We start from the raw sequence: 143,320 nt of genomic DNA on the forward strand, positions 1-143,320 counted from the left end.
GCCGCTTTGGTGGACGGTCCCTTCAAAGCCCTGAAGAAGCCAAGGGACTTCGGGCCAGGACCCGCCTCCCAAACCCCGAGTGCGGGGAAGGCGGCCGGGCGCGCCCTGTGCCCCAGACCCAGCAGAGGGCGCTTTTCGCCGCTCAGTGCTGCTCCGACCCCCGAACCCCAGCAGCCGCTGGCTCCCCTCCAGGCTCGGTTCGCGGGCCCTGGGCGGCTGACTGCGTCCGTCCGCCCCGATTCCCACTCCCGCAAGCTCCCTGGTCCCGTGTGGCAGGCGGGAGGGCGGCGGAGGGCAGCGGGACGCTCCGTGCCGGCCGCGTCGTGCCCACCGGCGCCCCATTACCCGCACCGCAGGGACCTCGCGGCCGCCGGATTTCTGACTTAGAAATCACGCTTTGTCCCGCAAGTTTGGGATCTCGGACCACTTGAGGTTTTGTAAAACCGCGCCAACACGTAAAGAAAGTGTCGCTTGCAGCGATCGTGGGGGAGGGCCACGCGGGCCGCGGAAGGCGGAGGAGGCTGCGGGCCGAGCACCTGCCGAAGCGGAGCCACCACCTCCCACCGCCGGCGCCCCAGGGGCCACCCTCAGGCGAAGACCGCGGTACCCGGAGCGCCCGGAAGGGGTTCGGGAGCGGCCTGCCCTTTCGGCTCCGGGCCAAGGGCCGCGCCTCCCCCTCCCAGCCCCAGCGGCGGCCGCGCTCTGGCCGGGTGACCGCTGGGCGTCGGTGGCGGGCCCCGCCGCAGCTGCCGCCGCCGCCCGCGCTCCCGCCCGCTCGGCCATGGGCGCCGCCGGCTCGTCGGCTCTGGGCCGCCTCGGCCTCCCCGCGTCGTCCCGGCCCGCCTGGCTCGGGGCGGCCGCGCTGGGACTGGCCGCCGTGGCGCTGGGGACGGTCGCCTGGCGCCGCGCGCGCTGCAGGCGGCGCCAGCGGCTGCGGCAGGTGGGCACCGTGGCGCAGCTCTGGATCTACCCGGTCAAGTCGTGCAAGGGGGTGCCGGTGAGCGCGGCCGAGTGCACGGCCTTGGGGCTGCGCTGCGGCCACCTGCGGGACAGGTAAGGCTGGGCCGGGGCTGCGCGGGGTGGGCTCCCGCCGCGGGCGGGAGGGGGTGGTCTGCAGAGTCCGCCGGTAGGTCTGTCCTTCCCTTACAATGGGGCAAGGACAAAGAGAGCGAGGGGCACTACCTCCCGTCAGCGGACCCCGGGAGCCCGGGACCCTGGGCCTCTGTGTCCCGACCCAGTTCCCGGAGACAGCTGTCTCTCCGCCTCCCGCCTCCCGCCGGCGCTTTCCCTTCTGCGCTCCTGCCGGGGACTGGTTTTGGCGCCCCGGTGGCTGCGTGTGCAAGCGGACTTCAGCTCCGTCTAGCGGAGGCAACGAGCGTCCAGGGATTGGTCCCGCCACATTAGTTTTATTAGTTGTCTCTGGAGAACTTGGGGAGACTTGGGGCCGCGGAGCCCAGCCCTCCTGCAGCGCACCCAGGTGGGGGCGCATAGTCCTTAGGACAGCTGTTGCAGTTTAAGCTTCCGGCCGCTTTAGAAGTGCTGTTGCGCGGCCCTTTTCCCGAATTGTCGCAAGGCCTCCTGCAGGGATGAACAAACCGAGCTCCCGCGCCCCCGAGCCGAGGAACCAGGACTCTCTTTTCTCTTGAGTACGCGGGTGCTTTGTGAGGTCCTGTTAGTCAAACCCTGTGTGGGTGCTCACGATCTGCGTGAAGCCTCGGGGTGCAGGGAAGGCTGCAGAGGCCCCGAGCGAGCGGCTTGTTTCTCCTCTGGGTCGGGCGTCAGGCCAGCCCGGAGCCTGGATGTGAGGCTGCGCTTCAAGCGTCTGCAGGGAGCGCAGAGCCGAGCGCTGCTGTAGCCTTCCCGCCTTGCAGCCCCCGCGGACAGAGGCGACTCTCAGCATCAATGAAGGGTGAGCTATGCGTCTTTGCTACAGGAAGGAAGCCAAGAGTCCTAGATATTTCATGGTTTGTACGGAGCTCCCCAACTCTGCAAGATGGTCGACTCTATTGAATTCGTTTTGTAGGCCCCAGAGGCAAAGGGCATTATCACTTTACTGTATGGACTGGGAATAGTTACTGAGCTCATATATTAATAAGTAACAATCAGAGCCTGTATTGTGGCCGACCGTATTTTTGTCCACCCACTACCACCAAGTATGATCGGGAGACGTCAACAAAGGCTTACTGTACTCAGTGTGGCAAGTGCCAGGGAGCGCCAGAAACCGCCTGGGGTGGGCAGGCATGACTTCCTCACTTGAACTGAAAATTTACGAATTTTCAAATAATTATGAACTTTCCAGGCAAGTAAATTGGGAGAGGAACATTCTAGAGAGAGAGACACCGAGGAAGCTGGGTAAAGACCCGGATTTGGACGGAAAGTATGCTGGGGGAAAGATGAGTGAGTTCTTAGAGAATTACGGGAAGGAATTGAAACCGGGCAGATATGTCTACACCACCGTGGCCAAAAGGTGGAATCAACCCAAATACCCACCCGCAGATGAGTGGATAAACAACATCTCTGCACAATGGAATATTGTTCAGCCACAAAGGAATGGAGTTCTGATATACGCTACAACGTAGATAAACCTTTTTTATTTTTTTTAAAGATTTTATTTATTTATTTGACAGAGAGAGATCACAAGTAGGCAGAGAGGCAGGGAGAGAGAAAGGAGGAAGCAGGCTCCCTCCTGAGCAGAGAGCCCGATGTGGAGCTTGATCCCAAGACCCCGAGATCATGACCTGAGCAGAAGGCAGAGGCTTTAACTCACTGAGCCACCCAGGTGCCCCTCTTTTTTTTTTTTTTAAAGATTTTATTTACTTATTTGACAGAGAAATCACAAGTAGGCAGAGAAGCAGGCAGAGACGGGGAAGCAGGCTCCCCGCTGAGCAGAGAGCCAGCATCGGGGCTGGACCCTGCGATCATGACCTGAGCTGAAGGCAGAGGCTTAAGGCACTGAGTCACCCACGTGCCCCCAGCATAGATAAATCTTGAAAACATTATGCTAAGTGAAATAAACCAGACACAAAAGGACAGATATATGATCCTAATTATATGAAATCGCTGCAGTGGGCAAAATCTTAGAGACAGGAAGTGGATTGGAGTTTACTAGGGGCTCAGGGGGCGGGGGGAATGGGGAGTTATTGCTTCATGGGGTTAAAGTTTCTATTTGGGATGATGAAAAGTTTTTGAAATTGATGGTGATGGTTGCATAACATTGTGAAGGTGCTTAATGCCCTGGAATTGTGCACCTAAAATGGTTAAAAACACATTAAAAAAATACCCATTTTCTGTCTTGGGTTGTTTCCACGTTTCGGTGTTGTGGGTAAGGATCGGTGTGAGGCCCTGTTTTCAATCCTTTTGGACATACCCAAGAGCATGCCGGGCATTTTATGTTATATATACTTTACAATAAAAAAAAAATTAAAAAGGAAAAGGCTGGCCTGCGTGAGGGCACAGGGAGCTGTGAAGGCAGCTGGGGTATGCAGGGCCTTGCCTGCCTGGCCAAAGAGTTCGGGTTTTATCCTGAAAGCGGGAGCCATGAAGGGGTTTTTCAGGAGGGGGTGACACGATTAGATGGGTGGTTGGGAAAGATCAGACTGCAGGATGCCCGGCGGGCTCAGTGGGAGGAGCCTCAGGCCCTTGATCTTGGGGTCCTGAGTTCAGGCCCCCCGTTGGGCATAGAGATTACTTCAAAATATTAAAAAGAAAGGAAAGATCAGGCTGCCATCGTTACCTGGAAGAATTATGACCTGCAGGAGAATATTCATGTGCTGGTACGAAGGATTTGGAGCAGGCCAGAGCTCCGGCGGGGTCCAGGATGAGGACCAGTGAATGGGCGGTTCAGGGAGGGGCTCCCACTCACCTTGTTCTCTAGTGTAGCTGAAGGATCTCGACCATAATGACCCACTAAAGTGATGCAAGGAAGCTCTCTAACAACCTCCTCTATTTACCGGCAAGTTCTGTTTATGGATTCTGAAGGCACAAGCTGACTTTTCTAACTGTAATCGCTTGATCCAGCGTGAACTGAAATTACCAGCGTGTCCGTAGGTTTAGCTCCCATACGTGCAGCGGAGGAGTGACCTGTACAAAGGACTCCCCACCCCCCACCCCGGAACAGTTTCCGATCGCTCTTCTTTTATCTTTTTTCTGGCAGGTACTTCTAGATCAGGAGTTTTGTGCCAGAAAAAATTTTGTCCATGGTATCAATAAACCTGGGAGCAAACTGCAGAATTCACCTCCCTGAATACTGAAATTAATTTTTTTAAGAAAGTAGGGGTGGATTTGCCAAGGTATAAGTGGTGTCTTATACCCCACCCCCCCGGACTCCATGCTCTGAGGACAAGAGAGCAACCGTCTTGTTATGCGCTGCTGGAGCCTGGGGCCTAGTGTGTGCCAGGCAAGTACCTCCCGGTGCCGTTAGCCTCTCTCTGGGAAATAGTTTGTTGTCATCTCTTTGGGGCACGTTTAATGAAACGGGTCAGAATTTCTGGCCGTTGAAATGAAAATATGATAACATCTTTGATTTCTGTGCCATCCCGGAGTTCAGAATGTTCTGAAGATCTTAGAGATACCGGATGCTTGACCGGTTCCTAAACCCTTTGAAATTAACCGACAGACTGAGTGGTGCTGTGCTGCTGAGGTGATGTTTAGGATGGACACACAGACACACACACACACAGACACACAGACTCACACACCAGGCTGACAGGGAGGAAATCAAAGAGAACAGCGTATGCCTGAAGCTCCCACGTGCGGATCTTGTGTTTTGACCACGGCAGGTTTTGGCTGGTGATCAACGAGAAGGGGAACATGGTGACGGCCCGGCAGGAGCCTCGGCTGGTCCTGATTTCCCTGACTTGCGAGGGTGATGCCCTGACCCTCAGTGCAGCCTACACGCAGGACCTGCAGTTGCCTCTCAAGACCCCGGCCACGAATGCGGTGTACAAGTGCAGGTAAGGAAGGCGTGACAAAGTCTCGCCACCAGAGGATGGAGGACAGGGATGGGGTGGGGGTGACAGCAGACCATGTCCGGAAGAGGTGAGATGTGCCCTGCGTATTGCCGTCAGACTTGGCCTATTATGCCCCGGGGAGACTGGGAACCTTCCAAATCTGAGTGAGGAAGGGAGTGGCAAATGTTTTTGTGAACTGTGCTGTTTAGTACCGGTGAAAGAGAGTTCTAAGACAGAAAAGACAGCTGTAGCCAGGAGAGTGCTCCCACCTGCGTGTGCCCGGGGGTCTGTGTGTGCGACCGCGAGGGTGGGGGTTTCGGGCAGGAAGGGGCTCTGCACAGAGGCTTGCTCTTCCCCTGACATTAACGGGGCTGCAAGGAAACAGTCTAGGAAAACTAGCTTTGCTTCTGAGAATGCATGTCTCGAGGTGATTTTTTTTTTTATCCATAATGGGGAAAATAGAATTTGGTCTAATTGTACTCCTGTTATTGTTTTCTGCATTTTGAACTAAAATGCATTGTGAAAGGTTGGGGCGCCTGGATGGCTCAGTGGGTTAAAGCCTCTGCCTTCGGCTCAAGTCATGATCGCAGGGTCCTGGCATTGAGCCCCACATTGGACTCTCTCCTCAGCAGGGACCCTGCTTCCTCCTCTCTCTCTGCCTGCTTCTCTGCCTGCTTGTGATTTCTGTCTGTCAAATAAATAAAATCTTAAAAAATTGAAAAAATTAAAAAAAAATGCATGTGAACGCTTGATGGAGTCCATAGCCATAGTTATAAATATAAATAACATCACATCAAAAAATGTAGATCTGAATTAGTTGAAAAATATCTAAAGACTCCCAAAAGCTTCTAAGAGGCAATACCCATCTAATTTCTGTAATATTTCAGAGGTTCAGACATAATATATTCTTATTTTAATTTGATGTTTTTTAACTATATTCATTCATTTTAACTATATTCATAGTTGAAAAACTGGAAAATACTAAAAGGAGTAAACAAAAACCTGTGAGATACCTATAAGTAATACACTGATATTTTCTGTAAAAAAAAGACTCTGATAAAAATCAGAGTCTTGAATACGGCCATATACTTGATATGTTTAGTACTTTTTCATATTGCTAAAAATCTTCAAAGATAATAATTTTCACATTGGCCTAACATTTCATTCTGAGGGTGTGTCCTATAATGCATTTTAACATGTTCCCACAATTAAATATTTGGATTGTTTTCCATTTTTTCCAGGTGTGAAGAAGAATGTGGCAATTATCTCAGTGTAAATCTTTGTTCAAAAATGCTTATTATTTCCTTAAGGAGAAATTTTTAGTGGTGGTTTTGCTCGAAACAAGAAACTATAGACCTTTGATGTATGTTGCTAAATAGTTTTGCCAAATGGTTACGCTAACTGTATAGCAATCAATATTTTGTGGATATCTCTAATTGCATTCTGAGCACTATGTTCAAAAATATTTGGCCATTTCATAGGGAAAAAAAATCACAATTTCTTGTTGTTTTCATTTGCATTTAATTTTTATCTGAGGCAAACTTTTTATTTTTAATTTTTTTTTAAGTAGGCTCTGCACCTAGTGATGGGGCTTGAGCTCATGACCCCAAGATCAAAGAGTTGTATCCTCCATCACCTGAGCCAGCCAGGCGCCCTCGAGGCAAACTTTTTAATATGTCTCTTGTAATTTGTGTTATATATTTGCTCATGTCCTGGTTCCTGTTTGTTTGCCATGATTAGGTATCTACCCATATTTTCTTGTGGTTTTTTTTTTTTCCACTTCATTATTAATTCATTTGGAATTACGTGGAAACTTTTTTCATGGCCCCATACAGGCTCTTTGGTCCACACTCAAAGACTAAACAAGAGCATGTTTGGAAATTGCAAAATGAGAAGGTTTAGACATGTTAAAATAGTTCACAGACTCTTAGGGCGAGTATGTCAAGGACCTTGTCGACCTGGGTTTCCTTTGGCAGCCCAGGCCATTCTCTCATGGAGTTTTAACTTCAGCCCACAGTCTCCTAAAGATTTCTTTCTTTATTTTTTTAATAAGATTTTTAAATTTATTTATTTGATAGAGATCACAAGTAGGCAGAGAGTCAGGGAGAGAGAGAGAGGAGGAAACAAGCTCCCAGCTAAGCAGAGAACCTGATCTGGGGCTCAATCCCAGGACCCGGGGATCATGACCTGAGCCAAAGGCAGAGGCTTAACCTACTGAGCCACCTAGGGGCCCCATCTCCTAAAGATTTCTGATGAGTCTTAGGTCCCTGGGGTCACTTTCAAAAGGTCATGATCACAACCAATACACCTGTTTTTACTGTTGAAGTTCTTGCTTGATTTTCTTACAAGCCATGCCAGCCACTGATGGATACCGAGAATTAGGGCCACTCAGTGGATTATCCATTTGGATTTTTTTTTCTTTTTTTTTTTTTGCTTGGCTTTTTTGGGACAGAGTGTCAATGGAATGTTGGACCCAATGACACAGCCGAGGCTGCACAGAACACAGGAGAAATGTGGGAAGAGAAAGGAAGAAGGCAGAGAACAAATCGTGCTAATTTAAGGGCCTCATGTTGTGGGTATTTATGAATCTTCTCTAGCGAAGGCAGTTAGTAAAGGATGGAGGAGGTAACTCCTACTCAGATGTGAAGACAGCAACACAGAACCCTGAGCAACATGAGAAGTCAGTGGAATCTGACATCACCAGGAGAGCATAGGAACCTAGTCACGTATTTCAAAGACACGGAGGTGTGTGATTTACCCAACAAGACATGCAGATAGCTGTTTTAAGGAAACTCCTTGAGCTACAAGAAAACATGGAGAGACAATTCAGTGAAAACAGGAAAATAATAAATGGACAAAGTGAAAAGCTAAACAAAGAGATAGAAATGATTAAAAAAAAAAAAAAACAGAGAAATTCTGGAAGAATAAAATGAATGAAATAAAAAAATGCCTAGAATGTTATCAGCAGCAACATGGGTCAAGCAAAGGGAGGAGGAATCTGTGGGGTTGAACATCAGAACTTCGAAAATTATCCAGTCAGAGGAGAATAAATGAAAGAGAATGAGAAAGAGTGAAAAAAGCCAATGTGTTGTATTGATTACCATTAAAAAAACAATTGGTGAATTATTGGAGTTCCAGAAGAAGAAAAAAAGGGGAAGTGGCAGAAAACTTACTTAGAGAAGTAATGGCTGAAAACTTCCTTAATCTGGGGAGACCTTTGCATCTCCAAGTTTGTGAAGCTTATAGGTCACCAATAGACTTAAATAGAGCCTCTCCCAGACATTATAATAAATCAATCAAAAAGCAAAGAAAAAGAATCTTTTTTTTATTTTTTAAGATTTTATTTATTTATTTGACAGAGAGAGACACAGCGAGAGAGGGAACACAAGCAGGGGGAGTGGGAGAGGGAGAAGCAGGCTTCCCACCAAGCAGGGAACCTGATGTGGGCTCAATCCCAGGACGCTGGGATCATGACCTGAGCTGAAGGCAGACGCCCAACAACGGAGTCACCCAGACGCCCAAAAGAAAAAGAATCTTAAAAGCAGCAAGAGATAAGCAGCTCGTAACTTACAAGGGAACCCCCATAAGGCGATCAGCCGACTTCTCAGCAGAAACATTACAGGCTAGCAGAGAATGGGATGATCAAGAATGTTACCAGTCAAGAGTACCCTCTCTGGCAAAGTTAGCCTTTAGAAATGAAGGACAGATAAGGATTTTCCCAGATGAACACAAGCTGATGGAGTTCGTCTCCACCACATCTGTCTCACAGGAGATGCTAAAAGAAGTTCTTCAAGCTGGAAGGAAAAATGCTAATTAGTAAGAGGAGAGCATATGAAAATATACAACACACTGATAAAAGTAAGCACAGGAGTGGGGCACCTGCTGGCTCAGTTGGTAGAATATGTAACTCTTGATCTTGGGGTCATGAGGTTGAGCCCCAGGTTGGGTGTAGAGATAACTAAAATAAATAAATAAATAAATAAATAATAAAGAATCAAATTGAGAATATTCTAATACTGTAATATGTGGTACGATAATCACTTAACTCTAGCATAATGGTTAAAGGGCCAGAATCATAGAACTATAGCTACAATAATTTTTCAATAAATATGCAGTATAAAACCAGTAAATTGTGACATTAGAAACATAAAAGGGAGTGGGAAGTTAAAGGATAGAGCTTTGTAGGAGATCTAAGTTGTCAGCATAAATTAGACTGCTCTATCTGTAAGAGGTTTTAACTAAATCTTATGGGTAACCACAAAGCAAAAACCCTTCAGTGGAATCATAAAAGATAAAGGGAAGGAAATCAAAGCATCCCACTATGGAAAGTCATCAATTTACAAAGGAAGATAGAAAAAGAGGAAGAAAGGAACAAGGAAATTACAAAACAGCTAGAAAATCACAAGATGACATTATCTTCGTTATCAATAATAGTAATCAATAATACAACAGCTGGGGGGAGGGGCAGAGGGAGAGGGCAAGAGAGAATCTCCCAGTGTGGAGCCCGATGTGGGGTTCAGTCTCACGACCCTGAGATCACGATCTGAGCGGAAATCAAGAGTTGGATGCTCAACTGACTGTGCCCCCCAGGCGCCTCTAGGTATTAATAATTAATGGAAATGGATTAAATTCTCCAAAGGCACATGTATATGCTGCCTCTTAGAGACTCACTTCAACTTTAGGGACACACCCAGACTCTGGGTGAAGGGTTGAGAAAAGATAATTCAACACACCTGGAAACCAAAAACCGAAAGAGAGCAAGGGTTGCTGTATTTAGTCAAACAAAACAGACTTTCAGCCAAAGATAGTAATAAGAGACAAAGAAGGTCATTATATAATGAAAAGGAATACTTTTTTTTTTTTTTGAGATTTTATCTATGAGAGAGAGAGAGAGATCGCACAAGCCAGGGATGGGTGGGGAAGGCGGGGGAGGGATAAGCAGACTCCCCGCTGAGCAGAGAGCCTGATGTGGGGCTCGATCCCCGGACCCTGAGATCATGACCTGAGCTGAAGGCAGACACTCAGCCGACTGAGCCACCCAGGCACTCTGAAAAGGATAAATTCATCAAGAATATGTACCAATCATAAATATATATGCCCCCCCCCCCGCTTTGGAGTTCCTAAATATTAATATATTTCTTGTATATATTAATATAGTATATGTAATATATTAATATATTTACTAATTTACTAATACTAACAGAATGGACAAGACAGCAATAGTCTGGCCTTAGGTATCCCACTTTCAATGATGGATAGATCATGTGGAGAGAAAAATCAATGGTGAAATATTGGCCTTGAACCATACTTCACACCAGGTGGACCTAACCGACATTCACAGAACATTCTCTCCAACAGCAGCAGAATACACCAAGGACACGAGGGGCCTTCTCCAGTGGAGGTCCTGGGATAGGTCACAGAACAAGTCAGCAAACCAAAGAAGACTGAAATCATATCAAATACTTTTACAACCACAATGGTATGAGACCGGAAGCTAAAATAGGAGGAGAGCTGAAATGTTTACAAACACACAGAAATTGAACACTACACTCAGACGAACCAGTGAGTCAAAGAAGAAATTGAAAGGGAAGTTTAAGAAAACATCTTGAAACAAACGAAAATGGAAACAACTTACCCAAACCTGTGGGACGCAGCAAAAGCAGTTCTCAGGGAGAAGTCTGTAGTGATAAATGCTGACATTAAAAGAAAGAAAGATCTCAAATAAACAGCCTAATTTTATACCTCAAGGAGTTAGAAAAAAAAACACACTAAGCCAGAAGTTAACGTAAAGAAGGAAATAAAGATCAGAGCAGAAATAAATGAAACAGAGGCCAGAGCAATCATAGAAAAGATCAACAAAACCAAGAGCTGGTTTATTTATTTTTAATTTTTTAAAAAATTTGAGGATAGGGGTGTCTGGGTGGTTCAGTTGTTAAGCATCTGCCTTCGGCTCAGGTCATGACCCCGGGGTCCTGGGATTGAGTCCTGCATCAGGCTCTCTGCTCAGTGGGAAGCCTGCTTCTCCCTCTCCCACTCCCCCTACTTATGTTCCCTCTCTCGCTGTGTCTCTCTCTGTCAAATAAATAAATACAGTCTTAAAAAAACAACAACAACAAAAAACCCCCCCAGATGTGTTCATCACCTATTTATGTTATCTTTAAGGCTTCTGGTCAACATAGGCTATTAGTAGTTAAAATTTTGGGGAGTCAACATTTAGATGTGGATTTTCCACCGCATGGGGGGTTGATGTCCCCAACCCCCACAGGTTCAAGAGTCAACTGTTACTTCCTTAATGTTTTCCTTCAAATTGATTCAGCTTTTAAATAAGAACTTAAAGGCATTTATTTATTTATTTTTCTTATTCTCGGTATTTCTTTACAGGATATGTAGTGAGTTCATTTACATACATCTTCAGTAGTGAACTATCAAAGGCTTTTAATTCTATAAGAAACGTGTATCTTGGGGCGCCTGGGGATCAGTGCATGCCTTACAAATAGGGAGGCACAGGTATGCATCACTCTATTATGAAACTGGGGAAAGCAAGGCTTGAAACAGACTTCACTGAGCCTTGGACAGGGGTTTGGAGGCAGGGCCAGGCTAAAATCATGTTTCCTGGTAAGTAAGGAGTCACAGTGACATCCCGGCTTTTCGGATGTGTGCTGGACACGCTAGGTATCCAGATTTTCAAAGCCATGGCCGTTCTCTACTCCTGTCCCCGCTGCAGAGTGCACGGCCTGGAGATCGAGGGCAGGGACTGTGGGGAGGCTGCGGCCCAGTGGGTTACGGGCTTCTTGAAGACGCAGCCCTACCGCCTGGTGCACTTCGAGCCTCACCTGCGACCGAGAAATTCTCACCAAATATTGGACGCGTTCCGGCCCACCGACCAGGTCAGAGGAGCATCCTTTGGCTTTGGCCCTTGGTGTGTTCTGTGGAAGGCAGCTTCCTCGGCGGTGCTGAGCCCATCAGGAGGGGCAGCCTGTCTGCTGAGCTCCGCTCTGTTGGTTTGCCAGGCAGCGCCCCCCCACCCCCCACCGCCAAGCTTGGCCCTAGCTGTGCCTGGAGATTATAAACAACAGGCAAAACAAAGCCCTTCCTATGGAAGCTTCGTCTGTGTTTCTTGATTGGGGGGACTCTTGCATTTTTCCCATGGCCATCTCCCTTCCTATCTATGGAGGCGTTCCAGTGCCAGCAGGGGTTCAAAACTGTTCTATATCTGGATCTTTCCCACTCTGTTCTGTAGTTGTCTATGGAGTCCAGCCTTTTTACCATGTGATTGCAACGGTCCGATCACAGTTGGGCAAATGCGTGTGAGGGTGTGGAGATCCACAGGCTTAAAGTGACCAGGCTGGCCCTTTCAGGAATAAGGCTGTGAGGATTCATCAAAAGGAGGGTTGGTAACCCGATGATGCTACGGTAGCACCATTATTATGGCTGTTAAAAAAATGATATAAATAGGAAACGGACTTGATGTTGATTTGCAGGTTGCATATAAAATAGGTATCCAGGGAATGAATTAATTTTTTTTTCAACCGTGTCGAGGTCATCAGACTTATCAACATTGGGGCAGTTGAGGCTTGGAAAGGTGGAGTGACTTCCTTAAAGGCACTTGGCGGGTGGCAGCTCTTGATCCCAAGGCCACTTTCTTCATTCCATCATGTAATTCCTGTTATCTGTAAGGCTGCTTAAGAGTTCTGAACTGCTGTGACTTTTCTACGGAAAGAACTAAAGAAATACGTGGAGATATTGTGTGTGTGCACGCGTGGATGTGCGTGTGCACCCGGAGTGGGGGAGCTGGGGAGGAGAGGGTTCCAGGAACTAGGCACATGGGACACAGGTGACCTCTGTGTGCCACATTCTGACCCTTTCTATTTCCTTACCAGATTGCGTACTCCGATGCCAGCCCCTTCTTGATCCTGTCTGAGGCATCGTTGGCAGATCTCAACTCCAGGCTGGAGAAGAAAGTTAAAGTGACTAACTTCAGGCCCAATATCGTAATATCAGGATGTGGTGTCCATGCCGAGGTAACAGGATACCTTCCTTGTCTCTTTCCTTGGATTTAACTTTTTTTTTTTTTTTTTTTTTTAAGGGTATAGGAGTCTCTGATGTTGCATTAGTTTATTGAAGAATTCATTAATTGTTGGTTGTAGGCTAGACAGTTCAGAGTTTTGATTTCTGGAGCATCTGATCACGACAGACTTCTGCAGGTACAAATGTACAAAGGACATGCCGGTGTCAGGGGGCGGTTCTGTGTCTGTGACTTCTAACGACAGTTCCCAGCCAGCTTTATGTGGCGTAAAATACATGACGTGTGTGGTCCATGGATCAGAGGCAGGTGTGCTCATGTCTTGTCGAAGCTGGCTTTCCTGTTCAGTCGATGGCCCCAGGAGAAGACAGGCATGTATTACAGTATGGCTGCTGCGGGATTCGGGGGTGGGGGGTTGGGAGCAGAGTCCCCAGGCTGGATGGCGCTGCCCTAAAATTCTTCCAGTGCCACCTTTGACCAGCGCTCAGATGTCTACGCTGTGGCTTAGCGTGGAGGGTTCCCACCACGTGACATGGTTCTGGTGGCAGACTTACCTTTGTTGTTGTCTTTGGACATTTCGTTGGGTTCTCTCCTTCGTCAGCCAGGAAGGTAGAGGTTGGTGGTCTGGGGGATTGGGGACCAAGCACAGTACCAAGTACCCATCTGTGGGTACTCGACAGGCACTAGCTCTCAGATGGGAATTCTAGAGTTCAGAAGGTGCATGTTTCTAGATGGAAAGCGGAGGGGACAGGCAGGGGCAGAACCGAATCCACGTGACTGAGTTCTAATCCCTTCTCCTCAAGGGAATGGATTCTGGCTTTCTGTCATGCTGTGAGGAGGCAGCCACATGTGCTCAAAGAAGCAGTCTAGGAATTTGAGGCTCACATGCAAACCCGAGGCTTTGAGGTGGGCCATCAGCTTCCTCGCTGTCTTCTATAGGACCCTGTGCGCTCCCTCTAAGGCTCCTTTAACCTGCATGGAGAATGAGGTGATCCTTTCTGCCCAGGATTACCTTGCAGGCTTATTAAAGGACCAATTTGGGGGGCCTGGCTGGCTCAATGATGCCTTCAGCTCACATCATGATCTCAGGGTCCTGGGATCGAGCCCCGCATTGGGCTCTCTGCTCAGTGGGGAGCCTGCTTCCTCCTCTCTCTGTCTGCTTCTTTGCCTACTTGTGATCTTTCTCTCTCTGTCAAATAAATAAATAAAACCTTAAAAAAAAAAAAGGACCAATTTGGCTAGGGTAACTTATGAAAAGTATAAATGCTGTGTCAGGCAGTGGAGGGCAACAGAGGGGCCCCCAGACCCCATCCTTATGTAAAGTGCTCTGAGCACATCAAGTCTTCCAAAGATGGCAGGTCAGCTCCTAGTGTGAGGCCGGACACGCACTGTCTCCCTGGGAGCCGGGACTGAGTTGTCTCTCCGTGGTCCGCTGTGACAAGGGAGCTGGTCGGCCCTCGCTCACGTCCGGCAGTTCAGCCGGACTCAGGCAAGAGGGAAAAATCAGCGTGGGCTGCCTTTGACCATCTCACTGATCCTCATCTCGCCCCAGCTGTGGCCAGTAAAGCAGTTTCTCTGGAGGGTTTTCCTTCTCGGGCAAGAGAAAGGAGCGGGGAGGGTTTCCATTTCATGCTCACACTGTGCTTTGCAGCCCTGGGAGGTGAAGTCATCATTCCCGTTTTATTAGGGGGAGAGGGGCGGAGAGGCCTGGGTAGGTGAGCCGGCTCACCCCGGGGCTACCCCATGGCAAGAAGTGGAGGAGCTGGGTCTTGAACCCAGACTATATCAGGGGCCAAAGGAACTCTGAGCATTGCAGGGGTGTGCATGAGGTTGGGGCACCAGATGTGAATCCACCTGCTTCACTAAGTGGCGGTGTGACCCTGGACAGGTCCTTGTACCCCTGAGGCCTCTGCTTCCTGCACACGTTAAATGCTGATGATTTCAGCTGGCCCGTCCCCTGAGGGCAGCTGTCAGAATCAAGGTCCGTAATCTTCGGAAAAGCTCGTAGGCACAGAGAGTGTCCCAGAGGGGTGGGGGAGGGTTTCTGTCCAACATTCAGAGCGAAGGGGCCTGGCTCAGGCATTCCCCCAGCTATGACCGACTTAAGCTTCTTTTTCCCTGCGATCCCTGAGCCCTGGGTCTTGTTGATGATGTTTCCTACCCCAGAGTTCCGAGATGGTCAGTTGTTGATGAATCTGAGTGCAGAGGAGATGGCCCAGAGTAGGGCTTCTGGTTTGGATTCGTTTGACCTGAATCTTGTTCTGGAAGCCTTCATTTCCTTCCAACTCTGAGTGCTCCCTCACTGGGAACATTTCGCACTTTAAGTCAGATGTTGACATGACACTGGCTGAGCTCATTGTGTCCCAGCGTGTCCGTCATCACGCTGTGAGCTGGCGCCCCCGTGTCCGGCGCGCTGTGTATAGACATGTGGAAAAACAGGGTTGAAGAAACACGCTCCTTCTTCCAAGGAGATCACAGTCCCAGGTGAACAGATTGTGCGCAGGCCAGGAGGACGGTGAGTGCAGGATCGTAGGTGACCCTGGGGTATGACTGACCCACACTGGATGGGAGATGCTGGCCCCCAACGGTCTGCTCAGGCTCCAAGCGAGGCTCAGGCCTTAGACCCATTTACATCTCTGGCTTTCCTTATGGTGGACTTTTTTTTTTTTTTTTTAACCTTATTTATCTGTGACTCAGCCCTCAGCCATTTCTGGTGTACCTGAGAGGGGCTCTGGAAATACTTCTTTGATGGATAATAAATGAACCCACATTTCTCTTTTTGGATCTTTTATGTTTTTTAATGACCACAGTGCCCCCTGGTGGACAGACACACACAGAACAGGCTGGGGTTGCTCCAGTTCTGGTGCAGTTTTTTTGGACCCTTGGGACACCAACAGTTCAAAGCCCCGCTTTATGATTAAAAACTGTAATACATAGGGGGCGCCTGGGTGGCTCAGTGGGTTAAAGCCTCTGCCTTTGGGTTGGGTCATGATCCCGGGGTCCTGGGATCAAGCCCTGCGTCGGGCTCTCTCCTTGGGCAGGAGGCCTGCTGCTTCTGCCTCTCTCTCTGCCTGCCTCTCTGCCTACTGTGATCTCTGTGAAATAAATAAATAAAATCTAAAAAAAAAACAAAACAAAAACCTTTAATACATAATAGCAAGAATGAGACACACTCTTAGAGTTAAAATTCTGAGTCTGCAAGTCTCTTTCTGGCTTGTGACCAACAAAGGCCTGGGGAGGTTGGTTTTAATTTAAGAATTTTTGTCTCAGGCAGCCGGCGACTCTCTGCCAGGGTAAGAAGTTCAGGGCTATGATCAGATATCCTTTGTCTCCTCAGTGTCTTCCTTCGAATCATTCCCTGAGTCTCCTGACCTGTCTTTTGTGCCTTCTAAAGTCTCTGTTCTGGAAGGTTCTATTCAAATCCTATCTTTTCCATAAAACCTCTGCCAGGGGAGATGCAAGGTAAACCTACCAGTGCCCTCAGGGTCTAAATCCCCAGATGAGGAGGACAAGAACAGGTTAGGGCGATCCCCCTCCAAGCCCTTTCTCTCTGTCTCCCGTGCCCTCTGGGGGCCCCAAGCCTTCCATTCCCACCTCCTCAAGCCCAGTGGCAACTGTCAGGGGTGGGGGACTTTCCACCACAGTGTGACCAGTGGGAGCGGAGAGAGCCTTTCACATCAGGAAGATGAACAGACATGTCACAGGCGGAGAGGGGACAGGAGGGTGTGTGGCTTCTCAGGGCTGACGTAAACGTCTGCCATCTTGGGCGTACGTGACTCCATTGGGCGGCATGTCACGTGAAGTCCTTACATGGTCAGGGCGAGGTCTCAGAAGGGCTCAGAGGAATTTTGTGCTTTGTCCCCTAGGATTCGTGGGATGAGCTGCTTATTGGTGACGTGATAATGAAAAGAATAATGGCTTGTTCCAGGTAAAGCTCCTCCAGCCCTGGCCAGGAGAGGGAGGGGCCGGCCAAGGCTAGTCCTCTCTGCCCCTTGTATGATGTTGTGTGTGTGTGTGTGTGGTTCCAGGTGCATTTTAACGACGGTGGACCCGGACACCGGCGTCATGAGCAGGAAGGAGCCGCTGGAGACCCTGAAGAGGTAGGACTAGGCAGCATGATCTCTCTAGAAGCTGTGAAAATAGCACCAACAGTCTTCAAGCTGAAGGGGGTCCTAGTGACTGGGTAACTTGGGCAGGATTCCGGGGGGCCGTGGTTCTACAGGGCCTGCTGGCACAGATCGTTTGATTTCTCATCTGGAGTTCATGATTGAAGCCAACCCATTAAGAAATGTGTTGTTGAGGTATTTTGGCAAATTATATTATGAAGTGAGTATTAGATGATACTAAAAGCCTGTTAGGTGTGATAATGGCATTGTGATGGAAGAATTAACCCCATATATTTTGGGGAGGGGTGTTGAAATAAGTAGGGAAGTGTCTGGGGTGTGCTTATATTATTCTAACAACAACAACAAACAAAGGTCATGTGGAAAAATATGCCAAATCTTGATTAATAGAATCTGGGGGATAATTACAGGGGGATTAATTAAGTGCAGCATTTCTACTTTTATGTTTACTCTAAAATACTCATAATAAAAAATAAAAGAAATTTTAAGTGAAAGGTACAATTACAGAGAACAAGTGTAGACTGCATAGAAAGATAGTTAAAGTAATGTGGATTTTCATTTTATTTTATTTATTTATTTTTTAAAGGATTTTATTTATTTATTTGTCAGAGAGAAAGGAGAGGGCACAGGCAGGCAGAGTGGCAGGCAGAGGCAGAGCGAGAAGCAGGCTCCCTGCCGAGCAAGGACTCGATCCCAGGACCCTGGGATCATGACCTGAGCCGAAGGCAGCTGCTTAACTGACCGAGCCTCCCAGGCATCCCAGTAACATGGATTCTTAAAAGCTGATTACAAAATAGCATGTATAGTATTTTTTTAATTTGATTTTGCTTTTTAGTTTTTTTTTTTTTTTAATTAAAGTTTTATTTATTTATTTGAGAGAGAGCGAGCAGAGGACAGGGCAGAAGGAGAGGGAGAGAGAATCTCAAGCAGGCTCCACGCCTAGCACGGGGCCGGACTTTGATCTCTATCCCGTGACCCTGAGATCATGACCTGAGCCTAAACCAACAGTCAGATGCTCAACTGACTGAGCCCCCAGGCGCCCCCTGATTTTATTTTTTAAAATATACAAATGCACACGAGTGATAAAGGTCTGAAAGTTTATAAACCAAAATGTTAATGGAGATGCTCTTGTGGTAATGGAATTAGGGGCAAATCTGTATATTCTTATATGTAATCTTTAGACTTTCTGCAATCAGCTGTGTTACTTTTGCTAAAAGGGCAGTTCAGGACCTGAGCGCTGCCGTGGTGGTATCTGCCCACTGTGGGGCTGGACGGGGGCTGTCGGGTCTCCTCTCTGCAGCTCCCGAGCAGCCCTGACTTGTGTCCCCGGAAGCTCGAAGAGAGGGGGAGGGGAAGGCATGGAGTGCAGCGGCGGCTGCTTCAGGCAAAGCCCTGGAAGACTTGGGCAGGAACGCAGTTGGTGCCATCTGGCTCCAAAACCGTCGTGGGAGAGCACAGTGAGGGGGTCTGTGTGACCAGACTCACTGCCCTGGAATGGGAGTCCTGCCGCCTGCCCCCCGCCCCAGCGCTCCCCCCCACGCCCCCCATCCTCTCTCACAAACCTCGCAGCCTTCTTTGGCCCAACCATTTAGTTTCCTTTGATCAACACCAATCTTTTTCTGCCAGTCTTGCTGTTCCAGAAGCTACCCTCTGGCCATTCCTGGGCCGGCTGAAGCCCTGGGGTAGATGGCTGTTGTCCCAGCCAGCAAATACCCCCAGGCATGAGGCTCTGGGCCTGCCCCCAGAAGCCAGCACCCATAGTCTGGGAAGACGGTGTCCTTCATGAGGGCCAGGCCACAAGGCAGAGAAGCTGGTCGGGAGTAAAGTCAGACAAGCTGGGTGGAGGGGGCTTAAGGAGAGGCATTCTTTTTTTATTTTTTAAAAGATTTTATTTATTTATTTGACAGAGATCACAAGTAGGCAGAGAGGCAGGCAGAGAGAGAGAGAGAGAGAGGGAAGCAGGCTTCCTGCGGAGCAGGGAGCCCGATGCGGGCTCGATCCCAGGACCCTGAGATCATGACCCGAGCCGAAGGCAGCAGCCCAAACCACTGAGCCACCCAGGCACCCCAAGGAGAGGCATTCTTGAACTGAAAAGCAAATGGCTGCTTTCCACTTGGGTCCCCACCACTCAGCATGGATTTGCCAGAACATTCCAAGAGACGGTGCAGACCAGCCTAAGGCAAATCTCATCATTTTCAGGGGTGCCGTGTATTTCTCAATCCTCAAAACAATGTGAATTCACTTTCTTGTTTTCACTTAATTTTATTACTTCATATTAAGAACTTATTAGGACAAAACATTTCAGTTTTGTACATTTCACTCCATGAACATCTCCCCCATCAAAAAAAAAGTATGGAAAATTTTACCTCTAGGGGGATGATGTACCAGCTGAACTGTTTAGAGATGAAGTCCACGGATGTCCGTGAGTTATTTGGAAATGCCAAAAAATTATAATGCATTGATGGATGGATACTAATGTGATCAAGGAAGTGTTGTAAAGTGTTATGGGTAGTGGGGTGCGTGGGTGGCTCAGTCAGTTAAGCCACTGCCTTCAGCTCAGACCATGTTCCCAGGGTGCTGCGACTGAGCCCCACATCAGGCTCCTGGCTCAGCAGGAAGCCTACTTCTCCCCCTGCTTGTGCTTGTTCTCTCTCTGAAATAAATAAATAAATAAATAAATAGTCTTTTATAAAAAAGTATCATGGGTAGAGTCCAGGGGGTTGGTAAATGGGTGTTCGCTGTAAAATTCTTCTAACTTGTTCTGGGAATCGTAACACTCCTATGCGTGTTGGAACATTAGTAAGGGGAGCAGGGTTTTGAGAAGCGGCGAGGACAGACCAGCTCTTCCTCAAACGCTCACACTCACCGTCGGAACAAAGCAGAATGTGGTCTTCTTACCTCCTTCCTACCTCCTGGTGCCACAGAGGAGCTGCTGGGAGAAGGGCAGGTCGGGGGGGAGCCCCGTCCTGCGAGTCAGGAACCCCATCCTGGGAGTCAGGAGCCCCATCCTGGGAGTCAGGAGCCCCGTCCTGGGAGTCAGGAACCCCGTCCTGGGAGTCAGGATCCCCATCCTGGGAGTCAGGAGCCCCGTCCTGGGAGTCAGGAGCCCCGTCCTGGGAGTTAGGAACCCCGTCCTGGGAGTCAGGAACCCTGTGTTCACCAGCCGCTCCCCCTCTCGCAGGCCAGGGGGTTCTTCCCTCCGACATAAGCTGGGTAGGACAGATCTGGACGATTCTGTGTGCAAACCTGCTGAGTGATTTTGGGAACTGACCCGTCTCTCCCCACAACATGTGACTCGGTTACCCTGGACTTAGTGTCTCCGCAGGAACCCGCCCTTGAAAGCACTCGGGTGTTCAGACCCATCCCCTGAGTCATTTGTGCTCGCGTCCATCGGGAAACTGTGTTTCTAGAACGAGGATCCTGGACCCAAACACAGAGCCAGGGCAAGTAGGTGGGGGTCACAGGAAGCCAGCACAGCCCCCCGATAACCCGCAGGCTTTCTGCCGTCCCGCAGTCACGCCCTACTGGCTCCTAATAGCCCAGCAGGAGAGAGGGCGGCCAGGCTAGGGGTCTCCTCCGATCTCTTATGGAGATAGAAATGGCCCTAGATGTAGTGATTTATGCTCTCCCCGGGACAGGTAGTCATAAATCCGGAAGAGAAAGGCTGGGTCTCGCGGCGTAAATCGTGGGAAGCGAAGCAAACAGCTGTGTGCAGAACCCCTCTCCTCTCTCAGGCGAGGGGCTCGGGGCCACACTGCTTTCCCTTTTCCTGTGTCCTCAGGTGCCCAGGGGCTGTGCTGCTTCGAGAAGGCAAGGGAGACCTCTGCCAGCCTTATCCACGGAAGCCTCTTGCTTGCAGGCAAAGCGCGGGGCGGCGGAGCAATGGGAGAAAAAGGAACACGTCTGCGACTGCTGAATGTCTGCAGGCGGGAGGCTCCGGGGAGTCTTTGTCTATAAGGTCCTTGCCGTGGGCAGCACCGGGGAGGCCTGCAGGCTCCTGGGAAAATAGGAAGATGGAGTGATTCTTTCTTTCCTTCCTTTCCCACTCCCTTCTTCCTGTCTTTCAAGATTTTGTTTATTTATTTTATTTTAGAGAGGGGGAGAGAGAGGGACAGGGAGAGAGAATCCCAAGCAGACCCCACTCTGAGTGCAGAGCCCGACACGGAACTCAATCCCATGAATGAGCCTGAGATCGTGACCTGAGCTGAAACCAAGAGTTGTACGCTCACCCGACCGAGCCACCCAGGTGCCCCCAGTCTTCTCCTTACTAAGGGAGAGTGATTTCCACACTGTTCTCTAGGGCTTAGAGTGGTGGGAGCCTGTCACTGCTGCTTCCCCAACTTCTGGCTCCTAATAGAAAGAGAAGAGCACGTTTGCTTTGTGGATGCAACATTTTCGTTGGACACATGAACACTTTGACATGAAGGACATTTGCCTCTTGTGTTAGGCTGTGTTGAGCTAAAGACTGAAAGCTGTAGGGGTACTTCTGGGGGAGGAGACAGACACCCCCAGCCCCGTGTGGCTCTGTCACCAGCTGCCTGGGTGACCTCAGCAAGCCACTTAGCTTCTCGATGCTTCAGTTTCCTTAATGGTAAACACTGGGCTAATAATACCTCTCCTGGCTGATCAGAATAAGTCAATAAATATGCTTTTTAAAAATAGGTGATAAAATATTGTATACAATGCCCATGTAGGCTCTGGTTGTTGATAATCTTGGTCTATGAACTTGATACCATCTGGGAGAGGGAGAAGCCAGAAGCAACTTCTCTCTGTTTTCTGAAATTACAGATCTGCTCAGCCTCTGAGGCTTCTCTCCCCTGAGCTGCCTTCACAGGACTGTTTCATTCTTTTTTTTTTTTTTTTTTTAAGATTTTATTTATTTATTTGACAGAGAGAGATCACAAGTAGGCAGAGAGGCAGGCAGAGAGAGAGAGAGAGAGGAGGAAACAGGCTCCCTGCTGAGCAGAGAGCCCGATGCGGGACTCGATCCCAGGACCCTGAGATCATGACCTGAGCCGAAGGCAGCGGCTTAACCCACTGAGCCACCCAGGCGCCCGGACTGTTTCATTCTTAACCTGGCCATCAGGTTAGTGGGTTTGTGAGGCCTCAGAAGTCGCCTGTGCCCCAAGGCAGGGACCCAGCGGTGACCAGAGAGAGACCCTGCTTGTCGTCATGGCCGAGGGCTTTGGCCAGTAACCGAGCAGACCAGGCAGAGTAAACGATGGGCAGGGCTATGCAGGTGGTGTTTCCGCTCCCACCGCACCCTTCCAGGCTGGAGACCCCTGTGTAAGTGCATTAAAGTGGCTGCATTTAGAGTAGTTGTATGTTTCCTATTCATTGAAAAGGAAAATGCATTAATAAAGTAGCTTTTAAATGAGTTCGTAGTTTATTAATTACCCTTGAACAAAATCCTAGATGATCCCGGGAAGATAGGGCTGTTTGCAGTCTGTCGAGCAGAGAGCTTGGTGTGCTCGGGCATTCGCAGAGCGCTCGCAGTACCCGCTTATGCCCACGAGGGGTCGCCGATGATCTCGTTAATGGGGGCTTCCGAGAGCCTGCAGGGGGGCGAGGGCTGGGGAGGCTTGTAGGGGAAGGCGGGCCTCGCAGACAGCTGACTCCTCGCAGCCACAGAGCTTCCCAAATTTCTCTTCCTAGGCTGCGAAATGGCCTGCCACTGGTGAACCAGGTGACCAAGTCTGCGGTCCTACAAACCAACTTGTTCGCCCCACTTTGTGCTGTTTAAGGGACTGGGCTGGAAGGGGCTGGGGGAGTCTCTGTGGGCGGTTGATGGGAACAGGCAGGTGGGACCCACCAGTGGCCTGCCCCTGTGTACAAGAACTAATAGTAGCCTGCTCGGTTCTTCTCTGGTCTGTGCGTGTCCCCAGGTAGTACGGAGATGGCCAGGGATCAGTCACATCCCTGATCAGAGTAAGGCATATAAATATGCCAGAAGCCGGCCACTGTGGGTGCAGTGGCCAGACCCCGCCTGACCGCTGGGATCTGTGCTCTGGGGCATGCTGGTTCCTCCTCTGAGACTCAGCTGTGAAATGGAGAGAAGTCACATTCTCACCTAGGCTTGTTTGTAAGGATTAGGAGATTGCTGTGTGAGTCCTTCAGAACTTTCAGGGCCCCCTCTGACCGCCCCCCCCCCCCCGATAATCGGAGTTGGGGAATCAGGCTACAGGACTCTGATCCTCTCTGACAGACACAGACCCTAAAATGTTGCTGGTGTTGTGTGTTGATGGGAGAGGCAGGTGAGGGAGGCACCTGGGCTCCCAGGGTCCAAGGTCATTGCAGGGACTTGACTGCTGAGCTTGGGGCAGTGGGCAGGGGGGAGCGGGGCGGGGGGAGTACTCAGGGTGAGGCAGGGCATCCTGGAGCAGCGGCTCCTGGCCCTCACCTATCCGCTCATTGCTCATTTGTTTGTTCAGCCGACCTTGTAGCAGAGGCCACAGTGGGCCAGGCTCTGTAGCAGGCTCAGGGAGGCCGCAGGAACTGGGGACCGGGACCCGGCAGGGCACCTGCATCCTGGTGAGGAGCCAAGGGTCCCAGAAGGAGCCTCTGGATTTGATCAGCTCCGGTTTCTGATGCAAAGAACAAAATAAGGACCGGGATGCCACACAAGCTTTCTTTTCTTTTCTTTCTTTTTCCTTTTAAAGCACTGTAGAATGAAATGAAGACTTTCTATAAAAGTGTTTGAAACAGGAAGACGATATAACGGTGGAGCTAGCTTTGTTGAGATACTGAAGGAAAACTTGCTCCTGGGTGGGGGGTTTGGTGGGGCGGGGGAGAAGGTCGCCATGTTGTTCCCACTCACTCTACCTGGGGCTGCTGGTGTTTTCTGCTGGGCAAAATGTTCGTGCTGGTTCTGCTAGAGGCTTTTAATCACTCACGCATTCATCCATCGACGAATGGTTGTGGGTCACTGGGGACGTGTGGGGCCTCGTGCTGCGTGTGAGCAGTGCCACAGAGTTCGTCACCGCTGCTGCTCTCCAGGGACCCTCTGTCTTGCAGATGGACAGACGTGTGCCCTGACTACAGGACAGGGCATGGGAGTGTCCCGGGGCTAGGCAGGGACACGCTGAGGATGGGAAAATTACTCCTGGCTGGGGGCTCCCGGGCTTCCTTTCTACCAAATGGGGCATTTGAGTTGGACTTGGAGGGCGAGGTAGAATTTTAACACATGGGGAAATGGAAGAGAGGCATCTCACGGGAGCCAGCTAAGTACAAAGCAAGATAAAAGGACTTTGAGGGATCCAGTGGAGAGTGACACAGGTGCAGGTAAGGGCCAGAGGGTGACAGGTTTGAAAAAGCTGCTGGGGCCAGGTCGCGAGCCTTGCATGCCCTGCTGAAGGACTGGAATGTTATTCTGCAGGCCCTGGGGAGCCATTGAAAGTGTCCGAGCTCGGGCATGATTAAGACCAGAGCAAAACTAAGAACATCATATAGTGCAGCACCAACAGTGAACTGGGAGCCGGGGAGCAGAGAATGAGGAGAAGAGGGTGGTTCAGAAGTTGTCACAGTGGTCCAAGCGTGCTGGAAGCAAGCTGGTGGCCGTGGATGAAACCGTGAGCAGATCCAGTGATGCAGGGCAGGATTTGGCAACTGTGGACAAGTGGTGGAGAGTGAGGGGGAGGGGGTACTGCAGGCTTCCGGGGCTCCAAGCCTAGGGCACTGATGGGGATGCTGGTCCTAGTGAGGAGGGATGTCTAGGAAGAAGAAAGGTGGGAACATGTGTCTAAACCTAAGTACCTTATTGCTTAATGCTGCAAATGGGAACATTCCATGGAGGAAAGATGTGGGCATCTGGCCATGGGGAGCTCTTCTGTAGTTTGTGCCCGCAGGCAGGCTGCTCCCGCACAACCCCAGGAGGTGCTCCTCTGTTAGACTTTGGTGGGAATGGTGCCCCCTGGTGGCCCTCTGGGGGGGTGGACATTTACCTTAGCCGGGAAGGAATCGTGGCTGTTTGAGCTCTTCCTCCTCCTGTCTGTTCGGCTGTGACTCACGGCGATCTTTCTCCTCCTGCAGCTATCGTCTGTGTGACCCTTCTGAGCAGAAGCTGTATGGAAAATCACCCCTCTTCGGGCAGTATTTTGTTCTGGAAAGCACAGGGACCATCAAAGTGGGAGACCCTGTGTACCTGTTGGGCTAGGAGTAGGAATCGTTGTTCTGGAATGTCAGATACCTTTGAAAAAATGTCCTCAAAAATTGCCAACACTGGAAGCGAAGTTCTGGAACTGATGCCTCAGCATTTTCTTGAGGTCTGTGACTTCCAAGCACTTTGTCTTTTGGACTTCCTGGTGCCTCAGTGCCCCCCCCCCCCACCGCCCCCAGTGCCTTTGTGTAAAGCAAAGAAACGTAGTCATGATAACTTAAGAGGACTTCAGTAAGTTGCTTAATGATGAGAAAATTCTGAAAACCCCTTCTGTAACGGTGACTGTGGGGTCTGTGCTCCTCCTTTTCCATTGACCTATTCAGAGGGCTAACCTCTGTCATCTCATTACCGCTCCGTAGGGAAAGAGAAGAGCAAGAGGAAGAGAGGGCAGGTGAGGGGAATGTACTGGAAAAATGCGATGGACACAGACTAGCTCCCCAGATAAGGCTGGAGGGTCACATCGCTTTTCTCCTCAAGCCCTAGGCTAGCTTTTTTTTTTTTTTTTAAAGATTTTATTTATTTATTTGACAGAGAGAAATCACAAGTAGATGGAGAGGCAGGCAGAGAGAGAGAGAGGGAAGCAGGCTCTCTGCTCAGCAGAGAGCCCGATGCGGGACTCGATCCCAGGACTCTGAGATCATGACCTGAGCTGAAGGCAGCAGCTTAACCCACTGAGCCACCCAGGCGCCCCCTAGGCTAGCTTTTGAGAAGGCAGAAAGAGCCTGACTTTTGGGAAACAATCGAGATGTTAATTTTCCAGGGGTCATCTTCAACCTTGCTCCTCAGACAGTGTCTGCGCAGGTTTGATGGATCCTTCGTAGCATGTGGTGTGTCTGGGCTGGAGAGCAACAGGCATGTCAGGGTAGGAAGTCAGCAGCAGCATTGCTGTCAGACTCTGATATGGAACATGTGAAAAGCAAGACAAAAACTTCCTCGCCTTGCAACAAAATATCAATACATCTCATTAGTAATCCCAAAGCTTTCCCAACATAGGAGAGTGGACAGTAGCACTAGAGGGGGAAAGACCCCTAGTTTGATGTTGTCTGAGAGGCTGTTTAATGTTGCCCAGGGAAATGTTGGGGTCCCTATTTGCAGAAGAGCCAAAAGAAGGGACCAGAAGAGGATGCCACCTAGTGGTGGTGAATGGTAGCTCAGCCCATGCTGTGGAAAACACTGAAAAAATACCCGTGGATGGGTTTTAATTTTCCATCTCTGAACTTTTTTTTTTTTTTTTTAAAGGAAGTGGGGGTACCCTCCAGGTGCTCTCTCCTTCTCAGCTGTAAATATTTAATTTCTTAAAAGCTCTCAGGAGGTTAACTGTGTTGTCACAAAGCCCTCCGGGATCCTTGCTTGTCCTATCAACTCATGACTGGCACGCCACCTTAGCTCATGACCAGCTATGCATCCTCAAATTCAAGGTGAGAACGTTCTGGAGGCCACGGATGAGAAGAAGTGTGATTTTGTGATTTGAAATAAACCACTGAGAACCTTTCAAAGGAGAAAAAGAAAGCATGTTCTAGTTCATTAAAAAACAACATCTAGGGGCACCTGGGTGGCTCAGTGGGTTAAGGCCTCTGCCTTTGGCTCAGGTCATGGTCTCAGGGTCCTGGGATCGAGCCCCGCATTGGGCTCTCCACTCAGCAGAGAGCCTGCTTCCTCCTCTCTCTCTGCCTGCCTCTCTGACTACGTGTGACCTCTCTCTATCTTTCTCTCTGTCAAATAAATAAAAAATATCTTTAAAAAAATTAAAAAACAAACAAACCAACATCTAGGGCGTCTGGGTGGCTCAGTGGGTTAAGCCTCTGTCTTTGGCTTAGGTTATGGTCTCAGGGTCTTGGGATGGAGTCCTGTATCGGGCTCTCTGCTCAGCAGGGAGCCTGCTTCCCCCTCTCTGTCTGCCTGCCTCTCTGCCTACTTGTGATCTCTCTCTCTGTGTCAAATAAATAAATAAAATCTTAAAACAAACAAACAAAAATCGAATCTTTCTACTGATCCAATGATTTAACTCTAAGTTGGTGAACCATTTCTTTCACTGGCATTTTGTCCTTAGGAGCTGACCAAATCATGAAAAAATGTTCCCAAACTGTAAGTAAATGGAAGCTACTTTGACTAGTTTTGGATATTACTAACTTCTTGGCACAGAAATCAGACTCTGAAGCTGACTGATGTGAATGGGCAAAGCCAATAATTCTGCCACCTGACCAGACCCGGGTCTCTTACAAACGGACCTGCTCACACGCGGCTTCCCCAGGCGAACACCCATCTTTGACGGGCTGTCAAGGGAACATGCTTTTTACCAAAAGCTGTGCATTTTCCATGTCGGTTTTATAAAAGAGGTTAGTAATCATTGGAATCTAGCCTAGCTCTGAGGTAACATTAGAAGCAAACAGGTGCCTACGTCTCTGTTTTCTGGTTGGTGAATTCTTGCAATTTGTGTTTTGCACACTTGGCGTGATGTGGAGAATAAAAACAATCCGTCAGGTAATCTGGCCCATCACCTTCCGCGATAAATCCACTTTATGCTGAAACTACAGATAGAGGCAAAAATCAGAGTTCAGCAAGTCACATTCCTAAGGGGACCTTGGGACCCCATGGCAGAATGCACACAGGATTTAAGAAACCAGGTGAGTATGAACTCAGGGCAACCAAGAGAGAGACAGCAGTGAGAAACTCAGGGTTGGTTTGGTGGCAGTTCCTGGAGATTTGTCATTGGCGGCAAGCTGAATGCCTTCAACCTGAATTCCTAACCCTTTGTAAATAGTAACGTCCGATTCCCCAGTGACCCGTTCTGTGTCACAGGCCATCCTTCTTGAAGACCCTGTCCTTGTCTGCAGTACAGAGCGTGCCTCAAATTGGGAGGGGGGGTACCGGGATACCATCATTTGTCGGGAGTCCCCTTCTGCCCCTCAGAGTGTGAGGAAGATTCCCGTCTGGAGAGAGAAGTTCCAATGACCCCCAGAATCTCCGAGTAGTTGCCAAGCTTTCTGTCAGGGAGATTTAAAAGCCATTTACTTGTGTTTATTTTATATTTAATGAGTTGGTTCATGCCAAAGGCCAGGCTGATGTCTCGTTTATTTTGGATTCTGAACATTTGCACAGTTTCCACTCGAAATAGCGGATCGGGAATATAGACGATCACAGACCCTCAGAAAGGTCTTAACAGCTGTGGGTGATGGACATTTGAGGTCAGGCCGAAATGTCCACTCTTGGTGGAGGTCGTGTTTCATTCTGGGTGGCGACTTTGTGCTGTGATCACAGCAGAGGGTTACCAGCCCAGAGCTGGAGATCCTGAAACAAAGAGGTGGCAAAAGCTCCATTGGGCAGACGGCTCAAAGGCTTTCATGGCTGTTCCAGAGAAAAAGTTGGAGCTTCACAACCAGGAGAGAGAGCAGCGACTTACCCACACAAGGGCAGCAAAGAATCAGGTTCGGCCTGATAGAAACCAGGCAGTTGTCTGGCAATGAGAGATCCTCCTCCTGTCTTTCTGCCCTTGGGAGTGGGGTGGGGGACAGGGTGAGGAGGTGTGCATGTTGGGGGCTGCCCGTTTGGTAGGACAGGACAGCTTGTGACTTTGGGAAACTATCTGTGAGGCTGTCCCCAGCGGTGACAGCAGGCTGGAGCTCCTAGCCTGTGTCCCCAGAACTCTGATAGTATGACAAATTGGAGCTCTCACCAGGGCATTGGGGCCGTACCCTAACACTACATTTCTCTAGGTTTTGTTGGCCCATGAAATTCTGGAACTTTGCCTGGAGGGATGCTCGTATGAAAGAATTCAATGGACCAATAACTCTGGGAAATCCTGCATGCCTCCCTTTAGGATTTCTTCAAAGGCCTAGCAACTCGCTGGAGTCTTGGGACCTGCATCAAAGAATTCTGTCTCCTCCAATCCTCCTCCAAACTCCTAACGGACCCCCTCCTGAGAAACCCGTTCTGACCTCTAGCTCTCCCGAGGGAGCACCAGCCAGGACAAGGAATCACGACGAGCGGGAGACATGCCCTCTTGAGAAGGCTGAGGAAGTTAGAAGAGCCCCCAGTCACATGAAGGAGGCCTCTTCGTGGGATGCTTCCTCTTGTCTTCTCCCTTGTCCCTGGACGGAGGCATAAAGGGTTATAGGAGGAGTGGAGAGAACACCTTAGAGCAGCTCTCCTACTATGGGCCTTGCGGAGATGCGTTCCTTTTCTCTGGACTCTTTTTCCAAATCTGCATTCATGAATGGAGGGGGTGGGTCAGGGTTGAGGGGGTGAACACAGAGTCTAGTCTTGGCCTTAAAACAATACCACGCAAGTTCTCTAAGATGCTTGATGCACCAGGGAGAGGCGCTGTCTTCCCGCGTGCTACCTTTACCTTTCCCTCACATCTTGTTACCTAGAGCTGCGTCCCACTGTATCAAGAAGAGCTACCCCAGCGATCCTATTGCCCCTGGCCAGACTTCTATTCTCACTTTATCCCATGAGCTTCTATCCACAAGAACACTGTTTGCTTCTACCACTTTCTTAGAAGTGGACAAGTGAGTTATGATAGGGTCTGAAGTTGCCCAGTGTCAAGCAAGGGGAAGAATCTGGTTGAAGGATTCAACAAAGGCTCTTGGAATTGGGATAATAGAAGGGCACCGGAGGTATCCCTTTGCTTTGAATGGGAGGGAGAGGCCCCTGCCTTCGGAGGGAGAGGCCCCTGCAACGGCTTTGATTATGATCCTGTTCTCCCTCAAAACACAGCTCATAGGGGACTGTGGGGCCATCTGGTCCCGTCCTCTTCGGCCCAGTTCAGGAAGAGGAGTTGCCCTAATCCTATTATTAGTCTTCCTGGACAGGCTGTAGTAACAAAAGGGGCTGAGAAGTATCTTCTCATCTAACTTCTCCCAAGGCTGATTTTGATGGGTGCATCAAGCTCAGTCATGTTTGGTTGTTGACCAACCTAATCTACCTACTCTTGGTGGTCCTCCATGGTGCTCCCTTCCCGTCACAGAACATTCCAGACGGCTCTTCCTCCTACCTCCCTCCTGAAGCCCACAGCCTCTGATTCCTTCCCTTCATTTCCTGCTCTATGCCCTCTACCAACCCTGGCCTGTATCTCTAGTAGTCCAGACTCCAGTCCTGGGGCAGCCCTGTGGGATGTAAGTCAAGGCTAACTTCTCTCTCTCTCTTTGGAATTTGCTGGGAGTACTGTAAATAAAGTATTGTCATAATTATTACCGATTAACATTTTTACGCCTAATGAAGTTTCGAAGGGATGATGTTTACTTGGTCTAGGGGAGGGGCACCTTCCAGATGACTTGCCCAGCAATTAAAGCAGCTTGTTAGCTGGAGGCCCGGGATGGCCGAGGACAGCTGGAGAGCTCTTCTTTGCAAGCAGCTCTGGTTAACATCAACCGGGAAAGCTCTTTGTAAACACATGAATAATTGATTGTCCTCCGCTCACATAGCTACCGCGGATCTGAGCCTGTATGACTCATTTGCAAGCCATCTCTGTCGTCTGGATGCCATAACATTGGAGGAATGATGATCGTTTCTTGGAGATTCTTCTGTGGCCAGAGTTGCCAAGACCAAGGCTGTAATGGTTTGTTATGATGACCTTTGTTATTCCATTAGGCTCAATTGCTTTAAAAAATGATGTGTGCATACTTTTGGAACGTTTTTACCCTTTACGTTGACCTGACATCATAGTTTATATTACAAAATGTATTAATGACAGAGGAGTGTTTTCATGTCCCAAGGACAAATTTTAACAACCATAATCTGCCCTTAGTCATCATAAATATAAATGTATTGGTCAAACAGATCTCGTTAATGTGGCCAAGATAAATGCAAGTCTATATTTTAAGGCAGTTGAAGTTCTAGAGGATATTTGGAGCTTTTTGTGGGGCTAAGAGATCTTGTATACGTGCTATCAAAAGGCTGAGAAAATTAACATGTTTCCCTCTCTGGTTTCTCGTCGGACAGATATAAACGTCCTGGGGATGTCAAGAAAGATTGTTCACATAGTTTCTGGACTCCGTTAATGCCTGGTGGGGTGAAGCTTAGTTCTTAAAGCTGTATTCTTTTCATTATGCTCACAGTGCTTCTGCAAAGGAACAAAATAAGGATTTCAAGACTCAGCAAATGCATTGCTCAATCCCATGCTTTGTCTGGTAGTTTTAATTATCGGAGGCCCCCTGCCCCACCAGCTTGCTTCCTAGGAGGAGCCCCTTTTCAACCGATGCGCGGCTGACATTTTGCAGTCTGTATGCTGGGCACAGACTGGGTCGAACACCTCGTCTTCTTCTCTGTTACGCAGCCCTCAGAAGCATTGGCCGTTGCTGGTGGTGTCCACATTTTAAGCTTCTCAGGCAGAAAATAAATGCTTGTTTAGAATCCTTTTAAATCGTGAGCTTAGTCTGAACCATGAACATGTGTTTAAGGCAGTAATGTCTCTGACAGAGCAGACCATTTCCACGGGGAGTTGGTCTTCCCTGAATATGGCAGACATGGTCCCATGATGAAAATCTGTGTGGCTTACGGTCACCTGGCAATGACGGAGGAGCACTTCAAATAAAACCATTTCCCATTCTTCCCTTAGAAGACTCTTCTAAGAGGAATCTTCCCTTCCTCATCTGCTGTTGTCTTCTCTAGTATCAACCAGGGGGCTTTGGAGTCATGATTTTGCCTGGATACCCTCTCTGGGATTGGGGGTTGACTCGCTTTCTTAATTTGATGATGTGGTGATAGTTCTGTGATCATCTCCTCTGTGGTTGGGACCTTTTGATGAATTTAGAGAGTGAGGCACATACACCCAGGGTGACAGCAGCACCGTTCACTCTAGCCAACAGGTGGGAGCAACCCAAGGGTTTGATGAGAGATAAACAGAATAAAGAAAATGTTGTATCTGTATAGAATGGAATGTTGTTCAGCCTTAACAAGGAAGGGAATTCTGGCACATGCTATAACAGGGGTGAAGCTTGAGGACATGATGCTGATTGAAATGTGTGGGTCGCAAAGGGACCAATACAGTATGATTCCAGACATAAGAGACATGGTGCGTAGTCAAACTCAGAAGCAGACAGTAGAGTGGTGGATGCTGGGAACCAGGGGAGGGCGAATGGGAATTACTGTTTACTGGGAACAGAGTTTCAGTGTTGTAGGATGGAAAGAATTCTGGATATGGACGGTGGTGATGGCTGCACAGGAGTGTGAACGTATTTAACGCCACTGAACTGTGGGGACGCCTGCGGCTCAGTCGGTTAAATGTCTGCCTTTAGCTCAGGTCATGATCTCAGGGTCCTGGGATGGAGCCCTGTACTGGGATCCTTGTCAGTGGGGAGCCTGCCTCTCCCTTGCCCTCTGCCTACTGCTCCCCCTGCTTGTCTCTCTCTGACAAATAAATAAATAAAATCTTAAAAAAAATACCACTGAACTGTACACTTCAAAGTGGCTAAGAGAGTACATTTTAAGTGATGTGTATTTTACCACAATTAAAAAATAGTAATAAAAAAGAAAAAAAAAGTGGGCCATATCAGAGACTTGGCATTAGCTTAATTCAAACTCCAAGGCCCCTTTTCTGGAAACAACCTGACTCTAGCCCCTAAGAGAACCCCACCCCCACCCAGAATACCAAGAGCTCCTCTTGCCGAGACTAAAGAGACTTAGAAATTGAAATGTGATAACTTTAAATTTAACCTTGATCGTGGGTGAGATAACTTAACTTTAAACTTTAATTTTTTGTTTTAACTTCTTTGGACCTTAACTTGTTGTTGTTGTTTTAAACAACAACAAAATTAATAAATTAATTTATTTATTTTAGAGAGAGAGAGCACATGTGGGGAGAGGGACAGAGGGAGATGGAGAGAAAGAATCTCAAGCAGGTTCACTCCACTGAGAACAGAGCCTAAAGTAGGTCTCGATCTCATGACCCTGAGATCATGACCTGAGCAAATCAAGAGTTGGACGCTCATCGGACTCAGCCACCCCAGGCGCCCTGGACCTTCACTTGTAAGGGGATTTGAGCTTTGGAGATCCTGGTAGTTCAATATTTTGAGAGGAGTTAAGTTCAAATGTAGAACAGCTTACGGTTGGCCTTTTATTGTTGGGGTGCCTCTATGATATCATTGGATCATTGCCTAATTTCTAATAGGTTATGTTGGTCAGTGAGGCTTGGAAACAGATCTCAGTCTATTTGAGGAAATAGAAGAGAATCTACATTTTCTGTCTTGACTAAAGAAAGGCCATGAAGAACATAATGTCCTGTACTGACCCATCTCAGGAACTTTGGGGGCAAAAATCCCCTCTGCCTGTCCCAGAAGGTCCCTAATGAAGCTGTAGCTGGTATTAGGGGTGTCGAAGATACTGTCCCACTTCTGGTTGACCACAGGTATCATGGGTAAACACAGTGGGAACAAAGAACCAAAAAAAAAAAAAAAAAGTATTGAGGAATTTTGGGGCAGAGATGGTAAATAACTTCCCTGTAATAAACCCCCTCGGGATTGAGATGGCACATATCCCTAAAGTACCCACATGAAGGGATGTTAATTCGTCTTGGACCCTCTCTGCCTCCCCACACTCTTCTTCTCAGGGGAGACTTGACTGGTAATTTGGGGGCAGCCACTGAGCTCTGTGTCTCCTCCTCCATCTTTCTTCTTGGGCTCTGCTCATCCTCTAACTGCAGATCCCAGGTCTCTTTGAGCTGAGTGGTGAGCCGGGCAGAAAAACCCTGCCCTTATTAGAGGAAGCCTACAGTTTTGTGTCGTGCTGCTTGGGGTTCAGCTCCGGGATTCTGCATGAGAAATTCCATTGCTTCTATATTTCTAAACCACATCCTCCAAGCTAATTTTTATCAATAATACAATAGATATTTTGATGTAAAACAGGATTTTTCTTTGCTCTAAAACCACATCCACATTCTCATTATGCCTTCACGTTTGTAGCACGTCACGAAGTCTTCAGATCACTGTTGCCCACACATGCTGTTTGATCGCTGGCACTCCAGTGAGCTCAGATGGATATGCAAGCTTTTTGGAAGCTGCTGCAGTGTTACAATCACACTTGTCCCTAATTGCCCAAGTCTCATTGGTGAGGTTTGAAGAGGTGAACTAACCTGCTTATGTTGTAGGTGATGGGCTAGAATGAGAACTCCAGGCTTCTGGCTTTGGGTCGTGGGCTCCTAAAGAACGAGTTAGCAAGAGTTATCTCAAAGAGTGGTAGTATCTTCAGCTGGAAACTGATCTGATCCCACAGTCTTGTTTTGAAACATCTGCTGATGACGTCACGAAGGGACCTTTCAGATCGGGGTCCATAAGTTCCAGTGTGGATGTGACTCCCGTGGGAACCTTGAGTAGAGGGCTGTTCCTGCATCTGACACCCAGCTATGCTGATGGGGGACTGAGGTGGGCTTAGAGGGTCTCATTTTTATAAAAACCCAGCTGTTCTAAAGTCTTCCCTGATTTTCCATAAACCAAGTTCTCACAATCCTAACCCCATTTTAATGTGGGCGTGCTCCCTCATGGTGGGTAGAGTGACAAATCCTGGCTTTCTTTGAGAAAGGGAACTTAGAAATACATCATGGTTAGCCATGGACGCAGGACACACACATTTTGGATGATGGGCTTATACTCATGCTAACACACACAGAGGCCCCTGGTGCCCTCAGGGGACCACAGCACCCCCTTCTGGATGCAGGGGTCAGTAAAGACACCAAACCTACCCCATGAACATCAAGCAGCCGAGTTGCCAGCTACATCATTAACTAATCCTGAACAATTCTCCAGGAGGGAGAACGCCTGGGGCTTAGCTTTGCCTGTATGTGCATGTATGTGTGGGGGAATGAATGAGGAAGTGTTTTGTAAAAATATTTTCTTCTTTTTTAAAACAACTAGTGCCGTTCCTTGAATCAACAAATAAGGAGGAGGCTCCAAATACAGCGTTAACAGCATAAAGAGTATGGGAGCTGATGGATGGTTTAAAAAAATATTTATTTATTGTTTTAAGTTTTTTTAAAAAAATTTTATTTATTTATTTGACACACACAGAGATCACAAGTAAGCAGAGAGGCAGGCAGAGAGAGGCGGGGCTGGGGGAGCAGACTCCCCGCCGAGCAGAGAGCCCGATGCGGGGCTCGATCCCAGGACCCTGAGATCATGACCCGAGCTGAAGGCAGAGGCTTTAACCCACTGAGCCACCCAGGCGCCCCTAAAAAAATATTTAAAGCCAAGGTAAGGATTAGGACCGCTGATGAGTAATTGCTACATGCTCTGAGGGCTCAGGGAGAAGCTGTGAGCCTACTGGTTTTTCTCTCTTTATACCTCCCAGCCAAGCTTCAGAGGAAACTCCACGTGAGCTGGAAAAGATGAATTTCAAGCTTCATTGAGAACTCTAAAACCTTAAATCCTTCTCGAAAATAACCTGCCTCTCAGGAATCTTGGGTCCCCCCCCCATTATAAAGCTCTTCTTCAGGCTGTGGAATGGCTGCATTATTAACTATGATTACTTAAGTCTCTGAACAGAAGGATGCAATAAATCTGAAAGTATTTGTTCTGGTTTGTGACAAAGCAAAACTGTATAATATTAAATCAGATGTTGTTATAAACATATAAAATAGCACATTTTTTTCCCAACTTGGGGCATGGTGGCATGACGCTTCTGGGAACCTAAAAAAAAATGTTTTTACATTCTTGGATCCTGAGGCCGGTTTCCGCTAGGTTTTCTTCTTTCTGCGCATGGATGCTAACGGAGGGTGCTTCTGTTTAGGTCTATCTGTTTTCTCGGTGAGTTAGCAAGGTTGAGTATAAGTGTTCTTACTTCTTTACAGGCTGTTCTCTGGGGTGGAGCTGGTGACCCAGGCCGTGTGTGTGTGTGTGTGTGTGTGTGTGTGTCTGTGTCTGTGTCTGTGTGACTGTGAGTGGGGAAGATGAATGGCACCCGAGTACCCTGGAATGTTCGGGTTGGAAGGGCTCTTAGACACACACTAGTTCACCAGCCTCTTGTTGCTCAGGTCATGTTTTCAAACGTAGGTTCGAATGTGTGGGAGAGTGAAAGCCATACAAATCTGGAGGTGGGGAGGAATTTTGAAATTCAAGTCCAAGTTTCTAGGTTGGGCCTCTGTGCCCTCTGGCTTGGTGAGAGGAATGGCAGGGTTGTCAGTCACGTGACAAACCTGCCACTGTCCTTGGGGGTCAACCCCAGGCCTCGGTAAGGACAGATCATCATGACCCTGTGGAAAGCTTCACGTCTGCCTCCGGACAGTGGTCAGGTTGGCCTTCATTTCCGTCCCTCAAAGGAGTGGCCTGGCCTCTGCAGGGTGTACACAGTCACGAGCAAAGAGCCACAAAGAAGTCAAAGAAGTCAGCGGAGGGAGTGTTAAGAAGTGATTTCAGGTTTACTTGGGTTGGCACTTATGGACAATTTTGTCTCCAAATATATTATTTTTTATCATTGAGTTGATACGTTTATATTAAAAATACAACTATAGCCTCAGAATATTGTGTATTTAATAATTGCCTTTTACGAAGATGATTTAGGATATTAACAGCATTCTACAAATTACTTAGAACTGCACTATCCAAGATGGTAGCCGTTCGGGGTCATTGACACATGGCCGGTCCAAATGGCGTTAACGCTGTGCGTGTGAAATACATGAGAGATCGCAAAGACTCAGTCAGAATGAAAGAGTGTAATGTGTCTCTGCAATCGTTCTTTTTCTTTTTTTAAGATTTTATTTATTTACTTAGAGAGAGAGAGCACGGGCGAGGCAGAGGGAGAGGGAGCAGCAGACTCCCCGCTGAGCAGGGAGCCCACATGGAGTTCAGTCCATCATGACCTGAGTCAAAGGCAGACGCTTAACCAGCTGAGCCACCCAGGTGCCCCTGCAACCATTCTTACAATGATTTCGTGTTGGAATGATAACAGTGTGGATAAACAGGGTTAAGTAAATTACTAAAATTATTTTTTTTAATGTGGCTACTAGATTAATTGATTAATTAATTAATTAATATTTTCTTAAAGTCATCTCTACACCCAAAGTGGGACTTGAACTCATAACCCCAAGATCAGGAGTTGAATGTTCTGCTAACTGAGCCGGTCTGGTGCCCCGCTATGAGAAAATTTAAAAAATTACATACGTGGGTGCTGTACAAAGGAGAGAAGCTTAGCCTTCTCCTTGACAAGGACAGAGGAGACCTTTAGGCCTGTACAACACACGTAGAGTTAAGGCAGTGTCACTTACTTGGTGGCATGTGAACATTGTTTTGAGGGAGAAGAGTGACTGCTGAATGGATACAAGGTATCCCTTTGGGCTAGTGAACTGTTCTGGATAGACAGGGCGGTTGGTGGCAGAGTATTACGAATGTACTAAATGTCACTGATGATAAATTTTATGTTATGTGTGTCTTACCACTATGAAAAATTGCAGGGGCACCTGGGTGGCTCAGCTGAGGGTCCCATTCTTGATTTTGGCTCAGGTCACGATCTTAGGTTAGGGTCACGGGATGGGGCCCCACATCAGGCTCTGGGCTCAGCTTGGAGGTCTGCTTGGGATTCTCTCTCTCCTTCTGCCCCTCCTCCAGCTCATGCTCTCTCACTCTCTCTTTCTTTAATGATAAACAGATAAATCTTTTAAAAAATGGCCTATGTGGCTCACGTTATACTTGTGTTTTCAATGCTCGTTTAAAGTGAGGAGGTGGGGGTGTGTGGCTTTGCTGAAAACAGTGTCTTTAGAAACAGAGAAAAAAATTACAAGAGGCAAAGGAGGTCTGAAATCTGTCAGGAGAGGTCGGAATACTTCTCCTCCAGGGGGCTCCTGTCTCTTCATAACGCCTTTCTCTTACCTCATTCCACGGTCTTCCCCGCTTGGCCTTCTGCCCGCTGCTAGGTTGCTCATGAAGATGACTCTTTCCCTAAAATTCCTCCCAGTTTATGAGGCGTTAAGGAGTTAGGAATCTTGAGGGTCGGAAATAAAATACGACACCCAGATCAGGTTCGACAAGTACCTCCCCTTCCCAGATAGTGTTGATTAAGAAAAAAGAAAATCTTTGCTGCACATCTCTGGAATCCAGCTTCTTCAAAGTACAGCCCATGAGGCAAACTGATGTGTGATGCTGGAAGTCAGGACAGCGGCTGGGGGGCTCGGGGTCGGGAGGAGGCAGGGGGTGGGCGGGTTGGGGCCTCAGAGAGGGCTGTGGGGAATAATCTGGTATTGATCTGGTGGCTTGTGATCTCGGTGTATCCGTTTGGTGAAACGCTATTGAGCTTGTGACTTGGGTACTTTTCCGAATGCCCTTCATACATCAGTAAAAAGTTAAAATAAAAAAAACCCCAAAACAAAACTGAAACCATCCTGAGAGGTGCACACTTTTTTTGAGTGGAAAGCTAACAGCTCTGGAAGGAGTGAATACAGAAGGCCTGGTGTGTATTCTGTGAGCGTGGACACCAGCAGACACTGTATTCCCTTCCATTTGGGACCCGGACTGGCCCTGCTGGTCACGGAGGCCCCGATGGGGTGGCCCCTGGAGGTCCTTCTCCAGACTGGTGTTCTGTGAGTGACCCACCTTGGAAGATTTGTCTTCTACCTTATCTCTTGTTTCTTCCTCTGGGGCATCCACACCAAGGTCAGAGGTGTTGCTTACCAAGAGGTGGGCTAGTTTGTGTAGGTGAGTTAGCTACGGACAGTCACATCCCCGCGGGAGACTGGAGTTTCTCCTCTCCTTACTCAGCCATCCAAAAGGATGACATCTTGCCTTCTGCTATGACATGGATGGAACTAGAGGGTGTTATGCTAAGTGAAATAAGTCAGTGGAATTTAAGAAACATAACAGATGAGCAAGGGAAGAGAAGGAAAAATAAAACAAGATGAAAGTCGAGAGGAAAGCAAACCATAAAAGACTCTGAACTCTAGGGGAGAAACTGAGGGTTGCTGGAAGAGAGGGGGGTGGGGGATGGGGTGACTGGGGGATGGGCACTAAGGAAGGCACGTGAGGCGATGAGCACTGGGTATTGTATGCAATTGGTGAATCACGAAATTCTACCCCTGAAACTAGTAATACTAGTAATAGGTCAATTAAATTGAATTTAAATAAAAAATTTAAGAAAAAAAAAAAAAAAAGAATTCTTCGCCTGCTGTGAACAGTCGCCGGCAAGGGCAGGAGGGACCACTCCGGGGTGAGCGGGCCCTGGCGGCGGTTATCACCTACGGAAATCCTGTGTGCTGGTAAATTCCACGCTCGGCGAAGCCCGAAGGGATGACAGGGAGCAGAGGGGCCGGGAATGCTAATGGGGGAGCTTGTTAGCAGATAGCGGCTGGGGAGAAGCACGGGGGACATGGGTCGGAGGAACATCTGTGGAAACAGGGAAGGGAAAATAAATAAATGAGATAAGCAACTTCGTTTGCTTCCTCCTTTATGACTCTTTTACTTTGTGCTGGGAACTGTGGTGTCCCCTGGATCTCCTTTTCTGGGGACAACAGCCTGGTGACTGATTTTGAAAACCAGCTCTGGACCCTCTCTCCTTGCCCCGTGTCCACCGCGCTGCAGTGAGTTTCAACACCACTGGCTGGACGGGCTTCCCAGAGCCACACCCCTCCCCAACACACACAAAATCAGACCCCAGCCCCAACCTCTAAAGTGCAAAGGATGCTCGGCTACACAGCCAGCTGGACCCCCTCGGCACTCCCCCACACCAGAGAGACCTAATGCTGGGATCACTATGAGGTAGTCAGTTCAATAGAGCTTAATAACAATGTTGTTGGCCTGTGGAGAGGTTTCTCTTTTGTTGGAGCACAACCGGAAATGGTCAGATTGGCCTCAGGCTAAGCGCTGAGGTCCAGGTCTGCTGCCTGCTGGAAGGCCAAGCTCCAGGTTCCAACATCAATAGCAACTGGTTCCCCTGGAAAAACTTTGGACCTCATGTAATGGGCAAGAGGGAACAGGCAAGGGGCCGGGAGAGCAACCTGTCCACGCCTGTCTGGTGGACATCCATTGACTGGATGACCAGGGCTTTGCCAACCTCTGTAGGACATCCGTAGTATAGGTATGATGATGATAACACAGCATACATCATATGATGATGATAACACCTCACACATATGTAAGGGTCTGATAACACGTATATAAAACCACTTTGCAAAGTATAGAGTGCCTAAACGTTAGCTTTCTGGCATGGGCTGTCAAGCAGCTCGCTGTGGGATGTATGGAGAGTGCCTTGTTGCCAAGAACTCAAAGAACTCCAGTTTGCAAATGGCTAACTTTTACTTTAAGAGTGAATCTTTAAGAGTGCTCTTAAAGAATCTTTAAGAGCGAATTGTGATTCCAGTGAAATCTATTAAGCCCTACCCCTCGCCAAGAGCTCATGCTGTCTAGTGACCCAAGACAGAAACAGTTCAATGGAAAAGCAAGTCATGTAATTCTGAGGAACTGGCCTTGGGATGGCACTTTCGGGCTCACATCTGAAACCACTGTTTCCTCAGTCCACCTCTGGACCATTACTATCCTGCTCCCCTCAGCAGGGAGAGGATGCCTGCTCCCGACTCACTTCTACTGCAGCTGAAGCCTTGAGAAGTTTTCTACATTGCTTGTTTAAGCCCAGGCCAATGGACGCCCCCTCTGCTAGACCTGCCTCCTCAAGCACATGCCTCAGTTTGGAGATGAGATGGGCCAGGGTCGAGTTGAGAGGGAGCGGAGGCCAGGAGCCACCATGCTGAAAGCCCATGCACCGCTTAGCTGGCGTTTGAATGTTTTCCATAAGGATTGTGAGGTCCTAGAGGCAGGAAAGAGATCTTAAAGCCATTCACTAAACGCTTATGGAGCCCCTACGATGGGCTAGGCACCACTCTTCATGAGCAAAACAGACACATGCTCTTAACCAAGCTTACTGTGCCTGGCGTTATGCAACTAAGGACACAAATAATTAATTGCAAGTGTGATGAGTTCTCTGAAGGGGAAGTGCGGGGTGCTGAGGGAATGTTTCAGTTGAGCCCTGAAGAATAGTGGCCTCAACCCAGTGAAGGGTGTGATGGTGATGAGGGTCAGAAGTGGGTCAAGCCTTCCCAGCTAAGGGAACATATGTGTATGTACATTTTCTTCCATGAGAAGGGACAAAACGCCATATATAGTCTGCCTATCCCCTCCCCGACCTGTAGCCTCTCATCTCAACGCTTCTAGAGCTCTGCAAATGTCATTTCTTAATTAGACACAGAGACACTATGCTTAATTACAAAACCAGCCCGATTTGTACATTTTCACATTATACACATAAAGCTTGCTATTTCTTTTCGCTGCCCCCTCTCTGCCCCTTACATAACTGACCAAAAGAGAAAGCCGAAGAAAACACACACTCCCAGAGTTTATGATAGTTATTATGACTCAGACAGATTTGAAGACTAGAATTTAATGGAGTTTTTTTTTTTTTTTTCTTAACATTCCTTGGGGACTTGAAGGACTTTTTTTTCCCACCAGCCATTGAAGTAAGATTCTAAAAACACATTTCTTTCTTAAAAGAAAAAAAAAAAAAAACCCTCTTCTGACTTCAAAGTCAATTATCCTAGAAGCACAACACTTGCCTCATATTTTCACGTCCCTCCATACCCGCCTCTTCCCTCTCCTTTCCTCTTTATGTCTCTGGTGTGGTGATAAACAAACTAGAGAAGCTGGTTTCAGTCTTGGCTCTTGACCTTGCTGTGTTACTTTGGTTAACCCACTTCCCCTGTCTCAACCTCAGCTTCTTCAAATGTACAACACGGGGATGGATCCTAGGACTCGGAACCCTAACATTCCTTGTTTCTCTTGGGAGAATCATAATGGAGAGACATTTCACCCAGCCGCTGTAGGCTCCATATTGAAAAGTCAGAATCACCTGAGGATCTCCTTCCGCAGGAGGGAAGCCGGAGCCAAGGCCTTCCTCGTCTTCAAGGATCACTTTGCTGGAGCCAAAGTAAGCAGGAGTTCCTCTTGTCCAGGCCAGCCGCCCGCTCTCCAGCTTTCCTTGTCTCCACATCCATCTGTCTGCACTTCTACAGTCCTTTCAAACTCCACAAATCTTTCCTTAGCTTTCCCAGCTAAACCTACTGTTCCCTGCATGGATCTCCACCCCGGGACTGTCCAGACCAAGAATTAAATGCCTCCAGGATTCTGGTCTGTAACACAAATGAGAGAAGATGGCCAGGTGAGGTGTGCAAGCCCACACATTATGATTGGTAGGGACATGAACATCTCTGGTCTCATGCTCCGTTGAAGGGGATCTAAGTTCCACTCAGCTCTGACCAGTTGGCCTCATTCTGGAATAAGTGTGCAGCATTGCTAGATATTCTACTGATCTTTTAAGAGAACCAGTATTTTTAAGTCAAATGTTGCTCAATTTCTGCCAATCATGACATGGGCCAAAGACAAAAATCTGTGGGATCAGATTTAACCTGTGGCTGCTGGTTTGCTACTTGTGTGTGTAGACACAGTATTGGGTCCTTTATACATTCCACCTGATATTTACAAACCCTATAATATTTATCTGTGCATTCATTCATGTAATAAATATTTGCCACTTATGATGAGAAGTAAATAAAATAAATATTTTTATTTTAAATATAATATTTAAATATTTAAATAAATATTTCCCACCTACATAGAAAGCTAGGGAGCATAGATTAACTGAGACACAATGCACTGAAAATTAAGAATGACAGTGTGACTTTGAGTTTGAGCTGGGCCCCAAATAGCCCACTGATTGTATGTCATTCAGGGCTATGAAAGCAAGGGAGGGTCTTCTTGCACCCTGTCTCTCTCAATCTCAGCTTTAGAAAATACTTCTGTCAAAAAAAAAAAAAAAAAAAAAAACTAATCAAATTGTTTCAAATCAGGTTACTTTATTTATTTCTACCCTTTACCCACTCCCTGAGCTGTCCCCCTCCAATATGAAGAAGCAAAATCATAGAAACAAATAGGAATAAAACTTTTTTAGCTCTGAGAGCCAAGCCATTCAGGATGAGAAACCTAACCATTTAACAGATGAGAGCTTTGAAGGGTGGATTTTAACAATCAGTATTAGTGGAAAAACCATTGGTTAGGAGTCAGATCACCTGGCTTCTAGTCCATTGCTGCAGCTGAGAGACCTTGAGCGGACTGCTGGCTCGATCTGGCCTCGGTTCCTCTCCGTCCCACTACACCCACCCTTCCACCTCCACCGCCCCAGGGTTAAATGAGTAGAGGATTTCCAACCTGAGTTCTTTCTGGCCTGAATCCTGGTGACTTCATGGAAGGAAAACATAAAGAAACATGAGCTGGTTTGCCTGGGTGGCTCAGTCGGTGAGAGCACCGGACACTTGATTTTGGCTCAGCTCATGATTTCAGGGTAGGGGGCAGATCTCCACATTAGGCTCTGTGTTAGGGGTAGAGACTGCTTGAGATTCTCCCTCTCCCTCTGCCCCTTTTCTCCCTTTTCTCTTTTTCTCTCTCTCTTCCCCTCTAAAAAAAAAAAAAAAAGAAAGAAAGAAGAGGAAACCTAAGCATGTCTATGAGAGTGGCCAGAGCCCTGCTCTTCATAAGACAGAATGAGGGATGGAGCAGTTGAAATCTCACCTCCTCCCCTCTTCCTCAAGAACTAAGAGAATGGTTACAAACATAGTGAAAATGAACTTTTGGGACTTCATCATGCTAAAAAGCTTCTGCACAGCAAAGGAAACAGTCAACGAAACAAAGAGGCAACCCACAGAATGGGAGAAGATATTCACAAATGACACTACAGACAAAGGGCTGGTGTCCAAGATCTATAACAAACTTCTCAAACTCAATACTCAAAAAACAAATAATCAAGTCAAAAAATGGGCAGAAGACATGAACAGACACTTCTCAAAAGAAAACATACACATGGCTAACAGACACATGAAAAAATGTTCATCATTGTTAGCCACCAGGGAAATTCAAATCAAAACCACATTGAGATACCACCTTACACCAGTTAGAATGGCCAAAATTAACAAGATAGGAAACAACAAGTGTTGGAGAGGATGTGGAGAAAGGGGAACCCTCTTACACTGTTGGTGGGAATGCAAGCTGCTGCAGCCACTTTGAAAAACAGTGTGGAGGTTCCTCAAAAAATTAAAGACAGAGCTACCCTATGACCCAGCAATTGTTCTACTGGGTATTTACCCTAAAGATACAAATGTAGTGAAAAGAAGGGCCATATGCACCCCAATGATCGTAACAGCAATCTCCACAATAGCCAAACTGTGGAAGGAGCCGAGATGCCCTTCAACAGATGAATGGATAAAGAACATATGGTCCATACATACAATGGAATATTACTCAGGCATCAGAAAGGATGAATACCCAACTTTTGCATCAGCATGGTTGGGACAGGAGACTATGTTAAGTGAAGTAAGTTAAGCAGAGAAAATCAACTATCATATGGTTTTACTTATATGTGGAACATAAGGAATAGCACGGAGGACCTTAGGAGAAAGAAGGGAAAAATGAAGGCAGGGCAATCTGAGGGGAAGATGAACTATGAGAGACTGTGGACTCTGAGAAACAAACTGAGGGTTTTAGAGGGGAGGGAGGTGGGCAGATGGGTTAGCCTAGGGGCTTTAAGGAGGGCAAGTTTTGCATGGAACACTGGGTGATATACGCAAGCAATGAATCATGGAACACTACATCAAAAACTAATGATGTACTGTATGATAACTAACATAGCATAATAATTAAAAAAAGCATATTGAAATGCAGCATAAAACACAGGCCACACAACATCCAGGCCAAGGTTTAAAAAAAAAAACTCTGATACTTAGCATATTTATTTGGATTTCAGGCTTTTTAGGCCAAAGCTCTGCACCTCTCCATTCACCCAAAAGCAAAGCATTCTCTAATTGGGGCTTTGGAGCCTAGTTCCCTTTCCTTAGGAAAAGGAGCATGGGGGAGCAATAGGAGGTTTGGATGGAGAGCCGGGAAATGCTTCCTTGGGGGAAAGGGAAATCTGGTACCATCAATAAGTTTGAGTCTATAAAATCATTTTCCTCTGGGATTGAATCTTGCTAGAGGTACTGTATAGATCAATCAACAACTCTCATCCACTGCCTTATTCAGAAATTCCACTTCCTATAGCTAACTTCTTTTGGCCCTTGACCTGTCCTATTTCCTGTATGGCTAACATATTAAATTTCAACTATCAGAACTCGCTAAAAACAAAGCACAGAAACCCAGCCAAACAAACCTTGGTTAAAAGCAAGTTTGTTAATTAAACATCAGAGAGGTTTCAAGAAAGTTGCTCTTGAGGCTTTCACAGCTTTTAAAGAAATGCCTTAGAACAGATCCACAATCAAGGGTATTTAAATAAGGTGGAAATTAAACACTTTGAGAGCTTTCTGTTCCATAGAAGATGGCAATCTAGCACAGGGTGCTGGTTTCCTCCCAGAGCCCAGTCTTGGAGACTCTCTTAAACAGGGAGTTGGTGGATCCTGGAACCTAAGAAAAAAACTTTAGGGATTGTGGTGAGGATGGGAGATGGGAATGCATAACAGGAGGGGGCCAAGTGTTATAGACAGGGCATGACGATTACCTTTAGAGGTCAACTTGACCAGGCGATGGGGTGCCCAGACATTTGGTCAAACATTGTTCTGAATATATCTTTGAGGGTGTCTGGATGAGATTAATATCTGAATCTATAGACTGATCGAAGCAGATTGCCCTCCCCAATTGAATGGGCCCCAATCAAAGACCTGAACAGAACAGAAAAGTCTGAATTGGAGGAGACTACTTCTGCCTTACTGCTGAGCTGGGACATCAGTCTTTTCTGGCCTTTAGACTTGAACTGAAATATAGTTCTCAGGTTTTGAGTTGCCCACTTTTGACTGAAGCTTACACCATTAGCTCTCCTGGTTCTCAGGCCTTCAGACTTGGGCTAGATTGATACAGGGGCTTTCCTGGATCCCCATCTTGTTGACTATAGGTCTTGGGACTTACTAGCTTCCAGAATTGTATGAGTCGATTCCTTACAATCTATCAGTCGATTGATTGGTCTATCTCCCATTGGTTCTGTTTCTCAGGAGAACCCTGACTAAGGCACAGAGGTTGTGCTTGGAAAGTGCTTTCCAGCTGGACTCTTTTCTCTGTTTCATATTTATCTAAATGAATCACACCCACCACATGGACCTTATAGAAAAACAAAAAATTTGTGCATCGCAGAGGCAGAAGAATATGATCTTAGATTTTTCCTCGATTGGTAAGTGGAGGGTAGCTGGCCTCCTCTGAGTACTCCCTCATCAAAACATTCCTGCTGATGCTTTGGGTTTGGTGATTACCACAGAGAAAGATCATCTCTGAAAAAGAGTAGTGCCAGGGTAGGTCTTCCAGGCATTTCCTTGAGGGTGATTACATAGGTAGTGGTTATAGTGAAATTGTAATGTCCTCCTCAAGTACTTGGGAGAGATTCTCACTTTCCCAACTCACTTCGAAGTTATGAAATCTAAGGCTTTGGGAGTGCCCAGTGGACTTAAATGCAGAAAGAAAAAAAAATGAGAACTCCAAGGAACACAAGCATCACCAAAGAAGGGCCCCAACTGAACAACAAATCATATACCAGAGGAAGAAGAATTAATGAGTTGGGAAGAATAGGAATGTAAAATAAACTTAATGAACATCTTCAAAGCTCTAATGAAGAAAATTGAAAACATAAAGCAGGAATAAGACTCACAAATATGAGCTGTATTTCCATTTGGCAATACTGAACTTGAAAATAATAATAGTTGAAATAGAGAACTCAGTGGCTAAGTTGAAAGTACCCTTTTTTCCTTTTAATTTTGTGGAAGCATATGACTATATAAAGCAAATGTTATAATATTGTATTTGGGGATGTATAATTTATAGGATGTAATATGTATGTACTAATAGCACAAAGGCTGGGGGTAAGTAAATAGAACCCTATTGTTAATGCTGTTCCTATATTTCATGTTATATTTTATATTAACTTAAATTTTCATATTTACTCTAAGTGATTAGTTAAGGATCTCTAAAAACAACCACTGAACAACAACAACAAAAAAACAAATAAAGGGGACAAAGTTTAAGAGCCAGTAGAAGACTGAAATGTTAAAAAAAAATTCAATCAACCACAAAGACAAAAAAATAACAACAGAGAAATAAAAAACAAAATGGAAGAAATAAAAAACAAAGAGCAAATGGTAGAAGTGGATCCAAGACATTAATCATTAAATTGAATGTAATTGGATCAATTTCATAGGGTTTGTAGGAATGAATGAAAAAGCAAGACTGAACTTATTTTCTGTCTACAAGAAAGGTACTTTATTTTTTTTTAAAGATTTTATTTATCTATTTGACAGACAGACATCACAAATAGGCAGAGAAGCAGGCAGAGAGAGAGTAGGAAGCAGGTTCCCTGCTGAGCAGAGAGCCCAATGTGGGGCTTGATCTCAGGACCCTGAGATCGTGACCTGAGCTGAAGGCAGAGGCTTAACCCACTGAGCCACCAAGGCACCCAAGAAAGGTACTTTAAATAAAAGAATGCAGGTAAATTTAAAGTAAAAGAATAAGTAGTTGATATACAATGTAAACAGTAGACATAAGAAATTTGAATGACTGTGTTAAAATCAGGCACAATAGACTTCAAAGCATAGTATCAGAGATAAGAGAGGCATTCATAATCATAAAATGGTGAATTCATCAGGAAAACCTAACAACCAGAAACATGTATGTGTGTAATAACAGACCTACATAATATATTGGGCAAAAATTGATTGAACTAAAGGGAGAAGGAATCCCACAACCACAATTAAAGATACTCTTACGTCTCTTTCAGAAATTGATAGAACAACTACACAAAAACAACATCAAGGGGATGGAAGATCTGAATAATATTATTAACACACCTTGATCTAAATGACACTTATAGAACATTATAACCAACATCTGTAGATTACACATTCTTTGCAAGTGCACACGAAGCATTTACTAAGACAGACTACATGCTGGGCTATGTAATGTAATAAGTCTGAATACATTTCAAAAGATTGAAATCTTACAGAGTATATTTTCTGTAATTAGATTATAAACCATTGTCAGTTATATAATAAACAATTATGTATATATTATACATATATCATTTATATATAAAGATGTACATAGGACTCCTCAGAAGGAAAGGCTGATTCCAGGGCTGGGGCAGGAAATATGTAAGATGAGTCCAGAGCATCTTATTGTGACAGAAAGTCAGGAAGCATTTGAGCCCCAATAATGGTGATATGTCAAAATGATAGCGACACTGGTTTGAAGTGGTTGTTAGTATCCAAATCTGTGACAATTTTGTAATCAAACAAGGAGTAACATTAAAGGATTGAACTCATTAAATAAGATGAGAATCCACCAATCCATACTGATAGAAACAAACAAACAAGTAAATACATGGGGATAAAGAGCGAAATCTTTCTTACAATGGAAGGAACAATGGAATGGAATTAGAAAATACTCAACGGCTACTAAAACTAATGTGAAGGTTTGGAGAGGAACAGAATATTTACATGGTCTTAAGGGATCTTCCAATGTATTACTTATTATTTATGAAGGATAAAAATACTACTGTTAGACAGTGGAGAAATATGGCAGGAACCACCTTATATCAAGAAACCTTAGGCAAGCCCAGACCAAAGAACGTTCTACAAAATTCCTCTTCTTCTTTTGAAGAGTCTGCATTCTTCGAAAATGTGGTGGTTGAGAAAAAGGCTGAAGAAATAGTCCCGATAAAAGGAGATGAAACAGCGGGTGCCTGGCTGGCTGCATTGGTGGAGCACGAGACTCTGGATCTGGTGGTTGTTGAGTTTGAGCCCAAAGCTGGATGTAGAGATGACTTTAAAAAAAAAAAAAAGTCAGTTAAGTGAATGGCATTTGGTTTTGGTTTGGGCTGTGATCTTAGGGCTGTGATGTCAGACTGAGCTCTTCCCTCGTCCCCAGATCCTCGAATAGTGCAGTGTCTGCTTGGGACTTTCTCTCCCTCTTGATCTGCCCCTCCACATCACACTCATGTGCACATTCTCTCTCTCTCAAATAAAATAAATAAATCTTTTTTTTTTTTTTTTAAAGGAGATTAAAGAGGTGCAAAATATATCACCCTGGATAAGGAAAGTGCAATAGCTCTATGTCATTAATAGGACAACAATGAGATTTGAATATGCACTCTGAATTAGATAATGGCACGATATCAATGTTTATATCCTGATTTTGATCATAGAACCGTGATACCCAAGATTATGTTCTCGCTTTTAAGGAAAAAGACACTAAAATACTCAGAGATAAAGGGGCCTGATGACATGTTTAAACATATCTTAAATGCTTAAAAAAAACCAAACCCACAGGTATAGAGATAATAGATAAAGCAAATGGGACAAAATGTAAATAATTGGTGAATGTGGGTAGACTGTCTGGGAGGACCTTGTGCTCCTCTTCTAGTTTTTCTGTAAGCTTGAAATTATGTCAGAATTAGAAATTATCAACAAAGCCAGCGGGGAAAGAGTTGGCTAGTATAAGTAATTGAAAGAGTGGAGAGCAAAAGGCAATCATCTGTCCATTCTTAAGGGAACAGGAAGTCTAAGATGGTATGTATACACAAAGAATGGAGGACAGTGTTGCAGTCAGTTAAAAATCTACACATGTGTAAAATAATGTGACTAGATCTGCATCACATACCATCGCCGGACAGGAGAACTAGGATGAGATCCACAGCAAAATACTATCCACTTTTGGCTGAGTGTACACTAGCCAAAAGTCGATGTTTTTGGTGAATGTGAATGGATCCCAAGGACCCACCTTTCATTCCTTCTCCGCTTATGCTTCCTTGCCATCTGCCGTATTTTCTCTTCATTCCTGGTGTCTACAATGTAGGGTCAGTTTTTTTTTTTTCTTTTATTAATTTGATCCGTAAAACCAACCCCATGTATGTTAAGAATGATCTACAGAATTGGGAGGCCCAAGTTGGGTCTAAAATCCACTTGAATGTCACACTCTGTGCCCACACCATTCATTACCCCTGTTACTATTACTCTAGAGTCTGGTGGACGTGTCTGGCCCTTCCCACGAGAATCTAGGCTCTTTCCACTCTCCTCACTCCAAACATAAGACTCAGTTACACTGAATTAATAATTAAACAAAGATGTTCTAACATGAAGTCTGAACTAATTTATGAGAGACCTCTGACCCTTGGTGTCCACTGACGCCCTCAGTGGGGTCTAATCAGTGCTATTGTATGTACAGTAGACAAAAATAGAGTTTACAACAGTTTGACAAATCTCAGCATGAATTACTATATCGTTTTGTCTGTCATTGCAGTTCAGGATGCAACTAATGAGAGAATTACATTTTCCCACAGAATGTCTGGGATGCAAAACACATTGTTCATACTTTTGGGAAAAAAAAAAGAGAAATAATAAAAATAAGATCTTGTGAGAGCTTTGAAGTGCCTGGGGCACAATGACAAGTTCCTTTGTTGAACAGCGGATTTTCCTAATGCCACTTGGTGAGATTCTTATCAAACGTTTCTGAGCAGGAGACAATGAGAAGGAGCCTGCGTGAATAAAAGAACAGATGAGGAATGTGCTGTGATAAAGGCAGAAAGGAGGTGGGTGAGTGGGTGAGCGCCTAGGTCCTCATTGAAAACAAATACCTCGAGGTGGGGAGGGAGACGCGCTTTATCTTTGGCATTTTTTTAAAGCTCTGATCCAGAACTGTTTTGCCTTGAAAATGAATGGAGTGCCGGGGAGAGTGGCTCGGCCTTGTTCTTTGGCCTCTGTGTCACACTGCGCAGCCATTTTAATGAGTTATTTCCCTGAGTCGCCCTACTAGGCAGGTCGTCATCAATATCCTCGCGTTGGAAGCAGAGCTTAAGTGAAGTAAGGGTTGAGGAGTGACTCAGTAATAGGCCTTAAATATGTGAGGGTCATGTGGCTGAGGATGGGGAGCAGCTGTCTTGAGAGTCTCTCCTGAGTTCCGAGGAGAGGATGTGAGCAGACCGTCAGCAGGGAGGGAGGGACCGAGAGGGAGAGAATTTCGGGTCTTGGGGGAGAAGCGTTCTCTGTGACATCAATAAGCTTTCTGGGGGCAGGAAATCTGTCTCCTACCTACTTCTGGGCTTGCACCTTCACAGCATCTCTTAGATGTATATTCCCAGAAATAAATGCTCGATTGGTTGATTAAAGAATGGTATGGACAGCTACTTATGTCAGGATCTGTCAACCAAGACTAGAGACCCATTGATCTTGGCTGACTCAATTACCAAGAAGGAAAGACCAGATGATCCTACAAGGTCACCGCTGTTTCTTGGTTTCCATAATTAGCTCCTATCTGATACTGGGTCTGTTCAATTCTATTGAAGATTCAGTCAAGTCACTATTTCTTGATCATCTGCTATGCGGAAGGCCATGGGCAAAGCTTTGTGTGCATTGCAGAAATGAATTAGTCATGGCTCCTGCCCTTGAAAAAGCAGAAGGTAGAATGGGAGAGAAAGAAAAGCATACAACTTATTACATTACAGGTGTTGCAGAATATGAGAAGGGCTAGCTTAGCCATCAGTCCAAGTTCATGAGATCATGGTGTAGGAAACAATGTACTCCAGTTTGGGAACCAGAAGAGGAGTGAGAGTAAGAACACTAACATTACTGTGTACTGGGCAAGTGATGAGTGTGTCCCTTAGATTATTTTCTTGAATCCTTCTAATAACCACCCATGTACAATAAGTACTAAAGCTATTTTCATTTTGCTCATGATAATTAGGAAGCAGAAAGTTAATTGACTTACCAGCAGGCAGCAGAGGCAGGATCAAAGCTGGCAGCCCAACAGAGTTTAGGCTGTCTTGGAGAAAATTAACCTGTTTAGCACATGTGGGCCTCTAGTCTCTGGAGCAGGGGTTTCATATAGATCTTTCATTTAGTGCTCATGATAACCTTGGAAATTATATAATTGTCTCTATGTTACAAGTCTGAGACTTAATGAGATTAAATACCTTGCCTGAGTTATGTGGCTCATAAATACCAAATGGGGTGTTTAAACCCAGGCGAGTATGGTCTCACAAAATGCCATCCCCTCCACCCCCGACTAGCCAGAGTGCTGCCTCAAGAGAAAAAAAAAAATGGCCAATATTCCCTCAGGGCCTCAGGAACTTCAGGAAGGCAATTACATGCCACTGAAGGCAATTAAGAGATCTCAGGCATGGACCCCATCCATGTCTCCTGCTCACTACCAGTGCCTCCTATGGAGGAACTGCCACTGGTAGCAACAGCAGATTTCAGGTAGAACTTCCACCATTTAAAAACTGGCCAAGTTGTCTGTAGGGCAGTTGTATTAGTCATCTACTGCTGAGTAACAAATTACCAAAAATTTATCGGCTTAAAGCAATACCCATTACTATCTCACAGCTGCTTTGTGTCAGGAGTTTGGACACGGGTTAGCTGGATCCTCTGCTTAAGGTCTCCCAAGGCTACGTTCAGAGGATTGAACAATGCATGAAGAATGCAACAACATTACAAGCTGAGGCTGGTTCCTCTTTTAAACTCGTTCAGACTGTGGGCAGAATTCAGTTCGTCCTAGTTGTAGGCCTCCTCAGCTCCTAGATGCTGCCCCTCTCCACAGGCAGTTCACAGTATAGCTTTTTGCTTCTTCAAGGCCAGTAGAATATCTGCTGAGGAGCATATCTCTCTTCTGAGGAAGGAGGAGGCTTCTTTTTAAAAGGCATTCTCTTGATAAGTCATATCCACTTAAGACAATCTCTCTTTTGATTAACTGGAAACTGACTGATTTGAGATCTCAATTACATTTGCAAAATCTCTTCATCTTTGCCAGGATAATGACCTTAATCACAAGAGTGATACCCCACCCTTCATACAGTTTCTGTCCACAAATGGGGGAGGGGATTATATTGGACAAGTACACCTAGGAAGTGAAGTTTGGAGGTCATTTTAGAATTCTGCCTGGTGCATGGAACTCATTCCTGGTGCCTAAGGATGTGTTGGCCTCCTTCAGGCTAAACCAAGAATCCATTCCATCATGCAGGCAGGGCCAGAGCAGAGTCTCCTGGTAAGCCCAGCAGAGCTGCACGGGCTTTGGAATTCTGCATGTCCATTTCCTCTCATGCCGGGCTCACCTACCACTCATTACTTTGGCGGGTCAGCATCTCCAATGAAAGATTCCATGGGAAAACAGCAAGATTAATGTCTAAAGTTGATTTGGTGATTAGCTTTGGTGATTACCTTTTAATGATCTCTGCTTCCCCTCTCCCCCATTGTTGTCAACAGTCAGGACTTAGTTATACATATTATTTATTGAAAGAGCTTTAGAGGAAAAGGCCAAGGCTAAGGCCAAATAATCGAAAGGAAGCAACATGTCTGAGGACATCTAAATGTCAAATGATGGAATCAGCTTCTAGACTTGAAGATTTTATCTTTAAACAGTCTTGGGAAACTGCTATTCAATGAAGGAATTCTTATAAATGAAATCAGATTGCCTTTTCAAGGGCTGTCTATTGAGACCCCACCTTAAGGCTGTTTCGTTTTGTCTTGGTTTTGGATTTGTTTTGTTTTGTTCTACCATTTTCACGTATACACGCTCAGCCTAAAAAGGATTGGACAATGAAAAAAGGCCAAGACTGTGACACTAAGCACATATGTAAGAAAGCAACTTAGGGATTTCAATATCATTTAAAAATGTCCCAGGCTTTGATAACCTTAGACAGTTCACTTAATAGTACCACCAAAATAGAGATGACTTTTGCTCCAAAGTCAACTCTGGTGGTGAGCCAGCTTTTACTGAACAAAAGCAAAGACAAAAACCCAACAACACCCCCACCATTCTTTTTTTTTTTTTTTTTAAAGATTTTATTTATTTATTTGACAGACAGAGATCACAAGTAGGCAGAGAGGCAGGCAGAGAGAGAGAGGAGGAAGCAGGCTCCCTGCCAAGCAGAGAGCCCGATGCGAGGCTCGATCCCAGGACCCTGGGATCATGACCTGAGCTGAAGACAGAGGCTTTAACCCACTGAGCCACCCAGGCACCCCAACACCCTCCACCATTCTGACCAAAGGTGGATCCTTCCAATGTCCTCAAGACTGAAGAGGAGGTTACTCCTACCCATCCTCCTTGGCTTCAGGGATTAATTAAGTCTGCTGAGAACACATCTAGCTCACAAAGGCTTAGTCCCTACAGCTGGATGAGATAGTGGGGCAGAGTGACTTTTGTGGACTTGATAACTGGGCCCAGACTAGGATCAGGGTGAGTCTCGAATTGGCTTTCAGGCCTCATCTCCTCCTCAACACCCACCCATTCCAAATTCAGCCTTGAGGGCCTTGGTGACTTTAAATATCTTTCTGGGTCTGTAATGAAGATGCTTATAAATATTACAAGAGATTTATCACTTCAGTGTGAAATTCTCTGATACCAGCAGGGAGTTTTTAAACACAACTGGCAACAAGAAGCATATGGTCAGAGATTCAAGTTACAGCTTTTTAAAAAATTTTTATTGTTGTCTGCCAAGGACAATATATTTTTTTCCCTTCTTCAAAATAAACATTCTGCAGGAATGTGCCTCAGCAAATGGCTGGGGTTCTATTATATTTCATGCAGCTTTCTAAACAATTTCCAACCCTGGGCTGGCCTGGTGTCAAACAGAAGGCAACCAACAATAGCAAAATCCCATTAAAGCCGAGAAGGTTCCTTCCTGAGGTGAGCCTGGCCAGAAATAGTCATCTTGGCTCATTCTCCAGTTTGGCACCGGGGACTAATAATGCACGGTCTCCTAATGGAAATTATCTAATTTCATCCAAAAGCTCCTCCAGAGAGAGCCGGGCTGACGCACTAACAGTCAATATAACAACATTCTTCTTGAAGTGCTGAACAATGGGCCTTTGGAGAGACTGTGATAAACCACGTCAGACTCCGGACAAACAGGAGTGTAAAAATAGGCATCAGAGGCATTGACCCAGCCACCTAATTTCTCAGGAGGGAGGCCCACAGAGGAAGGTTTGTTCAGAGGGCTTTCTGGGAATACATCAGATCGGGTGGGAGAAGGAGAGTAGGGAAAGAAAGGAAGGGGAGTGGGAGACAGAGAAGGAAAAGATTGAACAAGTCTTATAAGAATGGGGGGAAAATAAAGAAAATGGTAAATGAATGAGAGAAGAGTTCGTTGTCCATCTGTGGTCCAAAGTATTCCCATTTTATGATTCCTATAAAAATCAGGGAGTTGTTTTTCACATGTTCTGCGCAAGGAACAGCCACCAGGAATAATACTCCATTTAAAGATGTATATTGGAGTCCTGTGAAATCTGTCTACACACACATAGGAGTTCTATAACACTGTATAATATATATTATATGTAGAATGTACCTGTAACTATGTGCAATTAACTATTGCTAAATCTGTTTGTCTACGTATCTATCACCTATCTATCATCTACCTATCAGTTATGTAAACTATCCCAATAGCACTTTTCTCAAACCAATAGGATCCCCCTGAGGCAGAGAGCTGGTTTTATGTTTTCCATGTTATTACTTGTTTCATGAATATTTTTAGCTCCATGTAAATTTTAAGCTCTCCAAGGAAATAACTTGTGTCTATAATGGTTATTTACATCAAGACAATAAGCATCAGTTGAAACCGGTTGATTGATCCATTCATTATGGAGTCCCATAGTCTTGAAATGTCAGAAAGTTGCTCATGTGTGAGCATTTCGAGAAAAACTGGAAAAACTTCTTCAAGATGAGTTAAGTCAAGGCTAAAACCTATGTCAACTTTTCTACACCTACGGTCCCTTCCTCTCTCTCCTCCCATCAACAGATTAAAGAACAGTCTAGGTTCTGGAATAAAGAAAGAGTGCCGTAGACCAGAAAGCCCTGAGGTAGAGAGGTCACAAGAAATTCTCTTTGGATCTGATGTGAGAATTTGCAATTCCAGACTGATACAAGGCAAAGCTGGGGCTGCATTCACAGCACTGAAATTATATTCAGAGACTGGTTCAAGATGGCAGCTTGAGCTTGTGAGTCAGCCTTTCCTGCTTCTTCCCAAATCTGGATATATATTTAATACACTGATAACACTTTTGTCTGAGGAAGGAAACTCTATGGCTGGGGAAAACCAGAGTGAAAAGGCAACTTCTCTGCATATGCTTTTATATCTTTTCAAGTTTGAAATATGTTAATATAACACTATCATTTTTTTTTCCTTTTTTTTAGAGAGGGAGCATGAGCTGGGGCAGGAAGAAGAAGAAGAGAGAGAGAGAGAGAGAATGAATCTTAAGCAAGTTCCACACCCAGCATGGAGCCTGGTGCAGAGCTTGATCTCACAACCCTGAGATCATGATCTGAGCCAAAATCAAGTTGGATACTTAACTGACTGAGCCACCCAGATGCACCTACACTCTAAAAATTCTTAAATTAAATTTAAATTAGAGTTTTTCTATGAGATAAAATGGACTTTAAGACCAAAGTTTAAAAGTAAAAGGAAGGGAATTTATATTGAACTAAAGTACCATCCATCAAGAAGTTGTTAACCTCAGCATCTAACAACAACTTCAAAAAAATAAATAAATAAATAAATAAAACCAATAGAAAAGGGAAGAGAAACTTCTGAAGATACAGAAAAAAACCAGTTTAAATACACAAAATAAGTAATGACATAATAATAGCTTTTGAATAACATGTATATACCCAAAAGATATGTGTTCACCAGAGATGACAATGGATTATTTTTTAAAACATGACAAAAATGAGATCATGTGTTGAACCACAGAGAAGGTACCAATGTGTCCCCCCAAAAAATGGAATCATATAGGCTGTATTTGCTGTGTGTAATGCAATAAAAAGAAAAATGAATAAAAATGACCATTATACACACATTCTAATTTTTCTACTTGGAAAATTTTTTTCCAAATTTGGAAATTTTAAAATGTCTTTCTAAGTCTTGGGGGTTAAAACTACATCAAAATTATTTGGAAGTATATGATAAGAAAGAAGTTATCAAAAAAATTTTTATGGCTAAAGCAATATTGGGAAGCTTTGGAGTTTTAAAATGTATAACTTTTAGGAGATAAAAGGTTAAAAAATGGAGCATTTAACTTAGGACTAATAATCACAAAGTTAAATATAAAGGAAGAAAATAAGGACATTGCGGAGGGCATGTGCTATGGTGAGGGCTGTGAATTGTGTTAAGACTGATGATTCACAGACCTGTATCCCTGAAGCAAATAATACATAATTTGTTAATAAAAAAGAAATATTAGTGTGCAAATACATATTTGACCATTCTAAAAGGACACTATTGTGTTTTGAGGGGATTTCTTCTGTTGAATATATTAAAATGGACACTGTCAAATATCTATTTAAAGAAAGTATTTCTTTATGTCTGTTTAAAGAAAGTATGATTTCGGGACGCCTGGGTGGCTCAGTTGGTTAAGCAGCTGCCTTCGGCTCAGGTCATGATCCCAGCGTCCTGGGATCGAGTCCCACATCGGGCTCTTTGCTCAGCAGGGAGCCTGCTTCTCCCTCTGCCTCTGCCTGTCATTCTGTCTGCTTGTGCTCGCTCTCTCCCCCCCTCTCTCTCTGATAAATAAATTAAAAAAAAAAAAGAAAGAAAGTATGATTTCTATTAGAAATCAGCTGTTTATCCTGAAAATTCCTTATGTATGTTGAATACTTCTCTCTCGCTGCTTTCCAGATTTATTTATTTATTTTTATTTATTTATTTTTTTGTCTTTCAACATCCTTATTATGATTGGTCTGGGTAGAGATCTCTTTACATTTATCCTACTTTGAATTGGTGGAGCTTTTTGTGTGTGTACATAAATGTAGGTTGTGTTTTTTTTTTTAAAAGCTAATTTGGAACATTTTCAGACATTATTTCTTCAAATATTTTTTCTGCTGTTCCTTCTTCTCCTTCTCAGACTCTCATTATGTGTATGTTAGTACAGTTGGTGATGTCCTGCAAGTCTCTGAATTTCTGTTCATTTTCCTTCATTCATGTTTGTTTCTGTTCCTCAGACAGGTAACCTCATTGACCTACTCTCAAGTTCACTATTTATTTTTGCAACTCAAATCTATTGTTGAAATGCTGTAGTAAATTTTATTTTTTAATTATTATTATTATTAGTAGTAGTAGTATTTGAGAGAGAGAGAGTGCAAGTGAGAGGGAGAGGGAGCCAGTGGAGAAGGACAGAGAGAATCCCAATCAGGTTTCATTTTTTTTCATTTTTTTATTTCATTATTATTATTTTTTAATTTTTTCTATTTATTTATTTTCAGAAAAACAGTATTCATTATTTTTTCACCACACCCAGTGCTCCATGCAATCCATGCCCTCTATAATACCCACCACCTGGTACCCTAACCTCCCACACCCCCGCCACTTCAAACCCCTCAGATTGTTTTTCAGAGTCCATAGTCTCTCATGATTCACCTCCCCTTCCATTTTACCCCAACTCCCTTCTCCTCTCTAACACCCCTTGTCCTCCATGATATTTGTTATGCTCCACAAATAAGTGAAACCATATGATAATTGACTCTCTCTGCTTGACTTATTTCACTCAGCATAATCTCTTCCAGTCCTGTCCATGTTGCTACAAAAGTTGGGTACTCATCCTTTCTGATGGAGGCATAATACTCCATAGTGTATATGGACCACATCTTCCTTATCCATTCATCTGTTGAAGGGCATCTTGGTTCTTTCCATAGTTTGGTGACTGTGGCCATTGCTGCTATAAACATTGGGGTACAGATGGCCCTTCTTTTCACGACATCTGTATCTTTGGGGTAAATACCCAGGAGTGCAATTGCAGGATCATAGGGAAGTTCTATTTTTAATTTCTTGAGGAATCTCCACACTGTTCTCCAAAGAGGCTGCACCACCTTGCATTCCCACCAACAGTGTAAGAGGGTTCCCCTTTCTCCACATCCTCTCCAACACATGTTGTTTCCTGTTTTGTTAATTTTTGCCATTCTAACTGGTGTAAGGTGATATCTCAATGTAGCTTTAATTTGAATCTCCCTGAGGGCTAGTGATGATGAACATTTTTTCATGTGTCTGATAGCCATTTGTATGTCTTGATTGGAGAAGTGTCTGTTCATATCTTCTGCCCATTTTTTGATATGTTTGCCTGTTTCATGTGTGTTGAGTTTGAGGAGTTCATTATAGACCCTGGATATCAACCTTTTGTCTGTACTGTCATTTGCAAGTATCTTCTCCCATTCCGTGGGTTGCCTCTTTGTTTCATTGACTGTTTCCTTTGCTGTGCAGAAGCTTTTGATCAGGTTTCATGCTTAGCATGGAGCCCAAGCTGGGACTCAGTCCCATGACTCTGAGGTCATAAGCTGAGTTGAAATCAAGGGTTGGATACTTAACCTACTGAGCCACCCATGTGTCCTATGAAACTTTGTAGAGAATTGAAAAAATATTTCAGTTCTTTCATTTTTCAATTCTAGAATTTACATTCAACTCTTTTTTATTTCAATATATTTTTTTATTTATTTGAGAGAGACACAGAGAGCACAAGTAGGGGGAGTAGCAGAGAGAAAGCAATAAGCTGAGCAGGGGGCCTGATGTGGGGCTTGATTCCAGGACCCTCACATGAGCCAAAGGCAGATGCATAACTGACTGAGCCACCCAGGCACCCCATGAACTCTAGTGAATTTTTAAAATGTCAGTTATTTTATTTCTCAACTCCAAAATTTCCATTCAACTCTTTAAAATAATTTCTATTTTGTTATTGACATTCTTTATTGGTGACACCCCATTCTCATACTTTTCTTCTGTCCTTTAAACATGGTTTCCTTTAGTTCTTTGAACACATTCGTAATAGCCCATTTTGAGTTTTTGTCTAGTAAGTCCAAAGTATGAAGCTTCTCTGAGACAGTTTCTCTTGACTGCTTTGTTTTGCTTGAGTATGAGACATACTTTTCTCTTTCTTCACATATCTTGTAATTTTTTTTAACTTGACATTTAAAGAAGATATGATGTAGCAACTCTGGATTTCAGATTCCACTCCTCAAACGGCTTTGCTCTTTTTATGTTTGTTGTTGTAATTGTTAGTATTTAGTGACTTTCCTGATTAATTATATAAAGTCTTTATTCTTCATCATGTATAGTCACTGAAGTTTCTGCTTGGTTAGCTTAATGGTCAACTAATGATTGCACGGAGATTTCTTTAATGCGTTAGACAGTAAGTCTTCCTGCCTTTACCAAGAGGATTTGTGTACATATTGAGGTTGCATCTTCAATGCCGTGGCAAGCAATTCACAATCATATCTTAGCTTTCGTTTCCTGCTTTTGCATATCCTCAGGTTCAGCCAGAGATGAGAGATTAGGGCCTCAGATTTTCCTGAACATGTGCCAGCCCTTGCGAGTGTACATGACCTTACAGATTCTCAGGACTATGTCAGAGTTCTACAAAGCCCTCGGTAAACCTCTCATTCCCCAAAGTTTTTAAAACATTTTTTAGTCAAGGTTCTTGCTTGTCCTGTTATTGCAGACTCAGGTAGCTGAGACGTTAAACAGTTGTTGCTGATTGTTTTGGTAAATGCTCCCAGGAAAAGGCTGTTCACAGTGAGCAAACTCTGAATCAGGTGAAATAAAGGTTATCCCTGTAAGTGGAATTTTCTAGTGAACTAATTCCAGAGAGGTCAAATTCTGACTGTTCTCTGGGGATGGGACTTTTGAGCAGATCCAAGTTAATCAGCTGGCTGTAATGGCTGCTAGGCTGCTGGTATTCATGGTACTGTAATTGTGAAGTTGTCGGTTTTCACGGCTACACCATAACTGAGGAGAGGGGGATCAGAAAGGGGCAAGCTGAAGTGCCATAGAGCCCATTGTTATTAACAAGGTTCAGCCATTTTATTTTATTTTATTTTTATTTTTTTAAATTTCAATTCCAGTATAGTTGACATACAGTGTTATATTAATTTTAGATATAAAATATGGTGATTCAACAATTCCATACATCACCCAGTGCTCATCATGACAAATGCACTCTTTTTTTTTTTTTTTTTAAAGATTTTATTTATTTAACAGAGAGAGAGAGAGAGAGATCACAAGGAGGCAGAGCAGTAGGTAGGGGGTGGAAGAAGGCTCCCTGCTGAGCAGAGATCCCGATGGGGGGCTCGACCCCAGAACCCAGAGATCATGACCTGAGCCCAAGGCAGAGGCTTTAACCCACTGAGCCACCCAGGCGCCCTGATAAATACACTCTTTAATCATCATCCCCTAGTTTACTCATCCCCTCATCCCCCTCCCCTCTGGTAACCATCAGTTTGTTCTCTATAGTTACGAGCCGGCTTTCTTCATTTGTCTCTCTCCTTTTTCTTTCCTTTGCTCATTTGCTTTCTTTCTTAAATTCCACATATGAGTGAAATCATATAGTATTGGTCTTTCTCTGACTTATTTCACTTAGCACAATACTCTCTAGCTCCACCTAAGATTCAGTCAGTTTTCTCAAATAAACACTTCTCAAATTGTTGTGAGGTTTTGCTTAGTCTCTAGAATTCTGAAAAAAAATTGATTTTGACCATTTTTGCCAATGTTCTTGTTGTTTTTATAAAGGGGTGGATTTGGGGGCATCTGGGTGGCTCAGTCAGTTAAGAGGCTGAATCTTGATTTCGGCTCAGGTCATGATCTCAGGTCCTGGGATCGAGCCCTGCACTGGGCTTCCCACTCAACAGGGGAGTTTGCTTGAGGATTCTTTCTCTCCCTCTGCTCTTCCTCCAGCTTGTGCGTGCTCTCTCTCTAAAATAAATAAAACAAATCTTATAAAAAATAAAGGGGTGGATTTTCAGAGGTCCTTATACCATCATTTTGCCCTCTTTTGGTTTTTCCATTGGTTTTGTCTGATTGTTCTTTTTAGCTTTCCTGCACTGCATATTTGGTAAAAATGCATTCTACAGTTCCATCTAAGTCCTAGATACTGGTGTGGATCAGGACTGGGCTGGGAACAGTCTGAGGCATATTCTTCAGCCAACCTGTGTCTGTCTATGTCAACCACTGGGTGTCAGGGTTGGAGAATTCAATCAACTAGCATCACATCAGCAATTCACATTTCACTGTCTTGTCCTAAAATATATTACATAGCTGCTGCTGAATGTTTGCTTATATCACAATGTAGTTTTTCAGTGTTATTCCTCTTATTTATTATCCCTTTATCCTGCTTTATTTTTCTCCACAGTGTTTATCCCCATTAACATATTCACTGTTCTATTTACTTTTTTGCCAGCTTCGCCTCCACAATGTGTACTTCTAGAAAGCAAGGACATGGGATGCCTGGGTGACTCAGTCGGCTAAACGTCAGGCTTTGGCTCAGGTCATGATCGCAGGGTCCTGGTGTGGAGTCCCACAGCAGTCTCCTTGCTCAGCGGGGGTCCTGCTTCTCCCTCCGCCTGCCATTCCCTCTGTTTGTGTGCTTTCTCTCTCTCTGACAAATAAATAAATAAAATCGTACAAAAAATAGAAAGCAAGGACATGTCTATTTTGTCCTGCCAGGTTGTCTGCTAGTTATCTTGTTGTCTAGCAGAGTTCCTGACACATAGTATCTGACTTAATAAATATTTGTGAATGAATTGAACTAAGTATTTATCAGCTCAGGAGAGATAAATGTCATTAGTTTGACATGTTAGTTTGTTCTTTAAAAAATCCATTTGCAAATTTTACCATTTGCAACAACATGGATGGAGCTAGAGGGTATTATGCTAAGCAAAATAAGTCAGTCAGAGAAAGATAAATACCATATGATCTCACTCACATGTGGAATTTAAGAAACGAAACAGATGAACATAGCAGAAGGGAAGGAAAAATAAAATAAGATGAAAATTGAGAGGGAGGCAAGCCGTAAGAGATGCTTAATTCTAGGAAAAACCCTGAGGGCTGCTGGAGGGGAGGTGGGCAGGGGTCTGGGGTAACTGGGGGATGGGCATTAAGGAGGGCATTTGACGTAATGAGCACTGGGTGTTCTGTGCAACTGATGAATCACTAAATTCTACCCCTGAAGCTAGTAATACAGTATATATGAACTAAATTGAATTTAAATAAAGAATTAAAAAAAACCATTTGCTTCAAAGGAATCCTATATGTTTTTTAAAAAAATAAATCAAATTATCTGGCTAATATTCCAGTCCAGGATTTCTAGAGAATAATATCCTACTTAATAGTCTGAAGTTTAAAAATCCTTTACAATTTGGCTTAGTTCTGGCCTCTTGGGTTTGGCACCTCTTCCATTCCTCACGAATTCCCCCAAATACCTTTTTTAAAAAAAGAGAGAGAGCAAGCACACAGCAAGCAGAGTGAGAGAAGGAAAAGCAGGCTCCCCGCTGAGCAGGGAACCCCATGTGGGGCTTGATCCTAGGACCTTGGGATCATGACCTGAGCCAAAGGCAGATGCTTAACAGACTGAGCCACCCAGGTACCCCTCCTAAAATGATCTTTAACAATTAATCTAAGATTATTCCTGAATGCTTTTCAACACTTTGGGACATATAGAATCTGATCTTAAGCACTGAATTTATTTAAAGTAGCTGCTGTTTATTTTAGTATCTTCAATATTAAGGAGATATAGAGGAGCCCACTGTATTAGAACTCCAAATCTGCATTAGCTGTTTGAAAATTAGTTGCCATTTGAAAACCGTTCTTGCTTAGAAGACTTGAATAAAGTGTTGGATCACCGATTTGTCTGGTGTCAGCTGATACCACACAATTTTCACTGAAGCCTCGTGCTTTTCCAGACTTCTTTTCAGACATAGATGTTAGAAGTCCTATTTGTTACCAATCATGCATTTTAGAAAGTGTCCATGGGCTCTAGGTATTCTGAAGCTACTGTTAGAGGTTCCCGCCACTCTTTTGGACTTAATCTTAGTGACTTAATGTGATTTTTTTTTTTTTAATTAAAGCCTACTGAAGAGCCCTCACCTCCCTCACCTGCCCCCTCTCTCTTTATTCGCATTCTTGGTGTGTTTAGCCTTCAGAGGGTTAAGTGAGGAGAGCTGTACCAGAAAATAAGCAGTCTTGGCTGCCAGGAAAGCTAGGTGGGCAAGTAGACAAGGCGCCGTTGCTGCGCGCAGGAGTTGTGACCTTGGATTCCTGGTGGTAGCACAGGAAATCAGTGGTCACCAGAGACAGGCTGACTCGGGGGGAGGGGGCTGTCCCCCAGGTGCAGGGAGTCCAGCAATGGCTGAAAGGAGGTTGGGGCACTTGGACATCCGGGCCTGTATCGCAAAGCTCCAAGTTCTCCTGGAAGTATAGGGACAGAGCCCAGACAAGCCAAGGCAAGCCATAAACGGAGAAAAAGGAAGTATGACCCAAAGTCATGATACATCTTCAATGTATAAAAGTTCACAGCCAATAATCAGGAAAACATGAAAATCTCAGAAAGATTTTCTTTGTCTCTCAGAAAGAAACAAGTGAGGACCAAGAAGAGGTGACTTTGATAAAGGGACCGCAGAACAACCCAAACCATGTGAACATGTCAGTTACCTGCAAGGACAAATACAGAATTAAAATAGTGGCCTTGAGAAACATCTTTCCTTTAAGAACCCATGTTTTGTTTTAAATCACCAAATTTGTGGTAATTCGTTGCTCGGTATGGAGAACTAACACACTATAGATTCATGGCCAATCTTAAGTAGGTTCTGGGCAAATACAGGGAGAAAATCCGATCTGACTTCATTAGGTCATAGTTCTGATCTAATTAATAGCTGTACTAAGCTGCGGCGTACACTGTGGAGTCCTGTAAGGCGATGTGTCTGTTGGCACAGAGCCTGACTTATCTGTGACCCTAAGTTCAGCGTTACCGTCTACCCCATCACCCCTCGTCCTCAGCTCTGTACTTGCAGGTTTCCCCCAGGAAGTACTGAGAGCTCATTTAACGGTTACCTACTTCTTGGTAAAATAAACAAAGCTGGTTAGGGGAGGACAGCTGTCTCCCCCATGGTTCACTACCTCAATGTAATCCCTTAGATTTTGGAATTACCGGCTAGTGACAATGGTTACCATGTAGGACCAGTGACACCGGGGCCTTCTGCTTGTCCTGAATATTCTCTACCAAAGATGGAGAATCACAGACTTCATAGGAACTGGGGGCAGGGCCGGGCCATTAGGATCAACTAAAATCCTGTGACTCTCATCTATCAAATAAAGGGTAAGGCTGACAGTGTTTCTTGGAGTTTGGATTCAAAGCTGTGGACAAACTGCTTTGATGACTACACTTAATATTTTCCTGTTGCACTGCCTGATGTGACTCATCTTGGAATACTGGAGAAAAGGCACTGACAGAAATAGAATGCGTGAGACAAACAGCGGCATATATGGAATGCCATCAGAAAAGCAATGAGACACGAGGAAAGTAATGAGTGTGAAACGAGAGAGCTCCTGTAAGGTTTTCAGAAAAGGGACACCGGGGGCTCCTGGGTGGCTCAGTCGGTTAGGCATCCAACTCCTGATTTGGGCTGAGATCATGATCTCAAGGTTCTGGGATGGAGTCCCGGGTCGGGCTTCACACTTCCTGCAGAGTCTACTTGTCCCTCTCCCTCTGCTCTCCACCACCCCCTTGCTCTCTCTCTCTCTCTCTCTCAAATAAATACAAATAAATAAATAAATAAATAAATAAATAAATAAATCTTGAAAAAAGAAAAAGAAAAAACACACGGAACAGATATCAGTTCCTAGGAGGAGCTCATCGAGATGACCTTCACAACGTAAGTAAGCGCAGTTTGACTTGTGAAAGACACAGGTTTGGCGTGAAAGATGTGGGTTTGGTGGGATAGAACTATTTCAGCAGTGATGGCACAAAGAATGACATGCTAAGATGCATTCTGATTCTCCATCAAACCAACAGTGACCATTTACTCTGTGCCTGGTGCAGTTTAGGGGAGAGACGGTGGTGAGCCTGCAGAGAAAGACTTGATCTCAGAGACTTTCCAGCCTGGTGGGGACAGACAGACAATAGTCGTGTCTGAAGAAGGAATCCCATAGTTCCAGGTATCCATAAACACTCTGAAGAAAGTGAAATAGGGTGGTGTTGCAGAGAGGAACAGGTGGGGTTCAGGGATGGTCTCTTTTGAAGAGGAACATTTCAGTTGAACACTGGGTGACCCAAAGTAGAGAGCCGTACAAAACTCGGGGAAGGGTGTTCTAAGCAGAAGAGACAGTGCAAAGCCCCTGAGATCAGTCAGTCTGTCGTAGGGGCAGGAAGAAGGTCATGGAGGCTGAAGTGCCACGAATGGTAGAGATTGAAGGGAAATGAGGTCAGAGAGCCAGGCAGAATGGAGCAGAGCAGAGAACAGACTTGATTAGGTAGAGGGGATCAGGCTGAGTCAATGCAGACAGAGAATGTCAGATACAAAAGGCTGGAAAGGATAGACTCTTGATCTCTGGATACTACTGTCCAAGAGCCAATGGTGCCTGGGAGGGAAAATTCTGGCTCCTTCTCTAAAGAAAGAACAAGACCAAGGGATCCCTAGAAAAATGATGAGCCAGCACCCCAGTGGCCGAAAAAGCCATTTCGAGTCCAGTGGGCACCACTTCCTAATGGTGAGTTCAGGCAAGTTACTTAGCTTTTTAAAACTCCACTTTTCCAAGTACATGGAAATAGTAAGAAAAGCTCCTTTCTAGGGTTGTTTCTAAAATCAACTGTGATAGTGTTGTTCAGAGCGTAGTGGAGTGTGGAGCCCTCATACTCACTATTTTTATCGATCTAAGCATAAAACAAGGAGCCTCTGAACCAAGGAAGTTGGCCAAAAGGTTTGGAAACTTTTTTTTTTTTTAAAGATTTTCTTTATTTATTTGACAGACAGAGATCACAAGTAGACAGAGAAGCAGGCAGAGAGATAGAGGGAGAAGCAGGCTCCCTGCTGAGCAGAGAGCCCGATGTGGGGCTCCATCCCAGGACCCTGGGATCATGACGTGAGCTGAAGGCAGAGGCTTTACCCCACTGAGCCACCCAGGCACCCCAAACATTTGGAAACTTTTAAGAGAAACTTCAGAAGAGTCTCTAGGACCTTAAAGACTAAATTGTACATACAATTTAGGGCAGGAGAAAGAAGAGGGTAGCTAAAACCTGTTTACCTCCCTGCCAAGTGGGTGCCAGGAGCCTCCCTGCTATCCAGGACGCCTGTTTCTGGGTGTCCAGAGAAGCCTCCTAAATTCCACTCAGACTTCTTGGGCTCCTGCCTCTGGAGCACCTCAGAAACCATCTTTCCAGAGGGATTCTCCACAGGCTGTTGGGGAAAGTAGGGGGTGGGGGAGGTGGGCACTAGAGAGAGGAGGACATGTTTAAAGCTGAGAGGCATTTTGGGGTCCAGAGGATCACGGAACTCAAGTTGTTTATCAGAGAGAGAGAGCAAAAGTGAGAGAGAGGCACAAGCAGGGAGAGCAGCAGGCAGAGGAGGAAACAGGCTCCCGCTGAGCAAGGACCCTGATGCAGGACTCCATACCAGGATCCTGGGATCATGACCTGAGCCCAAGACAGACGCTTAACTGACTGAGCCACCCAGGCACCCCAGGCTTTGTCCTCTTGGGGGTAAGATGGGCATCCAGGCATATGTTTTCCTCAGAACCAGTAATTCCAGGGAGACAGAGAGATCCCTTCATTCATCTTATCCACCAGTCTTGGAAAAGGGCTCCCACTGGCTGCGCTCCAGGCTCATACCTCTGGATGCATGTCTGCTTGCAGAGCCTACTAGTCCCGTGCGGGGTCCCACGATTTACCACCCGCAGCTCTGGGAAGGCAGGTGAGTGGTTCCCGAGCGCTGAAGGTGCTCGGCAGATCAGAAAGATAACAGGTGTCCGCAATATCTGCTTAATCCTTTCTCTATGCACATGCATGTATAAACATAATTCAGCTTACGTTGTTAACAAAAAGATTCTAACATGTAAAGCACATTCGTATATGACTCATCAAACTTCTCCTAACCTTCACTTTTTCATGATACCGATTGCATAGAGAAGAGGGGACCTTGCTTACTGCTTTCCATTTTTCTGCTTTAGATCGATACATATTGATACTCTATTTACATACTACTATATAAAACCAAGCATCTCAAAGAAGGGGAAGACCCACGTTCGAGAAAGCAGGCCCACCCAGTAAATAAACAGCCCCATTCAGTGGTTGGAATTAAGGACATTGTCAAATCACAAGTAAAAGGAGTGGAGGGAACATTGTTGCCCATCTCTCTGGGGATTTAATTGTTTATGTGGCCCATGGAAGATAGGCAGCTGAAGATGAAGACATCAGATGGGAGAGAGTAACAAAGCAACCTGGATAGGAAAGCAGTGAGCCCATCTGTTATGTCAACCATTAATTGCTCTGTACGTGTTTCCTGAGCCCCTAACATGTATTTGGCCCTTTACTAGCTTCAGAGACATAGGCCCCGTCCCTCTAAATGTCAGCGTGTGTTGCGGATTGGCGGAGGACAGGTAGTAAACAAACAATGGCAAACGTGACAGGGACTAATTAATAAAAGGTGCTTAGAACTACGGGAGGTAGCAAAAAGGTGCAGACTTCACTTAGTTGGAACCAAAAGGGGCTTCTTTAGAACATGTCATGTAAATCTGACAGCTGGAGGAGAAGTGGGAGTCCGCTAGACAGAAGGGGAATGGAAGGGGAGGCTGCTCCAGTGTCAGGAGACGGTGCCCGCGAGGGCCCCACGGCAGAGAGAGGGACGGTGTGCTCAGAGTCTAGAGAAGGCCGGCTCAGGTGTCAGAGTGTAGACTGGAGTTGGTTGGGGGTTGGCAAGGGGACAGCGTCTTAATCACGCGCAACGTTGTAGGTAACGTGTAGGGTGAGGGCGTGTGTGCTGAGGCTGGTGGGATTGGGGACAGAGGAGTGATGTGACTGTAAGGGAGCTGTTAAGAGCACACTGGGTTTGTAGAATATGGAACCATGGAAGGGAGGCACGGGTGGCTGCAGGGAGACGGGTGGGAAAGCTGCCAGGGTGGTTCAAAGGAGGGATGATGGTGGCCTGGGCTGAGGTGGTGACCAGGTGATAGAGCGACATGGGAAGATCTTAATGTCCTTGAGAGCTGGAAGGCTGGATAGATGTAGGGAATGAGAGAAAGAGTCCAGGATGATGATCAGGTTTTGGTCTGGAAAATAAAAGCCAAACCGGGGCGCCTGAGTGGCTCAGTGGGGTAAAGCCTCTGCCTTTGGCTCAGGTCATGATCCCAGGGTCCTGGGATCGAGCCCCATGTCGGGCTCTCTGCTCTGTGGGGAGCCTGCTTCTTCCTCTCTCTCTGCCTGCCTCTCTGCCTACTTATGATCTCTGTCTGTCAAATAAATAAATAAAATCTTTAAAAGAAAAAAGACAAGCCAAACCATACCAGACCCCCCCCCTCCCCAAAAAAGTACCTTTTGGCATCCGACTCTTGATTTTGACTCAGGTCATAATCTCAGGGTTGTGAGATGGAGTCCTGAGTTGGGCTTCGAGCTCCATGGAGAATCTGCTTCTCTCTCTCTCCCTCCGCCCCCTCCCGCTGCACGTGCACGTGCTCACACGAGCTCTCTCTCTCTTTCTCAAACAAATAAATACATCTTTAAAAAAAAAAAAGATTTATTTATTTGGCACAGAGAGAGAGAGAGATCACAAGAAGGCAGAGAATGGGGGTGGGGAGCAGGCTCCCTGCTGAGTAGAGAATCTGATGTGGGACTGGATCCCAGAACCCTGAGATCATGAAGGCAGAGGCTTAACCCACTGAGCCACCCAGATGCCCAGCAAATAAATAAGTCTTAAAAACAACAACAACAACAACAACAACAAAAAGTGCCTTTACCAAGAATCCTGGAGGAGAAACATTTCAGAGCAGTAAATGGTGAGCTCAGTGTAGGAGAAGTTGAGTGTGAGGTACAAATGAGACAGACAGGTGGAAATTTTAAATACATAGACATGGAGAAGTCAGGGTATCGTTCATGTGAACTCATCACACCAAACCACCTTGTTCTGAGAGTTTGGACTTGAATTACATGGATATTGTCAACCCGTTCATACTATGCCACGTGTGAAGAGTCACCTGCGTGTGTCGGCTTAATTTTTGCTTCCTGCTCACATGATTTCTTAGCTAAGATAAGTCCTCACTTAGTGTAAGCCTTTATCTAAAATGTTAGTATTCTGGAAATAAAATTTCTTTATTTTGGAGATTTTGAAAGACACAACGAGCAAACAATCCAGTGAGGCCCAATTAGGGGATTGAAGGGAAGGAACTAATGTTCTAAATAGCAGCTGGTCTATTTATTTTTATTATTTTTATTTATTATTATTTTATTTATTATTATTTTATTATTATCTATTATTTTTAAAAATAGTTTTCTTTTTTTTAAAGATTTTATTTATTTGACAGACAGAGATCATAAGTAGACAGAGAGGCAGGCAGAGAGAAAGAGGGAGAAGCAGACTCCCTGCTGAGCAGAGAGCCTGATGTGGGGCTCCATCCCAGGACCCTGGGATCATGACCTGAGCCAAAGGCAGAGGCTTTAACCCACTGAGCCACCCAGGTGTCCCTTGTTTTCTTTTTTTTAAAAGATTTTATTTATTAATTTGAGAGAGAGAGGGCAAAATCTGGGGGAGGGGCAGAGGGAGAAGCGGGCTCTCTGCTGACAGGGAGCCTGATGCGGGGCTTGATCCCAGGACCCTGAGATCATGACCCAAGGAGAATGCAGACGCTTAACTGGCTGAGCCACCTAGGCGCCCCTCTGTGACGTTTTGGATTACTTGTGTTTTATTTTCTAACAAGTGAGGGTCTTGAAATACTATTATATGCCAAACTTTGCCTTCCTTAGCAGGCTAATGGCCTTCTCAACTCACCAAACCGTGCTTCTGTAAATATTTCTGTTTCGTAAATACTTTCTCTGTTTTGTAAATACTTTGGAACCTAAGAGCTATTTAAGTGTGCCTCATTACAAAGAAACACAACCATCAGCCCTGAGTTCGGAGAGACAAACTCACACACAACTGATCACTTTGAAGAATGAGGCGTATTTTATGGGCGGTTCCCCATTAAGGCAGCAACCCTCAAGAGAAAAACCATAAAGCGGAGTGTTCAGTTAGCCTCGGGCTCTTCCTCTCCGAATTTGTGGCTGAACATGATTATGTTTGTGTTCCAGTACAATATGTAACAGGAACTGATTAAAGATGGTCTTTCCTACCTCCTAAGCATCTGTCACTTCTTCCCCTAATCTCCATCGATACCTACCACCTCCGATTTAGTTTAGGCTATCTCCGTGTGTGGTGGGACCAAAGTTCTGCAGCCAGGCTGAGCTAGGTCCACACCGGTTAGTAGGAGAATCCCAGGTCAGCTGAAGTCTTTTGTAAACCCAGGCTCACCTTTCTGCTACTCTAAGACCCCAATTATCTTTCAAGACCCCTAAAGACTAGTATTATAAGCCTTTGTAATACCTATGGCTCGGCCAAAAGAGCTTCCGGCCAGAAATACCTGTATCTAAAAGAAATGACTGTATAATGCAGTTACCCTCTTTGTAGAACTAAGAGTTTTGAAAGTGACAGATTATTCTTATTGGGTAGTTCGACAGGGCATGGAAATTCTACAGAACTATTTAGCGCTGGTGGGAGAAAGTGTGTGGATACCCATTTAGAGCAGCTATAGACAGAGGTCAGACTCTGAAAAAACCGAAATGCCATCCTCTCATCCCCCTCTTTAGTGTCCGGCAAGGAGCCTGTGTCCAATGCTCCCATGCTGCTCCCTGGGCACCCCCCCACCGCCCGTCTAGCAAAGGCCTGGGTCCTTTCTTGAATCTCATGCCCAGAACCTCCTCCTGCCTTCTGGTGAAAATGGTTCCTTGTCCTCAGGTATTAGCAGCATAAGAATGGTCAGACACATGAGTTCATAGGATGCCTCCTCTCCAAAGAAGGAATCCTCCAGGAGCAGAATTTCAGCTACCTCGAGAGGAAGGGGAGAAAAACATGGTGAACCTAGGGTCCTCCTGATACACGCGGTCACAAATTCGTGGTGCGGTCACTGGTCTGCCCTTGCTCAAAAGTGTTCCCGTGCCAGCCTCCAGGTTAGACCCAGTTCTGCCTTCAGCCTCTGCCTGACCCCGTGCACGTTCTGCTTGAGGGCAGGAGTCTTCCTTCTGAATGAAGGGTTTCCCCTAAAGAAATTGGCTGAGTGGTATGGCTCCCACCGATGAGTCAGAAAATGTTGCCTCTGATCCCTGCAACACCGTTTCCTAACTAACTACGCAACCTCGGGCAAGCCACTTAACCTCTCTGAGGAGCCACATCCTAGATTCAAATCGGGATAATAATACCTTCTCTGCATCCGTACGACTGGTTATTTCAAAGAACGAGTGAGATAATAAAGGGGAACTGGCCTTGAGATTTGTAAAATGTAAGATATTAGTACTGAAGGGTGACAGCTTCCCTCACCCCGTCCGGTTATTTTAAACACATAATACAAGATCTTTCCATATTGCTGGCAATATGGAAGGAAACAGCTGCTGGTCCAAGCCAATTTTAGAAACACGCGTTTTCACAAAAGGAAGAATCAACTTCACAACAACTTTGCTGGCACAGGACGGGCATTGCAGACCACGATGTAGAGATGGCCCAGCAGGTGTCAGCAGAGAACCAAGTTTTGGTACTCCGCAGGCTCGCCGAGGGGTGGAGGGGACACGGGGCCTGGCGGCTGCGACAGTGCTGGCAGGAGTCTGCCCGGTCCAATCCTGCCGGGCTGCGGGTGGGCAGATTGGGACCCAGAGGTGGAGACAACCCTCCAGCTCTACCTACGGAGCTCTGGTGGGCTCCAGGATACTCTCCCTTGCAGGGGTCCCTCCCATTCTTGAATTGGGCAATTCCGTGTCCCTCTTCTGTCTTCAGGACACGTGCTACCACTTGGAAAACTTGTGTCAAAGGAACGAAAGGTTTTGTTTCTTTACAGAAACATAACTTTGGAAATGATTTCCCCTTTCCCCTTTCAAACCAGAATTGTTTTGAATGTATGGCTTTTTACCTACCCTTCTTTCTCCTTCTTTAACACTCAGCTCACTCACTGGAAACCAATCCCCAGCTATTCAGATGCGGTAACTCAGATAAACAATACAGCTTTCACAAGGCTAACGCATTGAGCATGGCAAGCCCTGTTTCAGAAACCAAACAGAGCCTGTTGAATGAAGTACCAACTCTTACATGTTAAAGATGGCCTCTTTGGCGGCATGATTTCATTGCAAATATATGTGAGTCTACGTCACAGTGTGCCATATTGAAATGGGTCCTACTATTATGCTTTATGAGGTCTGAGGTCTTTCCTGTCTGGGTTTGATGAAGGTGACTTGAAGAGATGGAGAGAAGCTCTTTGCAACAGGATAAAACTCCAAACTGCTTGCTTGTCCTTCCCCCCAGTCTCTAAGACCGCCAGTGAGTCCACAAGTGTGTGTGTATATTGTGTATGTGGTGGGGGGCAGTGGTACACATGTGTGCAGTGGTACCTCTTAGTGATGGAAGGAAGGACGTGTGTGAGAAACTCTGTAAGAGGAAAGGGCAAATGATCAGGCCCAGAAGGTTATCTGAGGCTCTGAAGCCAGATCTGCGGGCAGGAGGTCAGGGGCACGGCCATGATTACATAAAGAGATGGCCATCTACCAGTCTCCCACACCTGGGCAATGAGAAAAAGGCAAAGGAAGAAATTAGTGGTTATGGACCTTTTGGTTCTATTGCATTGTTATCTGCCTTTCCTATCCCATATCAAAGTCTAACTATCTTCAGAAAAACTCAGGAACTGGAGTTCTGGAAGAACTAAAGTCTCCAGGAAAAGGGATTAGGGACTGCTTAGAATAATACAAAGTAAGTGTGTGTGTGTGTGTGTGTGTGTGTGTGTGTGTGTGTGTGGTCTCTAGAGTCCTAATCTCCAGTATGTAGCATCCACAAGGAACAGAGCTCCCATACCCACAGCCTAATGTGAGCGCTGAGCCCCACAGTCTATAAATCTTGAGTTGGAAGAATGAAGGCAGAATACAAGCAGATTCCTGCATTACTGGCAATCTCTCTATCCTCAGCTGGGTAGCTATATTTCCTTCTCTTTCCGGACTGTGAATATTTAATTATTTCCTTCTTTGTCTTTGAAACCAGGAGGTACCTTGATTGAAATAACATTCAAAATAAAGGGGTGTGGAAGAGTCCCAAGTCCACAGAGCAACTGCCTTGCACGTTATTTTGCCTAGCACGTACAAAAAGAAGAAGAAGAAGGGGAGGAAGGAGGAGGAGGAGGGGGCAGAGGAGGAGGAGAAAGGAAAAACAGAAAGGGATAGCAGATCTGGACCCTCAAGCCCTCACAGAGTTAGGTTACTTCAGTAAACAGAGGTCAACAGTCACTCTCTTTGAGCTTCTATGCTCAGTTGGTGGGTATTTGCGTCCTGGGGTTTAGGACAAGAATTTGCACTGGTGATTTCAATATGGGGGGTGAAAGACAGGGACAACCAAAGAGTAAGGGGACCCATCTCTTACTCCCATCAATGCATTGACCTCTGATTTAGGTCCCTTCTTTCAATCCTAGGTCCCCATAAGCAAAAGTGTTCCATTACAAAAGGGGCCTTATCTGGCATTGTCCATTCCCAGTACCTGAGATCGTTTTTTTTGTTGTTGTTTTTTTGTTTTTTTTTTTTTGGCTGTGCGTCTACCCAGCAAAAGAGAAGGGGAGCGTTGAATGCATTAAAGACAGCCATCAGAACTAATCAAAACCCCCTGCTCTTGTGGTCTTTCAGTATCAACAACTACTTCTTTAGCTCTATTTTCAATTGTAGTTTGCCAGCACAGCTTTGCAGCCTCTGACGAAATTGTCTTTACAGATGAGCTTCCTCAAAGAAGCGCGGCCCCATTTAAGCTCAAGTTGATGCAGAGAAGTGAGGCGCTCTCGGCGCCTGCTGGAGCGGGGAGCCTCGTGGCTACCAGGCCCCGGGAAGCCCTCGCCTCTTTGCCCCCAGGGCCTCCCCGCCCCTCTCAATTGCTCTGGACCAGTTCATTTCGCCACAGCTCGGAGCCGCTCGGAAAGCAAAGATTAAAGGGGAAAGTCGCAGCTGTATATTTATATTTTCATTGCTAGAAGGGAATTGATTTCCGTGCATTTATTTTGGTAGTTGTAATACACAAGGGCGGATTTGCGTCACCCGAGCAACTTGTCGGTGGAGATAAAGTTGCACAAATATTGAAAGGGGAAGTGCTAGGAGTCATTATAGAGTTTTTCTCCGGAAGAAATAAGGATTTCTGCAGTATCCTAAAATACTAACGCCGCTTCTATTTTGAGACCAATCTCGCAGGCACATCCGCTCATTTAGTACGAGTTTGAGCCCATCAAAAAACAGGAGATGACCTGAACTCCGGCGAGCCCGGGGCTTCCTGCTGCTTTCTTGGTTCTGGGGGGTGGGTAGTCAGGAGGAGGGGAGTCAGCGGGCTCAGCAGAGGGCGAGGGGCCCGAAGCCTTGACACCTGATCCTGGGGAAGGGGTGTGTGTCGGGGGTGGGGGCGGTGGGGGAAGCAGAGGGTCCTTCCACAGGTTTCCTTTTTGGCCTTTCCCTCCAGGTGGCCCGGGTGGCGCCAGCACGGTTGCAAAGGAACCGAGGGCCGGGAAGAGCAGGGGGCGCACAAGAAGTTGCAATTTAGAACCAAGCCCTGGCCTTTCGGGGACACAGAGGAGGAGCGCGCAGAGAGGCTAGGAGTCCGCAGGAGAGTCCTGCTCCAGGGTCTCGGCTCCGCTCCGCCTGCCCCTGGCTTCCGGCCTTGAAATGCTACAGAAACGGGTCGTGGATGCCTCGGGACACCCAGAGGGTCCGCGTTCCGCCTAGACTAAACGCCGCGCCCATCCCCGAGAGATGCGTCTTATTCGGGGGCGGAAGGCAGGGGTGAGGCCTAAACATGCCTCCTTCAGAACCTTGAGTTTGAACTTAGGCGCTGCTGATTGAATGTTTGCAGTCAAACTGGAATTAGAAGTGACACTAGAAAAAAGAAGAAAAGGGGATTTATGCCCGTTCTCACAGCCACTCGCGAAGGTGACTGTCCCTGGGAGCTGTGAAGGCCTCACCCTTCCAGCAGAGTCCTGCGACAGTCTCTGCCCCTGTCTGCAACGCCCCCACTGGGGCACTTGAAGAAGGGCGGCCTTATACCTGTCACTCCTTTGCCTCTGGCTAGAAAGGGGTCTGGTCTTCCTGGATCTCTTACCCCCATGCCAGTGTCCTCAGGCGAGCCAACCACTTCAGATTTTCTCTGGAAATAACACCTTTGTCCCTGCAAGTCACGAAAACCCTTCAGTGAAAAAGCGACCTAGAGACGGAGAAAGACAGGGAGCTGATGGAAGCACCGGTAGGGGACAGGCGTGTCCCGGGGCTGCCACAAAGAAGTGATTGATCTCTTACTTTCCTGGAGAAAGTCAAAAGCTTAAAATGTCAGCATCTGCCACAAGAGGCCAGAAACCACTAGAAATAAATTTAAGCAGCCCAAATCCTGAATTTGACCTAGGTATGGCAAATTCAGTTGCCTTCCTGGGTTGATTTGATAAGACCTCTTTGGGACGAAGTGAAATAAGAAATGTCACAGAACCTTTGATGCAATTGTATTAAAAGTCTCTTGGGGGGAGGGAGACATGCGGCAGAAGCACAGAAGTTCCATTAAGAGATGCTTATTAGGGCAATCGAAAACAAAAGATTAAGTGGTTTCATTATTGCTATTATTTTATTTTCTTCCTGAAAATGTGCAAGAAGAGCTCATCTGGGTGGCCTGTGGTTTATTTGGGAGAGGGGTGGGGAAATCCGTAATTTAAAAGAGAACGAATTCTTAAAATAGAGATGTTGATGTTGCAGAAAACCCCACTACATCCACCCTGCGCTCTAAGGACCCAAAGCACGAAGGCACGGCGTCGGTCTCCACTGCAACTTCTTCTGCGACCAGGCCCAAGGGGTTCCTGGGGAAACAGTCACTGAATTGAAAGTAGTATTTAACCCCAAGGAAATGTGCTCTTGTGGGCACTTGCAAAACAATGGGCCCCACGTGATCTGGGGATGTGGTGGAGCTGGGAGGGTGACATTTCCTACAAGGTGCAGCAGAGGAGGGGACGCGCGTGCCGCTTTCCCGGGTTTCGGAGGGCGGCCTGTTTGGTTGTCGCCTGAGGCTCGGGAGAGGGTTTGGCTGCGTCCAAGGGAGAGGTTCGGAGACATCCATCTTATTTTGTTTGAAAAATTACTCGTCCAAATTGTCGCTGGGTGACAGCTTGGACTGAAGCTAATTGGCGATCGCCCCTCCCCTCCTCCGTGAGGGTCTCCGAGGCTGCGAGGCAGCCGCAGGGCTAAACTGGGCGGGCACTCTGGACCCCAGCTTTCCCGCGCCAGAGCTCAGAGCGGAGCCGCTCGGCTGCGGCAGCCCACGAAGGAAGAGGACACCGACTTCCCGGAGACAGGCAGAGCGAAGACAAATCAGGCCCGAGTGAAGTCAGGAGGAGGGAACCTGGGGGCCGCCCCCGTGCTCCTGGAGGCGGGCTTTGCACCCGTGAAAATACACGGGAGCACCAGCCACTCTGGGGAAAAGCTAGCGCTGGGACCAGCTCTCCGCGTCCGACGTCGGTCTGGAGCTGCCGAAGTTAGCGGAGGGTCAGAATTCCTTGCAGGCGCCGCCCGGGCCGTTACGCGCGGGACCGCGCTCAGCCCACGCGGCAGCAGCAAACACTTTGGCGTGGCCGGGGCGTGGCCGAGGCGGTGCGCCACGCCCCTCTTTCCCAATTCCCCTCCACTCCCCGCTCCCATTGGTCACGAGGATGGCCAATGAGCGCTCGGATCGAGGTCCTACCCTGGGTCTGACTCCGAAGCTCCTGCCAAAACTTTGGGAGTTTTTAGAGAGGAGTTTTTTTTTTTTTTTTTTTTTTTTTTTTCCCCTCCTATTACTTTTTTTTTTTTTTTTTTAAACTAACGGATTATTATTGTTGTTGTTTTAAATTTAGCTCTTAGGGCTTAGCTGTTTGGGTTTTCTTTCGGTGCCGGCCCCTGTCTCCCCGGCTTCCCCGGCGTGTGCGGAGCCGCGGCCCCCGCCGCCCAGCTGCTCCAGCGCCCCTCGCTCGCCTCCAGCCCGCGGGGAGCGCGGGCGCTGCGCCGCCTTTAAAGTGAGGCCAGGGGCCGAGGCTGTGACCGGCCGGGATCCGGGCCTCGCCTCTTCCCTCGGCGGCGCTAGGGCTCCCTGGCCGGTGTTCAGTGCGGACGGAGAAGCGAAAGCGGATCGTCCCCGGCTGGACCTCCGCTGGCCCCGGGACTCAGCGTTCTCCCTCCGCGAACCCACCCACCCACTCGGCCGGGCCTGGCCCGGCCGCGGCGGCAGCTCGGCGCACCCAGCCAGAATGTTCGCCGCCGGGCTGGCTCCCTTCTACGCCTCCAACTTCAGCCTCTGGTCGGCCGCCTACTGCTCCTCGGCCGGCCCGGGCGGCTGCGCCTTCCCCTTGGACCCCGCCGCGGTCAAGAAACCCTCCTTCTGCATCGCAGACATCCTGCACGCCGGCGTGGGGGAGCCAGGGGCGGCCGCGGAGGGTCTGGCGGGGGCCTCGGCCGCCGCCCTCACCGCGCACTTGGGCTCGGCTCACCCGCACGCCTCTTTCCAAGCGGCCGCCAGATCCCCGCTTCGACCCACCCCGGTGGTGGCGCCCTCCGAAGTCCCGGCTGGCTTCCCGCAGCGGCTGTCTCCGCTCTCAGCCGCCTACCACCACCATCACCCGCAGCAACAGCAGCAGCAACAGCCGCCTCAGCAGCAGCAGCCTCCGCCTCCACCCCGGGCTGGCGCCTTGCAGCCCCCGGTCTCCGGGGCGCGGGTGGCCCCAAACCCCCCGCACAGCGGCTCGGCCCCGGCCCCCTCTAGCAAGGACCTCAAATTTGGAATTGATCGCATTTTGTCTGCAGAATTTGACCCCAAAGTCAAGGAAGGCAACACGCTGAGAGGTAGGTCTTCGGCGAGAGGCTGCAGGCCTCTGACCACGGCCCTGGCGCACTCACTCCCCGGTCCCAGGGCCATTTGGGATGCCTTCGAGTATTTGCACAATTAAGGACAAACGGGTAAAATGAGGGAGAGGAGAATGAACTTCAAGAAGACTGTGAAACGATAGGTGTAAAACTCACCTGCTCCGCGTTAAAAAAAAAAAAAAAATTCCGGGGATGCTTTAAAAACGCACGTCACGGAATCATTATTCATAAAAATCGTTGGTCTAAATATTTGCTGAAATGACTATCATCTGTCTCTTGAATCTGGTATGGAGAGAGAGAACTATATTAATTGGAGAGGGAAAGCCCTTTTGGGGAACACTTTCTCTTGCATTTATCTGATTTCTAGTGAAATTCTACTCAAGGAATGTAGATAAACAAAATAGAGTCTCGGCTCCCAAGAGAAGGCAGAGTTTGGGCTCCTTCACGGGGGAGGGGGCAGGTCTGTGGAATTCTAACCAGGCACCTGGAAGTGACTTCCTTTTGGCCGTTTTATGCAAAGCCCTTCCTTGCTGTACGTGTGGACGTGGACCTATGGGCTCCACGCAGGAACACTTTGCGCATCGCCCCTTGGCCACTGTCGGGAGAGAGGGGTTTTGGCGCAGAGACAAGGGTCTCTCCTGACTTTGCTCCAGGAAAACCCAATCGAGGGGGATGGGAGGAACAACTCAGCCCGAGAGTGTGATTTTGCCTGAGGTGTAACCGGCTCTTCTTTTCCCTCCTCTCCAGACCTCACCTCCCTGCTAACCGGCGGAAGGCCCGCAGGGGTGCACCTCCCGGGCCTGCAGCCCTCCGCCGGGCAGTTCTTCGCGTCTCTAGATCCCATTAACGAGGCTTCTGCCATCCTGAGTCCCTTAAGCTCGAACCCGAGGAATTCAGTTCAGCATCAGTTTCAAGACACGTTTCCAGGTACGGAAACCCTCCCGAGCGACGGCTTAATGGGGCAAGTCCACTGACTCAGGACTGACGCCTCACGTGGCCCCGGCGGTGCCCCAATCCTGGAGTTGGTGCAGGAAGCTACCAAGTCCGGAGACAGAAACCGAAAGAGTTCTCAGATAGCTAGCTCACTCTTCCGTCGGCTCCCTGGGGGCAGGGGTTGGGGGGCCTGGGGGTACAGAGAAGGTGTGTGCGTGGGCGGGCGGGGTGGGGTGAAGGGGCTTTCCCTAGTCTTTTCGCCAGAGAGTGGCTTGAAAATGCAGCAAGAGGTGTTGCTTTTTAACATACACAGAGTTAGGAGGTGACCTCCGACACTTTGTCCAAGGAGGTTCCGTCTGGCAAGAACACGTTGGCAAGAACGTGTACATACACACAGGTACACACGTACACACACGAGAGTCAAAGCTGTCATCTCCGCATCCTTCAGGCCCAAGGGACATTTTCGCATGCCCCAAAGCCCACGTGTTAGGTTTATGTTTTTTCTTTGGAATTAAACGACGAAACGCGGGACTTCACACCATCCTCGCTTTCGGCCTTGAGCCTGAAGTCTTAAGAGCTGTAGGATTCCTTTTTAGAAAGTCCATTCCGGGTCTGCGTGAAGGGCTCTCTGAATGGGGGCCGCTGTTCACGCAACACAGCCTCAAGCCGCACAGCGAGTCCCGGGCCCGCAGAGCACGGACGGGAGCACTGACGGGTCCCCCTGTCTTTCTCTTGCTCCCGCTACCGCCCGGCGGCAGGTCCCTACGCCGTGCTTACGAAGGACACCATGCCGCAGACCTACAAAAGGAAGCGCTCCTGGTCGCGGGCGGTCTTCTCCAACCTGCAGAGGAAAGGCCTGGAGAAGAGGTTTGAGATCCAGAAGTACGTGACGAAGCCCGACCGAAAGCAACTGGCCGCGATGCTAGGCCTCACGGACGCCCAGGTAAGCCGACTCGGGCTCCCGCGCCCAGCCCCCTCGCGGGGTGGGGGGCAGCAGCAGCGCGGCCTGGCCCCAGGCCTCCCTCCACCCCGGCCCACTGCGCGTTTGCGGCGGAAACGCATGGTCTTGGATTTCTGGAGACATTGTAGGCATCGAAACTTGAGTCTGGAGGAGGGGGGATGGGAGGGAAAGAAGGATGGAAAGCATAGCCCATCCCCAAAGATGTATGTCAACAAGTACAGCCTGTTTATTTTGGCCAACAGGCGAAAGAACCGCGGAGAAAGCAAATAGGCCGCAGGAGATAATAATTATGTACTCTACTGTAGTGCCGTTCGCTGTAGGAGGCAGTTGATTTCAGAAGAGATAAAAATCCAAAGTCAAGAGATTGTTGGTTTCTTTCTTTCTTTTTTTTTTTCTTTTCTCTTCCCGACCTTCCTCCCTCCTCCTCCTGCTGCTGCCGCTGGATTGTGAAATCCCCATTTGTGAGGAAGTGAAAACATCATTTCAAACGGAATGACTTAGCCCCAGCAGGGCCAGGAGTGCACACAGCGGCAGCCGCAGTCCGGCCGACTTTCTAACGGCATAAGCTCTCAAGAAAAATCTCGGGGGGGGGGGGGCAGGGGAGTGAGAGAGAGAAAGAAAGAAAGATTTTCTTAAAACACCCAAGAGCGTTTCAGCAGGTTCTGCCTACTTGATTTTTTTTTTTTTTTTTCAGGACAATGGCGAATCTGTCGTGTTGGAGTTCAATTTCTGAATTCAATTTTTTTTTCTTTTCTCCAATTCAAGAACTGTACTTTTTTTGGGGGGGGGGTTGAAAATAGAAGAGTCACCATTCTTCCAAACCCCACAGCGGTGACCTTTGCTCCCTGGGGGTTCAATGTTCTGAGTAGGGCAGAAGTCAAAGGCAGGTACCTTTTCATAGCTCCTTTAGGGTCCCCCTCGCCCCCCCCCACCTTGTCTTTCGGCCTCCATTACACAGCTCCCCTCCCCAACATACCCTGGAAGAGCCCAGCCGTTTTCCACCAGCTGTGGATGTTATTTTTAAAAGGGAAGCTGGGACTTGTGTGAACAGCATTGGGTCCCCCAGGGGACTGTATATATTTATATAGATTATCCACCCCATCCCTACCCCCTTCCCCCACTTTGCACAGGTTTAATGCCGGCATATTCTAAGGCTGCAGAAGGAGGAGTTCATTCCGGCCAGGGGCAGGGTCCTTATCAGCTTCTGAGTACACACATGCCAAGGAAATGCTCCTCTACTGAAGGTCCGGCAATGCCCCCACCCCAGTGGGATTAACTCTTCGAATCCTCTTTTCCCTCTGTGTTTCCCACGGTTTCTCTTTAAGAATTGCTTTTGTAGAAACTTGTCTTGGGTGCTGGCAGTCGAGGAGGGGTTCTTAACATTGGTTCACCAAACCCTTAAAATCCTGGGTATTTTTTTTTTTTTTTTCTGGGCCAAGGGTCCATAACTTAATCAGATTCTTGGGGAGTCCTGGCTCAAATGGGGTTAAGAAGCCTTGATTTAGAACAGAAATCGCTTCGTTTGAGGGCGAGGTGCAGGACTCCGCCTTTCGGAAAGCATCCAGGTTATTTCAGGACCCGGTCTGGAGGGCTACATTTTGAGAAACAGTTCTCGTGGGTTCCCTAGGCGAGGGTCCCCGGCGATGACGTTGTTTTCCTGGGCTGCCTCGGCGCCTGAGCCGAGCCCAGTGCCCGGCCCGTGGCAGAGGTGCTGGGGCCCCGGGCTCCAGGCTGCGCGCGAGCCGAGCGTCGCGAGCCCACGTCTCATCTCGGTGTCCCTTCTTGTCTTCCCACGTGCTGCGGCGCAGGTGAAGGTGTGGTTCCAGAACCGACGGATGAAGTGGCGGCACTCCAAGGAGGCCCAGGCCCAGAAGGACAAGGACAAAGAGGCGGGCGAGAAGCCGTCGGGCGGAGGAGCGGCTGCGGACGGCGAGCAGGAGGAGCGGAGCCTCAGCCGCTCGGAGGGCGAGGCCGAGAGCGAGAGCAGCGACTCCGAGTCTCTGGACATGGCCCCCAGCGACACGGAGCGGACTGAGGGGGGCGAGCGGTCTCTGCACCAGACCACGGTCATCAAGGCCTCGGCCGCGGGCGCCCTCCTCCCGGCCAGCGGCGGCGGGAGCGCGGGAAGCGGCGGCGGCAGCGGCGGCTTCAGCTTCGCCAGCCTCGGCGGCGGCGGCGGCGGCGGTGGCGGCCTGGGGAGCGGGGGCGGCGGCGCCTCGGAGCTGCTGCCGGCGCCCCAGCCCACCCTCAGCGGCGCTCCGCAGAGCCCCGAGCCCGCCCAGGCACCGCTGGGCGGCCTGTAGACTGCACGAGGCAGGGCCCCGGGGCCCGCGTGCCGCCCCCAGCCTCCCAGGGTGGGCTGGATTTTGCGCCTGCTTTGTGTTGGCGGTGGGGCTGGGACCAGAGACGCCACAGCGGAGCTACCTTGCCCAAGGTCCCACCTGCCCGTCGCTGTCGCGCTGGTGCCCAGAGCCCAGGGGGCCTCAGGACCCCCGCCGGAAGACCCGGCGCAGGCTAAAACTTCTCCCTGGCATCGAGCAGTTCACACTGTGAAGTGTCGGAGGAAACAGTTCCTCCCCGCACTTGGGGGGGTTGTGGCGCAAAGACGAGCTGCACTTAAGACGCCATGAACTTGTAAATAAAATGTTTACTACGGTTTGTAAAGGCCGCTTGGTTTGCTGGGGCCGTGCTGTCGTGAAGGCCGGGGATCAGCCGAGCTCCGGGCACAGCATGTCACAGCAGCTGGAGGTGGGGGACTAGGGCTTTGGGATTGGGGGAAGTCCTGCAACCTCAGAGTCGCCTTGCTGCAGAGATAGGCTTCAAGTTCAGAGGCCTCCTTGGCCATAAGCTTTGCTTCCCCGCCACTGAACCGGTGTTCCACGACCCTGAGTGTGGCCAGAAGGCAGAGGTGGTCACAGAATCGGTTAGGCCCATGGGGCAGATGGCCTCCCCACTCTGACTCAGGACACAGAGTGGGCCCGTGGCCTTTCCTTTGCTGGCGAGTATCCAGACTTGGAGTGGGGAAGGTGGTGAGGCAGGTGGCCAGTTTAGCCACGGTGGGTACTTACATAGGCGGCCACTCAAAGTCGGAAGTCCATAGCGGAACTTTTAGGCAGTTCCAACACAAACCGCCCCTTGCTCAGGATGTCTAAGTGGAGGAGGTAGTGTCCTGGAGGAAAAGACAGACAAATCACAGTCCTTGGAGCTGAAAAGGCTGGGCCTGAGAAAGTTTTAAAGGTGCCCAAACAACCATGGAGCAGGGAGGTGACTTGTTCAAGGTCACACCCAGGCAATAACCCAAACCAGAACTCAGACCTCCTGGCTCTCAAAACTGCATCTCAACCTCCTCCTCAGGTACACAGTCTTCCTTGCAGTTAAGCCCCTGGTGATGCCCAGTGAGTCTCTCCGCAGCCCCCCACTCCCAAGAAGCCAGGAGACCAGCGGCCCTTTCCCTTTCCCGGCCCTTACCTCACTTTTGCCTTCACTTTTGCTTCCACACTGCAACAGGGATGGGCCATTTAAGGGTTTTTGTTTTGTTTTGTTTTTGAAAGGCTGAAGACCTGTCCTCTCTTGGCTCTCCTTTCCTCGAAACGAAATGTCCGGAGTTGGTATAGAGTCCTTTCGCGAGATTTAAAAACAGACTGCCCACAAACCTGACCACGCGGGACTGTTTGGCGCTGAACTCTGGCCAGGGTACAAGGCTTCTCACAGGCCCACCATCCAGGTTAAGAGCTGGTTGTCTGGTAGGATGTCCTTCTGTAGAGAGTGGTGCTTCCTCAGGGATGCTCAGGTCAGCTAGCCTGGGACACATCCCAGTTCCCTGGCTGGAGTGAGAAGGCTCCTAGTGGCTCCCTGATCCAGCTAGCTTCTTCCCCATTTTAACTCATTGACTTGAGCACATTAAAAGACCTCCATTTTAGAGTAGAGGCCCCAGATTTAGCCTTTGCTGGCCTGGCACGGCACAGGGGTGCAAGGCTGGCCATTCCCTGCCCCAGTCAACCTCCCAGCCTCCAAGTGAAGCTGAACTCCTGGAGGAATGTGTGTAGTGGGGAGGGGAGTGGGAGCGATCAGGGTGGTCCAGTGGAGGAAGGAGAAAAGAGAGGTAGAGGGCTCTAGAAGGGACCTCGAGTTAAAAGGGAATGTGAGCCAGCTATTGTCTTTAAATGTGCCCCCCAGTTTCTCAGCAGAGCAGCCTGCATACCTGCTTGGGTTCTAGCCTTGGGGGGGGGGGGGTTCTTCCACGATTCCACAGACTCCACTGCCCAAACAGCAGGATTCTCCCCATACCTCACTTTTGCCTTCACTGTGGAAATTAGTTTCCTGACCCCCGAAATATTGAAATTCTGTAACCAGGACATCCCAAGGTCGTGGAATTTGAGACACTTAAATCCGGAGCTGGCGGTTCAGGAGAATCTAGTACAGGAGCTCAGCTGGGGAGGAGAAGGGGGGTGGAACTGGGTAGGAATTGGTGCTTTAGGCACTGGGCAGCTACTCTGCCTCTCACAAGGCCCTCGAGGTGCCCGCTGCCCCAATCCCCCCTCACATTTCTCCTCCTGGGGCCCGGGGTTTAAAAAGTGAAGGAAATAATCGTCCAGGACCGTAATGCTGTGATTTCAAGTACCGTTCGGCCTTAGCACCGCCAGGATCCGCTAGACCAGAAGGCGCAGCAAAGGTGAGGTACCCGGAGGGAAATGCGTTGGGCGCGGAGCTCCTGGGGCGGCACTGGGGATGCTCCTAGGGGGCTCCCAGGAGGCGCCCCTTTCTCCACCACCCCCCACCTCTCCTTGAATATCTTCCCCGTGAAACTCTAGCGGGGCTTTACCCTGGGCAGTGAAGTCCTTACACCTTTTCATCAGGAACGTGGTATCATGAGTCCAGGAGAAGTTTAAAGTTCATGTGCAAGAGGAGCAGCCAAAGGACGAAGAGCCCTCTCGAGGCTGGCCTGGTGGTGGGGAGCAAAAACCGCATTTCGGGCCGGGTCTACTCATCCCGGGACTGCTCGCTTGGCCCAGGGATCGGGAATTTTCCCGCTGGCGCTCGTTGCTTGCAAGAGCGGCCAGGAAAGCTAGAAATTCTTGAACAAAGACCGAGATTTCTAACGCGCCCAAGAGAAGGCCGTGCGCGCTAGCTCCGCGCACTCCAGGCCCGCCGAGGCCCGCCCGGCTGGGGCTCCGAGGGGGCAGCGGGTGCGCGCGGGCCGCGGATCCGAGCCGAGCGCCACCCCCGCTTCCAGACGCTTGCGGCCCGAGACGTGCCCTTCCCGAAAAGCAGTAACTCTGTCCGAGCCGGGTTCTGCCTCCCAGCCGCAGTGGCCCCCGCGGCGCCCAGCCCTGGGAGCCACGTTACCGAGGCGCAGCTGGGGGGTTGCCGAGGGCTGGCTGCCGCGGGTCTCTCTGCGACGGGAGGGGGTCTAATACCCCGCCCCCCGGGGGCACGCGCGCGCACACCACAATTACCCGCGTAGGCCACACATCCACACGCTCCCAGAGGTGCCCAGCCACGCAGTCCCAGACACACACGGGGAGACGAGGTACTGGCCATTTCAGACTCTTCTGATCAAAACCACACAAATAAAATTTTCCCTTCTCCAGACGGCAAAGCAGAGCGAGAAGCCTCACGCCGCCTTCTTCTGCCAGGGTCGGTGCGTGGGGCGCTGGGCTCCAGAAAAGTCTGGAGCCAAGCCTCGCCGACCAAAGCACTGAGAGCCGGCGCCGCTCCCTTCGGGCCCCGCAGTCCAGAGTCGGCAGGGACCCGGGGGTCCGTAGTTGCTGTGAACGCGTGACCCTCGCAGCCCTGTGCACAGCCCCCACCCCCAACTCCTTTCCCGGGGCCAAAGCTGTTCGGCCCCGTGGCACTTCAAGGCTAAGTCCTGTCTCCAAGGGAGACTCTGGCCCGCAGACCAGCCAAGGAGATCGCCTTCTGTTCTTACCCCACACCACGCAAGGATTCGTGGGTACCGTGTGTGTGCTGGGGTGGGGGGGCTTGCTGAGACTCCGGTTGTCACCAATTCCTCTGACTCCCTCTGCACCTCAGAGGGGACCAGTGGCTCTGGGATCTTTCCTGTGGCTGCTCCTTCTAGCTGGGGTCCGAAGGAGGGTGTTGGCGGGGGTTCTGGCCTGAGGCCAGCGCCAAGCAGGTGAGCTCCGAGTGCCCAGCACTCTGGTCCCCCCTGTTCTAGGTGCCGGAAGCCAACCTAACTGGAAGGTGACCCCAGATTCCACTGCTGTGGGTTGGTTGCAGTCTCAGGGAACTTAAAGGACCCCAAGGCGGGGCAGGAACCAGGACCTGCGGGGGGGGGGGTGTCGGGGTTATTATGGTGGCGTTTCAGAATTAAGCTTTAACCTGGGTGGCTTTAACCTGTTGAGATCGAATCTATTCCCGCATCAGACGCCACTTACCCTCAAGCCCCTGCGGACTTCAGGGATCGGTGGGTGGTGGTGGTAGGGGGTGCTGGGGCAGCTCTGGAGCAAGAAATGGGGAAGAGAGGCAGGGGGCTGAGGTGGGCGCACCAACCTCTGGGTTGCCCAAGGGTCTCCTCCACCTTTGTCCTTCTTTGAGAAGGAAGAGCTGGTTAAAGGAGTGCGAATTCGGCCCTCCCCACTGGACCGTGTGACCCTACTTTAAAGAGGGTGGAGAGGACCCTAAACACGAAGGGCCCTTGCATTCTCCCTTCTTTAGCCTTTGGGAAGGAGGCTGCGCACTCCTGGGTCTTTGTGAAGCCCCACCTATTGGGTTTCCGAGGACTTTAACTGCAGGTATTAGGGCTAGGGGAGATACCTCCCAATTTAATTGTGCTCATGCATGCATCTGGCTCAGCGTCTTCCTTTCGAGGTTGTGAGGGGATTGGCCAGTATCCTAAAGATAAATGAATAACGCAGGTTCTCCCCACGAATGCGGGTATTAAAACCTGCAGTGCACCCCAGAAGCTCTTTGGACTTTCTGACTGCTACCCAAGGCGGGGGCGGGGGTGGGGTGGGGTGGGGTGGGGTGTGTGTGCACTTTCTAAGCTAGTCCCTTCTCCTCCCCCACGTGGTTTCCAACAGGCCCACGCTCTGCAGCTCCTACAGGTAAGCTCAGAGAACTGCTGGCCCTGGGGTCCCTGGGATGCGCTGCTTTCCATCATTTTATGAACAAGCATAGGAGTCCTCACAGGTGTGATTACTTCTGACTTCTTCATTTTAAGGATGGGGTAATGGAGTCTGGGTTCTTGACACTTGCCCAGTGTCCCTTGGAGAGTGATGCCAGGACTCAGATAAGGCTGTGGGGTTAGTGCTTCTTGAGGAGCAAAAGGAGAGGGGTCCTCTGGGATGCACTTGACCAACCAGATTCTGATCTGGATTGATACAACTCAGTGGCTTTTTAAAACGGGCAAAAGAGGTGTTGAGTCTTCAAGGGGAAATGTGAGTTCCCATTGGCCTACTTGGTCTTTGGGTAGTCCCTGAGAGGTGACCCTCCAGGAGTCGAGGGGCATTGATACCCCACCCTTTAGCTTGTGCCACCATAGGTTTTGTTAATGTGTCTAAGGTTGGGACCACACCCTGCTCATGGGATAGTGCATCATCTTTGGTGATTTTCTAATCGCATCGGCGGTTGCTGACGCGTGGGTTTCTGGACAACACAAGGGGTTCGAGGCCTCATCGCTCTTGTCAGGCAGCCACTGCGCTAGCTCGTTCTCTCTCCCCCTGCACTTGGACCTCGTCTCAGCCAGCAGATATGAGCCTCCTCCTTTTGCAAAGTGTCCTATGGGTGACAGACCAGAAATAGAAGGCCATGAAGGGGACAGAGGCTATACCACCTGACCTATGCCCAGAGCTCAAGGCTTTGGTGACTCCAATGACTCTTTCTGGGGGCTGGGTATGAGGAAAGGCCGGCAGGTGGAGCTCAGAGTTGAGGGTGTCAAAAGGAGCACGCTTGACCCCAACCCAAGGAGCACAAGAAGCGTTCATTCATTCACCAATTACTAAATGTGAGGCCATGGGAAATATAACCATTTGGCTTCAGTTTCTTCATCTCTATGGTAGGAAATAATCAAAGTCACCTAACTTTGATTTTTGGAAACTGCTGTGAGAATTAATGACAATATAAGTGAAATGAGAAAGTGGATGTCATATACCATAAGCTTATTATGTTCCTCCTCCCTTTGTTTGTTAATAGCTATTGTTAATAGTATTTATTACCTTATTAGTATTTGCACAGTTGAGAAAAGTACAAGAAAATCCTTACTTTCCCAGAAATTAAATCCTTAGGTGGAGGCTCATGAATTCAGGGCAGTCGCAATGTCCCCAGGGAAACTTTATTTATTTGGCAGAGAGAGACACAGCGAGAGAGGGAACATAGCAGAGGGAGTGGGAGAGAGAAAAGCAGGCTCCCCGCGGAGCAGGGAGCCTGATGAGGGGCTTGATCCCAGGACTCTGGGATCATGACCTGAGCCAAACGACGGCAGATGCCCAATGACTGAGCCTCCCAGGCGCCCCTCCAGGGAAACCTTTTAAGGAGTAGACCGGAGTGTTTGGAGAGCATGTCCATGAAGGTTGAGCTTAGACCCGCTGACTCCATGAGAAGCCCAGCGGCACTCCTTCCTCCCCATCCTCCAGACACTTCAGCTAGGACCCTTGTGCACACAGCAGGTGCTCAAGACCATCCTGGTAGATGTGGCTGGAAGTTTTCCTTAGGAGTTGGAAGGGGAAGGAGCCGGAGTTTTCCGACACTTCAGATCTGAGGGAAACCTAAGCAAGTATCTGGGGCCCCAGGAGGAAAAAAATATGTGCCCACTGTTGAGATCACACCAGGACAAATGGCATTTTGGGATTTTATTAAGTTCTTAACTAATTACATAGAGGGAGAGACTTCAAAACGGAAACACGGTATCAAGGGTCCGTTTAGCTGGAAAAAGGCACCCCCTGCTTCTCGAGGGCAGGGTTGGGCTCTGCTTCACCACGGGAGTAATTCTAGCACCTAGCCCAGCGCTTGATAGACGGAAGGCACCTCAAGAAGTGTTGATTGAATAGATACGTGGTCCTTGTGGTTATTTGTAGTCCCAGTGAAACCTCAGGAACAGTGGGATCGGGTGATTGCCGTTGTAAACATCAGAAGAAGCCGAGCCGCAAGGCATGGGAGCTGCCGAGGGGTGATCCAGGAGGAGCCGACTTGGAAGTCCCAAAACATCTGGATGAGGATGCACAAGGGTCCCTGATACTAAGTCCACTGCTCAGCAAGAAAATGAGTTCCCAAGCAGCGCCCCATACCGATGACGGGCGTGCTCGTTCGCTCACGCTCATCTGTAGAACGTCGCGCGCCCACGGGCCTCATTTTGTGTCTCGAGTGACTCGTCCACGGTCCTCTCGCTAGCAGTCCACGTGGGGACCAACACGAAGCCAGACACCCGGTGTGCTGCTCCGGGCGTCGGGACCGGCGGGGATGTCTCTCCGCAGCGCGGAGGGCGGCGCGGCGGCCGCTGTGAATCTGCACCTTGCCTTCTCCCTCTGCTGCACGAACGCGTCGGGGAGTCTCGCCGACTTCCGAAGCTACCCTCAGCCCCGCTGGCCTTCGACGACTTCAGGGTCCGCATATTTCAGCCGCGCTTTGATTTGTCAGGGCCGTTTATTTTTGTTGGTCGGAATGGGGTGCAGAGTGCACCCCGCACTTCCCAGCGCGTGATGCGAGCCCAGGAAATGAGCCAGCGAATGAACGAACGAACGAACGGATGAATAACGAAATAGGATTCCTTATCTCGCAATCCCCACGGGCATCCGTGGATCATCAGGCCATTTTCTGGATCCTTCTATGGAGAGAATCACAGGCCTCGCATGCCCTCCAAAGGAGTGTCCCCAGACGCGGTGCGGCCCGGATCTCCCAGCTCCCGCGCAGACCGCGCACGAAGCCTCAAGCCTTTTTTGGGAGGGAGGGAGCCTGCTCTGCGCCCGGTTCAACACTCGTTTGGGTGGTGAAGACTCCCCAGACCTCTGCCTTCTCGGATCCCTAACCCTCCAACCCAGCGCCCCGTCCAGGGTCAGCGAGGGCCTTCAGGCCACCACCTCGCTCGGGGTGGTCTCCACGTGGACCCCGCACGGCTAGAAGGCGCCCAGAAAATCGCCCCGCGAGGCTGCCTAAGGTCTTCCGCAGTGATCTAAGCCAAATCCCTTTGTTTTCATCTCCGGCAAGGTCCCTGCCTCCGCCATGGACTTTTCTCCCTGCAAATGCAGTTTTTGTGGTTGAACAAGTGGGTGAAACACTAGAAAAAAGTGAAACAAAAGACTTTTCTGAGGCACACAATTTTAAAATTGAATGTGGACTGTAATGTAAATGTTTCTATTTCCTTCACTCTCCAATCTCCTTCTTGCTCTGGGGATCCCTACCCCTTCCTTTTTTTTTTTTATTTTTTATTTTTTTTATTTGTTTCTCCTCTCCACTCCCTGTGCCGGGCTCTTCCTTTAATCCTGACACGGTGGAAGCTTCCGCCCAGGATTGTAAGAGGAGCTGGGCCAGGATGGCTGGGTTCTGGGGGAACCAGGGCAAGCGATTAGATATGGTGCCTGTCAGCGAGGTGTGTGACTTTAGTTATCCTGCGGCCAGGGTGCTCGAGGCTGTGGACTCCAGACTCCTCCATGACCCAAAATGAAATGTAAGGCAGTTTTAAAAAAATTATTATAAAAAACCCTGAATGGTTCCCTAAGATTAAACAAAACAGAACAAAACGAACCAGGAGCAAAGATGCCATCCTCATTAGAAGCATTGTTCAGGAGCCAAGGGTGATGTCCCCGCGCAAAGGGGTCACCCAGAGCCTCAGTGTCATCCACCCATACCGGGATACACCCGGATACAGCCCCTCCTGTGTGCTGGAGGGTTCCGAGTTAGAGACCATCAGCGGAGGCTAGAGGAACGCGCCCTAAGGTGCATGGTCCGAACCAACAATTTTACCTACCGGAACCTTTCTTTCTCACTCCTTTCCCCCTCGTTTGATTTTCCCTTCGCAGAGGAATGGTGAGGAGGACACTCATTCTGCTTTCTGAGACCTCTCCAGCTCTCCCACTATGGTTTCCCATTTTCCTCCCGTCAGTTTGCAACCAGGAGGCAGTTCTCTGTCTGGTCTGCATGGGTTAGGGGAGCGTGTCTGGGACAGTGAGCAGTCACAGACGCAGGCACGGCCTCGGGCACCCTTACCCTGGCAAACAGAAGGCGCTCACTAAGTGAGAATGGTTCTTAAACTATCACCACTGATACCCCCATTACGTAGCTAATTTCTTCTGTCCTGGACTCCTCTTTACTTGGAAATCACCCAAGGCGAGGCATCGGGGGCGCATGCAAATGAAAACGGAGGAAACACACTCAGTCATTGCCCACTTTAAAGCAAGAATTGAAAGTCTTGTATCTCATTTAACCTTCCCCGCAACGCTTGGCCAGAAGATAGTGTTCTTCCAATCTGTCAGATACTCAGTTTGAGAAGCAGAGAGCATGGGTAATTTGATCAGAGTACCCGTTGGCAAGGAGCGGGGCCATACCTCAGACCCTGAAGCCCACCAGTTTCTTGTCCCAGTCCTAAACTGGAGGACTTCCCTGACTTTCTCTTGAAAGAAAACAAAAAGTTCAGAGTTCAAAGAAAAGCTCTGCTCCCTTTTTTAGTGAATTACTCCATTCATTATTTCAGATATCCTCATTACATTGATGGAGTAGACACCACCCCAGAGAAATCCATTAAGAATCTTCTTGCTCTCCCACCCCTCAAAGCGCCTTCCTGGTGGGCCCTGGCTGGCGTACAGGTTGACAATCCAGGGAGGGGAGAGTTCACTACAAAAGCATCTGTAATGGGACGCCTGGGTGGCTCAGTTGGTTAAGCAGCTGCCTTCAGCTCAGGTCATCATCCCAGAGTCATGGGATCCAGTCCCGCATCGGGCTCCTTGCTCTGCAGGGAGCCTGCTTCTCCCTCTGACTCTGCCTGCCACTCTGTCTGCCTGTGCTCGCTCTCGCTCGCTCTCTCTCTCTGACAAATAAATAAATAAAATCTTAAAAAAAAAAAAAAAAGCATCTGTAAGTGAGTGCTCGCCAGGAGCAATTACTGTCCCCCTCCACTTCAAGATGGAAAAAGAGGAGTCGTCTAGAGGCACAGAAGCTTCCCTCTCTGTGCTCCTAGTCACTCCTTTCCCTTTCCATCCTCACCGGGCCTCCCCCAGGCTTCGCCTGCCTCCACCTCCTCCTCCCACGCAGCGGCCCGGAGCCTCGAGTCCTTACGCCGCCGCTCTGGTGCCGGTGCAGCGGCGGGACGGAATGAACCGGCCTGGAGCCGCGGCCGCCCCAGCAGCGCTTTGCCACCGGCCGCAGCACCCAGGGCCGGAGCGAGGGGCCCGGCGCCGGGCGGGGCGGGAAATTTATGGTCTGTGTACACTTTCTGGCTCCAGAGCCGCGCGCACCAGAAGGATGGGGCCCCGCGAGCCCCCGAGGCCGAGAGCTGGGGCCGTAGGCGCCACGGCCAAGTATGGTGCCCATCAGTCTCTCCTTTCTACTGCGCTCAGGCCATCAACCTCCCGGGGAGGGCGCGGCTGAAAATGAAAGTCCTGCGGGGAGGTGGGTGCCGGCCGCGCCGCCCCGACCCAGCCGGGCCAGCCTAGGGTACTGACTCCGAGGCCTGTGTTCGGTCGTCCTGGGAGGGAGGCGCGTCTATACCGACAGTGTGGTCTCGGTACAGGGGGTACAGGGCGGGATTCCAGGCCCGGTGTCGGACTACGTGGCCCCCAGCGCGGACAGGTAGCGCGCCGCGGTGTCCCCAAGACGCGGCTTCCTCCCAGCTTCACGTGGAGACCTGGGTTCGGTCCTCCACCTGAGGGCCCAGACTTCATTCTGTTTCTAGAGCAGGACCGTGGCCGATTAAAGGGCCCATGAAAAAGTCGGAACAAACTGAGAAAATTCCTTGCACCGTGGGTAGTGGGGGAGGCGGGAAGCTGGTCGGGCAGAGGGCCAAAGCAGGGCAAGACCAGAGGTTTGAGTGCTTCTGCCTCCTTCCTGCCGGTTAGCACAAAGCTGTCCACACTGTCTTTCGGAGGTGGGGTCACACCGGCGCACATGAGCTGTGAGTGACTGCCTTGCTTCACAGGTCCCTTTATTCATGGTGTCACCAGGACCGGTTTCATGGAGTGTGCCCGCCGAGGACCTCGGAGGATGGTATAGCATAACTCAGTTTAACCAATCATATCGGGCACGACTTTTAATTCACACGTAGCGGATTGTTGCGTGCCTCTGTGCCAGGCACTGTTGTAAAAACTGAACTTACTTGCTTTTTACTAAATTCCATTTAGGTGATGATCTACAGTGTTCCCATTTTACAGATGAATAAAGCATGGCAAAGAAAGGTTAATTAAGTCCCTGAAGGACAGGCAGTTCTCAAATGGAGTTGGGAATAATTCACATCTCTCTCCACCGTCTACCTTATCTAAATAGTGGAACTAGTGACACCACTACTTCTCTCGAATATATTAAGAGTCACACCGTCAAAGGCGGGCTGAATTGCCACAGAAAGCCCCAGGGGGTCTGTTTACCCACTCTGTGTCCCCCTCGGAAGGGGCCAGACACTCTCTCCCTCCCTGGGAGCCGCAGGCTGTCAAGGTCAGGCAAGCGGGGTGGCCCAGTCCATAAATCCGGGCCATTGAGCAATTACCCTCGGGGCGTGTTAATTGCACTCGGCGGTAGTCATTGTGAGTCTCTCTGACACCGGCTTCGCGCCCTCTGCTTTCTTTTGATTTACAGTTGGCTGGGGCTCTTGTCCGTAGCTTTTCAGAAACCCGGGGTTGACGAAAAGGCGTGTTCTCTGATGCACCGGGCCACTCGGGCAAGCGGAGCCATGCCCGCGCTATTACTGCTTCTTTCCGGGGACATCTAATGAGGCGTGTGGGTGTCCTCCCTTTGCACGGGGGACGTGGGAGCTCCTTAGGTGCATCCATGTATGGAAGTGGCGATTTATTTGAAAATAGGAGGAGAGTTAGAAGTAAAAAATGGAGCAGAGTGAATTAGGAAAGGACGGAGTGAATGAAGAAGAAGCAGGAGGGAGAAGGTTGGGATCACGAAAACGCGTGGAATTTTGAACCACTTCTCACTTTATTTTTTTTTAAAGGCAGTGGGCGGGGTTGACACAACTGGTTTGGGGCCCGGGTCATAAATTAATAGATTTATTCCTCAATCAGGAAAAAGCCATTAAGATATTCTTGGCTTCGTCTGTGGGAAAATAATTTCTTTGATTGAGTTGCCCCAGAAGACCCTGCGAAGCCCTCTCCTCTCCCCCTCCAACGGCCTCCTCTTTCCTGCCTGCCGGAAGGAGGGGAGAAGCGGGAGACCCCAGGGAGAAGAGGCCTTTCCATCTTTTCCAGCATCTTGAATTTCACTTTGCAAGTTTCTTTCTACTTCTTGATTTGATCCCCGCTGCCTTGGAGACTTGGAGCCTCTGCGGGAGAAGGCTCCCGCAGCAAGCCTCACCGCCATTGCCAAGGATGCAACGGAGTTTCCCAAAGGTCACATTAGGCTTGGTGATGCCATGGTTCTGATGCCTATGGAATGTGGGCATATTCTAGTACATTCCAGAAATATGTTTTGGTTTCCCATGTGGACCCGTGCCGTATGGCTATTTACATTAAATTAATTAAATGAAATAAAATATTTCTTTCTTCAGCCACACCAGCCACATGTGACCAGTGGCTGTCTCATTGTACAGTGCCAATGTGCAGATGTTCCTTCACCATAGAAAGTTCTCCTGCACGGTGTTAATTGGAGGGAAATGTAAATGGGTAGAATCACACAAATACATGTCCTTTAGCTCCCTCAATGCTTGTTAAGATTGTTAAGGATTTTGAGGCCAATAATGTTTGAGATTTTCTCCTGAAAGTATCTTCAAGTTTACAGCTCAGATATAGACCTTGGAATGAGAGAGGCTAACTGTGTGTCTGGACTCTGTGCTTCAGAGTGTGCTTCAGTGTGTGTCTGGATCTTCATGGTGATCGACCATTTTCTTAACTCTGAGTGACAGTTTCTGCTTCTGTGAAATGAGGGCAATAGTTTCTGATAATAAACTTTGGAAAAGCAGCATGACTGATGGTGGGGCGCTGATACTCAGGAGAAACTGAATGGGCTTGTATCTCAGCTCAGATGACTCTGGGTTAGTGTTGGAACTTCTCCAATACTGGCTCAGTTTCCTTATCAGTGAATTGAAATAATAATAGTAATGACAACAGTGCCTTCTTTTTATGATGACTGTGAGGATTAAATTAGATAGCAGGGGTGCCTGGATAGCTCAGTGGGTTAAGACTGTGCCTTCAGCTCAGGTCATGATCTCAGGGTCCTGGGATGGAGCCCCGCATCAGACTCTCTGCTCAGCGGGGAGCCTGCTTCCCCCCTCTCCCCCCCCCCCACCCGCCCTTGCCTCTCTGCCTACTTGTGATCTCTCTTTCTGTTAAATAAACAAATAAAATCTTTTAAAAAATTAGATAACAAATGAGCGCTTAGGTACTTACTTATTCGCCTATTGAAACCACTAACTACTGTATGCAGTAGATATTATTATTAGTATACATACGAATTGCAAGCCTTACTGGTGACAATAAAATTTAACCCTCCTCCCCTTTCAGATCTATATCTATATCTACCTATTCGTCTATAAGATTGTGGGTAAAATATCCAAAACCTAAAATTGACCATCTTCACTAGTTTAACTGTACAGTTCAGTAGTGTTAAGATATCCAGAACTTTTTCATCTTACAGCACTGAAATTCTATATCTATTAAATAATAACTTTCCTTTAGTCATATTTTTATGTTGTTGTGAATGGGACTCCAGGTATTAGAATTTTAGTTAATACTTTTGCCTAATATTAACTATTCCAGTTAAGAAATCAATTAGTCACGGGCGCCTGGGTGGCTCAGTGGGTTAAGCCTCTGCCTTCAGCTCAGGTCATGGTCCCAGAGTCCTGGGATCGAGCCCCACTTTGGGCTCTCTGATCCTCAGGAAGCCTGTTTCCCTCTCCCTCTGCTGACCCTCACTACTTGTGCTCTGTCTCTGTCAATAAATGAATAAAATCTTAAAAAAAAATCAATTATTCAGTCATTCAACATAGCTGAACCGGTTGGGAAAAGACAGCCAGAGTCCTGAAAATGTAATCAGGCTCCACCGAATATGCTATTTCCACTGATTCTTCTGTCTCTAGCCCCTTGGATCTGAACAGCCTGCTGCTGACAGAGCCCTGGGTGTCCCCTGGGCTTGAAGACAGTGTAATGTCCCCCAAATGAGGACTCATGATGCATTTAGGAGGTTAACAATGGCTGGAGACTTTGACATGTTTCCAGTAAGTGCCTGAGGGTTGTCACAATAGCAGATACAGAAAGATAAGCTCCAGATTAGTCTCCCGGCTGCATCCCAAACCCTGGTGTTGGCTCTGAGAAGAACAAAAAAGTCAGGATATTTAGTAATATTTTTGGTGAAGCGCGGCAGGAGGAGAGAAAAAAATATTCCCCAAAATAACTGTAGTTACTGGAAAGAACTCAATGCTTCCTTTTGGTAAAGTTTCTCTTTTTCCAAGAATTTCCTTTTATGTCACTTATAATGGAAAAAAAGATAAAATTGTCCATTGGAAATGTTAGATAAATACAATTAAGTGTTCTACCTAGGATGCTTTCAGATGTAAGCAGAAGAACTCAATGAAAGATGACACATCCAATAAAGGAAATTGATGGGTTTGCATGGTCGAGAAAGTAGGTGGTGGAGTGAGTTTCAGCATGGTTTGATCAGGGCTCTGGCTCTTTTCTTCTGCAGGCTTCTCCCCTCCCTGTATTCACATCAGGCTCACCTTGGCCTCCCTCCCGGTCGCAAGGCCTCCCCCACATCTCTACTCGCGAGTACAGAAGACAGTGCCTGACCATAGCTGGAAAGACACTCGCTTGGAGATTTTCTCAAGTCTTGAGATGACGGCTGTCTTCGGACCTCTTTAACACTGTTACCCTTGACTGCAATTCCCATATGGTGTTCCTATCTTACAGATGCTGTGACCTGTCTAATTCATTTTGGATATTTCTTTATTTAAAAATTTTTTTTTATTTCTACTTTTTAAATAAAGATTTTATTTATTCATTTGACAGAGAGATCACAAGTAGGCAGAGAGGCAGGCAGAGAGAGAAGGGGGGAGTAGGCTCTCTGGGCAGGGAGCCCGATACGGGGCTCGATCCCAGGACCCCGAGACCACGACCCAAAGCAAAGGCAGAGGCTCAACCCACTGAGCCACCCAGGCGCCCCCATCCCATCTTAGATATTTATTAAAATCCAGGTTCTTACTGCATTTCGATTAGGTTCTCTCCTTAGTAGTTCTTGGATGAGGTGATGCCGGGATATTTGGATGTTTAATAAGGTATTCAGAACATTCCTACTGTTAGCTAGTTTAAGAACAAGGAACCTAAACTTGATTATGTCTTTTTTCTTTGCATTGGATGCTGGGGAGCTCAAGGAACCTAAACTTGATTATGTCTTTTTCCTTTGCATTGGATGCTGGGGAGCTCCGCTGGCCAGTTCTCAAAGGCCCTTACCTCACGCTCCTGGCCCTCATCTCTTGCCAGTGTGTCCCATGAATGAAGCCGACCTCCTAGGAACAGAGCAGGATGAAACAGAGCAGAGCAGGGATGTGAACAGCCAGTGAGAAGGTGCCTGGAAATACTGGAGCACTGCTGAGCGTTGGGCACGGGCGCCGTCCTGGACTCTGAGCTGTGTTTCTCAGAGAAGGGATTCTTGTGCTTCAGTTCGGTGTTCCGGCTTTGGTTACACACATGCTCCAGCCTTTTCCTGGGGTCCTGGGTCTGAGTCCTGCCAGGTAAGAGGACAGTCTGAGAGATTGGAGGCTGAGTTTCAGCCCAGGTTTTGGATTTCAATTTGTAGCCTCTGTGCCCGAGTCTAAGGTGGCAAATGGCTGTCTGGTTCACATTAGAGGGATGGGGGCAGTAATGGGATCCCCCCACCCCCCGGCACTCAGGAAAGCACACTCTGAAATCGGCACAGTCCCCTCTCTTCCGAAGTTTCCAGGCCCCGTACTTCTGCTGCATATCTTGTCTTCAGGAACCCCATGCTGTTCTGGAGATGTGCAGTGGAACTGTGATACTGTAGCTGGTATCTCCATATGGAAATTTAAAACCCAGCAAGAGGCTGGGGCCAGACCTGGCTTACAGGGAGCCGCCCCGGGGCTGCAGGCCCAGCCATCTGCTCCTTCTAGGCAACCCCTAGCCCACACACCTCTCGGCTCCTCTTCCCCAACCGCCCCTTCCTAAGGGTACCCCCTGGGACCCCCTTCTTTTCCTCTGCCCGACCCACCTATGGGCCACGTCAGTCCGGTCCTTCTCCATCTCTTTCCCCCGTGGAGACTCGAGCTGCTCCTCCCGGCACACCGGCTGGGATTGACATCAGGTGTGTTGGGAAGCTCCCATGGATACATTCCTGCCTTCTAATGATTGCTCTGATTTTTTTTTTTTTTTTTTTATTGATATTTGAAACTAAAGACAAAACCAGCTGCTTCTTGAGGGGAAAAAAAAAACCAAAACATGAAAAGAATCTCCCATATAACCCGCTGCCCCCCAAAGCCCAAACCAATAAAAGGAGTCTAACTAATAATTCAATCTCCCTGCCTGGTTCCTTGTGAGTAAAGTCAGCAGAGGCAGCCCAGCAGGGGACCCCATTGACGAGAAATTTATCATTGGTAATTTTATTAGGTTTAATGTAGCCAACAGAGGCTAATGATAGTTTCAGTATACTTTTTTCCTGAGAGATTTTGTTTTTGTTTTTGTTTTTTTTCCAGAAGGGCAACTGTTCTATAGCACTGATATTTGATTGTCTTTCTAATTCAGCGTAGCTTGATTTGAATGGCAAACTTTGCAAAAAGTTATCACTAAGAAAAGATGCCAGGGTTTGTGATTTACACAAATTCATCACTTATATCTTTCTTTTAAAAATGTCTCAGGGCTCAGAGGCATATCTACCACAATTATTATAATAATCCTCTCAAGGAGACACTCATCTGTCATGGTTGAAAGAAATTTCTTTCTAGAGGGAATGTTTTAACATATCTTGTTTGGACAGGAGTGGCCATCCATTCGTTGGTAATTTAAGCAAGTGACTGAAAGTCAGACAATTAGGTTAATGAGACGGTTTGGCCTTTTGAAGTTGAAGGCGATCAGAAATGAGCTCACCACTCCTCCAGAAGACTTTAAATCGTGTAAAAGGTGGAAGGACATAGCTCCCTCCTGGAGTTTCGGGGAAAGATCATGCACACACAGATTTAGTTGCAAGCATGGAAATCAGATGGTGGGCCCCGTAGACTTTCTGGCAACCACCGTCCTACGGAGGAAGAAACAGCAGCTGCTTCAGCTATCACTGGGAAAGATGACAGGCCTGGATTAGGCCTTTCGTGGAGGCCGGAAACTCTTGAGGGAGCAGCCCCAGGCCCAGCCACGACACAGCCATGGACACATGCGATGCCCCGAACTGAGGCAGATGGAATTGCTGATAAATGAGTTGAAACGGTAGAGGTTCGTCCAGTGAGAGCCGGTTGGATTTACAGAGAGCCGCCGATGGAGGGGCGATTTCAGGGCGGTCTTAGATGTTAATCAGGGGCATTCATATATTCTGTCGTTCACCCTTCAAAGGAAGGTGTCAGATGTCTTGATGAAATGCCTCTCCCGCTTACCCAGACAAGGGGAACCAGCCACCTTGTTGATAAATGATGCAGGGCAAATCGATCGCATGAGGGTCAGGCTCGGCCAGCCTCATGGTCACAGGGCAAGAGTAATTATGTCATCATCGGTCTGTGGGGTCCATGTTGGAAGGCAACATGCGGACTTCGGAGGAGGACGGGGATTCAAAGGGATGGGAGCGAGGAAGTTGGGACAACGCACTCTGATGGTCCTCTTACCGCGCCAGTCCGCAGCCCCGCAGACGGCCTTTCGGATGTAAGAAGTGGCAGAATTGTGAAATGGCAGTGGTGCTTGCCAAGGAAGAGGGATCTAACAGTTTGGGAGGTCTCCTGGCAGAAGATGGTTATCTATGTCACACTTAGCTGAAGGGTAGGACATGGCCTATGGACTGAAAAATGTGAGTGCTGTGAGGTGGAAACAAGGTGGCTTTCCGAGCCCACCAGAAGCCACTACTCTGAGGTTGACTACTCTGTCTCCCCACCTTCCTCTGCCCCTGCCGGGGACCTTTTATTCACGGCAGAGTAACAGAAGAAAGGTACCATCCCGCACCCTTAAGATTTGGGGAGATAGAACCTTTTTCTTCATGATGCCGCTGGGAGGGAACGGTGGGTAGAGACACAGGAAAAAACACAGCCTTCAGGATGATTCTGGGGTTTCACTATGGGCCATGCCAGGCCCCTGTGCAGCTGCCAAGGGGCAGCCGGTGGGGGAGAGGAGGAAGTTCTTTGGCAGCTGCTGTTAGAGATGCCTGGGGTCATGTACAGTGGTTGGCTGACGCTGCAGGCCCTTCGTGGTGGGGCAGGCCTCGCTCCCTGCTTTCAACGGCTGCTTCTTTCCATAAGGCTGCCCTCATGCGTCTTCTTTCCCACTCCAGGACCATCCAGATATTTCTCTTGACCCGATGTCCCCTGGAACCTACAGAAGTAGCCGTTATGATTGTCTAGGTCTCTGGGCTCTGGGTTGTCCTAGGGTTAGTTCTTCCTGCCTGATCCCTTTGTAGTTTTGTCTTCTTTTTGTTGGAGTTAGAGGATCAGTGTGAGTTCTCCCCTCATTAAAAAAAAAAAAAAAATTGAGTCTCTGAGACAATTGTGCATGGTCTTGGTCTGTTTTGACCAGCCTTGTGGTTGAGTTACTGTGCCCAGTTCGTTTGCCAAGGCTGGTCAGCACATGGAACTATACTCAGAATACGCTGCAGGGTGTGGGGCAGGGTCACTTGGATTCCCTAAAGCCTAGGCGAGATGGATGTGGACGGCAGGTGGGATGATACTAGCCAATGTCAACCTGCTCAGGCGGTGTTGGACCGGTCAACCGCACTGGCCAGGACGAAAGCCGTATCAGAAGCAAGCTTCAGGGCAGGGAAGATGGATGCTTCTAGGTCCCACCTATGCTGAATTCCTTCATTTCTGGGCTACTCAGAACCACTTGAGTTGGGGGGCTGGTTTGTGGACTTGAATTCTTAAAGCTTTATCAAGAACCTTGAAATGTCAGGTGCTATTCTAGGTCCTGAGGAAACAGTAACAAACGAACAACAAAAAAAAATGCAACATTCTTTCTTGGAATTTAATCAAATGGAGTTGCAGACAAGAGGACAAGAAATTATGGTATAATGTGACAGTACATACTAAGATAAGGGGATTTTTGGGTGTTGGAGTTGGATCAGAGAAGGCTTTTTGGAAGATGCCATCTCTCAGCTGGGACCCTTGAAGTGGCTTTCAAAGATCTAGAAGAAAAAGAAGGTACAGCACATTTCATTATGTGTGTGGCCAGAATGCAGACTCAGGGAGTGGAGAGCCAAGTTAGAAATCTTGCTGTCCAATGCCACCTCTGCTCCCTACCCGCTGGGAATATCTAAGGAGAAGCACATCGCCACCCTCTTCTGAGGCTCTTTGACACAGTGACCTTATATGGTGGCTTCCAACCCCTTCTGTCCCTGGAAAAGGGTCCTGACCAAAGGGAGGACATCCACAAGTTAAACATGCTGTGTTTGGATCCTATCGGCTGCCTGTCCCAGGAAGGTGGCCTGTAGTGGGGTGACTTACATCAAGCCATTCAAGTTATCTCTTATTTTCTTCCGTGATTGAAGGCTTAATGGGCTAGACTGGACTAAAGGTTCCAGTTGACATCCTTTGCCACCCTGAGGCCTCCAAGACCTTTCTCTTTTGCTTCCAAGTTTCCCGCCTTCCGCCAACCGGACCAGCGTTGCACAGGAAATTATTCCTTCGTTTCCATCAGCCCACATCCTTTCTCCTTTATCTCTCACATTTCCAAAATAAGGTGTGCCTCTTCCAGGAAGTTTGCCTGGATTAATTCTACCCACCCAGTTAGCATCTTCGGGGGCTGCTATCCCACATATATAATTTAAGAATTTTAAGTACGGAGCTTTCAGTCCTTTCTGAACTTCGGTTTTGGTATTTCCTGAGTGGAGCTTGTATTTTCACCTTTGCTGTTGCTTATGCAGTTTTGAGACCCGTACACCAGGTGGTGGTAGTTTCCTCATGCTCTGATTATACATTCTGAATAATTTGCAGAGGAGGAACATGGAAGGGGAGAACTAGTTTTTGATCAAATACCTACTGTGCGCCAGGCCCTGCATCACAGCTGCTTTAATCACAAGAAATATTCTGTGTGAGGGAGATATTGTTGTTTTCGCTTTCTGGTTAAGGAAACTGAATTTTGGGAAAGATAGAGTAACTTCCCCAAACTCACACCATCCTTCGTGGTGAGACTGGGATTGGCACCTGGGTCTGAGCTCTCCAGGGTTGTTTAAGATGAAACTTACCGATTTTCTCTATTCAGTTATGAACACAGTAATGACATCAACCACCATTTCAAAGTAACTGTTCTCACAACACCTCTGGGATAATTTGGTATCTTCCTCACTAATTTTTATATTGTAATAGTCCAGAATATTTGTAGATGGGCAAAAAAACTGGCTTGGAGAATTTTTCTTAGCACCGACCGCATTTCACCCCCCTCTGCACGGTTGCCAACTTCGGTGTTTGGATGATTCCCCAGGATCTTTAGAAAGGCGTGTAAAGTGCTACAGAGACTTGGTGAGGTTGGGAGAGGAATCCGTTTAGGATCTGGACTCCGGAATCAAGGTTCTGTGATTCTAGGAGTCAGAGATAGTGAGAGGCTTGGGACTAGGATGTGAATGGGTGGGGATGCCAAGTCTTATGGGCAAACTTAGGGTCTCAGGATTGGCATTCAAGGCAGAGGAAAGAAATCGTTTAGTCTCCAAGGTCAAAGAGGAGATTCTAAGAGGATGGGCAGAGTGAAGGGTAACACAGACATGCTGTTACTCTAATTTGGAGGAGAGGCTTTGACTTTCACCTTGGGGTTCAGGAGGTTGTGAAAGGTCATTGTAGCTTTCAGAACAGAGTGGGTCTGTTCCAACTGCCAATGTGCTCAGACCTTTTGCGTCCGAGAAAGGAGGGCTTGGTCCAGGACACGGAGAAAAGCAGAAACAAGGCTGTATGCTTTTTTCCTTCACCAGTTGATTGCTCCTTTCCCTTCTGATATAGATCAGATAAAAAGTTCCAAGCGCAGAGAAAAACAGAAAAGCAAAGAATAAAAAACAAAAAAAACCTCCAAAAAACTAAAAAAAGCAAAATCCTTTTAAGCATCTAATATCCAAAAGTACACTTTCTCCACAACCAGTTTCTCTGAAATTTCTAAGTTATTTTTGCGGTTTTGCCCTATTCCCTTTACTCTGAGGGAGGACATCCCTGTCCAATGACTCGAGAGCTGAGACTCTTGGGTTCTAGACCCAGCTCGCCAGGTAATGAGAAATATTTCTTTGAAGTATGTCTCCTCTCCTCTTTGGGTTTCAATTCTGCCATGTGTGCAATATGGGGGTTAGAATTAAAGCCATTTCATTCCTGTTCACTGGTCTGGCCATTTATTTGGCTGTGCTGTGGCCTCCAATCAACAAATATGGTGCATAAATAATGAATCTTGAAACACTGAAAAAAATAAAGTGAAATAAAATAAAGATGTTAGAAACAAAACAAACAAAAAACCAAATATGGAAACATATCACCATTGGGCACTGCCCTTCTTGGGTTGGTTCACTTACTAATAATTATGTATAATTATTCAATAGTGAAGATAATTCCATAATCACAAAAACTCAGCTTCATTAATCAAAATAATCCAGCTTCTTTTAGTGGAACTTGCTTCACAGGTAAAGGTAATTTCCTGGATATCCTGATGAGGTCATCTTGCCCGCCCGATGTTTCCATGAACTGTGTCATTTCTCTGCTGAATACCTTATGTCTTTGGTCCTTTCTGGGCTAGGGGGATGATGCATGTTTGTGTGTGTGTGTGTGTGTAAACACACATGCTTGTGGGGTGCCTGGATGACTCAGTGGGTTGAAGCCTCTGCCTTTGGCTCAGGTCATGATCTCAGGGTCCTGGGATTGAGCCCCGCATCGGGCTCTCTGCTCAGTGGGGAGTCTGCTTCCTCCTCTCTCTGTCTACTTGTGATCTCGGTCTGTCAAATAAATAAATAAAATCTTTAAAAAAAACCCACATGTATGTGTATGCATATGTGTATACAGGCACACATGTATAACTTGTGCGTATGCATGTAGGTGTGTATGCATTCATTCATCTTTTTTTTTTAAATTTTATTTATTTGTTTGACAGAGATTACAAGTAGGCAGAGAGAGATGCAGAGAGAGAGAGGGAGGAAGCAGGGTTCCGGCTGAGCAGAGAGCCCGATGTGAGGCTCGATCCCAGCACCCTGGGACACGACCTGAGCTGAAGACAGAGGCTTTAACCCACTGAGCCACTCAGGTGCCCCTCATTCATTCATTTTTCACACTTGTATTCTCGTTCTCACAGCAGGAATACCTCTAATTCTCATTTCTTCCTCGTCATTTGACTGCAAGTTCCAATTCGCTAGCTTAAAAAGATTTTATTTATTTATTTGAGAGAGAGAGAAAGCCTGAATGGGGGGAGGGACAGATGGAGGAGTAGCCTCCCCAGTGAGCAGGGAGCTGGACATGGGACTTGATCCCAAGACCCTGGGATAAAAACCCCAGCAGAAGGCAGACGCTTAACCGACTGAGCTACCCAGGGGCCCTTGTGATTTGTTGGCTTCTCAACGGGGATTCCAGAGCACCTGCTTCCCGGGACCATGGTGCTCACCATTACGGGCATCTGTGCCCTGACATGGAGGGAACGAGGTGAATCGGTTGAGGGGCTCTGAGCACAGTCGGGGGATGAGTGTGCAGACAGCAGGTGGTAGCACCATCAATAACTAACTGCCTTGGGGGTACATGCAGTGGGTCCATGCCCGCAGCTAGGGTGAGGGGCAGTGCAATCCCTTGGGTTGTGTGGAGCAAGAGGGACATCAGTGGCTTCAGGTGGTGACATTGCCTCCGGCTTCAGAGGATGCCAGGTGCTACTGACTGGGGGGATAATGCGGAGAAAGGTGCAGGAGTCTCCTGGGAAGTGTGACTGAAGCCTCGGGCATAGAGGCCAGATACGTCTGTCATGAGCAGACAGGACAAAAATAGGTCTCTGTCATGAACCTGTTCAATTTCCATCAGAAGGAGTTCCTAGCCCATCCGTAGGAAGGCATCAGGAGCAGCCTTATTACTGGTGTAACGCAGTATCAGTCAGAGAAGAAATAGTGACCGCACCAGAAGCAGCTGGATTTTCAGGTCCCTTTGCCAGTCCCTGGCATAACATTAAGAAGGGCTCCCAGGTAGGGGCCAGGGTGGCTCAGTGGACTGGGCTCCGGGCTCTTGATTTGGCTTGGGTTGGGATTTCAGGGGGTGATCTCGCGGTGGTGAGAGGGAGCCCCCGCCTCGGCTCAGTGCTGGGCCTGGAGCCTGCTTGAGGTGCTCTCCCTCCCTCGGCCTCTGCCCCTCCACCCCGCGCCCTGCCATGAAACCCCAGAGACCAGTGTGGCATCAGGCTGAGCTACGATCTCCTGCTTGACTTGACCCTCCAGGAAGGCTGCCAGTCCCACTGGCCGCAGCCCTGCCTGGTTCTGGGCTCTCCACAGATGCTGCCGGAGGGCGCACCCTTCAGTAAGACCGGGAAGGGGTGCGGGAGAGTTCGGCTCGGCTGTAGACGCCACTCAGAGACAAGAGGCAGGGAACCCTTTAGGGGCACTGGCAATGCCAGGAGTTGGGGGTCAGGCAGCGACTGCAAAGAGTTCTCAGGTCTCTGGTTCCTGGGGTCCCAGTGCTTGGGAGCCACGCCGTCAATGGAGCTCCTAGGTATGTGCTTCATGCTGCAAGATGTCTTTGGGAGGGGCCCAAGTGGGCAGCGAAGTCAGAAGCCCAGCACCTGCTGTTGCTTCCCTGGTGTGGACACATCACGGTGAGCAGGCTCCCAGCCTCCCATAGAGGGTTCTTGTAGGGTTTCACAAGATAGTAGATCTGTGTCCAGGGCTGTAGATGTGGAAATTTTGCTGTTTTATTGACAGTATTTGCTCAGAAGGGTTCATTATTGGTGCCTATCTATCATTCTTATTTGTCAGTGCTGTATCTTTGTTAGGTATGTATGTGCCGGTCCTGTGAACAGTCTAGGAACTGATGTGTTCTGGCTTGACATGCTACTGGGAACAGCATGCCACTAGCCTTGTGGTACTGGGACAAGAGAGGTTGTGATTATTTTTCCTACATAAAAATATCTTCTTGTTTATAAGAACAATACACGTGATTCACAGAAAAATTTGGAAACTTCAGAAGAGACAAAAAAAATTCTATGATGAGGTTATCTTGCTACCAACTTCTATTTTATAACAAGATGCTTGTTCTGTTTCATGACTCGCTTTCTCATCTTGTTTCACTTAATACTGTTTGGGGGGCGCTTCCTGCTGACAGTATTTGCTTTCTACAGACATGTTATCATGTCATACACAGTTATGTTCATTCCCTTTTTAATTTTTTTTCCCTTTTTAATTCTTATACATAATGCTGCAGTAAGCATATTTATGGGTCAATCTTTGTATTTTCTTGGGATAAATATTTCCTTAGGATGAATTTGTAAAATAATATTATGGCTCAAAGGTTTACTTTTTCCTTCCTTCCTTCCTTCCTTTTTTTTTTCCTATCAATTTTTGTTTTCTGTTTTCTGGTGCCAAAGGCACTTAGAAGCAGCACACTTTTCTAATTTCTTCCAACACTTGATATGATAATGAGAAACATCTTTGCCTAGAAATAGGCAGAAAATGGCAAAGGGAGTCTCATTTTTAATCTGAATATCTTTTGGTACCAGTGAGGTTCTATATTTTCACATGTATATTGATTGTTGGTATTTCTTCTCTGGGCAATTTTGAATTAATGGCCTTTGCACTTTTTTTTTTTTTTTTTAAACTGGGGTGTTCTTTTCTTTCCATGATTACTTGTAAGACTCTTGTATGCTTAAGGATTAACTCTTTGTTTGCAAATACTGTTTCCAGCAGTATTTCTCACTTTTGTTTATGGCAGTTTTCGTGGTTTCAGAAAATGTGTTTTTTAAAAATTTTATGTTTTGACTTTAATTTTTATTTATTTTTAGAAACATTTAATTTATTTATTTATTTTAGAGAGTGGGGGAAAGAGCAGAGGGGGAGGAACAGCGGTGAGGAGGAGGGGGGAAGGGGAGAGAATCTTAAGCAGTTTCCAGACTAAGTGCTGAGCCTCTGAGAATTTATCTCACGACCCATCATGACTTGAGGTGGAACCAAGAGTCAGATGCTTAACCAACTGAGTCACGCAGGAGCCCCATATTTTATTTATTTATTTATTTTCTTAAAGATTTTTTTATTTCTTTATGTAACAGAGAGAGAGATCACAAGTAGGCAGAGAGGCAGGCAGAGAGAGAGGAAGGGAAGCAGGCTCCCGGCTGAACAGAGAGCCCGATGTGGGGCTCGATCCCAGGACCCTAAGATCATGACCTGAGCGGAAGGCAGAGGCTTTAACCCATGGAGCCACCCAGGCACCCAGGAACCCTATATTTAAAAATAAAATTTATTATTTTTTTTAGGGGGGGAGGGAGAGAGGAGAGGAGAAGGGCAGAGGGAGAAGGAGAGAGAGAATACTGAGCAGGTTCCACGCCCAGAATGGAGCCCAAGCCAGGAGCTCGAACTCAAAACCTTGAGATCATGACATGAATCAACAGTCAGACACTTCACTGACTGAGCCACCCAGACACCCCTAGAAAATGTGGATTTTTCTATAATCAAGCATTTAATTGTTTTTCTTTTGTGGTTTCTGCCTTACAAATTTCTTCCAAAGGTGACATTATATAAATGTTTATCTATATGTCCTTTGGATATTTTTATAGATTCAGTAATTATTTACCTTGCAATATAGTGGACTCACCTGAAATTTATTTCGGCGTGTAGAACAAGGAATCTTTTATTTTCTATTTTTCAAATAATTATAAGATTTTTTTCATCACTTATTTTCCTCCCTGACTTGAAATGTCACCTTTAAGGGATTCTACTTTTAAATAAGAAAAATACCTTCCTTGCAGACATGCGTTACTGACGTGTTCAGTCTAGGAAAAAAGACTTCTTAGTTGTCAAGGTGTAGGGAGATGGTGAGAAGAGCTCTGGGAAAGGAGGCAGAGGTTGGCAGTAGGAACAGCAATAGGAATGTAGGACCAAGGGGTTGCCAGCAAGTGAAGATTAAAATTTTATTTCCCTGGTTTTGTTAAGTTCATCGCACCAAGATGTGTCTGTTAAGAGAGCACTCCTTTCTTTCTTCCAGCCACTTAACATTTGTGAAGTGACTATTTCTGGACCAGATTCCAAAGGGGGCTCAAACAGAAATATGGACTCTCTGTCCTTGATTTGCTCATCTTCTGGTCCAGGACCATATTAGCCGGGAATGTTTTTAGCTCCAGTAAATAAAATACTCAACTAAAAATGGCTTGAACTAGAAGTGGGTTGCTCTGCACCTTACCAAGGCTAGTTTAGTAACTTAGGGATGTCAAAGCTCTGGGTTATCATCTCTTTGATGTTCTTGGTCTTCTTCCTCACCGTCACAAAAAAGCTGCAGCTGCTCTAAGCATTTTGCCTTCCCCCGTCCATGTTCAATAGCGGGGTACATGGGCAGTGTGGGGCAAGAGAGCTTCCCCTCATGGTGCCTGTTCCCTCTTACCAGGAAGGAAAACCTTTCCAGAAACCTCTAACAGACTTCTTCTTTCATCTAATGGGTCAGAAGCCAGAGGCTGGGTCTATTCCTATAACTAATGGTTGGACCAGAACCTGGGTCCATTTCTGGGGACCGGGGCATCTCTGGCCAGTATTAAACAAAATTCTGGTTCTATGAATAAGGAGAGAGGAACAATAACTTTTGAGGAGGTGAGTTGCAGTGTCTGGCAAGAAGGATATTCATTTATACAAACACATACATATGCAAATACATATTACAGTTTATGCTTATATATGCATATAACATACACTAAAGTAAAATGAGTGCTAGCAGAAGTCTTCCAACATGTGTCCTGCTTTTTATGACTCTGGTATATCTAACCCTCTCTGCATCTCAGTTTAATCTTCTGTGAAGTGCCCTGCCCACATCCAGGGCTGCGTGACAATCATCTCAGACGAGTGCTTTGCAAACCATAAGTCATCAAGTACCTATTAGCTTCGCAATGCAAGCGTTGTCCCTGTTTGGGATGACCTGTGTGATTATGCTGATCTGGAGCTGGGCAAGGTCAGTTTGGGCCTGGAGATAGGGCAAGGGGTGGAGCCTCAACATGACTGGGATCCCGCACAAAGCTGGCACACTGGGAGGCACCTGGAAGCTCATGATTACATTTCTGTGCACAAATCCTGAGCCAGACGAGAAACGGAGAAAGTGAAGACTTTCCTCCCTTACTTGGTCTGCCCTTGGGGACAGTGCTTTTCAATGCTAGGATTTCTTGTTGATGTAGGGAGGCAGATACCTAGGAAGCATCCCACAGAGGGAATCCATGGTGGATGCCACAACAAGGAATTCACAACCCTTTCTTTGCTGCTTTCTCTCCTGGGAGTGTGCTGGTGAGTAGAAGGCTTCCAGAGAAGAACTGTCACTCAGCCTCTGAAAACAACTGGGACAGGAGGAAAAATTGAGTTAGCTGGAATGAGAGGTTGGTCAGGGGAGGATTTGAAGGGGGACCTTGGTGATTAAGTTCAACCGTTTCCTTTTTGCGGGTGTGGGAGAGAAATATTTCTGAATTTGCCCTGACCTTTTAAACTTTAGCCTGCTTGCTAATCTGGTTGAAGCCCAAGTTCCTCTTCTAACCACAAAAGTCCTTTGCTTTCTCCCTGGAAATGTGGAGCCTTGCCATTACCCACATCTGCCAGAACCTCCCCTCTGCAAACCTTGCTTGAAACTTGGTCCACGTTTAACCAACCCACTTCCATTTATTGAGGCAGGTTGCTGAACGGGCGGCTCTGGGTGCAGTTAATAATCTTGTCATTTCTTACCTTGTGGTCTTTTATATCTACCTCACCCATCCAGTTAAATTAAATTACCATCAGTTTCTTCCCTGCCAGGGTGAAGATTAATGGGTCTTCAGCTGTCCCCTTAGAACACATGCAATCGTCACGTCCTGAAGAGAAATGCAGTGGCTCATAAATTATGGGCTGTCATCAGAGAAGATGGTGGGTAACTACAGAGTCTTTGCTTCATGGGGCTTTGAGCTGAGCATGTGCAGGGTCAAGGATGGGCACCGTGTCGCAACCTCTGTCAATGTTCATGTTTCTGAGAGGTGCACAGGAGGTTGGGATATTGAGTATGGGAAGTGCCGTATGCCAATGACCAATGCCAATGACCGTGGGGTGGTTTCTGCTGTTGAGGACCTGCAAGTGTTGGCGCGTGGGTCTTTTCCCAGAACAGATGGCCTTCTAGTGGTTTCTAGGGGGTAGGCATTCATTGCTACCAGGGTCACCCCCAATGCCTGTTTCAGCTGTCCCAAGGACTCGTCTTCTGATTCTTCAGAAGGCTTGTGCCCTCTGCCCATTGAAGGCGGCTTTCTAGGGCATATCAGTTGGCTGTATCCTGAGTCCTCCCTTAACACCTATGGGGCTCTTGGGAGCTTCTCTCCCCATCCCCCCCCCAAAAAAAACCTCACTGTCCCACACACTTGAACTGGACTTGCAAAATGTGTGGTGGTATCAATGTCAATGTCGCCCCAAAACTTAAGCACCCCACGCTCTCCTGCTGGCCAGTCATTGCAAAAGCTTGCAAAGTCATCAGTGGAAATAAACCCAATTTTATTTTAACAGAATGGATTCACATTGCCGTTGTTCATTCTTCTATTGATGGATTGAGTTCTAAAAAGACATAAAACGTTTTAAAATAGAACTCTTACTGATACCAAATGTCTTTTCTAAGGTTCCTTAGAAGTAAAACCAAGAGTACAGTTGGTAAAGCAATTCTCTTGATCCAGTCTGTGCCGTTGGATGCTTTTCCCTGTTTCCTCTCTTGATTGCCGGATCTCAGGGGAACACTGACCTTGCTAATGACGTTCACTATGTTCTGGGAACTGTTTCTCTGCTGGTTGGGTCCCTCTGAAGGGGAAACTGGTTCCTGCCGGAAAGCAGGCCTCACAAACCCAAAGGATCATAGCTATTGTTTCATCCTTAGCTGGTCAATGAATAAATAACGTTAATCAGAGTGCACATGTATTCTGAAGAGTTGTGACCTTGAGTGAGTCATTTAATTTTTTTTTTTTTTACACCTGTTTCTTTGCATGTAAAATGAAGATACAGATAACCCACCACATGGCTTCACGGTTTTGAAAACCCACCTAGTCACAGCATTTACTACTAATCTCAATGGGATCTTCACAAGTTGTCTTCAGTTCAGGGGGTGTGTAGGATTTGTAGAGCATATTACATTTACTAGGTGCTTCATATGCGTTGTCTATTTCATTATTAGCTCCTAAATGGTGTATTTGTTGTAGGCATAATCATTTTACCCCCTTTCCAGATAATAATAACTGACATTTATTGTTTTCTTTATGCCAAGCATTATTGTAAGCCATCTACACGCTTCCATGCATTCAGTCTTCACAGCAAACTTATGAGGTGTAGACACAATTAGTATTCCATTTCACAGATCATGACATCAAGGTGCAGAGAAGTTAAGGATCTTGTCCCGGATTCTATAGTAAGCAGAAGAGCAGGGAATCCAATGGTAGTGGTTTGGCTCCAGAATTCTCACTTGTCAGATGCTAAATTATACAATTAGGGGAACGCAGTCAGTGAACTCAGGACCGATCTGGCATCCCAAGGCTTTTCCTTATGCAGGTTACCTCTTCATTCCCACATACTCACGACATTTACAACTAGTTTTAGAAATCATTATGGTACTATGGTCCATAAATACTTATCTCCATATATTTAGACCATGTCCTTCAAATATGTTTGTACCAAGAATCCAACAGACGCTTCCCATTCAGATTAGAACAAGAAAAAAAGTGATAAAGGACTTCAGACTGGAGACCTTGCCTTCTGGACAGACACCGTTTATGCTGAAATGTGCACTGTTTTCAGCAAGAAGTATGATCCCAGTTTTTAAAGGTCAAATAAATCACCTTTAAAGTCGTGAAAAGGTAAACAGACTGATGCCTGGGCAGCTTTCCTGAGTTTATGAGGTCTTCTGGCAACAAGGATATACAAAAAGCCCCATCAATCACCCTCTCCCCACACCCTCCTCCCCACCTCCCAGTGCATTTATTCCTGGAGGGATCACTCTACCATACAGGGTAATTTCCCCTGAAACTATTATTAGGAATATTAAATCAAAGGAAAATGGACCCCCCCTCCCTGCCCCGCCGCCCTCAGAGTCAACACACTGCTGCAGAATAAGCATTTCCCCTCTAGGCAAATTTTAGAATGTAGTTGAGATTCAGGGAGGCCGAGATTCAAGGAGGCTGAGGAAGGAGAATGGGGGTGTCAAGGTGGGGAGAATGGCCAAGGCAATAGGGAGATATCTGGGGCGAGCTGGGATGATAGGACATCAACAGAGTCATCTCCATGGAAGAAATCTAACTGCGTGGGCCACGTAGTGTATGTTTGCCTGTCAGTCGGTTTCTACTTGGCCGGTGTCATCTTAGAGGGCCTCCGAGAGGGCCCTACACACCTGCTGCCAGCGCATTCTTAAGTTCTACCCATTTATACATAAAGCTCACTGTAAATCTGCGAGTCGTCCTGCAAATGACTATTCCGTACAGAAAATAAATGTCTTTTAAAGACCTTTACATCACAGCACTTCAGTTCTGTGCTGTGATTTCACAGGCCTGTAATGAGAGCCTGCCCGGTGTAACAAAAACCCTTTCAAGAAGTGATTACAATCGCGCCTTGTGCACGGCTGCAAGGATGGATGGAGCCCGGACCGTCCAGCTACAGAGACGTTCAGCCCGAGAGCCCTTCGGGCATTTATTCTCTTCTCCGGGTTTTTCTTCTGGGTGCGGTAACTGTCCCAGATGGGTCCTTTCTTCTGGAGAAGTCACCCCTGGCTTAGACGCCCCGTGGTGTTTCCTGCTATTGTAGACATCCTAGGCAGATGTGGGGAGGAGGCAGACCAGGGGTTTAGAGTTTCATTCCTAAGAACCTGGCTCCAGAATTTTCTTTGTTTGTTTCTTTATTTATTTTTGGGGTGGACCAAGGAAGAAGGTCAGGAGGAGGGAAGATGAAAACTTGATTTCTTCTAATTCTCGCTCCTTTAAAAATCAAATGGTCTTCTATCAAATCCATCTCATTTGCATTTGAGTTTTGAACCTCTTCCCCCCTCTTGCTCCCCTTTTTTTTTGGCCTGGGATTTGTCCAAGTCAACCTGGAGAGACCACCAAGTGTTCTCATCAACCAGAGACCTAATTGTGGTCATTTATTATAGTCACTTATCTGATAGTAGCTTCGTTATCTATGATAGTTTTACAGGGACAAAATCCACCATCCAGTGGACTGTATAAACATGTTACCTCGTGACAGGGTGTCTGTTACTTACTGTCAACACTAACGGCCACATATCTGCAGCTTATATGAAGTAACGATGAGTTTAATAAGCTCCAGTGAAAGCTGCAATGTAAACATCGCATCAGGAGTGTTTGCCTTGTCAGAAGGTGATGGAGAAGCACAAACAGAACTGGACTGGAGCCTGATGAGACGGCCGTCGGGCGGCGGAGGTAAGCCGGTGGCTGCTTCGCTGCAGACGGCATTATCCTTACGGATGATACATTTAAAAAATTTATTATTATTATTTATTTTAGAGAGAGGGGTCAGGGGGCAGAGGGAGGGGAAGAGAGAGAATCTGAAGCAGGCTCCTCCCGACGTGGGGCTCGTTCTCACAACCCTGAGATCATGACCTGGGCGGAAATCAAGAGCCCGGTGTGTAAGCGGTCCAGCCACCCAGGCGCCCCACAGACAATGCCTTTGGATGTGGAGTACATTAGAAGGGATGCCGTCCGGAAAATCCAACTCAAGCTCACCCCAAATCCTCACCCCAAGTCCTCACCTCTGACTTGAGGGCTTGCGGGGATTTTACCAACCATTTGGGGCACTGATTTCTTAGGGTTACCAGCTTCAGAAAATAGTGAACCACTTGTTTTTGAAAGGCACCATGTTTGGCACTGAAGAGCTAGCATTAATGGATATATCCTTTTGGTTAGAAAAATTTCATGTGTGATGGGAAGTAGGTTTCAGTTTGGCCCTCTTGGAAATAAACTATGACCCAAGCTATTAACAGATGGCAGAGTCTGTGGGTTGCACGGACTGGAGGATTCTGAGTTATTCTTATATATTCCCATTCTGTAGCTGTGCCCCCACACAAATCCGTGGCTCTTTGCATCCCCTTACAACCTGGGTTTGGGGGGAGTTGGGAGGTTCCCTTGCTCAAGTGGGAGAAAATTTCCTCGAGCCCATGGGGAAGGGGCCCCGTGGTCAGAAAGGAAGCCCAGAAAGAAAGACCAGCCTCCCTGTCTTCCTTAAAGTCTTCCATGATTCCTGTCCATAGGGATTCACTTCATTCTTCTGGGATTAAGATATATTTTTTTTCTCTTTGACTTTAAAATGTAAACAGCTCTGTAAAGTGAGCATATTAACCCCTAACTGACAAGAGTGGCTAGTTTAAAAAGAGTTGTTAGAACACCTGGAATGAACTCTCAGGTTGACATCTCCTGGTTGGGCAAGACTTGAGAAAGTTCCTTTCCTTCCTTAGGGCTGGCTCAGTTTCTTCATCTGTAGAATGAGGGTGCTGCTGCTTTTTATTCCCCCAAATATTCTGGGGAGTAGAAACTAGTACAAATAGTGTGCTGCTCTTATTAGCACAATGCATCATTATTAGCTCAATTATCCAACTATTCTGACAGAATGAGACACCAATTAAGGGGGATTTGATGGGATGGGAGGAGTTCAGTGGAGAAAATTGGTCTGCAGCAGAGTTTCTCAAAGGATATTATTCTATAGACCCTTTATTCCTCGTTAGATGTTATTAAAAAGGGGGACTGTGGTCAAATGCATTTAGGCAAGTGAGGTTGATAAGTTTCTATAATACCAGAGTCTTCAATAATGTATCTTATAAATATCTAAGAGGGGAATTTAGTTGGTAGACTTACTTAATTGTGATCTTTCTCTACTTAATAGTTTCTTAAAGATAAGTATTCCTTACAGTTGCCAGTTGGAAATTCCAGCCTAGAACATTAAGTTTTGTTTGGAAAGTGGAGAGCTGGGTGGTCCTCTATATCTGTGGGTCATGAGGAAGATCTCCATCTAAACTGGTAAGGTGCGGAAAGCAGTAGGGGTGATACCTGCTGGATGCCAAAAGTGAGGAGATGAGACGTGGCTAGGAAGTGAGAGAGAATTGAAAGCAGACACTATCATCTTTAGAGTTATAATCAAGACAGCTTAGGGAGTTGGTTTGAATCTTTGGAAACTGATCAACAACCCATAGAAGCCACCCGCAGGGCTGTGCACCTGCCATGGGGAAGAAAGCCATTTGGGAAATATTGGGTTAGAGAAGTTTTTTTAAATTGCGTTCACTGATGTGCGTTGAAAATTTCCAGGAAGCACACGCAAGTCTTTTTTAAGGCACAGTCAAGTGAGAGGGGAGAATGCAGAGAGAAGGAAGTCGGGAGAGGAGGAGAAGCAGAGGAGGTGAATGACCCAGGTGTGGCGAGGCACCTTCTGGGGTCTTCAGAGGATCTCCACCACCAGGTGCTCACCTGACTTCTCTATGGGCGTGGGAGCTCCAGCCTATTCTCGCTCCAGACCAAGATGGGTGCAGGGTCATTGGATGGGCTAGTCCTGTTCTGCGCCTCTGCTGGACACAGCATCAAGACCCACAGAGCAGGCGTGGAGAGAGGGAAAGAAGAAGCTTCAGCTCTTCTAAACCTCAGCTTTGTTGGTGCCTAGGATCATCTTTGGCCTGTTGTAGCTGCTTACTAAATGTTGGCTGAATTAAATCGAATGTATATGGAATCAGAGAAAGACCGAAACTTGGCCCTTTCTCCTCCATGCCTTGGGGTACTTTCATCTTTAGATTTATAAAGGTATATATGGAATATGCCAGATAGCTTTTTTAAATGAGAAAAATGGAGTTAACCAAGAGAGTGCGAAGAATAATATTAATAATAAGCAGTGTATTGCCTTGTTTTATAACAGAGGCGTTCCAGAAAAGTTTGGCTCAACTCGAAGTCCATCGGCCATTGTCCTGTGCTAGGATTTTAGTTCCTCCTTATTTTCATTTCTAACAACTTTCCAATGGGCAGGAATCCCAAACCCTTCCTGCCCTGATACTCCTGTCCCTCTTAACAACTCATACAGCATGTTATGTGAGGGATCCTTTGATAAAGCAACAATTCTTTTCAGATATCAGTTTGAATATTGATAGAGGACTTTTTATGGGTCTGTGACCAACCACAGGTGAGGACGGAACTTGAGCTGTGCTGAGAGTTCCTAGTGAGCCGGAGGCCCTGGGTCCCTGTGTCTTAAAGTATGTGGCATGTGCTGGGGATGGTTACGTCTGGGGTACAGGAAGGGGCCTTCAGAAAAAACAAGTATTTTAGCAGTGCTATGGACTGAATTGTGTCCTCCCAAAATTCCTATGTAGAAGCCCTTCCCCCTCAAATGATTATATTTGGAGATAACCAAGGTTAAATAAGGTCATAAGGGTGGGGTCTTGACCCAGTAGGATTAGGGTCCTCCTCTCTCTCTCTCCCCGCCCTGTGAGGACACAGTGAGAAGGCAGACATCTGCAGGCCGGGAAGAGAGCCCACATCAGGAACCAAATTGTCTGACACCTTGGTCTTGGACTTCCAGCCTCCCTCTGTTGTCGAAGTCCCCAGTCTGTGGTATTTTGACTTGGCAGCCCAAGCTGACCAACACACGCGGCAAAGCTGCCGTTGGCTTCTGAGGTTTGCCACGAATGTGGCATTATCACTTCCAAAGGACCTTCATCTTATCAGCGCTGGTCTTGAATGACATTGGGCAGAACCGGGTTGTTTTTTGCTGGGTCTTCCCTCAGAGTCTCCCTCCCATCTTTCTTAGTTAAGGAGATACAGCTCCACAGGCATATGTCCTTTTGGGCTGCCGAAGGGGAAGGTTGTCTCTGCATCTGTTTCCCCTCCCCACCTGCTCGGCTTCTCCACTACTTTCCATGAGAGTCGACCACCCTCTATACTAAACACACAGCAGAGCCAGTGCCAGGGACACGCCAATGCTTTGATGTGTGGTAACAAGCCGTGTTTTTGACAAATAGGGGCTGAGGCTCTTCCCCAGCAAATGGCAAACTACCCATACTTCCTAGCAGGAAGCCCGGGCCCATGTGGTGGTTTCAGACTCAGGAAGGACATCTGTGATGAGAGAGCTCAGAAAAGCAGATGGTTGTTGCAATTGCTAGGAAACTGGGTAGATTATTTATTTGGAAAAAAACACAGCATATATTTATATATGTAGAAATCCTCAGTTATCTTTATAAAAAAAATTTGGTGAATTCATGGCAGTGAGCATGTTCTGCCACTCGAGTAAATAATTGAGTCGGACATTTTCTTGTGATTCCTGGTCTCTCCTCAGGTCCTCGTGCTCAGTCAGGGAATAGTCTGAATGACAGTTAAAGAGCTCAACAGATGTCAAAATTCCCATAGATTGGGGCACCTGGGTGGCTCAGTGGGTTGAAGCCTCTGCTTTCCGCTCGGGTCATGATCCTGGGGTCCTGAGATCGAGCCCCGCATCTGGCTCTCTGCTCAGTGGGGAGACTGCTTCCTCCTCTCTCTCTCTCTCTCTCTGCCTGCCTCTCCACCAACTTGTGCTCTCTTTCTCTGTGTAAAATAAATAAATAGAATCTTAAAAAAAATTTTCAAAATTCCCATAGATTAAAGGTGTTTTTTTTTTTTTTTTTTAATGGGAATGGGCACAAGAAAATCAGAGATGGCACTAAGGACCTTCTGTTTCCTCATAAATGTCAGGTCAGGGTCCAAATGACTTATTTTTAACAGCGCAAACTGCTGACCTGTCTCCAGAGAATCAGAGTTTTCGCTGGAATGCTCAGGAGCAGCGTTGAGGGCAGGGGTGGGAGAGGGGAAAGCTTGATGTTCCTGGCAGCTGAGCAACCACACCAATTTAGATTTTGGAAGCCTTGGAGCAATTAGCAGATCACCATGCCATCTGTAGGCACTAATTGACTGGCCTGGCCACCTGCTGTGGAGGGTTGGTGTCATTTGACAAGTAGCAAGTGAGATTAGAAGGTCGGAGAGCAGCGGAGACTGTGACCAGCCTCCCGTACGTTGAGGGTCTACAACAGGCCAGCCGTTGTGCACTGATGTTGTCTAAGCTTCGTACCAAGACGAGCACTATGAAAGCATCATAGAGCATACAGCTTATTATTTTGCCCATTTTCTGATGAGAAAACAGGCTCAGAAATTTACTGGCTCAAGGCTGTGTGGCTATTAATGAACAAAGCTGGGATGAGTGCATCGGTCTGCACTTTTCTCCTCTGCCAAATTGCCCTGTAGATAAGATGAATCGCCTGGACTCTAATGGGGCACAAAATGAATGGAAGTCCTGTTTTTCTTATTTTCTGGGGTTGGCAGACCTGATGGAAACAAGACACACTTTTATAAGTGCAAGAATATTTGCAAACAATGGACACAATTGCCAAGTTGCCGAGTATAAGGACATAGGTCCTGGTGGAAGGGACCTATATCCTTAGGGACTCATGCCTAAGGGACCCAAGGCATGGGTTGATAAGTAGTCCTGCAAACCTAGGATGATAGAATATTTGACTCTTGGGGACTAAAGATCATGAAGTCACATCCAATAGACTTAAATTCCATGGAGGCAGAGACCTTGTCTTCTTTTCGGCTACAAAATGGTGCCAGGTCCATAGCAGATGTGTGAAAATTAATTAAAATTAATTTTTAATTAATTAATTAAAAATGAATGAGTGTATGAATATCTATCTATCTGTCTATCTATCTTTCTATCTCCTGGTTGCTTTTCCAGTTTCCTCTATAGCATTTTATTTGCATGACTGTCATTTACTGCCACATACTGACCTAGTGCTCAGCCTTTCCATGGTTGCGGTGCATTTTGAAATACTAACGTATTTGGCTGTGCACTTGAAGGGATTAAATGTCTTAAAGCCACACTCAACAAGTTAATAATAGTTAATGCACAAGTACTATTATAGCACAAGCACAATAAAAGCTCACAGTGTTTGAATAAACACCCACAGTTTCTGGACAATTCACTTATTCACCATGCAGACATTCTTGGTTACACACTTTCCTGGTGCAGTTCATCTTCCACTGTAGAAGCCAAGGAAACCAGACACTTACTTTCCCAGACCCTTTCGTAGCTAGGATACGGCCATGTGCTTCCATATTGGCCATGGCCCTTGAGGGACATGTGATTCTAAGAAAAGAGACCCAATGGAAATTTTGTGCTGAAATTATCATGTCTACCTGGGATGACTGGAGCTATGGTCACCATTTTTCATCCCAGTGGATAGATGCTTAAAGACTAAGTTGATGGGCTTAGGTTTGAAGACTGGAAAGATAGAGGAGTCTGAGATAAAATGATGTCATGGAACTGTTGGACCAACCTTTGACCCACCTTCCTTAAGAATTTTTGTTATGCCATGTAATGAATGTGCTTATGTGTTACCTATTTTAGTTGGGTGTTATGTTATTAGCAAATAGAAGTATCCTCAGATACTCTTCCAGTTCAAATAGAACTACTGGTGGCCCGGTAGCATTTTCTTATACACTTTACCAAATAAATTTCTAAAGTTTTCTAGTAAGGTGTGATTTTTCTTTGGTGTAAGCTTGGCATTCATTAGTGCCTATACAACTCAATATCGTCTCTCCACTCAGCTCAGTCATTTAGCTGAGGAACATAACTGTATTATACTCAGCATGGCAAATGTTCCTTTTAGGCACTGTTCACAATTTGGCAGTATAGCCGTGAAGTGCTTTGGGTATATCAGTGTATCATGGCCGACTGGTTAGGAAATGCAACTTGTGTTTGAAATGCTCTGCCTCAGTAGGCTGCATTTCCTTAGAGGGCTTGTGAATAATTTACTGCTCATTATATCCCCAGGGTCTAGCCACCGTGTAATCATAATAAGGACTATTATGGCTGGAGTGCTTATTTTGTGTTGGGCATGGTTTTAATTATTTTGGAGGTATTACTCTTTTAACTTAACCATATCTAAAGAGACGGTGACTCAGGTTGTGGACCAGACAGGATGGCTCAAACCCATTACACTCCACTTCTCGCCAACAGAAGCTTCCGCATAAGTGTAGGCTGAATCGAACAGAACTGAAATGGCTCCCTGACATGCCGTTCTCCGTGTAATAGGCATGCAGTAAATATGTGTTGTGTGCGGTCCAGCCTCTGCTCAATTACTCGGGTTAAACCAGGGAGGAGTCTCTGGAGAGCCGGGCTTTGAGCGGGGCTCTGAAGGAGACAGCTGCTCCCGGGTACACTAGAGCCATTTCCTTTGGGATCACCTGCTCAGGTTCAGTCCAGGACTGACTCAGCAGACGACGATATCTGTGTGGCAGACCAAGGGGAAAAAGTGGTGACTTTAGCCTAATGCTGGGGAAAGAATATCTTTGGCAAATCTAAATTCTCTGCTGGCAGCCTGAGCGGAAGGCAGGAAGATCTGGATGGTTCTCCCTGTGGCTTAATGTTAACGAAAGTCTGTTTTTTCCTTTTGTGCCCACACCAGAAGGCTGGGAGAGAGCTGTGGGTAAGGGAAGGGAATGAGAGACATGCTCTCCTAGTGAACCCCACTCAGAGTGTCAAGGGGGATGGTGGCAGGGTTTGTGTGTTCACGGTCCAGCAACACGAGGGTACAGTTAGGGATGGGGAAGTGGTTAGCTCATCGTACTTTATTTTATGATGCTATATAGATTATGTATAGAGATATAGATATTATAGATGTTATAGATGTAATTTTAGATACTATATAGAATTAAAGATCTAATTTATATCTATAATGCATATGTATTTATAATCTACAACTTATAATATGATCTATAGCTATATGGAGAGAATGTAGATAATATATATAATATGTTACTATATATATTTAGTTGAAGAGGTTTTGTTAAAAATGGGATGGAGTCCTACAGTGGTAAATGATTGAGAAAACCCATCGTTGGTATAATAATGAGATTTGTGACTGCCTACCCATCTTGCCCATGCAGAAATTGTCTTGTAAAATCTCATTTTTGTCCTTGTAGGGTGGGGGGCGTACCAGCTGTCACATGGGACAAGTCCACAGGATGCCTCTTCTGTGCTTGAACACGGGCATGAGTAAGCCCCCAGGAGCCCTCTCACTCACTCTCCATTTATCATGACCACCTCAGTCCTAAGCAGCTGTGATAGGCTTTCCATCTGATACACGGCTGGAATGATTTAGCACCTCTGAAATATGCGACAGTGGATTTAGCCATAGGCGAGAACCACCCGAGCCGGTAAGTGATTGCACTCAGAGCACTCGTGTGGATGATGCTGTTTTCCCCGGACCCACAAGGCATTTCTATTTCCAACCCTCGGCCCAGTCCACCTGCCCCTGGGGACCGTGTGGGCACAGGTGATTCCAGGTGCTGACCAGCAGCCCTCCTCATGGCCTTCCCTGCCTGGAGATTGTTCCCACCATGTGACCACAGCCTTTTGCTGTCTCGAGCTGATAACAGGACCATAAATCTCCCTTCTGGCTGCAGCTTGACACCTGAAACCTCAGCCCAGGCCTGATGTGAGAAAACAAGATAAGACATCAGGACGGGGTATTTTCAAGGTATCCAAGGAGGTAGGGGAATGGTGGCGGGTTCCGGGCAGAGCTAGCATTCCTCCAGGTGCTGTCTGCCTTGGTGCGTAAATCTCCCTGAGTGAGAGGAATGGCATTACCTGTTGATGGCATCTACCTGCTGGCCCTCTTCAGTTTTCAAAACTTGTCAGCAGTTTTGGGGGTGCTGCTTCCCGCAGTAACATAATGGGCTTCGGCAGAACTGGAGAACAAGCTTGGGGTTGCTCTGGCCCTGCAGAGAGCTGGGGGTTGATGGCTTGCCTCTACCTACCAGGGGCAGTCCCCATGTGTTGATCTGGCTTTCAAGGCTCCTGACACTCTGGCCGCTTCCTGCCTCATTCAGAGAAGAGCTTCTAGCCATGAGTGCTCTCCATCAGGGTGTTTGCTGCCTCTGATGACTGAGCTGTTCAGATAGAGGCTAATTGACTACTTTTCAGGGTATCATTGAGAATTCACGTTTTAAAGGGGATGTTGAGCAGGACAACTCTTGTAAGAAGCTCTTTCTTTATGAGCTTCTGTGACTTAATCTCATGACGTAGAACCCTTGAGGTCTTCCTAAGCCCTTCTCAATGGAGGTTCAGTGAGAGAATTAAGCTGTATGTGAAAGGCATCCATTGTATGTCATGATTCAACTTCTTTCCTCAGATATTGAAAGAGAACTAATTATGTAATATCTTGGGGAGTGAGAAAATAGCCTAGATAGGTTCTAGGTTCTGTGGTTCATAGGGAAGACCCTGATTGAGAATGTCATGGTCTTTAAGGGAAAAGACAAAGCCTTACCTCAGAAAAGGGATTATTACCAAGAATAGAACTGCTTGTAAGGTATAGGGGATAGGTGGACAGAGTAAACCTATTTTTAGGCTGTATATTATCTCATTCTCTGACACACAAACACATCCATAGCTGTACAGCAAGGTTTGGTGATCTTGGTCAATGATGAAGTATGGCCGATAGGACCACAGGCCTTCCTGTGGGCTTGGTGACTGATGACATCTGTCAGATATGGATGTAGCCAACAAAGGTTTACTAAACTCCAGGTCATGTCATCTTCTCACATTAATGCCTAATACTTATTCCTCTCACCGCTGGTCTAGACCGTCATGACAAATGGTCTGATGAGCTTCAGAGAGGGAAGCCCATGGTGTGCCTCCCAGCAGGACTGCACCTTGAAGTAATTTTGATGTCTTCATCTCAATTAGGTTAAGCCCACAAAAATTGTGTCAAAGGGGAGCACACCCAGAATTCACTGGGAGATCATGATAAACACTCCTGATGCTTTGCAGCTGGGCCCATCATCTGCGCATTTCACAATAAAATTTTATGATGCGTCCAGACACCCAGCTGCTTGTGCTCATGGGGCCAGCATTTCCTCTGCTACACCATTCCTATCTGCCCCACCTGGGACTTGTTCCCCCTTTCCACCAACCTCTTTCAAATGACAATGAAACTTCATTATCACACTGCTCCTGGGACAGAATCTGAGGAATGTCATATCCAGAAAAATGTTCTATAGAGGCAACATTTTATTGGACACAGAGAAACTATTCCATGGTCCCTAATAAGCCATAGGGCTATTCAGAACTTGGGGAAACATTTTAGAAGGGGCCACTCCGAAGACCCTAGTCCTCTTCCAGTGGGTAGAGTCCCTGAATTCTCACGCACGGTGTGGCATAGTGGTTAAGAGAGTGGGCTTTGAAATGAAACACACCTGCCTCCATATCTCAGCTCACTGCTTACCATGAGCTTGGTTTCCTCACTGGTAGAGTAAGGATAACCATACCAGACCAAGAGGCTGCGTGTGAAGCATGCAGTGCTGTGCCAGGTGTACACTGATGCTCAGCAGATCGTGCTGGTTGTCATTACCTACTGGATGATGACACTGCATTCCAGGCATTAAACATGAATGGCGATCTAGTCCAACTTTCTACCTCCTACACAGCATCCCTTCCCAGTGAAGAATTCTCAAAATGAAGGGTTTACATTTTTGCATCGGGAGCATTCACAGTGCATTAAATCAACCATATCATCCTGCCCGTCTTAAGGGACAGTCCTACCCCAGGTCATTGCGCCCATTCTAAGAGCTGCTATTTCCTAGTAGCTCTCTTTAATCGCTTCCCTTGTAGAGGTGGAGAGAGAAAGCCTCCCCCATCCATTTTTACATTTAATTGTTAATTTTTCAAGTTGTACATGAATTTTCTCTGGTAAAAACTATAACATTACCTAACCAGCTGCACTCTGTCTTGCTTGGTACCCTCAAGTTCTCTGCTTCTCTGTTTTCCTCTGTCCTCAACTTTTCTTCAACCTTTCCCAATCGATTTACATGCCTAGTGTTGTTGTGTTCTTGGAAAATATCCAGGTTGTGTGTGTGTTTGAGTGTGTGCTTTAAGCAAATGAGCGCCTGCCATGTTATTCACATTTTCTTCCTTTTTTTTTTTTTTTTTTGGACTTAATTTGTCTTAGAGACCTACTTGTGCTAGAACAAAGAGGTTAGCTGCACTCCCTGTGCAACCCACGTTCGTATGGGCCTGTTGGTTTATTTTGCCCTGTTGTTGGGCTTTTTGTTCATTTCCAGTTTTTCAGCATTATAAACAACACTGCAGCTGACAGCCTTGTGTATGCTCTATTATTTTTATTATTAGTATCTTATTCACACATTGTGTTTTCCAAGTGGGAAGTAGAATACGAAGTTATAGGGTAAGGTCATTTACAATTCTGATGGATGCTGCCATGTTGTTTTCCAGAGATGCTTCACCAGTTTTACTCCCACTTCTGTTTTCCATTTTCAAAGAAAATATAGGTTGCAGATGAGGTTTTGAATCAGGCTATGCTGAAGTTACAGCCGGCATGTGCTCAATCACCGGGCATGCCCCTTGGCATCTACCCTCCATCTACTGACTTATGGTCAGTGGGTCAACCGACAGGGACAGGCATTATTGGCTCAATGTGACAGGAATGAAGATCCAGGAAACAAAATCCTTCCTCAGCTCCAGACTGAACCTGCTGTATCTGCAAATTTTGCAGTTGGGTGTTGGTGACTTGGAGGATTAAGAGGGTGAGTGGAAGCCACTGGGATGCTGGGTCTACCCTGAGGGTCTAGTGCTGCTTTGTTACTCCGGGAGGTCGCGAAGAAGGTGTGGAGAGGAGTCAGTCATCACCACTTCCCTTGACCTGCGGCTAAACAAACACAGGACCAGAAATCAAATGTCAGTGAGACACATGTTGTCAGGTTTGTCTGGGATGAGAAACCAGTTTCCTTCTTGGAGAAGGAATTCTTTTATCGAATGTATACACTTATTCTCACATGCTTTTGTCTGTTCTTCTGGCAGCAACTCGGGGATCGCAAAATTCCGGTATTCTTGAAATTCTGCTTCTTGTCCTGTGCACTCACTAAGGACTTACTCCGCATCTGCTCCATTCCGGGTGCTGTGATCAGTGAGGGGTAGATCAATGGTGAACAGCCTCAGTCCAGCTTGCACAGAGTTTGTGATCTGATGAGGAAGAGGACGGTGGTGGTATCAGGACGATCCTGTGCGATGCTACAGGTATTACGGCTAAGAGAGGGGCTTCGCGAAGGGTGCAGGAGGTCATTCTTTCCTGTCCTTGAGAGCTGGGTTGATTTGAATATTTCTATCCAGTGTTCCCAAAAATGCAATGGAGCTGAAGGCTTGTCATTCTCTGACCCAGCAGGGCACTGAGGTTTGGAGAGGCGGACAGCAGGGTCTGGGGGAGATTCAGTCCTCCCGCCAGCATAGTCCGTGACACCATCACACTTGGAGTCTGGGCAGAAGATGCTATCCAGGGGGTTGGGGGTTGTCATGGAACTTGAGCCCTGAGAGGACCCAAAGGGCATTTCTGGCTAGGGCAACATCCAGAGGGTCCCAGGGTTGCCATTTGAGGGAGTTCCTGCACCAGTTCATCATGGCTAGAGATGCAGCCTTCACTGAAAAGACTGGAACCCCTCCTAGGTTAGAACAGGAGTCCTATGGATTTTCCTGCCAATACCGAGAGTGACCCCACACTACATGGGGGGGGCAAAGGAGACCACCCACCAGGGAAGTCCTGGCACCCACATGGGCAGCATGGTTCGTCATGCCAACTTGGGAGCTTATCAACCTTGGATGGAATGTAGAATATCAGGTCACTCCTCCTTTTAGCCTTGATTTCTTCCCCCAAATTTCTAATATGTCTAGCTTTCCTTTTCATGTCTTACTGAAATTATGAAAAGTCCAGACTTGTGAGTCACTCAAATTGGGGATCATTAAAAAAAGTTAGGAGATTTGTGTTAGGGCAAAGAAAAGAAAAGAGACATCATGCCAGATGGAGAGCAGGAGAGAGAGGCTTAGGAAGGGGACTTTGGCACAAAAAGACATGGGAGTCTTCACTCAGGGGAGTCTATACACGTGTGTGTGTATATGTGTGTGTGTAAGAGGAATAGAAGGAAGTGGGGAGTTAAAGGCATCTAAGCAGAGAGCTGAGGAGATTATTTAGATAAAGCTTAGTGAAAGCTTTTTCTGACTCAAGCTCCAACGTCCCAATGTTCCTTCTGGAGCAGGCAGACCAACTTGGAACAATAAAACCAGAAGGGTGTTGGACAGTCAAACGAAGGACTTGACACAGAACAGGTGCCTCTTGGTATGTGAATTACTCAGAACAAAGCAAAATGTATATACAAACATCTCATTGAAATGCTGAAAACTAATACCAGGAAAAGGATCTGGCACTTTCTTCCCTGGGGGCCCTTGGGCATGTCTGGAGACATTTTTGGTGGTCCCAACTGAGGTGAAAACTTACTGGCCTCTAGGGGCACGTGGGTGGCTCAGTCAGTTAAGAGTCCAACTCTTGATTTTATGCTCAGGTCATGATCTCAGGGCCCCCTGCTCTGTGAGGAGTCTGCTTCTCAACCTCTCCCACTGCCCTCCCCACCCAGGCTCTCTCTCTCTAAAATAAATCTTAAAAAAGATCCCAACTACTGGCATCTAGTGGGTGGGGCCAGGATGCCACTAAACATTGTTCAGCTCATAGGACAGCCCTTCCCCAAATAAGAATGATCTGGCCCCAAATGCTAATAGTGCTGAGTTGGAGAAACTATGATCTGGGGAGAAAAGGATGGCAAATACATATTTAATTCTGTAGTACTAATGATTATTTTGAAATACTTAAAAATCAAAATTGTGTATTTACTTTGCTATTTTTGTGTTTCATTAAATATGAAAATATTTAGGAAAGTTTGTTTTTTTTTTTTAAAGTTCTTTTGGAACTTCTGTCTTCCAGCGCAAATGTTTCTAATAAGATCTTCAATTCTTCAGTTCACATACCCTGAGGCTTTCAAGAATTTGATTCTTGTGATTGATGAAGGACTGCTGGAAGGCCACTGTTGATTAAAGAATGGAACACTGTGGTCTGAATTTCGGAGATGGCATCTACACAACCATCCAGCGAAGGGATTTTCCTGGGAATTCAGATTGCCAGAATTGTGGCACGATAGAATCACAGAATAATCATGTTTATCTTGTGCCAGGGATGTGACTGTGTGAAACCAAGTATGTGTGGGTATTAAGGCTCTGAGAAAAGATATTTGTAGGTTATTTCCCACCTCCTACTGTATTTTATATAACAAATTTCTAAACATCACTTGAAAGAATTTTATAGTGAAAACCACCAAGGTTATACAGTTAACTTGCACTGTGTTGGTTTACACATTTCAACCTCTCTGTGTCTCCATTCATCCATAAATCTACCTTCTATTTCGATACATTTCAAAGTCCTACATTTCATCAGTCACTCCTAAATACTCTACTTTACATTCACAAACTAGAAAGCTGTGTCTGATAAGTTTTTTTTTTTTTTTTTTTTTTAAGTTGAGGGTGAATTCTGCACATAAAGGCACAAATCTCTGGATGTACTCTTTAATCAGTTTTCGAGTAACCCAAACCTTTATCAAGGTATGGAACATCACCGTCAGTCCAGAAAGTTCCCTCATGCTCCTTCTCCATCAGTCTCTGCCTCCTGCAACACTGGTCTGACTTTTCCCCCCACTCTGGGTTGGTTTTGTCTATCCTTGCAAAGCATTCTTGGCAATCCAGGGATGAATTTCGGCTCTGCCTCCAAATCAAGTTGACCAAGCATGTCAGCACCCTAAATGGGAGTCCCTCCTTCCTTCACCTCACTGCTGTTTTAGGGGTTCTTCAGGCATCATCTCAGAAACTGCTGCTTTAAGTCTCTTGTCCAACTTGGTAGCTGCTTTGCAACCCCACTTGCTTTCCTTGCTGTCCGTACAGGAGCAAAGCTGACTAATAACATGATGAAATAGATGTTCTTATTGTTTGAATCACTCTTGGATGACCCTTCTGTTACTTGCAATCAAATACAGGCTCTCTATTGTCTATAGGTAGAAATTAAAATTATCTAAAATTAAATACAAGGTCCATCAAGGCCTTATGTCTGCCTCTTTTTCCAATCTCATCTCTTATCAGCTTTTCCCAAGCACCCTAAATTCTGGCTATACTCAACTACTGGTCATTACCATAAAATGCTAAGCTCTTTGCTGGAATGCCATCTTTCTCTTGTTTGCTTTGGTAATTCTGACACAGTCTTCAAAATTAATCTCACCTAGTCCTGGAAGCCTGGGCGTATTTCCTCAGCCACCCCTCCTAGAGCTTATGCATTCAGAGGCAGCCACTGTTATGAGACTGGTGTATCCTTATAGAATTTTATCAGGGCATTTCTATGTAAAATAGAAATAATAGTAGAAATTATACCTGATGTCATATTCTATCTATTAATGTGTAATCAAGTGTTTGCATAGTCTCCAACTCACTGACCACGGAATCCATCCCCAAGTTGCTTCCCCTCTGTCTTTGGGATGTGGTTTGGGTATGGCTTGCATGGAAGAACTATAGGGATTTGAGGTTCCTGTAGTTTGCTATTTTTATAGGAAATTCAATTCTTGTTCTTGGCCCCAAGTGTCTTTCTCCCCCTGTATTGTTTGACTTCTTGAAGCTGTAGAATGTGCTAACAAATATACCACAAGGAAATCAAATTTGGTGACGGAATCACCAGGCCCCCGGCAATGACCTTGAATGGACCTATCCTGGGCTGGAGTATTTCAGTATCAAGGAAGCAGATGATTCTGAAAGGCTTAGAGCGAGGTCCTGCTGTGTGCTACGTGGCTGGCAAAGCTGCCTCCTGACTTGCTGTCCCTTCTCTTGGTCTGACCATTAGACTTGGAGCCCCAGTACTATCCCCTCATACTGGCTCAGCCTGATTCAAGTTCTCATGGTTTTAAAAGCCATTTTACCCTCTTGTCTCTGCTAGTTTCTCTTGAGATCAGATGCTCAGAGACAAAGTATTTTTTCCCCCTTGTTTTATTTTATTATCATATTTAAAGACAAACTGCTTTGGACATTAAGATATTGCTATCTCCATCTGTTTGCATCATTTAACTTCCTGCCAAAAATTCATACGCTAACATGATTTTAATGGACCAAACTATTGTTTCCTTTCACATAAGGCAAGTCAGGGATGTGCATTTTCCACTGTCCCTACTTCATGCCTTCATCACATGAACCCTGCCTAAAAGTTCTCTCTTTTACTCTGGAGGAGGGAGAACTTTATTTAAAAGTAATTTTTATAGACGAGTGGGGCTTAAGGGAAGCTAAGTTGCCTCAGAGCTTTGGTTTGGTTTTCTTCTTGAGCTTGCTTTCTTACTTGGAAGATTACTCAGAAACAACTAGAAATATGAGGACCTAAAATTATGTTTGAATCTCTTATAAATTCATAAATTACTGCGATGATAAGGGGCTCGAGGAAGCATCCCTGTTGGGTGATGAGTTGTCCTCATGTTCTTCCTGTCAAATGACTAAGGTCTAATCTAATATGGTGCCATCTCTGGGAGCCATGATGTGCCAACTCCTAGAGGACTCCTATGGTTGGTTTGTATCTACAGTGAAATAGAATTTCTTCATTTAAAGCTCTGCCAAGTATTTGCCAAGTATAAACACAAACCCTTAAACTACTGCTAGCTTTCTGCCATGCTTTGAGTGTCAGATGATGAAGACCTCCTCTCCCTAAAGAACCTCAACCTCAGTTGATTCCATGTGTCATGGCTCCAGTGGATACAGACTCAAAGTATGTTAGCTTCTCAACCACTGGACTTGAAGAGCCGCCAGAGGATGCTGGAACTAGGAAGGGGGCCTTGAACTGGGATTCCAGCTAGGACAAGAGAAGGTCAAACTTGAGTACATATCTAGGACACCAGGCATAGGAATGATTTGAGTCAATCGTCAACACAGTTGTCGGGGCAAGTGGGCACTATGGTTCTGTCTGACAACAGATGCTGAAATATTGGGGTGCTGGAATTCAGGGCTAAAACACTGGCTTTTTCTCATCACAGGAGCTCAGTAGACCCAAGAGCACGTATGTTGGAGGAGGTACAGGAAGAAGGAGGCAGCCCCCTGGGGTGGGGTATCATGATGGGTTGGTAGTTTGGTGGTGGTGGTGGGGTGGTGGTGGGGGTCCAAGCACTTCATGGACTAGATGGCTGGTTTTTTTCTTTTCTTTCTTTCTTTCTTTCTTTCTTTCTTTCTTTCTTTCTTTCTTTCTTTTTTAAGATTTATTTTATTTTATTTATTTGAGACAGAGAGAGAGAGAACATGAGACGGGAGAGGTCTGAGGGAGAAACAGGTTCCCCACTGAGCAGGAAGCCTGATGTGGGACTCGATCCTGGAACTACAGGAACATGAACTGAGTCGAAGGCAGTTGCTTAACCAACTGAGCCACCCAGGTGCCCCTAGACAACTCGTTTCAGAGGATCATTGGGTAGAGGGGTTGCTCAGGAGCAAAATGAAGAAATATTTGCTGAAAGTTTTGGTTTATTTTAAGTAATATTTCCCCCAATTGAAACATTAAAATTCAAACGTATTAGTGTATGCAACTTGGAAAAAAACTCCTAGAATAACACAAAAATATATACAATTGTGCCCCCTAATCATTCTCTTCTTGAGAGTGACCTTAAAAATGCAGTTTCCTGGGGTGCCTGGGTGGCTCAGTGGGTTAAAGCCTCTGCTTTCGGCTCAGGTCATGATCCCAGGGTCCTGGGATCAAGCCCTGCAATGGGCTTTCTGCTCAGTAGGGAGCCTACTTCCTCCTCCCTCTCTGCCTGCCTCTCTGCCTACTTGTGATCTCTGTCTGTCAAATAAATAAATAAAATATTAAAAAAAATGCAGTTTCTTCTTTCCTACGAAAGAAAGCAAATGACAATTCAAATATACCCAACTCTGAGTTGCTGTCTTTTCTCCAGGGTTTACACAGTCATCAAGTTAACCATCTCTGCGTGGGACAGTGTGATTCTAGAGAAAGACTTTCAAATGGAGAAAGACAAGTGCTCAACATGAGCAAGGTAGTACAGATATCTATGACATACTTATTACAAAGACAAACCCCCCAAAGATCAAAACAAGTGTTAAATGTCATTTGATGATCATCATCTTACTTAGCTAAGAGAACGTCAGTGGTGTTCACTTTAACTGTACTGATTCCTGTAATTCTAGTACTGTGCACTAGGATGAATGGGATAGGGTCATAAATTATTTTTGTTCTCAATTTTTTTACTTTTATTCACTTTTATTTTTGTTTAAGTGTTTCAGCTTTTTAAGGATTTCTGTTTTTAAATTTATTTATTTATTTGAGAGGAGGAGAGAGAGAGAAAGAGAGAGAGAGTGAATGGGGGAAGGGGGAGAGGGAGATGGAGAGAGAGAATCCTCTAGGAGACTCCCTGCTCTGCGCAGAGTCCAGCGTGGGGCAAACTTTTTAAGGATTTCTAGCACAACTCATTAGTCTGTATTGTATCTGTGTTTGATTTAAGTATTGTTTTAATTTCTACAAAGATCTTATGTTTTAGGAATATGAAGAATATAGTATTTGATTTATTTTTCTTTTTCTTGGAAAACTGAGTGCTTACGACTTGCAACCTTTAATTTCAGATCAAGAAATTAAATTATTATTTATTATTTCAGATAAAAAATCAGATGTGATGTTTTTGCAACATTAGTGCACACTGAGGCCATTTATTTTACATTCTGTCCCATGGGAGCTATGTTATGGAAAAGAAAGAAAAATCAGAACGGGCCCATTTGTTAAGATTATTACTTTAGATTTAGTATCTGATGTCAAACGAGAGAGGTCATCTTGTTTCATCTCAATAAGTGCAGAAAGTGTAAGGAACTTTTCTTTTCTGAGCTGATAGTGATTCTTCTTTCCAGATCCTTTCTTTGATTTGTTTAAAGCTTAAAGTGCTGAGCCTCAGCCCTGAAGGATGAAGATAAACGAATGAAGGAGGCGGCATATCTCTCTGGCAGACATAATTTTCAGAAATTAAATTGTTATTTTCTAAGGCCTCAACAGTGGTATATTTGCATATAAAAAATAAATGCATCTACTCTGGAAAAATGAAGAAAAGAAAGACACCAAGAGGAAAACCCTCTTTATCACCCAATTAACCACAATTGGTACATGTCCTTTAAAGCTCCTTTTAATTTAAAGATTGCTATCAGACATATAATTTTGAGATCTTTTCATAATAAGAATTCTGTATATATTTTTTAAGAATTCTGTATTATTAATTGCAAAGCTACTTTTACATACAATTTTCTGCACATCTGTATGCTTTGGAACGTGTTCTTTGAAGTGGATTTTTTTCCCTGGATCACAGGGAATATTCCTGTCACCTAGTAAGTTCGTGCGGAATGACATCTGTAGGAGCAGTACCCTCTTTGTCACTGACAGCACTTCCCTGAGTCTGAGCTCCGCCGCGGACTCAAGGCAAGACTGGGATGCATGGAACTCAGGAGGCTTGTCCTGGGAAAAACTCTCTGGCCTGGGGAATGAAGAGTTTTCAAGGCTTCCAGTCATTGGCTCTGCCACATACTTGATATACGACCTTAGGCCAATAATGATCCCTCTGGCCTTTGATTCCCCATCTGTAAAATAACAATTTTATAACAGATTTAATAATCTCTCAGCCCCCTTCCAACTTTGACACTGTCTTCTCTTCAGTGACAGCGAAAACACCGAGTGAATCACCCAGCTCGATATTCACACTGAACGCTGGATGAACTCAGTTGGTCTTTCAGAAGAAGGTCCTTTGCTGCCCAGATCAAGAAGGAAGACAATCTTGGGGTCCAGAAACATAAAACTCACTGCCCCTACCCATGACCTGAGACACTCTGCAGCGGTCACATTTTTGAGAGTGAATTACAGAATGACCTCCCTCCTTTTGTGCTCCCCTATGTGCAGAGACAGTAAATCCTTCCTTCATGGAATTAATTTCTAGGGTGTCTTCTTTTGCCTTCTCATGTGGCTGTCTCATATAAACAGATGGGGAAAGGGCAGAAATGAATGGCGGAGCGCAGCCATGCAAACTCATAAATACGAAAATATGGAAGTGGAGTTTCGGGGAGGAATCCAGGCTGCCAGAGAGAGGAGAGTTGCTGCTGCCTCAGCTCAGGGACGTGGATGCCGAATAGACCACAACAAACCATGGGCAGAGTTTTGCTTGGCCCTTCTCAGGGCTCTGCCTCTTTTGCTCTGACTCAAACCCTAGAATTGTTTCCCAGCTTTTCAAGCTGCACACAAGGCACATGGTGCAATCTGGTAATTTAATCGATTCCTCCTGGTTGATGGGGCCTGGAGATGAACCACTAGGTCTTCTCTCTTGGCGCAGATTAGTTGCTGTTAAAAAGTGCTTCTAGGGGCGCCTGGGTGGCTCAGTGGGTTAAGCCGCTGCCTTCGCCTCAGGTCATGATCTCAGGGTCCTGGGATCGAGTCCCACATCAGGCTCTCTGCTCAGCAGGAAGCCTGCTTCCTCCTCCTCTCTCTCTCTCTCTGCCTGCCTCTCTGCCTACTTGTGATCTCTGTCTGTCAAATAAATAGATAAAATCTTAAAAAAAAAAAAAAAGTGCTTCTAAGTGCTTGGAATAAAGCAGTATAGGGGTGCATGGGTGGCACAATGGTTTAAGCGTGGGACTCTCGGTTTCCACTCAGGTCATGCTCTCAGGGTCCTGAGATCGAGCCCCATGTCTGCTTGAGATTCTCTGTCCCTCCCTCATTCTCTCTCTCTCTCACTCAATAACTAAATCTTTTAAAAAATATTTTATTTATTTATTTGACACAGAGAGAGAGAGAGACAGCCAGAGAGGGAACATAAGCAGATGGAGTGTGAAGGGGAGAAGCAGACTCCCTGCAGAGCAAGGAGCCCACTGAAGGCAGACACTTCACAACTGAGCCACCCAGGCGCCTTTCTCTCTCTCTCTCTCTCTCTCTTTTTTTTTTTTTCTGAGGGAACAAAGCAGTATGAACAGGAACCCAGTGGAAACCTGGTGGGAAGGTAACCATCCCCTGGCTAATTTATTTCAAATCACACACAGGAAATCCAGTTTATTTAAGCAAACCTTGGGCTAGGAGTTAGGACTGAGGGAGAGCCACCAGGAGCAGCCACAAATATTAAGTACTGCAGCGCTGGATAAGGCAGGGTCGGAGATCCAATGACTGTTTAAATTATTATAGAATGTAAACTCATCAGATGACATCTAATCCGACCATATTTCCCTCAATTATTTCACCCCAGCAGGGTTTACTTTCCCATCAGTACTGGATGACAGAGCTGTCAGCTGCCGTTTTTGAAGGGTGATTTGTTGCCCTAATGATGTTACAGAAATCTGTTTATGGTTGTTTATCTAAGGGTCATCTTTCCTCTGAGGCAGCTTTCTCCTCCTGGGATTGTTCTGGGACAGTTCTCTTCAATTCCCCAAACAGAACAACTGTCAGGGTTTCATAAAGGGTAAATATTCCATCCATGCTAATTTTATGACCTATGACTATCTCATAATTATCGAGCCAACTATGTTAATAATGATGCCTTCTCCAGGGAAGTTGCTTTAATGATGACCCAGCATACTCATATGTATTATTTCCCAGGCTAATTATACCTAGCAGAGTGATTCTGCAAATCAATTGTACTAATGGTAAAATCAATGATGATATATATGGGGCAGTTTGCAATGTTGCAGACATTGTTCGAAGCAACCATCCCAGGATCCAGGAAGAGGAAATCAAGGTACAGGAGGGTTAAGCAACTTGCTTAAAGTCACACAGCTGGTAATCTTGGCTGCTTACTGAAGACAGAGGCATGAGAGCCTCATGGTGCAGATGAGTGCAGGGCAGAGGGGAATGAAAAAGTACTTCTGGGGGATTTGGCACTAAAATCAATGGTGACTCTCAGAAGACTCAATATATTTATTTAAAAATTATTTATTTTTCTTATAATTTTGCAATTATTCCAGTGTTTCTACTGAGGACCTCTGAGACCATGCACAAGCCTCATGCAGGTCCAAGTTTGGAATTTTTCATGTGCGTAGTGAGGTGTTGGAGTCGAGGGGTTGTTCTTACACTAGATTCTAGACAAATGGAAACTCTCATGCTCAGAGGATTCAGTTCTTCATTGACAGGGAGCTTTGCCTCATGACTATGGGACTGTGTCCTTGGCTTTCAAAGGGTTCATAAATTCATGGGAATTGTTAACAAATTTGATGGTAGGTAAGCGGGTGCATTTTTTTGGGGGGAGCAGTTCCATAATTTTCAGTAGATTATCAAATGACCCGTAACACAAACATTTTACTGAGATTAGTGATTAATTTACATTGTTGGTTAATAATCAAAAGGGAGTAGTAGGGCTTGGAAGTCTTTAACACCAACAGGTAATACTGATATCTACCTGCTCTTAGCTTTTTGTATTCCAAAGATAATAAAAAAAAAAGATTAAGACAATATTTATAAAATTTTACTGTTTTTTTCTATGAAAGTACCCTACTTTGTAAAAATGAAATTGACATTAAGGCAAATGCTTTTAAAAATTTCCTATTTAGTCTTCTTATTTTAAAGACTTTATTTATTTATTTGAGAGAGAGCATGAGCACCAAGGAGAGGCAGAAGGAGAAGCAGGCTCCCTGCTCAGCAGGGAGCCTGACATGGGTCTCAATCCCAGAACCCAGAGATCAAGACCTGAGCCAAAAGCAGACACTTAATCAACTGAGCCACCCAGGTGCCGTTAAAAATTTCCTACTGAGTATTCACTTTAACATAACTATTCATCATTTCAGTTTATTTTCTCCTAAAACTTTCCATACAATACTTATTTATACAATAATTGTAGTTGTAATATATGTACTAGTATATCATAAATATTTTCCATAGTTTGAAATAAACATAACTTTTAATAATTTAAGAATAGTCTACTGAGTTGATGTTTCATTCTTATTTTTAATAGGGTTTTGGAATTATGCACTCAGAAAAGTATACAAATATTAATTGTATGGCTTGTTGGATATTCACAAGGTGAACACACCCATCCATGTAACAAATGTCCAGATCAAGAAGTAGAACCCTACCAGTCCCTTTCCATTTACAGTCATCTGCTCTTTCTCAAAAGGAGCCACAATCATGACTTTTAACACCGTGGGTTAATTGTGCTTCTTTTGAAATGCACTTATACACTCACACACACAATCATGTGGTGTATATTCTTGTCTGGCTTTTTCCTTTCAGCATTATGTTTGGATGAGATTCATCCAACATGATGTGAAGCAGTAGTTCATTTTCATAACTGCATAGTATTCTCTTGTAAGATTTACCATAGTTTGTCTAAATCTTACTGTTGGTAGACATTTGAGTTATTTCAAGTTTTGAATTATTACAGAGGCTCTTATAACCATTTTTATATGTATCTTTTGGCGCACATAGGTAATAATTTTCATTTGGGTATATATCTAGGAGTGGAATTGCTGAGTTATGTTGCATATGCTATGTTTAGTTCTCATAGATACTATGGACACCTCTTCAAAGTGATTTCAGTGGTTTATACTCTCAACAGTGGTAGTCCCTTGGCTCCTAATATTTAAAAAAAATTGTCTGATAGATAAATGGTGTGTGTGTATCTGAGAGAAAGAGTGACATAGAGTGTTATCATATATAGACAACTAACAGCATTGTGATTAATATGTTTAAGAAAAAAGAACACATGCACTTAAATTTTAGAAATTAAATGTGATATATAGAAAAGAAACATAAATTTGAGAACCAAAACTAAAATATATGGAAAAAGAGACTTTTATAAAAAGATTTTATTTATTTATTTGAGAGAGAGAGAGAGAAAGGAAGTGCAAGCAGAGGGAGGGGCAGATATAGAGGGAGAAAATCACAGACGGACTCCAAGCTGAGCACAGACCCGAATGCAGGGCTTGATCTCATGACCCTGAGATCACAACCTGAGCTAAAACCAAGAGTTGTACACTAAACTGACCGAGCCACCAAGGCTACTCAAGAAACAAACTACTTTAACAATAGATTGAATACAGATGGAGAGAGGATTAATGAACTAGAAGATGCATCAGCAGAAAATATTCATTTTTTTGATGGATATATTAATTAGTTTAATTGTGGTGAATATTTCACAATGAATACATATATCAAATCATCACTTTATACACCTTAAATATATATACATTTTTGTCAATTATACTTCCTAAAGCTGGTAATTTTGTCAACTATACTTCCTGAGCAGATAAATGAATGAAAGAAAGAATGAAGTATAGAGTAGAGAAAAGAATAATACAAGCAACAATGTAACATACATATATATATATATATATATATATATATATATATATATATATATTTAAGGATCCTATTATATATATATATATATATGTGTGTATATATATACACATATATAAGGATCCTATATAATTCAAACCTCAGAAAAAGAAGAGACAGCAAATGATGCAGAAAAAATGTTGAAGAGATTAAAAGATTTTCCCAGACTGACAAAAGACATCAAGTTGCAGATTCAAGAAGCACTACAAATTCCAAACTGGTTAAAAGAAGTTCGCTGCTAGGCATTTCTTAGTAAGATTTAAGAAAACCAGAGATTAAAAAAAACACAAAAACAAATTTGAAAGCAGTTTAGAGAAACTTTGAAAGGCATCTTCAAAGGAAGAAAGACTTTATCTCATTTCTCAGGAGAATCAGTCAAAGCCAGAAGACAATGGTATAGCATACATATTTTTGAAAGAAAGTAACTCAACTTAGAAATCTACACTCAGGGGACGCCTGGGTGGCTCAGCTGGTTAAGCGGCTGCCTTCGGCTCAGGTCATGATCCCAGCGCCCTGGGATCGAGTCCCGCATCGGGCTCCTTGCTCAGCCGGGAGCCTGCTTCTCCCTCTGCCTCTGCCTGCAACTCTGTCTGCTTGTGTTCACTCTCACTCCTCTCTCTCTCTGACAAATAAATAAATAAAATCTTTAAAAAAAAAAAGAAATCTACACTCAGAAGAAATATTTAAAATGAAGACAAAATGAAGTCACATTTTATAAAAACAGAGACAACTTATCAGCATATCTATACTAAAAAAAATGCTATAGTGAGTTCTTCAGGTAGAAGTAAAATGATCCCAGATTGGAGAAAAAGTTGTAGAAGGAAGCACAAAACAATATAATGGTTAAGTACATGGATGGATATAAACTACTATTTTCATAAAAAATAATAATAATGTCTTGTGGGTATGATATATATGTGAATACAATACTTGACAACAAAGCTCAAAAAAAGATGAAGATAAATGGAATTTAAAATTAAAAAAAATATATTTATTTGCTTATTTTAAAGAGAGAGGGCAAGAGAGCAAGTGGGAGCAGGGAGAGGAGTAGGAGGAAAGGGAGAGGGCATCTCAAACAGGGAGTCTGAGTGCAGAACCTGACATGGGGCTGAGTGCAGAACCTGACATGGGGTTTAATCCCAGGACATTGAGATCATGACCTGAGCTGAAATCAAGAGCCCTCTGTTCAAGTGACCTAGTCATTCAGACACTCTGAAATTTAAAATGTTTTTAAGTCCATGTTTTATCTTGGGACATAAAAGTTCTAATTTATGTTAGACTTCACAAAGTCAGGGATGGATGCTCTAATCTTCAGGGTAACCACTAAAAAGAAGTGGTGGAAGAATGTATAATTAACAAGCCAATAGTGGAGAACAGAAATCTTAAAAAAAAAAATCTGAGACTCTGTTCAAGAGAAGGGAGAAAAGAGAGTAAAATGAAAATATAATAAGTGAGACATTATAAAACAAACAGTAGAATAATAGTTTAGTTACAAATATATTGATAGATACATTAAATGTAAATGTACTAAATGACATTATTAAAAGACAGAGATAATAGGCTGGATTAAAGATCACAACCAGCTATATGAGGCCTGTAGGAACAGATTTTAAATATAAAGATACAGACATTTTGAAAAAAATGATGGAAAGAGATATGATGTAATAATAATATAAAGTAATCTGGAATAGCTATACTGATGGATAAAGAAGACAAAGTCCAGAAGTATTATTGTAGCAGAAGAGGGGTAGTTGATAATGATAAAATGTCAATCCACCAGGGATACAGAACAGTTACAAAGTTGTATGTAATTTATAATATAGCCTCAAAATGCATGAAACAAAAAATGACCAAGGTAAAGGGAAAAGTAAACAAACCCACAAATATGGAATATGCAAAATTCTCAGAATGTAACTTTTGAGAATAACAAGACCAACTATTCTTTTCTCATATGTAATACTAAAAAGGATTTTAATGTGCACAATATGTTCTATTCTTTTGAATAAAGAAGAAGTAAGAAGATATATATTTTTTACTTTGATATGAATATACACATTAAATTCCCAGAGAGCGTTATCTGTATGCAGTGAGTGACCTTCTTTATTTTTTTTCTCCTGTTCACCCACCCCACCCCCCATATCTCAGGTGCAGAGAATTGCCTTATTTATATTCCTTAATTCAGAGCACATTGTCATCATCTGTACAAGGCCTCTTTCTTGTTTAAATTTATTTTTCTCCTTCTTTTTCAATTTCTACTCCCACTCAGTCTCAAAATCCCACCTTTCTTGTATATTCTTCCCAAGTATCCTTGAGAATTACAATGTTCAGAGTCTCTTGACTGTAAAGTTCCACTTTATATTTTGCCAACAAAAAAATCTTATAAAGGATTTTGAAGGCAGAATAGATGCAGATGTCATTAATTTTCCTCCCTCTGTGGCATGCGGATGTCAGGATTTAGACGGATGAGATTTTACAACGTTGTACTGCATCTGCCACAACAGTGAATTCCTGCATTTTTGACCTGGGTGACAGAAACCTCAGAAATTCTCAGAGAGGTAGAAGTATCCTTCCTTAATCTTTACTCCTCCATCAACTCCGTCAATTTTTAATTACCCAATCATTTGTATTAAATCCTTTCCTGCTTGAAATACATTGTGTGTTAGTGTTTTCTTGACTGAATCTTGACTGATAAAATATTTGGTATCAGTAGGGGTTGTAGGAAATATATCTTTATATATGGAAAGCTGGGATTTGTTATATGACCTAGTTACATATGAAAGCAGTGGTGACATCATTGCCAGTGGTGTGGGTATTAATAATCCATGGCATGCACTAATGAAAGCATTATTTAAATTATCACCTGTTGTTTCCTGCAAATTTTCTTTTGAAGATGAGACTTTGAGTGACCAAGTAACTGTTGCAGTAAACTTTAAGGATGTAAATAAAGGATACTGGGACTATGGAGTGGGACAATGGCTTATGACTGCTTTAGAGAGTTTGAATTCTCTGATTAAAGCACAATCAGGGAACCAGGGAGCCTGGATGACTGAGTTAAAAGAATCTCTTAGATGTTGTGGCTGCTGGGCCAATGCATAAAAATGTCAGATCCACAATTTGATCTCGTGTCTTATAGAATTACATTGCAGGTTGAATTCACAGCCTTGCTATGTCACATGTGAAAATTATGACATTGCTTTGCAAAGGGAGAGACCATAAAAAGTGAATTGGGAACATGTGGGAAAGTTGGATGGATCTGATTACCTTAAAGCCCACATGTGACTGGCACTCTCTTCCCAGCAGCTTCTCCTTTATCTGAGGAGGCTAGTGTTGCTGGAAAAGCCTGCAAACTTGCCACAACTGCCTGGAGCAATTCTCTTATGAGCAGCTCTTAGTTTTCCTTAAAACCTGCTCCTGCCACTTCTCATTACCTATAGATCTGTAGCTGAAGTCAGAGCCCAGACTAAGCCAGAGGGACAAGTACAAGTCTGACTGGGGAAGAGATGATTGATGCTCCTTGATCCCCCCATTATAAGATAAATCAAGATGAACATGAAATATGCTGAAGTTACTGTTTTGGGTGCATTATCAAAAAATTATAGGTTCAGTGTGTCAATTTCGGCAGCTGGGAATGGCTCTACGGTTTTCTCTGTTGGCTGACTCTGTGATGATTTGTTTGCAAAATTTACTCAATAATTCTTTCAACTCCTGTATACCCACCCCTTTGTAATTGGACTTCACCACTTCTTCCATCAAAAGGATTTCACTCTCTCTTCACTTCTTGAAACTGGACTTGACAATATAACTTACTTTAGTTATGGGACATTAACAAACGTGATCCAAGCAGAGGCACTGGGATTTGCACTCTCCTGATGGTGGGAACAATTCTGCCACCATTTGAACAAGCTTAGGCTAGCTACTGGTGGATGAATGATAAACCTGGAGACTGGGAGAAAAGTCTCAATAATCTCAGGAAAATTTTCAGATATGTGAGTGAGGTTATCCTATATCAGTCATCCTTAAACCAAAAGAACTGCCCAATAATACCAGAGAATCACAAAAATCATATTTGCAGTTTTAATCGATGGTTTTTGAAAGATTGCTTATGCAGCAGAAGTTAATGGATACAGACCAAAGCCTGGATTTAACTCTGTTCCACAGTAAATAAAATGAGATGCCAGAATTTACTTACCCATCTCCTTACTGGTTCATTAGATAGGGTCCAAATGACATTCCCTTCAGAAAGGCATAAAACATACATTGGTGAGGGGAGCACTGGCATTCTTTGAAAGCTCTGTAGTGAGTTTTCTCTGAAAGTTGAGAATGAAGGCAGGAGACATATGAGGACTTTGAGATCATGACCTGAGTCAAGGGCAGAGGCTTAACCCACTGAGCCACCCAGGCACCCTATAAATATTTTTCTTAATCTTTTAAAGAGACATCACAATCTACTGGGGTCATCATTTCACCAGTCTGAGTGAAGTAGCTTACCTCTCTTTTATATTCCTTATTCTCTCCCATCTATGATACACATTTCTTCAATATTGCCTCTATATTTATTTACATACATAAATACATGTGTATTTAGAACCACATCAAACAGTGTTACAATATTTACTTTGACCATTAAATACAATTTAGA

The 143,320-nt window shown here is 46.3% G+C and overlaps 2 protein-coding genes and 1 non-coding gene across 9 annotated transcripts; all 3 read left to right on the plus strand.

Moving 5' to 3' along the window:
- Positions 1-203: 203 nt before the first annotated feature.
- LOC131814333 (mitochondrial amidoxime-reducing component 1) lies at positions 204-57,510 on the plus strand. Of its 7 annotated transcripts, none has more exons than XM_059145100.1 (7): positions 204-1,053; positions 4,779-4,952; positions 11,674-11,836; positions 12,830-12,970; positions 16,839-16,900; positions 17,001-17,072; positions 20,878-22,419. In XM_059145100.1, the coding sequence occupies exons 1-7, from the start codon at positions 782-784 to the stop codon at positions 21,116-21,118; spliced, it is 1,125 nt and encodes a 374-aa protein (XP_059001083.1). In that variant the 5' UTR covers positions 204-781; the 3' UTR covers positions 21,119-22,419. The 7 variants fall into 7 exon arrangements, with proteins under 7 accessions (XP_059001083.1, XP_059001085.1, XP_059001088.1 ...); XM_059145103.1 differs by lacking the exon at positions 20,878-22,419 and adding an exon at positions 56,412-57,504 and having other exon boundaries at positions 220-1,053; XM_059145101.1 differs by lacking the exon at positions 20,878-22,419 and adding an exon at positions 25,125-25,734 and having other exon boundaries at positions 224-1,053.
- On the plus strand, positions 37,342-37,465 carry LOC131815420 (U6atac minor spliceosomal RNA). Its single transcript, XR_009347733.1, has one exon. It is a non-coding gene; the product is annotated as a U6atac minor spliceosomal RNA (small nuclear RNA).
- Positions 57,511-78,140: 20,630 nt separating the features above from the next.
- Positions 78,141-83,690, plus strand: HLX (H2.0 like homeobox). Its single transcript, XM_059146342.1, has 4 exons — positions 78,141-79,111; positions 79,880-80,059; positions 80,824-81,008; positions 82,835-83,690. Exons 1-4 carry the CDS (start codon positions 78,520-78,522, stop codon positions 83,327-83,329), a joined length of 1,452 nt encoding a protein of 483 aa, XP_059002325.1. The 5' UTR covers positions 78,141-78,519; the 3' UTR covers positions 83,330-83,690.
- The last annotated feature ends 59,630 nt before the right edge of the window (positions 83,691-143,320 follow it).

This window comes from Mustela lutreola, chromosome 14 (genome assembly GCF_030435805.1).
Source record: "Mustela lutreola isolate mMusLut2 chromosome 14, mMusLut2.pri, whole genome shotgun sequence".
In the NCBI taxonomy this organism is placed as follows: Eukaryota; Metazoa; Chordata; class Mammalia; order Carnivora; family Mustelidae; genus Mustela; species Mustela lutreola.

Coding starts and splice junctions, on each gene's coding strand:
- LOC131814333 (XM_059145100.1), top strand. CDS start 782: ATGGGCGCCGCCGGCTCGTCGGCTCTGGGCCGCCTCGGCCTCCCCGCG. Junction 12,971..16,838: donor GATGTGGTGTCCATGCCGAG/GTAACAGGATAC, acceptor TTTGTCCCCTAG/GATTCGTGGGATGAGCTGCT. Junction 16,901..17,000: donor AGAATAATGGCTTGTTCCAG/GTAAAGCTCCTC, acceptor GTGTGGTTCCAG/GTGCATTTTAACGACGGTGG.
- HLX (XM_059146342.1), top strand. CDS start 78,520: ATGTTCGCCGCCGGGCTGGCTCCCTTCTACGCCTCCAACTTCAGCCTC. Junction 80,060..80,823: donor GTTTCAAGACACGTTTCCAG/GTACGGAAACCC, acceptor GCCCGGCGGCAG/GTCCCTACGCCGTGCTTACG. Junction 81,009..82,834: donor TAGGCCTCACGGACGCCCAG/GTAAGCCGACTC, acceptor GCTGCGGCGCAG/GTGAAGGTGTGGTTCCAGAA.